The sequence below is a fragment of the Ranitomeya variabilis genome, chromosome 2 (assembly GCF_051348905.1).
Source record: "Ranitomeya variabilis isolate aRanVar5 chromosome 2, aRanVar5.hap1, whole genome shotgun sequence".
In the NCBI taxonomy this organism is placed as follows: Eukaryota; Metazoa; Chordata; class Amphibia; order Anura; family Dendrobatidae; genus Ranitomeya; species Ranitomeya variabilis.
Window position 1 is genome coordinate 103,172,518 of NC_135233.1, and position 141,591 is coordinate 103,314,108.

General features: G+C 46.1%; 1 protein-coding gene across 3 annotated transcripts; it reads left to right on the top strand.

The window, feature by feature from the left end:
• The first annotated feature begins 7,340 nt into the window (after positions 1-7,340).
• PNPT1 (polyribonucleotide nucleotidyltransferase 1) lies at positions 7,341-106,228 on the top strand. Of its 3 annotated transcripts, none has more exons than XM_077282767.1 (28): positions 7,341-7,603; positions 8,152-8,212; positions 9,116-9,190; positions 11,350-11,455; positions 22,376-22,425; positions 22,801-22,864; positions 27,162-27,209; positions 28,288-28,401; positions 36,854-37,040; positions 47,319-47,370; positions 47,686-47,743; positions 49,216-49,312; positions 49,581-49,683; positions 54,461-54,531; positions 66,575-66,611; positions 67,021-67,087; positions 68,014-68,103; positions 72,105-72,158; positions 72,715-72,824; positions 78,643-78,714; positions 78,820-78,883; positions 93,605-93,688; positions 96,057-96,140; positions 100,238-100,344; positions 100,429-100,484; positions 100,930-101,008; positions 102,591-102,638; positions 105,991-106,228. In XM_077282767.1, the coding sequence occupies exons 1-28, from the start codon at positions 7,395-7,397 to the stop codon at positions 106,135-106,137; spliced, it is 2,394 nt and encodes a 797-aa protein (XP_077138882.1). In that variant the 5' UTR covers positions 7,341-7,394; the 3' UTR covers positions 106,138-106,228. The 3 variants fall into 3 exon arrangements, with proteins under 3 accessions (XP_077138882.1, XP_077138883.1, XP_077138884.1); XM_077282768.1 differs by lacking the exon at positions 7,341-7,603 and adding an exon at positions 7,635-8,065; XM_077282769.1 differs by lacking the exon at positions 7,341-7,603 and adding an exon at positions 7,646-7,808.
• The last annotated feature ends 35,363 nt before the right edge of the window (positions 106,229-141,591 follow it).

The window sequence follows — 141,591 nt, forward strand, 5'->3', positions numbered from 1 at the left end:
GGTGCGAGGCAGTTCACATCAAAACAGCAGCTCTGGGAGACTATTCTGACTTCATGCAAATAAATACAAGCAGAAACTCAATGGATGCAGGAATTGTGAAGGTGATATCAAAGAAGGGTTCCTATGGTAACATGTAACTTGGCCTGTTAGGATGTTTTGGAGTTAAATAGCTTTTTTGTTCAGTGAATGTGACTTCCTAATGCTGCAAATTCAACAAATGAGTATTTTCAGTTCTTTAAAACATATCAAAAGTTTAGAAATTCTACTGTGCCTAATAATTTGGAACAGTGCATTTTGAGTTTTTATTCATTTTGGAGATTATACTGTTATCATTGGGAGGTTTATTCAATAAAATTTGATGTGTACTCTAACGGGTGATTACTTTTATTAGACTGACTGTCATTTGCACCAACCATTCAGGAAAAACAGAGAAAAATGTAATTTGCATAATAATTTGGAACATAGTGTATATACTACACCACACAGGAGAGCTGACAGATCTTCTATACACTACACCATACAGGAGAGCTGACAAATCCTCTATATACTACACCACACAGGAGAGCAGACAGATCCTCTATATACTACACCACACTGGAGAGCCGACAGATCCGCTATATACTACACCACATAGAAGAGCTGACAGATCCTCTATATACAGTACTACACCACACAGGAGAGCTGACAGATCCTCTATATACTACACCACACAGGAGAGCCGACAGATCCTCTTCATACTACACCACACAGGAGAGCTGACAGATCCTCTATATACTACACCACACAGGAGAGCTGACAGATCCTCTATATACTACACCACACGGAAGAGCTGACAGATCCTCTATATACTACACCACACAGGAAGGAGAGCTGACAGATCCTCTATATACTACACCACACAGGAAGGAGAGCTGACAGATCCTCTATATACAGTACTACACCACACAGGAGAGCTGACAGATCCTCTATATACTACACCACACAGGAGAGCCGACAGATCCTCTTCATACTACACCACACAGGAGAGCTGACAGATCCTCTATATACTACACCACACAGGAGAGCTGACAGATCCTCTATATACTACACCACACGGAAGAGCTGACAGATCCTCTATATACTACACCACACAGGAAGGAGAGCTGACAGATCCTCTATATACTACACCACACAGGAAGGAGAGCTGACAGATCCTCTATATACAGTACTACACCACACAGGAGAGCTGACAGATCCTCTATATACTACACCACACAGGAGAGCCGACAGATCCTCTTCATACTACACCACACAGGAGAGCTGACAGATCCTCTATATACTACACCACACAGGAGAGCTGACAGATCCTCTATATACTACACCACACGGAAGAGCTGACAGATCCTCTATATACTACACCACACAGGAAGGAGAGCTGACAGATCCTCTATATACTACACCACACAGGAAGGAGAGCTGACAGATCCTCTATATACTACACCACACAGGAGAGCTGACAGATCCTCTATATACTACACCACACAGGAGAGCTGACAGATCCTCTATATACATACATTATATATATAAATATACATATATATATATATATATATATATATATATATATATATATATATACACATATACATACATCTCTATATACTGCACTACACAGGAGAGCAGTAATGTAGGTCCAGTGTGTGTAGTAAAATACTTACCGGTGGCCATATTCCACTGCAATGAAGACACAAGCAACGACACAGCGGCAGAAGACGGCGACTGCTGCATATTTTATTACACACAGGGAAGCTTTCTGTTGGGGGCGAGACGTTGTTTTTATGAGTACGATATTGGGATAGATGTGATGTTTTCATCATTTGTTATAGCTTTTTTTGTGGAATTGTGGCGAACAGAAAAAAGGACATTTGGCATTACAGAATGCTGTAGATAAGGCCCTGATGCCGGAGGGCTTAGCTCACCTTCGATTTTGGGGGTGACAGGTTCCCTTTAAAATCTGTTTCATGGCTGATTGGGAATATATGTGGGCACTGACTTGACTCCAGGGCGCCAAGACTACCACTAAATGTCTGCCACTTGTCCCTATCACTATATATGTTGCATAGGTTTTCTGCTTGTAGGAGGCAAAACACACCACAGCTTGCTGCACCTTTCACCTCATGCACAGTGGCTTGCTGCTCCCTTCACCTCATGCACAGTGGCTTGCTGCACCCTTCACCTCATGCACAGTGGCTTGCTGCTCCTTTCACCTCATGCACAGTGGCTTGCTGCACTCTTCACCTCATGCACAGTGGCTTGCTAGGCTTGCTGCACTCTTCACCTCATGCACAGTGGCTTGCTGCACCCTTCACCTCATGCACAGTGGCTCGCTGCACCCTTCACCTCATGCACAGTGGCTTGCTGCACCCTTCACCTCATGCACAGTGGCTCGCTGCACCCTTCACCTCATGCACAGTGGCTCGCTGCACCCTTCACCTCATGCACAGTGGCTCGCTGCACCCTTCACCTCATGCACAGTGGCTTGCTGCACCATTCACTAGTGTTGAGCCACACCCCTAGTGTTCGAGTTCGGTTCGTCAAATTGGGGCGTGTTCGACGAATGTTCGTCGAACCCCATTGAAACCAATGGCAGGCAAACACAAACACATACAAACACATAGAAAACACCTTAAAAGGTGTCCAAAAGCTGACAAACTGCACCAGAAGACACAACAAACACATGGAAAAGTCACAACTACATATAGTCATGGGAAAAGAAAAGAGGTGGAGGAGTAAAAGGAGGAGGAGACACAGATATAGGCATGGCATGCCCTTCTAAAATCAAGAAAGGCTGGAGTAAAAATCTAAAATCAGCCTACCAACACCCAGGAAGGTGCAGGCGGAGATGTTATTTTGCCTTGATCAAAATGTGGTCTCGATGTCAAAGAGCACTCAACACCAGCAGGTGTTTCCACTTGCAAATGTGCTGACGACCTGCCAATCACACTGGCTGTTGCGGGTAAAGAGGTGGAAGGTCTGCGTCCAAAACCATGTGCGATTGCTGTCCCCACAGTGACAGAGGATGAAGAGGACGCGGATGCACTTGATGGGGCAGACGGTGGTTGACCTGGCCCACTAGGCCGCATTGTAGCACAGTGAGCTTCCCACTGCAACTTATGCCTCATATCCATGTGACGGATCATGCATGAAGTACTCAAACTAGTCATTTTTTGGCCTCTACTGAGCTTTTGGTGACAAATCTTACAGACAACATGAGTTGGGTCATCCTTTGCGATCTCAAAAAATGCCCAAGCTATGCAAGGCTTAGAGCCCGTGCGACCTAAAGAGCCACAACTTCTGCTCAGAGGCACAGTTGGGGTTGAGGATGCAGTTGTTGACGTGCTTCCAGTACTCCGTCTCTGTCCAGGAAGGCGCAACCTAATCTCGTCGTCAGACTCGTCACTAGCATCCTCCTCCACCTCCTCTGCTGACCTCATGGACTGGCGGACTGTGGGTTGACAGTAAGTGGGGTTTCCAACCTCGTCATCATCATCCTGTGTTCTCACACCCGTCATCCTCAGAGCCAACCTCTTCCTGGCTGGTTTCGTTTCAATCAGGTATCTCATTCTCACCATCATCTTCCTCATTGTCTCCACCAACAGGAGTTACAGTTTGGGAACGAGAGTCTACATTATGCTCAGAACCTTCTTCATCTGGGCCTGGATCCGACTCACAAAGATTCTGGGCATCAGTTCAGATCATTTCATTGTCTGGATTCACAGAAGCTCTGGAGCAGACCTCTGATTCCCAGGCTATAGTATGAGTAAACAGCTCTGCAGACTCAACCATCTGTGTTACCCCATACTCAGAAGGGCGGCTGGAGACTTGGGAGCTGTGAGGAAGCAAGTGCGATTGGGGTGACACCTCTGAGGACTGGAGTAGTTGTGATGTTGAAGTTGACATGGAGGAGAGCTTACTTGAACGAGCACTTGATATCCGTTCAAGCACCTGCTGTTTTTGTGCCTCATCTGGAATTTGTAGCGATGCTCGTAAGAAAGGAATCATATCAAATTGTCCACGAAAAGAAGTAGACATCTTACTTTGGCTGGAAGATGGTCTTTCTTCTGCAGATGTTACTGTTGCTTTACCACCTACCCCACGGACACAACCTTTTTTTCCCTTTCCAACACGCCTATTCCCCTTTCCACCAGCAGCAGGCCTTTTGCCACTCATTTTGGTGCTTAACTAATTGGCAACTCTGTATCTGTAGTTGTTGGCACAAAAAACGGTGGATGAAAACCGAGCAGAGCTGAGTGGCCAAACTGTGGTACTAGGCCCAAAAGGATATACTGGGTTAAATGCAGTAAAAATTTAGATACACAGGTGGTATAGTTAGCTTCACAGGCGGGCTACTCCGCTGACAGGCAGACACTGCTCCTAGGCCCAAAACGATTTACTGGGTTAGATGCAGTAAAAATTTAGATACACAGGCGGTGTAGTTAGCTTCACAGGCGGGCTACTCTGGTGACGTGCAGACACTGCTACTGCTACTTGAGAAAGCCATGCTGTAAAGCGGCAAAACGTTCGTCCGAGTGCATCCAGTTGTGCACTTCAGCACTGGTAAGGTTAGCCCATATTCCTTCTGGCTAACACTCATGTTAGAATTATGTATCTATATGGTAGCATATGAGACAGAGCTATTGTGAACTGTGGACATTATCATGCATTAACCATTGGGACAGAATCTGTGTTGTGCTCCCTCTAGAGCAGAGGTGTCAAACTGCATTCCTCGAGGGCCGCCAACAGGTCATGTTTTCAGGATTTCCTTGTATTGCACAGGTGATAATTTAATCACCTGCACAGAATGATTCCAGCACCTTGTGGAATGCTAAGGAAATCCTGAAAACATGACCTGTTGGCGGCCCTCGAGGAATGCAGTTTGACACCTCTGCTCTAGAGGCCTTGAGGGGATCCTTTTGGACACACTATTGGATAGGGTTATTTACCATACATTTTTGGTACCGTTTGTTGGACTTTATATTTATATGGTGCTGTATGTTGCTCATTGGTGTCCTTTACCATCACATCTTTTAACAATTGTTTGTCAATATATGTGTGATTTTGTTAATAAAGATTTGTTATAAGTTTTTTCTACCACAAAACTCCTTTGTTTCTCCTTTATTAGCATATTGTAATGGAGTGGTATACAGGTAGCTAGGCGATGGTGCTTAGTTTACTAATATGGAGTCTGGGCAATTTTGTACTGCTACTAAGCCCAAAAAGATTTACTGGGTTAGATGCAGTAAAAATTTAGTTACACTGGCGGTGTAGCTAGCTTCACAGGCGGGCTACTCCGCTGATGTGCAGACACTGCTGCTAAGCCCAAAACGATTTCCTGGGTTAGATGCAATAAAAAATTATTAGATACACAGGCGGTGTAGCTAGCTTCACAGGCGGGCTACTCAGATGACTACCAGACAATGCTACTAGCCCAAAAGGATTGGCTGAGCCAGATTACACCAAATGCTATGAAAAACACTTGCACAGCACTGGCACAGACCTGCCTGGCAAACAGTGCTATGAACTGCTGTAACCTACCCTGAAAAGGACTGATATTACAACTAGTCCCGACTCCCTAAACCTATCTCTCAGAAAATTCGCTTGCAAAAAATACTCTTTCGACTGTATAGCGCTCACAGCAGCAGCGGTGCCGTCTAACACTAAGTTGCAGCAGTGAGGAAATGGTGGCGACGGGGAAAATGGCTGGTTCTTATAGGGCAAGGACATGTGACATACACAGCCAATGACACATGCCCTTCCTTTTGTGCATCACATGCACATTGCTGTGTGTGTGCGCACTGCTGATAGGCTGAGAGACTGCACCACCCCTCTGTAAATGCAGGAAAGGAAAAAAAAAAATGGAGATCGGCATTATTTCAGCACAGATCTATCCCCCGACCCCCCCCCCCCCCCGACCACTATACACTGAAACAGTCCATTAACAATGATAAACAGTTTTAATGTGCAAATCAAGCTAGGATTTTGGTGAACGAACAGTAACAGACGAATTTTAAGCAAATTGTTCCGAGTTCGACGAACGACTCAAACACCGCCCAAAACAGCTCGAATTTGAAATTGGCGAACAGTTCGACTCGAACACCGCTCATCTCTACCCTTCACCTCATGCCCAGTGGCTCGCTGCACCCTTCACCTCATGCCCAGTGGCTCGCTGCACCCTTCACCTCATGCCCAGTGGCTCGCTGCACCCTTCACCTCATGCCCAGTGGCTCGCTGCACCCTTCACCTCATGCACAGTGGCTCGCTGCACCCTTCACCTCATGCCCAGTGGCTCGCTGCACCCTTCACCTCACGCCCAGCGGCTTGCTGCACCCTTCACATCATGCCCAGTGGTTTTCTGCACCCTTCACCTCATGCCCAGTGGTTTTCTGCACCCTACACCTCATGCCCAGTGGCTCGCTGCACCCTTCACCTCATGCACAGTGGCTCGCTGCACCCTTCACCTCATGCCCAGTGGCTCGCTGCACCCTTCACCTCATGCCCAGTGGCTCGCTGCACCCTTCACCTCATGCCCAGTGGCTCGCTGCACCCTTCACCTCATGCCCAGTGGCTCGCTGCACCCTTCACCTCATGCCCAGTGGCTCGCTGCACCCTTCACCTCACGCCCAGCGGCTTGCTGCACCCTTCACATCATGCCCAGTGGTTTTCTGCACCCTTCACCTCATGCCCAGTGGTTTTCTGCACCCTACACCTCATGCCCAGTGGCTTGCTGCACCCTTCACCTCATGCCCAGTGGTTTTCTGCACCCTACACCTCATGCCCAGCGGCTTGCTGCACCCTACACCTCATGCCCAGTGGCTTGCTGCACCCTACACCTCATGCCCAGTGGCTCGCTGCACCCTACACCTCATGCCCAGTGGCTCGCTGCACCCTTCACCTCATGCCCAGTGGCTCGCTGCACCCTTCACCTCATGCCCAGTGGCTTGCTGCACCCTTCACCTCATGCCCAGTGGCTTGCTGCACCCTACACCTCATGCCCAGTGGTTTTCTGCACCCTACACCTCATGCCCAGTGGCTTGCTGCACCCTACACCTCATGCCCAGAGGCTTGCTGCACCCTACACCTCATGCCCAGTGGCTCGCTGCACCCTACACCTCATGCCCAGTGGCTTGCTGGCTGCACATTACACCTTATTCTGTGGTACGATGAGTGCATCATTTACTGACCTCAATTGCTTTATACCTATTGCGCCCTCTGGCGTCCAGAGACTGCACACGCAGCAGAGAATGACGTCACCCATCTCACCAACGTGACATCTAGTTGCTCCTCCCAAGACCCTCAGAATCGAAACCAAACTGTTGTCGCAGAGGTCGAAGTGACGTAATCAGGAGCGCCAACCAATGAGCGCACACGTTTTTGGGAGGTGGCGGAGATCTGTCATGGCCGCCTCCTTGAGATGCCGGTTTGAAGTGATGAGCGGGGTGCTGTGCAGAACATGGAGCTCCGCTGGCTGCCGGAGCCGGCGCTGTGTTCTGCCCTGGTCCCGGTCACACCTGTCCGGAGGAGTGCGGGCAGCGAGCCGCTCTGTGTGTGTGGAGCTGGCGGGCAGGTACGTGCTGGAGCTGGGACACGTGACCCCCGCTCTGTGCGTGCAGTCAGCGGAGGGGGCAGAGCACTGACTGCTGGAATAGCAGCTCCCCAGTGTGGTGTCACTAGGGCAGTGTGACGGGGATCACAGACTGTGGCTCCTCTCCTTTATCTGCGCTGTGACGCCCCCTGCTGTGCCCCCTGTGTCAGTACAGTGACCGCTGGGGGTAAAGCCTTTATTGGGGTCTCAGTGTTGTGTAGGGACATGCCCCATTACAGGGGCTTTCCTTACTCGCACCTCATCACCTGTCCTGAGGGTGGGCAGTGAGGGTCCGGCTTCTGGGGTCTTACCCCATAAAATCCACTTTCTGCCGCCCTCTCCCCCTACTCCCCACCCGCTGCCTGCCTCCTGTCATTAAAATAGTGGAAAACATCAGCGATCTGTGCTACTGCTTTAGTGCCCCCAATAAAAGTCTATTATACGGTAATAGTTATATTAATATTTCTCTGAAAAGAAAAAAACCTTTTTAAGCTGATCTTTTGTTTGTTTTGTTTTTTTTCTGCCTGCAGAAAATTAGAAATCACGTGTGGGAAGTTAGCCCGTTTTGCAGACGGATGCTCTGTAGTACAGGTAAGTACAGACTATGGAATCTACATACACAGACTAAAGCAATGAGCCGGACTATACTCTGGCATATGTGCGAAGTGTAAGAGCATGTCAACACGGTGGCCATTTAACAGACAAAAGCCAAGAAAAAAACAAAATGAGCATATACCCTGCAGCAAGTAAATAGTAATGTGCATGTAAATAGCATGGGGTACTTAGTTAATGCTATTTGTAACATAAAAGCCATCCCACCAGGACAAGGTGTACCCATCCAGACAGTCCTAACCCCTCTCTAGTATTAAAACCTTACCAGGTGTCAACGTCAGTGTGAATAATGGCAGAGCAAGGCCCCAACCAAGCCACTCATTCAGATGAAACAGCTCACGAAGGAGGGCACACACCTTTTTGTACAAAGTACAAGAGATTACAGCTCGTGATGAGCGAACGTACTTCATAAGGTGTTATCTGAGCATGCTCGAGTGCTAATTGAGTGTCTTCTGCGTGCTCGAATAATATGTGAGTCCCCACACCTGCCATGTCTCCGGCTATTCGACAGCCACATGCCACGGATATCCTGTTTGTTAGACAATTCCTGCATGTGTTGCGGCTGTCGAATAGCTGCCGCGGGGACTCTGAGCAGATCCGAGAACGCAGAAGACCCTCAGTTAGCACCCGAGCATGCTCGTACTAGTATAAGGTGTTATCCGTTTGCTCATCACTAATTACAGCAAAACTAAGGTAATGAGCCGGACTACAAGCTGGTAAACATGCAAAGTGTAAGCGCGCATTCACACGCACAGACAAAAATATACAGACTAAAGGACTGCAGTAAGATCAGGATGGCTAAGCTCACTCAGAATTAAATCACATTTTTTTTTATATCTAATGATATTAGGTGCAATGTATTTTATTTTATTTTTTTTCCAGCTAGGTGATACTTCTGTAATGGTAACGGCCGTGAGTAAAACAAAGCCGTCCCCTTCCCAGTTCATGCCATTAGTGGTAAGTGTGCATCAGACATGTCACTGCTGGAATTTAAAAAAACTTCTAAAATTATTTGTTTGAATTGTGTTGTGTCCGCAGTGGACTACCCCTTTACTTTAAACTAATCCCCAGCATTTACCTAAGTGCAGTTAGTCTCTTCTCTGGTCATTCAAGACCATGTTATAACAACGATATATTCAGCGCTGAGTCTGCATTTTGCAATTGTAGGGATCCTGGTGGTTGTGAGTTGTAACCACTTACATTCATCTCCGCACATTATTGTCGTCACATTCTGTCCTATGTTTGCTCTAGTTCTGGTTATATAGACGTTCATATGCGATTAAAGGAATATTCCCTTATCCCCTATGGTTTGGGGGGATTTGAACCCTGGGGAGGACATATTGGTGCAGCTGCACAGGGGCACAAGAGGTAAGGAGGCCCAGTTCTGCCTCCAAAGTAGCGAGCAGCTACTGTCATAGACAGAACTATTGTACTACAAAGGGCCCATATATTGTTTTTGTACTGGGGGCATTTCTGTCTGTGTCCACCACTGCTGGGACCCCCAGCATCCCTGAGAACAGGGATCCTGAGATCGAATAAAGCTTAACCTCTGCTCCATTCGTTGTCAGTGGGACTGGTAGAAATAGCCAAGGACAATGCTCAGCTTTTTTCTGCAGTTCCGTAGACTATGAATACGGCAGAGGTCAAGCATGTCATCCATTCAAGGTCAAAGCCCCGTAGTAATCAGCACAATATTCCCTATGCTGTAGATAGCTATCCTATGGACAGGGTACAGCTTGTGATTTTGGGACTACCGTGTATATAGTCATTAAGTTTTCCCAGTTTTTTGTGGCAAAATTAGGGGTCTCGGTGTGTATATATATATATATATATATATATATATATATATATATATATATATATATATATATATATATATATATATATATATATATATATATATATATATATATATGTATATATATATATATACCGAGACCCCTAATTTTGCCACAAAAAACTGGGAAAACTTAATGACTCGAGTATAAGCCTAGGGTGGGAAATGCAGCAGCTACCGGTAAATGTCAAAAATACAAATAGATACCAATAAAAGTAAAATTAATTGAGACATCAGTAGGTTACCGGTAAGTGTTTTTGAATATCCATATTGAATCAGGAACCCCATATAATGCTCCATACACTTCATGATGGGCCCCATAAGATGCTCCATATTAAAATATGCCCCATATAATGCTGCACAAATGCGAATTATGACCCCATAAGATGCTCCATACAGACATTTGCCCCATATAATGCGGCACAAATGCGGATTATGGCCCCATAAGATGCTCCATACAGACATTTGCACCATATAATGCTGCACAAATGCGGATTATGGCCCCATAAGATGCTCCATAAAGACATGTGCCCCATATAAACCTGCACAAACATTGATTATGCCCCATAAGATGCTCCATGTAGACATTTTCCCCATATAAAGCTGCCGTGGTTAAAAAAAAAAAAAAAAAAAATCACACTCACCTCTCGTCGCTCAGGCCCCCGGCACTTGCTATATTCACCTGTCCCACGTTCCACCGTCGGCGCCGCTGTGTCTTCCCCCGTCCTCTGCACTGACGTTCAGTCAGAGGGCGGCGCGCACACTAATCGCGTCACCGCGCCCTCTGACCTGAGCGTCAGTGCAGAGGACGGGGAAGACGCAGCAGAGGAACGGGGAGCAGGTGAATATCGCGCACTGCATTATACTCACCTGCTCCTGGCGCCGTTCAGTCCCTAGTTCTCCAGGCGATGGCAGCTTCTTCCTCTATTGAGCGGTCACATGGTACCGATCATTACCGTAATGAATATGCGGCTCCACCCCTATGGAAGTGGAGTGGAGTCCATATTCATTACTGTAATGAACGGTACCATGTGACCGCTCACTACAGGAAGAAGCTGCCGGCGTCTAGGAACCAGGGACGTCCAGGGACCGCGCCAGGAGCAGGTGATTATGATTACACAGCTGCCGCTCCCCCTCCCCTGCCGACCCCTGGATATGACTCGAGTATAAGCCGAGAGGGGCAATTTCAGCCTAAAAAAAATGGGCTGAAATTCTCGGCTTATACTTGAGTATATACGGTAATCCTTTTAATAAGAATATCTTTATCTTTCCGTTATAGGTCGACTATAGACAAAAAGCTGCTGCTGCAGGAAGAATACCTACAAATCATCTAAGAAGAGAGCTGGGCTCGACGCCACATGAAATTCTTACTAGCAGAGTTATAGGTACTTTAAAATGAGAGTAACCACCTTTATATGATAAATCAATATTACACATGAAAATAAGCAACTTTGTAATATTTCTTATCAGAGAAATCTGCTTTCTTCTCCAGGACTGATTATTCATTCTCAAAATTCTCAATTCACGGGAAAAATCTGTATTCGGCAAAGACAGATTTCTACATTACTGAGAGGAGATGGCAGGTGCTACTGATAAGACTCAGTGTAGACGGAAGGATGAGGAGCAGCTCTGCATCTGGCTCTTTCTCTTCCTCCTATCTACATAGAATATTATCCGTCTTCTCCTATCTCACTAATGTAAAAATTTGTCCTCACTGAATACAGATTTTACAGTGAGTTGAACATCTTGATAATAACTGATCAGTCCTGGCAGAGAAAGAAGCAGACGGTCCTGATGAGATATATTACAAAGTTTCTTATTTTTGTGCGTACTATTAATTTATTAAATAAAAATTAACACGACAGATACTGTTTACTCTAATACTGGAAAGAGTTGATACCGCGCTTCGGGATAGACTTCAATCAACAAATAACAATATTATAGTCCGCCCGGCAGACAAAGGAGGAGGTATTGTGGTAATGGACCACACAATGTACCATGAAGAACCCACTCGACTCCTCAGTGATGGGACCACATATAAAAAAACTTAGAAGTGATCCCACTCAAGGCTATGTTAGAAAATTAAATGCTTTGTGCCTTAAAGGCAAAGCATTAGGGATTTTGAATTAAAAAAAAAAAAAAAAAAAGAGTAAGATTTTGTAATAAATAAAGACCCCAGTTTGGCCATTTTTTTACCACATTCCCAAAATGCACAAAAATATGACATGCCCCCCAGGGAGGCCCTTACAGCTAATCCATCATGTTATGTGGACGTACATTTACAAAAATGCATGCCACTCATACCGGCATACTTAACAGATACCGGCCATATCCTACAAGTTTTGGATAAAGTGAAATGGGAACCCAGTTATATTTTAGGTACTTTAGACGTACAGTCCCTATATTCGGTGATAGATCAGAGGATGGGTTGCCATATTGCAGGTCAGTTTCTCCATGCATCAGGAATTTATCCAGAAACTCATGTTACATTTGTTGAAGAATGCATTGATTTTATTTTACATCACAACTATTTCATGTATGAAGGGGAGTTTTATTAACGAATATGGGGCACTGCTATGGGGATACGTTTCGCCCCTAGCTACGCTAACCTGTTCGTAGTCAAGTGGGAGGAGTCTCAAATATACACATCTGGGAATCTACGCACAGGACTAGTCCTGAGGCGTCGGTTCATTGATGATATCTTTTTCATCTGGGATGGCCCAAGGCATGACCTAGATCTATTTGTCTCTTGTCTAAATAAGAGTAATTTTGGTCTGGAATTTACGCCAACGATCAGCACCACAAGTGTCAACTCTCTGGACCTTAATGTGTACATTGAAGGAAATAATCTTTTTACTAAATGTTATCGAAAGGAAGTGGATTCTAATAGCTTTATTCATATATCTAGTTGCCACTTGCCTGTATGGCTTACGAATATCCCTAGAGGTCAATATATGAGAGTAAGACGCAACTGCACTACCCTGGATGACTATAATAAGGAGGCTGGGGTTTTGACGCAACAATTCCTGGAAAAAGGATACCCTAGCACATTATTAGAACAAGCCAAGTACGAGGTGGGAGCTACCCCAAGAGAGCATTTAATACATAAAACAAAAAGCCTTAATCCAACCAATATTAGTATCCAGGACCAAATTCAGCAATTGCCATTTATTACACAATTTCATGCTGGCCATAATAAATTCAGGTCCATTATACTAAAACATTGGGCCACTCTGCAGAGGGACAAGATCATTGGAGAATACTTACCATCGGTCCCCAGGTTCATATACAGAAAGGCCCAACCCTTGGGCAGTTTGGTGGCCCCAACAATTAAAACTCATCAACAAAAAGCTGGCATATCTAATGACTCGGTATCTGGGTTCACACCATGCAGCACATGCTATTGTTGCAGAAATACATGTTTAAATAGATCTTGTCAATCCACATTTACTGACTCTGAGGCCGCATTCACATTCAGTGTCAAGGACAGCATCACTTGCTATACTACCAAAGTGATTTACTTGATTGAGTGTCCGTGTAAAAAGTTGTACGTAGGCCGAACCAAAAGGCGACTTATGGTACACATTAAGGAACACCTTTTAAACATCAAAAAAGGATACGTGGGCCACCCCCTCTCACGGCATTTTTTGGAGAGACACAACAAGTGCACAAAAGGTGTACATTTTTTGGGGATCCAAAAAATCCAACAAAATTTCAGAGGAGGTAATCTCATAGAAGCTATGTCTAGAGCTGAATCCAAATGGATATTTTCTTTAAATTGTCTGGCCCCGAAGAGTCTGAATTATGGACTGGAACTATATGCCTTCTAATGTTACAACGATGACCAGGATTTGGGCGTTTTTTTCCCTTTTATAGAATTTCCCCTCATCAGATATCAAACATAGGATTACCCATGTGAGTTATAGTATGGATATATTTATATCCTCTTTATCACAGCGAAGGGCCTTTTTTTGTTTTGCAGATTCTCCAATTCAGTAGGGATTTTTTTTTGGAGATAATAATTTTGCATTTAGGGAGTGTGTATGTATGTGTGTGTATATATATTATAATTTTTTTTATATATATTTTTGTATGTAGCGGATATTTTACACTGCGTTTTTACTATTAAAGTTTGTTTTAACAGTTTTACCTAACTTAGGCTACGTTCACATTAGCGTTGTGCGGCACAGCGTCGGGCGCAGCCGCGGCGACGCATGCGTCATGCGCCCCTATATTTAACATGGAGGGCGCATGGACATGCGTTGTCTTGCGTTTTGTGACGCATGCGTCATTTTGGCGCAACTGTCAGGGCGCAGAGGACGCTGCATGATGCAGTTTTTTCTGCGCCAAAAATCATGCAAAAAATGAACGCATGCGTCACAAAACGCTGCGTTGTGCATGCGTTTTGCATGCGTTGTGTGTTGCGTCACCGACGCTGCGCCGCCCAACGCAAATGTGAACGTAGCCTTATATATGAACTTTTAGCAGCACGTACCACTTTCTATTAGAGTATTTATTGACACTTTGTTTTGCATATCCTTGTTTCCCTGATATGCTCACTATGCTGGTTCTCCATTGTAATCTGCGGGTTATTTCAAGACTCCACCTTCTCTCTGAAATAGGACTAATTGGTGGAATGTGGTGATGGGACTGATTGGCTGTTTAGATCCATATAAGGCTGGGTGCTTCAAGCATGTGGTAACCCTGATGAAGGACTGGGCTCCTTCAAAACGCGTCGGATACCTTTTTTGCCCCAGCATCCCTCCGTAGCTCTTGTGACGTCACACTCTGAGCGCTTTCTTCGGCCATTTTTTTCCTGTCTGTATCCAGGGACGCCACCGGCCGGGGCATTCTCTGGCTCTACGCCGACCACCGCCAGCCGTTTCGCTGCGGTCAGCCCCACTCCATTGCCCATTCCCCGCCTGGTAGGATCTCCACCAGGCAACTTGGCATCCTTTCACGCATCTTGAGCCCTGTGCGACACCTCGGGATCCTGGTGAGTTAGATCGGAGCTACGGGTGTAGTACACCATACAGTGCCGTGCTGGCTTGTGTTGTATGTCCATATTGCACGTTGCACTGCATTCATAAGGGGGTATTTCAATTGGGCTTATCTATGAGTGTTAGCAGGTAGTTTCTTGGCATTTTGCCATCACATTTGTTTATTGGGAGTCTATCCTGAAACACAGTATTCACTCTTTGTAGTATTTTTATTAGCAGGTAGTTTCTTTGTATTTCGCCATCACATTTGTTGATTGGAAGTCTATCCTGAAGCGCGGTATCAACTCTTTCCAGTATTATTGTTCCCTTTTGTGTCAGCCTTGGCACCTGGCTGTCTGACTCCAGCTGCTAAGGACAGTATTCATACAAGGGAGCAATGATGTTTACTCTGTCGCCTCATTGGGGGACACAGGACCATGGGTGTTATGCTGCTGTCCACTAGGAGGCGACACTATGCATAATCTGAAAAAGATTAACTGTGGCTCCTCCTGTGCAGTATACACCCCTGGACGGCATCAGCCTTCTCCAGTTTTTGCTTAGTGTCGCAAAGGAGGCACACCTAAAGATTTTTACTCCGTTTCCCGTTTTCCGATGGGATTACAGATGAAGAAAAGAGGGTCTCCTGTGAGACCCCCGGCATGGCTCCTTCCTCGGCCCCCTATTATGGGGTGCCCAGTTGAAGTTGAGATGGCTATTCCCCATGCTGCTCCTTCCCCAACCTCTCGGGTGTTGGTTCGAAGTCGAGACCCCCCTCCTTCCCCAATTCCTTTTGGTTTCTGGGTTGAGGTCGAGGCGAGGATAAAGGCCCCTGAAGGTGTGACAAAAGCACCCTCCCTATCCCCCTCTGGGGGTATTAGGTTGAGACACCTCAGGTAGGGCCTGTACAGGCAGCATCCTACAGCTCCCAGCAATGGGCCAGCACACTGCGCCTGCATCCAGGGACCCCAGCCCAGCTGCGGGCTCCTGTTGGGGCCGGGGGGAGTGCAGGCAGGCATGGCACATACAGACACAGGGCTCCCTGCGTCCCTGTCTCTGCGGCAGCACCAGCTCTATACTGCCTCAGGGGGACCCCAGCCGGGCTCCCCCTTCCGCTTATAGCCCCACCGCCATCCTGCCTTCAAATCCGGAGGGGTCCGGTTCAGATCCGACCCCCTCCCGGACTTTCGCGCCGGCCTGGAGCCCTTCTGGGCCTCAGGCATCTAATTTAGGCCCCGGCTTCGGCCTAGCTGAAGCAGCAGCCTCCTCTCCGCCCCCCGGCCCGCCCCCCGGATGACAAATATGACACTCTACAGTGTCATACAAGGGGCAGATCGAGACAGAAAGGGCGGGTTTTTTATAGCCTTGCCGCCTTTTTCCAGCTCTCCGCCCCCTTCTCCTCCTCTCTCCTCTGTCTCTGCAGCCATTTTCGGCTGCAGATTAACCCTGCATCTCCCGGTCTGCAGGACCAGGACCAGGCAGCCAGTCTCCGGGGGGCACAGGACTGTGGATTTTCGGCGCTGGACCTAGGGGTACACTGGTGGGGTAAGATCACAGCTGGGTTATCTTTACTCAGCTGTGAATCCATATTACCTATAAGGCTCCCCTGTAGGTTCTCCACCCCTGTAAGGTCCATTTGCTGGCAGCACTTCTGCACTCTGTGCACTATGCCGGGCTCAAGGTCTAAGAGAACCAGGCAGAACTGCTATTATGCATTCTGCACAGCCTGCGGGACCGCTCTCCCCAGTAGCAGCACGTACCCGCATTGTCAGAACTGTATACAAGAAGCCCCTGCCAATGCCTCGGTGTCTAATGCCACACCGGAATGGGCTACTCAGATATCGCAATCTATGACGCAGTCTATAGATAACCTAACTTCCACATTGCTTCAGGCTCTGCAGGGTCATGCCCCGGCTATGAACGTTACCCAGCAAAGGGAGAGCTTGACTCAGGAACAAGATGCCCCTGGCACATCCACGTCTAGGTCTCGACGCAAGCGGATCCATACATCAAGTCCATCTGCGTCATCCCATAGCACACGGTCATCCCCCTCTAGGGAGAGACACCGTTGCTCCAGGTCATCTAGACCGTCCCATTCCAGGGACAGACAATGCAGATCTCCGCAATCCCCAACCAGAGAAGGTCTCCTCCCCTGCTCACCTAGCAGGGGACGCCTCAGTGATACAGGATTCAGAAGGCATCTGCATCTCTGACTCAGACAGAGAAATGGAGGGGTCCCTGATCCCAATCCCTCCTAGCAATACAGCGCTAGTTGAGGACATATCGTCCATCCATCGGGTGCTGGTCATTTCTGATCCGCCATCAGAGGCCCCGGAACATCAGACTTCCTTTGAAGGAACTCTGAAGCCGCCTAAGGTTTTCTCTAACCACCAGAGTTTAAGGCGATCCTTAAAAAAAAAAAAAAAAAAAAAACAGCTCTCACAGCCTGAGAAAAAATTCGCTAATCGCAAATATCTGGAGGCGAGGTGCCCCTTCCCACAGAAGGACACCAAGGAATGGACAGATCCACCTGAAGTGGATCCCCCAGTCTCTAGGCTGGCAGCACAGACCCTCCTTACACCGCCAGATAGCTCAACCCTCAGGGACGCAGCAGACTGGCAGGTAGAACGCATGGCTCGTTCAATTTTCAAGGCAGCAAGGGCATCCATGGCTCCTGCGTTCGCTTCAGCTTGGGCTGCCAAGGCCATCCTGGCCTGGGCAAAGAATCTACAAGCCTTCCAAGCATCCGCTCCTCAACTGTCGGACCAAGCGGTTCAATTGCAGTTGTAGCAGATTACATGCTCCATGCAGCTCTGGTTTCAGCAAGGGGAGTCGCGGGGATAGCATCAAACCCCATCAGGCGTATCCTCTGGCTGCGGGAATGGAAAGCGGACGCAGCCTCAAAGAAGTCCCTCACGCACCTCCCCTACCTCAGTGGGAGACTTTTCGGTGAACAGTTGGATACTATGATATCCAACGCCACAGGGGGTAAGAGTACTTCTCTTCCCCAACTGAAACCTAAACGCACTTACCAGAAGCGTAACCAAACTTGATTCCGATCCTTTCGGAATTCCTCCGGCTGGTCCGTCTCACGTCCAGTACAAAATTGTAACCGTTCCCCACGCAGGGACAACTCACGATCGACGCAAAGGTCGGACAAGACCTGGAAGTCAAAAGCAGGCCAGTCTAAGCCCAGAGGAGGAAAATCTCAGACTTTCTCTTCCTCATGACTTACGGACTCCGGAAGACACCACACCGGTAGGCGGCCGACTTTTGCTCTTTCATCAAGTATGGCTGCCTATTACAGAAGACAGGTGGGTCATGGAACTAGTGTCTTCCGGATACAAAATAGACTTCACCTCCAACCCACCGGACAGGTTCTTCCTCTCTGTCCCCCCAAAACTGCCAGCCAAGGCTCGAGCCTACCACCAAGCGGTCTCCTCGCTTTATTAATCAGGAGTCATAGTACCGGTACCCACGACCGACCGCTTCCGAGGGTTCTACTCCAATCTGTTCGTAGTTCCCAAGAAAGGAGGCAGCGTACGGCCCATACTAGACCTAAAACAGCTCAACAAATATGTACGGGTCCGTCACTTCCGCATGGAGTTCCTTCGGTCCATCACTGCGTCCATGGAGAAGGGAGAATATCTCGCCTCCATAGACATACAAGACGCATACCTGCATATACCCATTGCACCTGCCCATCAGAGGTTTCTCAGGTTCGCAATAGGCCAGGACCACTACCAATTCGTGGCTCTCCCCTTTGGACTCGCCACGGCTCCCAGAGTGTCACCAAGGTCATGGCAGCAACCATGGACGTCCTGCATTCCAGAGGCATAGTAGTCGTTCCATACCTGGATGATCTACTCATCAAGGCTCCCACCTTCAAGGTTTGCGAGCTCAGCGTCTCAATCACAACCGATACTCTCAGTCGTATGGGCTGGTTAATCAACCTACAAAGTCATCACCAACTCCGAGTCAGTCCCTGACCTTCCTGGGAATGTTATTCAACACTTCCAGGGGTCTAGTGCTCCTTCCCAAGGACAAGGCACTGGCCCTCCGACTAGCAGATGAAGAAAAGAGGGTCTCTTGTGAGACTCCCGGCATGGCTCCTTCCTCGGCCCCCTATTATGGGGTGCCCAGTTGAAGTTGAGATAGCTATTCCCCATGCTGCTCCTTCCCCAGTCCCTCGGGTGCTGGTTCGAAGTCGAGACTCCCTTCCCCAATTCCTTTTGGTTTCTGGGTTGAGGTCGAGGCGAGGATAAAGGCCCCTGAAGGTGACAATAGCACCTTTCCTTTCCCTCTCTGGGGGTATAGGTTGAGACACCTCAGGTAGGGCCTGTACAGGCAGCATCCTACACCTCCAAGCAATAGGCCAGCACACTGCGCCTGCATCCAGGGACCCCGGCTCAGCTGTGGGCTCCTGTTGGGCAAGTGGTCCTCAGCGGAAGCGTCCATGCCCATCAACATCCTGAAAATTCGTGCCATCCTTCTGGCATTGAGGGCTTTCCATCACTTACTGGCAGCCTCTTACATCAGGATACAGTCGGACAATACACGACTGTGGCATATGTGACTCATCAAGGGGGGACCCGCAGTACCCAAGCGACGCGGGAAGTGTCATATGTCCTCCGCTGGGCGGAGGACACAGGGTCGGTCCTTCGGCGGTCCACGTTCGGGTGTGGACAACTGGGAAGCAGACTTCCTCAGCCGACAAGGAATAGACTCGGGAGAGTGGTCTCTCCATCCCGAAATTTTTCATCAGATCTGTCTCCGCTGGGGGACCCCGGATGTGGACCTAATGGCATCCCATTTCAATGCCAAGGTCTCCAACTTCATTGCCTGAACTCACGATCCGCGGTCGCTCGGAGCAGTCGCTCTGGTTCAGGACTGGACTCAGTTCCAGCTTCTGTATATTTTTTCCACCTCTCCCCCTGATATCCAGAGGGTGAGGAAGATCAAACAAGAGGGAGTTTCAACTATCCTCATTGCACCGGACTGGCCCAGACGCACATGGTACGCCGACATCGTACAACTCACAGCAGACGCCCCCTGGCGTCTCCCCGACCGCCACGATCTTCTATCACAAGAGCCGTTCTACCACCAGAACTCAAGGGCTCTCAACTTGATGGCGTGGCCCTTGAGACCTGGGTTCTAACCCAGGCAGGGTTCTCGACAGAGGTCGTTGCAACCATGATCAGAGCACGGAAATCAGCCTCTGCCAAGATGTATTACCGTACCTGGAAAGTTTTCTTTACCTGGTGCGAATCTCGTGGCTAGGTTCCACTCCCTTATTCCCTACCCAAAGCTCTTGGTTTTCTCCAAGCGGGTCTGGAAGCCAGTCTGTCATTGGGCTCGCCTAAAGCCAGGTGTCAGCCCTCTCAGTGCTTTTTCCAAAAGCGCATTGCTACCAAGCCGCAAGTAAGGCCTTTTCCTTCAGGGGGTTCCCCGATTGGTTCCCCCCTACAGACGACCACTAGAAACGTGGGACCTCATCCTGGTCCTGACAGCATTGCAGGAACCACCCTTCGAACCCCTTAAGGAGGTCCCGCTCCGCCTTCTTTCCCAGAAGGTGGTTTTTTTCCTGGTGGCACTCACCTCGCTACGCAAGGTGTCTGAACCGACAGCACTCTCATGCAGACGGCCTTTCCTGGCTTGTCACCAGGCCAAGGTAGTTCTTCGTACGGTCCCATCCTTCCTTCCGAAGGTTGTGTCAGACTTCCACCTCCATGAGGAAATTTCACTACCATCCCTTTGTCCGGTTCCGGTTCATAGAGTGGAGAAGGCTCTGCATACGCTTGACCTTGTCAGGCCTTTGCGTATATACGTGTCTAGGACTGCGTCCTTCCGGAGGTCTGATTCTCCTTTCCTCCTTCTGGAAGGAGGCCACAAGGGTAGGCCAGCTTCCAAAAGCTACTCTTGCCAGGTGGATCAAATCCACCATACAAGAGGCGTACCGCCTTAAGAATCCTCCTCTTCCAGCCGGTATTACGGCACACTCTACACGGGCGGTAGAGGCCTCCTGGGCCATTCGGCACCAGGCTTCGGCACAACAAGTGTGTAAGGCGGCCACTTGGACTAGCTTACACACATTTACTAAACACTACAGGGTTCATACCCAGTCCTCAGCGAGCCTGGGTAGATGTGTCCTGCAGGCGGCGGTGCCCTAAGTGTACGGGCCTGTCTGCACAATATTCGTCCATTGTTTCCCACCCAGGGACTGCTTTAGGACGTCCCATGGTCCTGTGTCCCCCAATGAGGCGACAGAGTAAAGGAGATTTTTGTGTACTCACCGTAAAATCTCTTTCTCTTAGCCTCTAATTGGGGGACACAGCTCCCACCCTGTTGCCCTTTCCGGGCTGTTGTAACTGTTGAGTTCTCATATTGTTTCTTGAGCTCGTACATAGTTGCCTTCTTACAGGCATAATTATGTTATTCATGTTACGTTCCTCCTACTGCTTTGGCACAAAACTGGAGAAGGCTGATGCCGTCCAGGGGTGTATACTGCACAGGAGGAGCCACAGTTAATCTTTTTCAGATTATGCATAGTGTCGCCTCCTAGTGGACAGCAGCATAACACCCATGGTCCTGTGTCCCCCAATTAGAGGCTAAGAGAAAGAGATTTTACGGTGAGTACACAAAAATCTCCTTTTTCTTTTTACAAGATACTGTTTACTGTTTGTTTTTGTTTTTTTGTGAAACCGGACCTGTCATTTGTCCGAACATGTCTGTTATACTAAATAATTACAATCCCCTATGTTGTAATTCTGGAGCAGTTTTTCCCATTAGTTTTCATAGTGCCGTTCCTCCATTACTCCTCTTGGAAGTGTATAATAAATTGATCACTGGATATTATCTATTGGGGAGTGCGTGGTTAAGTCTGATTATGTCCAGTTAGTGCTCTGTGTGTATGGACAAACCGCTGCATCGTGCTAAATGGTGACACCCAGTTGTCCATTTATTCATACGTTCCTGGAAAGAATAACCGGAGCGACGCAGTGTAGAGCCGGAAGACCATGCTCCAAAATTGTGATTTATTGAGGAAGGCAATTGTTTACTAAGGCAGACATGTCAGGGGAGGTAACCGGTCCTTGTTAGCTTCATTTTCCCTGTAGGTGACCGTGTTGCCATTTCTTGAGTCAGGCAATAGTATTTGGAGACTGTTCACACTTGACGCAGCGGACGAAGTCTGTGACGGCGGCTCCTGAAATCTGCAGCAGGTTTCACCACTTGTTTGGGCGGCTTGTTTCATGCATGGCTTTGATGCGGTTTCACAGAAATCATTGTGCATAAAATAAACATTAATCTTAAGATATTTTCTTTTCTTAGATCGTTCAATCCGTCCTCTATTTCCCGCTGGTTATTTTTATGATACGCAGGTGAGTGTTATCTAAAGGGTCTATTCACTTCATCATCGCGTCTCGGCACCTATGTGGGGTCATAACCTCATCAGGACTACTCGCCACCAACATGGAAGTGAGCAGCTTCGGATATTGGGGATTAAGAAAAAAAAGTGATTGCTATATTTTTTTTTTTGCCAAGCTGTCTCTGGTATTGCAATTCTGCTCTATTCACCGTCATGAGTTTGATCTGCAATATCAGACATGACCCGTGGACAATAGCAGCACTCTCTCTGTGGGGGAGGAAACGCATTTACCTGCTATAAACAGCCACTTATAATAAAATCACACAGGTGTATGCATACTTGTGGATGTTAACTAATGATATTCTAATGTTTCTTTTTGCAACTGTAGATCCTGTGCAATTTGTTAGCAGTGGATGGCGTCAATGAACCTGATGTCTTGGCAATAAATGGAGGTACTTACTTTTCAGCAATGTTTGTCAATCTTCGTCCTATAATGCACTCAATAGGTTTTCTTACATTAACGAGTTACAGGAGTTCACAAGTCTCTATCATGACCTACTGATTGGTAGGGACTGTGATTCTTCTTCCCGTTATTTATCATTAATGGCACCTGTCCTCAGATTTATGCTGTCTGAACTAAGCAGCATGACGCAGAGCCTGGCTACTCTATTTCAGCCAGGTTAGTTTTGGAGAAATCATACGGTAAAGAGCCATCCGATATCCGCTCCAGTTGATTCCCAGGATTTTCCCAATGTACACACATGGGAGAGACCTGTGAATCAACCTCTGGCCAGGGGCTACCCCATACTAGCTGGGCCCGTCCCAATAGTCCCCGTCCAGCTTTTGAAACTGCTATGAAACGCTACGGTATATCACATCTAATATATAAAGCTGAATGTGTGTATGTGTGTGTGTATGTCCGGGATTGGCATCTGAACGGTCGCAGCTACAGCCACAAAATTTTGCACAGTCACACGTCTGGACCCCAAGAGCGTCATAGGCTATGTTGTGAGGTGAAATTTTAACCCCGTGCTTTCCAATTCACCAAACAATTTTTCCCCTATCTACATAATGGGGAAAAAATGAAAGGAAAAGTTTTGGAGGCAAATTAACAGCAGCCAGATGTGAACAAGGGGGACTTAAAGAATGAGAGCGATGGCGCCAAAGAGTATATACTGTACAGTTGCTAAGGTGGGGCCCCGACATGGTATAATCACCACACCACCACGGGGATATGAACACACACACAAAATGCGCCACACACTACCACGTGCTCGAACACATATACCACCCTCAGCGCACATTTCACCACACATACACCAACCTCGCCACATTAAAGTCGAAACACAAAAGTCGCCGCTCAAAACTCGCCACGCGCAAAACTCTCCACATGCAAAACTCGCCACACGTGCAAAACTCACCTCATGGAAAACTCGCCACACGCAAAACTTGCACACGCGGAAAAATTGCCACATGCACAAAAGTTGCAACACATGCAAAAGTTGCCTCACACAAAACTTGCACATACTCAAAAGGCACCACACATAAAACTCGCCACGCGCAAAACTCGCCATGCGCAAAACTTGCTGCACACAACTTGCTACACTAACCTGTCACATGCAACTCGACACACAAAAAGTTGCTACACGCATGTCGCCACACAAAACTCATCTCACAAAAGTCGCTACATGCATGTCGCCACACGCAACTCAACACACACAACTTGACACACGAAACTCGCCCTAAAACACACACAAGTCTGGTATTATCCTTCAAAAATAAAAATCCGATTAATAAGCAGACAAACTACAAGAGCAACAAATGTACCATATAGGAATCCGGCAGCTGTCAGTCACATGACCTGTCTATTATGTGTATGTGTGAGCTAATATATACTGCCAGGGGGTGGGCTTACTGTTGGCTGGGGATTTATCAGGCTGCCAATTTAGCTTACAAATACTGAGGTAAAAATACTGACCAAATAACGTGTGAACGAGGTCTAATACAGGAGGAGATGACATACAGATATATACTATATACAGGAGGAGATGACACAGGTATATACTATTTACAGGGGAGATGACACACAGGTATATACTATATACAGGAGCAGATTACCTACAGGTATAATATACAGGAGGAGATGAGATACAGGTATATGCTATGTATAGGAGGAGATGACATACAGGTATATGCTATATACAGGAGATGACACACAGATATATACTATATATAGGTGAGATGACACACAGGTATATACTATATACAGGAGGAGATTACATACAGGTATATACTATATATAGGAGGAGATGACATACAGGTATATACTATATACAGGGGAGATGACACAGCAGGTATATACTATATACAGGGGAGATGACACACAGGTATATACTATATACAGGAGCAGATTACCTACAGGTATAATATACAGGAGGAGATGACATACAGGCATATACTATATACAGGAGGAGATGACATACAGGTATATGCTATATACAGGAGATGACATACAGGTATATGCTATATACAGGAGATGACACACAGATATATACTATATATAGGTGAGATGACACACAGGTATATACTATATACAGGAGGAGATTACATACAGGTATATACTATATATAGGAGGAGATGACATACAGGTATATACTATATACAGGGGAGATGACACAGCAGGTATATACTATATACAGGGGAGATGACATACAGGTGTATACTATATATAAGGGAGATGACAAACATGTATATACTGAGGTGAAAATGAGAGGTGTGAGGTGAAAATGAAAAGGTGTGAGTGCAAAATGAGAGGAGTGAGGGAAAATAGTGGAGTGATCGGAAAATGACAGATGTGAGTTCGAAATGACAAGTGTTAGGGGGAAATGAGAGGAGTGAGGGGGAAAATGAGAGGTGTGAGGGAGAAAATGAGAGATGTGGGGGGGAAATTGAAAGATGTGATGGGGAAAATGAGAGGCATGATGGGAAAATAAGAGAAGTGAGGTGCTATAACTAACCACAGATATTTACTATGCCCAGGCAACGCCGGGCTCTTCAGCTAGTAAGTAATAAAGTGTATACTGCTGCAATTGCACAACCAGGCTCTGATTCTTGATGCCCAAGGTTCGGGTAGCATGCATGTAATGACAGGTTCCCTTTGAAGTGAAGAAGCTGCTAGAATGGCCCAGCCAATCACCTGACCAATAGAAAATGTATGGATAAAACTAAAGCTCCGAGTTCATAGAAGGAGCCCATTGATCCTTCAGGATTTGAAGAGCATTTGTGTGGAAGAATGAGCCAAAATCACACCTGAGCAATGCATGCGACTAGTTTCTCCATACAGGAGGCGTCCTGAAGCTGGCATCACCAACAGAGGCTTCTGTACAAAGTATTACTTACATTTCAGTAAACGTGTTTAATACTTTGTCCCTGTGTCATTTCTCATTATTACACGACTTAATTTATGGACATCTATGGTTTAGTTTCTTTGCCTGTGTGGATTTGATGGGTTGTTACTGACAACTTCATGTAAATAGAACATTTATACAGAAATATATTTGCTTAGAAAATTGGTGTCATATTCAATACTTATTTCACCCGCTGTATATAATTTGAGACATCATTTTGCGATAGCTATATTTTTTTTTCCCCTGGAAGTAAAGAGGTTCTCCATTCAGGACTATTATTAAAGGTAATCTAAGAGCAGCATAGTATAGCATAAGAGAGCCTGATTACAGGGATGTGTCACTTATTACAGTGGGTGCTGTAGTTTCAAAGCAATCAGTTGTTTTATCAGCAGCAGATTATCACTGCTGGACTAGGTCTCATGTACAGGCGGGTCGGGCTCTTCTGTATGATCCCTGCCCCCACCAATGATTGACAGCAGTGTACATAGGAAGCTGCCAATCGGAGGTGTGGGCAGAGTTATACACAACTCGGCATTCTGCTAAATCTACAGCAGATAAAACAGGATTCTATTAAAACTGCACCAATCAGTTCAGTAAGTGATGCATCACTGGAATCGGCAAACAACAAAACTGGGAAAGAATGCGCAATAGGGTCTTAACTGGTAGCAAAAAGGTGGCAGGAAAGGGATACATTTACCTTATATAGTTGCTACAAAGCAACATGTAACTGGCATAACATGTATATCAGCTGATGCAAGGACATCGGTCACTGGACGGACCAAACAATACGAAACGATCGATGGGAGATGTCACTCCTGCGCTGCTGCTGATGAGTCCACAATGGTTTCCAACGGACAAAATGTATTCATAAACTTGTTTACAGGGTCAACACGTTTTAAGGCCGCACAGGACCTCTTCATCAGGACAGAAACCTGGTGGAATCGCTGGAATCCGGCTCTCTGCCCCTACATCATTCTGCTCTAAGATTTCATAGCATAAAACCTGCTGACAGATTCACTTTTACTACAGCTAAGAGCAGCCTGACCTGATGTTGTCGCTTGTGTTAGATGACTTTGATAGGAACTGTATAAAGCTTCATTTGCCATGTGATGGCGCTGCAGGAAGACTGAGCTTTTGCTGCCGGTTCCCCTAACAGATTGTGATTGTTATTTGGGGGTTACTACAGCAGGACCCCCAGTGATAAATTGTCACTTATAACTGAAAAGGCCTGTGCAAAGTATAGCCCAAGTTGGAGAATCTTCCTTCAGTCATTAGATGTTGTGCCATATATATTAATTGAATTCCGTGATTTTCTTCCTTGACTTTTTATGTTTCTTTTCAGCCTCCGCTGCTCTGGCATTGTCAGACATACCTTGGAATGGACCAGTAGGTAAGATAACTGTAGCTCCACTTTCAGGTAACTTCAGAATATGCTGCCAGGTGTGCACATGCGGAATCTCACCATTTCTGGCCAGGATATAACCTGTATCCTGCATGTTTTAGCTGTTTTCCCCTCTGCAGGCTCTATGCACTAGAAGCTACAGTAGCTTCTCTTTATGTATTCTCTCACTCCCCCACCCCCTTATCGTCTCTCCTCTCCATAGACTTCTATAGGCAGCATGTGTAATTTGATTCCTCACTGAAGTGATCTGTAGTGAGATTTGAGCAGTTTTTGAGTGAATGATCAGTACAGGAGAGAATACGGTAAGTCACTGATAAGTGGGAAAAAGAAGCATTTATTTTCTTATAAGATATATTACAAAGTTTCTTATCTTAATGTTACAAAACTGGTGAAGCAGAGCTGGAATCCAGTGGCTGGAGGAGCATTAGTGGAAGTCCTTGGAGGTAGAAATAGGAGTTGTGGGAACAGTCTGGGTGATACAATTCTCAGGAGCTGGAGACTGGAACTAGACCCAGTACTCGAGCAATGAGTGAGGGATCAATGTGGCTCTGAGTAGGCCCAAACAGGAAGCAAGACGGCTTCAACGGGTTCAGAATCTGCCATCTTGGTAAATAGCGATTGCAGAACACAACAGCCGCTTCTAGTGGTAGGGAGTGGAAATGCAGCACAGTTACCAAGGTGAACAACAGTAACCGCTAGTGGTCAATTCTCTGAAGGACAACAGGAATCCTGACACTTAACTTGTAGTGTTGATTTATGAAAAAAGTACAATTACTCTTAAGATTTTCATGGAAGTCAAATCCCCCCCCCAAAAAAGCAGCAATGCCTGAATGGGTGCAAAACTCTCCTAAGGAAACTGTTAAAGCTTCCTATCAGCACATCCAAAATAGTGAGAACTTAAGGATCCTTTATTCACCAGCTATTTTTCAGCTCTCTATGGAGCCTTTCTCAAGCAGCAACTGCATAAATGTGTACACCCCAATATATATATTCTGTAAAGTCTAAGTAAATTGTGATAAGTGAAATGAATACGTGGCAAACATTTACTTTATTTTGTCCTTTTTAGGAGCTGTTCGAATTGGGCTGCTCAACGGAGAGTTTATCATTAATCCTAACAGAAAAGAAATGTCAACAAGTTTATTGAATTTAATAGTCACTGGGTCATGCCAAAACCAAGTAGGTGAGTGTATTGTTTATATCTTGGGGCAGATTTAATAAGCATCCACAATAAAGGGGGGAAAAATTGTATGTGTGTGTATATAATATACATACATACATACGTACATACAGGTCCTTCTCACAAAATTAGAATATCATCAAAAAGATAATTTATTTCAATTCTTCAATACAAAAGTGAAACTTGTATATTATATAGAGTCATTACAAACAGTGATCTATTTCAAGTGTTTATTTCTGTTAATGTTGATGATTAATGTTTACAGCCAGTGAAAACCCAAAAGTCATCTCAGTAAACTAGCATAATTAACAAAAACACCTGCAAAGGCTTCCTAAGCATTTAAAAAGGTTCCTTAGTCTGTTTCAGTAGGCTCCACAATCATGGGGAAGACTGCTGGCTTGACAGATGTCCAGAAGGTAGTCATTGATACATTCCACAAGGAGGGTAAGCCACAAAAGATCATTGCTAAAGAAGCTGGCTGTTCACAGAGTGCTGTACTCAAGCATATTAATGAAAAATTGAGTGGAAGATAAGTGTGGTAGAAAAAGGTGCACAAGCAACTGCGATAACCGCAGCCTTGAAAGGATTGTTAAGAAAAGGCCATTCAAAAATTTGGGGGAGATTCACCAGGAGTGGACTACTGCTGGAGTCATTGCTTCAAGAGCCACCACACACAGAGATGTATCCAGGACATGGGCTACAAGTGTCGCATTCCTTGTGTCAGGCCACTCATGACCAATAGACAACGCCAGAAGTGTCTTACCTTGGCCAAGGAGAAAAAGAACTGGACTGGTGCTCAGTGGTCCAAGGTGTTGTAATATGAAAGTATGTTTTGCATTTCATTTGGAAATCAAGGTCCCAGAGTCTGGAGGAAGAGCGAAGAGGCCACAATCCAAGCTGCTTGAGGTCTAGTGTGAAGTTTCCACAATCAGTGATGGTTTCGGGAGCCATGTCATTAAGCTTTTTGGAGATGGAAATTTCCTTCTCCAGCAGGACTTGGCACCTCAGCTGTGCCACAGGCTGATCGCCCCCATGCCACGCCACATTGATGCAGTAATTGATGCAATAAGAGCCCTGACCAAGAATTGAGTGTATTTACAGAACATATATTTAAGTAGGTCAACATTTCATTTTTTAAAATCATTTTTCAAGCTGGTGTTATAAAGTATTCTAACACTACAATGCCCCTCACTTCTACCGCTGGCATCGCCCCCACCGGCTGCAGAAATTTAGGCCCTGGCTTGGGCCTATTCATGGAAGTCTCATGGCTCGGCCCCCCGAATTAGTGCTTCTCGCTCTCTGCGAGATTTTACCACCTCTGCAACTCCCGGTGGCCATCTTGGTCCACCCGGCCGGCTCACACAGGGGCGAAGGTTTTTTGCTTTAAAAGGGTATAACGACTCTACATCAGTACTTGGGTAAGGAAGTACCTGACCTGTATGCCCTGGTCTTAAAGGCACATGATCAGTATGCCCTGGTCTTAAAGGCACATGATCAGTATGCCCTGGTCTTAAAGGCACTTCACCAGTATGCCCTGGTCTTAAAGGCACATGACCAGTATGCCCTGGTTTTAAAGGCACATGATCAGTATGCCCTGGTCTTAAAGGCACATGATCAGTATACCCTGCTCTTAAAGGCACAAGACCAGTATTCCCTGGTCTTAATGGAGCACGACCAGTATTCCCTGGTCTTAATGGCGCATGACCAGTATTCACTGGTCTTAAGGGCACATGATCAATCCGCAGCCGGTCACCCTAAATGAGCTCAGGAGCCCTCCGCCACTGATCCCAGTTTATCCCAGAGTACCTAGTCCCCCTCAGTGGACTTTGTCACTAACCGCAGTCCATGGTTTCTCTGACCAAGAGATTGGATCCCTCCGTGAACCCTCTGTGGCTCGGAGTGCTCGCAGGACCGATATACATGGTCCCTCTCCTACATGGGAGCTGTCGGCTAGCAGGGGCCGCAAGTATTCTAGAAACGTACAGGCGTCTAGAAAACGGAAGTTTCATTTCCTGATTTCTCTCCCTAATGATTTGCTGAGAACAAGGCTCTGAATATGGATCGGATAATGCCTTGGATTGCCAGAGCTTCAGAAAAGGATGGAATTGCCTGTTTATATCAACCAAATTGACAAGCGATTCACTGGACAGAAGCCTCTACGTGGGATGCCATACCTGGTCTGATTTTTAAGGGCGACGGGTCCTTTAAAGTGCACCGATCTCCCCACACCATCAGCAGACGAGCAAATGGAGTGTCGCCTCCATGTTTCCTCTTCTGCATCCAGGCTTAACGCCAGACAACATGCCCTGTCCACCCGGGGACCTGAACTCTGTGGATATACAGAGGCTCCCTTTTTTGGCGTCTGAGCACCCGCCTTTAAATCTCCACTATTTAGCAGATGATGCAAGACTTCGGACGATCCCTCTCTACTTCCCTGTTAAGAGGATGGTGGATCGAGGGTTCCTAATTTTCTACTCTGCACCGTCAAAAGAGAGCGGCGATGGCAAGAGACGGCTTTTTCCTGACCTGCTGGATGCAGCCGCGCATTCTGCCACTTGGCAGATTAACCGGGTAGAATCTCCTGAGGGGTATACCTACCAGTATTCCTGCCTGATGTATCATCAATTAAAAATACCACGGACTGTCAGATAGCAAATCTGGTTCGTTCCGTCTTGCGGTTTCGGGTTCAGCGCCCTACCCTTCCTTAGCCGCCGCATGGGTTGCTTGAGCAATAGTCTCCTGGTCAGAGACCCTAACTACTTAAATTCACACCAGTAACTTTTTCCCAAAGACATTACAGCTGTCCAATCAAATCTTCTGAGCGGGAGACTAACAAGGGATCGTATGTTTCCTACAGACCCAACCAGTAGTGGAAGGGTTGTCCAGGACAGTCTAGATCTAAGGGACCTTGGTTCCAAAAAGGGGGAATGAAAAGTAAAACCGACCCTGGACCTCAAACTTCTAACAAACTTTGACAGGGTCCTACTTCGGATGGAGTTCCTCCGCTCAGCCATTACTTCAACAGAAAAAGGCGGAGTTCCTGGCATCCATCGACATTCGGGATGCTTACCCTCACATTCCTAGTTTTCCCCTCTTCAAAAATTCCTTCGATTTTTCAATTCGCGAACAGCATTTTCAAGTCACGACCTTGCCGTTCGGCCTGGCTACCACACCCAGAGTATTCGCAAGGGTCATGACGGTTGTCACGTTCCTCTTGCACCCTAGAAGCATGGTCGTCCTGCCCTATTTGGTCGACTTTCTAGCTGCTCTTCCAGGACTACGCTGAGTCGTCTATATCACTTGCGATACCCTCTCACCTGGGCTGGCAGCTAAACTTAGACAAGTTTTCCCCATTTCCAGCCCAGCAGATCCTTTTTTGAGGATGATCCTCCACACCATCCAGAAGGATGGTAATTCTCCCTCGAGACAAGGTCGCGGCCCTTCAACACTGAGCTTGCGCACTTGATCACTTATCCCCTCATTTCATTCGATTGGCTAGGAGGGTTCTGGGAAAAAAAAATGGTGTCAATCAGGCTTTCAGAGGGTAGTCTCTGAGCTCCTTCCTGATCCAGGGCTTTTCTCCTGGTTCAATGGTTATTAGTGACTACCAATGCCAGTCTTCTTCTCCCAATCATTACTCTGGGGATCCGAACAGTACGGCTAATCCTCCACTGCCTTCTGGCGGGTCACCCCATCCAAATTCAGTTGGATAATGCCACGGCTGTGCCATATGTCAATCCTCTAGCAGGTACCCACGGTCAGGCGCCACGGCCGAGGTACCTCACATTCTCTGATGGGCTGAGATCTATCATTCGGTGATCTCGGCAGTACATATCCCTGGAGTAGAACTCTGGGCGGCAGACATATTCAGCCGTCAGGGTTTCTCCTGAAGTGAGTGGGAACTTCACCCAGAAGTCTTCCATCAGATCGGCCTTCACTGGAGCTCTCCAGTTGTAGATCGGATGGTGTCCAGACTGGACGCCAATGTACTCAAGTGCATGGTTTGGCCTCGAGATCCAAGAGCCATCGCAGTGCATGCTCTGGTTCTTCCGTGGTACCAGTTTCCATAACCCCTCTTCCACTACTACCAAAGGCCTTTCGGAAGCAGAAAGGGCCCCCAATGATCCTCGGAGATCCGCACTGACTACGTCAGTTTTTCTGTTTGCGGAGCTAGTATCTTTCCGCCTTATTGCAGCAAAAACTGCAAGTAGGGACTTTCTCGCAGGGAGTTTCCACATGTAGTCCTTCCCAATCGCATACCGTTAGATCTTTGGGACCTTAATGATCCTGTGAGTCTTACAGTAGACTCCATTTGTTCCGGACAGATTTTTTCTATCACGGAAGGCCGCCCCCTCTTTTCTCTTCGATCTTGTCATCCTGATGAGTCTTCAGAGCTTGCCGCTCTGCTCTTTCATACTTTTTTTCCTTATTACCATCAAGGCAAGGTTGTCCTCAGGCCATCCCCTTCCCTTGTTACCAAGGTAGAATTGTATTCCCACTGTTACAGGGGCATCGTCCTTCCCCCATCCCTTTCGGCTCCAGTCCACAAAACGGAATGGGTTCCCCGAGTGAGTACTCAGAGTAGGTACGTATCGAGGACGGCGTCTTTCCGAAGATTGGGCTCTTTATTTGGGCTTCCTGACGGTAAAAAGAAGGCTTCCTGACTATTACAGGAAGGGTTTAGCCGTTTCATTGGCCATGTTAGCCTGGTGGATTCGTTTCACCGTCTAGGAGTCCTTCCGTGCTAGATGTCAGTCTATCTCCCTGTCTGAGGACTCTAGGCACCAGACGTCTGCAAGCAAGCCTACATTTCATTTAATCTGTGTGTGTTTTTGTGTTTTCTCACTGACTTTTATTAGTGTTCATTATATTGGACAAAGTATCTTGGATTTTGAAACCATACCATCTCCCAACTATGACCGGCATCCTGCGGACAAGTGACGCTACTGTGGCTTTTATATCATCTGTATTTGATATTCTATCACATGTGATTAGGAACATCTATAGATATATAACTGTGCCTACTGTATATTGTTTTCCACGGTTGTAATAGAATTATTGCATTGCGATACCATTATCATTATTATCTTTTGTCTATATATGTATTTTACGCAAATTACTTGCATTTTTCTATGTCCTGGCTGCTGCTTTTAGTCAATTAGCAGTTTTTACTGCTTCACAACAAAATGGACTTGATTTTTTAGCCTTTAATGATGCTGTCTGTTGCTGCTATGTATAGTCCTTTTCCTCGTAGGCATGTATTCTAATTATTGCAGGTCTTTTTCATTTATGTCATCACTACCAAAGATCGTTTATGTTTTTGATTTCATGACAGTGGTGCTCCTGCTTGTTGGAGGATCATAGCGAGTGTGCAGTCTCTAAATCCTTACTATATACTTACTGACCGATCATACGCTGGAGTGCGCGTGCGCCGCCTTTCTCCCCGCCCCCTGCCGTGGTGGCGTCTTTCTTGCCTCGCGCGTGCGCTCTGGACTTTCTGTCCTGGGCGCGCCTGTGATGCTTGACGCCCTCTGTGACATGGGGCGCGGCGTACGGTGTGCGCACGCGCCGATTCACCCAGCATCATTGGTCGCACTTCCACATGTGATTCGTCACATGACTCTCTGCGGGCCTTATTTAAAGATGGCGAAAATGCTTAGGGGTATCTCCCCTTGATAAAGCAACTATATATCGTGGGCGAAACGCGCGTCGGGGACTGTGTCTAAGGATCTACCCCGGTGTGCGCCACCTTGGGATTCAGCAGCGGTAAGAGCAATTTTGACCATTATTTGTTTTCGTGCCAGTTTGGCTTATGTACCCATGTGCTACTATAGCAGAGGTCTCCCACTTGCATTGGTATGCATGCTGGTCCCATAGGTGATGCACACCTGGTGATCCCTATCCACTCTTATCACCATCCTGGTTTTTATCATGTCTTCTCTTTTTGATATGAAGTAACTATTATGTATATGTAACAATAAAGTATTTATTAGCCTTATACTCCTGAGTTTCTCCTATTTTCATATGGCTTTCATGGAGTTGGTTTTCTATGGTGAGGGGTTGCTTGGCACTATTTAGTGCTATCTTTCCTCCAAGTATCGAGTATGTTGCCTGGTTTTGGTATTTTATGCTTTTAGTCAATATGGCGGTCTGGTCACTTCCTGCTGTGGGTAGCGCATGCGCGCGGTTGCCTCCTCCTTCCATCATCCCGCGGGGCGTCTCTGTGCGGCGATATACTTACCATTGTCATGGGATGATAGGGTGGTGTGTGGCCCCGCCCCCATGCGCTCGTGCAACACGGCCGGGTGGGACCTTTCTGACTGCAGGCAACTTGTTGCTGGCCGCTTAGTGGGATATATAAACTGGTGGTTTGGTACTCTAACACTGCCCCCCGAAGAAGCAGCAGCGAAACGCGCGTTGGGGTATCTCTGCAGTGACTGGTGGTATCCTATGGGTAAGATATACCTCTATTGCACATGCTTGTGACTTGGGCTTCTCCCTTTATGGGTATATTTACGTATTCATTATTTGTCATCGGTGTGGCACTTTACACCCACTGAGGAGGTAGCTGCTTGGTATTGTGTATCTTGCCCATGTATAAATATCCTTGTTGAGGTTACTCACATATACGCTGTTCATACAATACTATTAATATATGTATAATTTTGATATCTGTTGAGTATCCCGTTGTTACGGATAGCATGTCACTGCCTGTTTGCATCATCGTTTGATTGACCTGTCCAGTGATTTTGGTTTTATTGTTCGCACTTATTGTTTGCCTGTTTTTGTACTTAAATATTAATAAAGTTATATATACATATTTCTAAACTACCTCTATGGCAAATAGCATTTGAGTATAAATGTTTACATTTGGGAAGTGTAGGCTCTTTTTTCCTTATATGATTATTATATTGCTCTTCAAAGAGTATCTCCTATGAATATGGTCTTTTCATATTATCGGTTCTGGTATGTTTATCATACTTAATATTATGTATCAGCCAAGCAATAAAATGTCCCTGTGTATTATGCTGCCCAAATAAAGGAGGAGGTTACAACTGCTTCTAAAGGGTTGTTCTGCAAGAGGAAGACATTAATCTGTTACTTCCTGTCAGAAGTTGTATTTTTCTTTTTTTTAACTGTTTCTTGCCTCTGTCACCTACTTCTCCATAATACACAAGAATCCATCTTACATTGTCTCCATATAATAACCTTTAGAAAGAAGTAAGGGACACGATAAGACATCAGAGCACTGTTGCTTCCATACTGCACACTTCCCGTCCCACCAATCTATACATTGGGATCTTCCTGCTCAGAAGCAGCATGTTTCACACAGCCGTCCAATAATTATCAAACCGCAGAGACCACGTTTAGTCTCTAGTTCTGTACGGTAGGAGCTGTAATCTCTAAATTGGACAGGATTTTTGTAGTGTGTGTATTTGACAGAGGTTTTATATTTTGCTCTTTTTGCATCAGTAAATCTTTCAGAAAACCATAGATCCTGCTTTAAAATAGTTTACCTCTAATGGACAAAAACCTATAAATGTCCCTAAGGTGCTTCATAAATAGAAAAATGTCTATACTACTTTCATGGACCGGCGCCACTCCTCTGCTCTCAACTGTGTGTTCCCCACCGGTCTGAGGACATAAACAATGTGACAAGACCACTGCATCAAGCTGGTGCAGAAACTGAATGTTTCTTCCGCTCTGTATGTAACCTTCACATTTCCATCTATCAGTAGCCACTGATTGGCTGCAGTGGTCTCACACTGTCTGTCAGGAAATTGGTGGGGTTACACAGGACTGAGGGCAAACTAAAGGCCCCAGTCCAGTTGGAATTATAAAAATGTTTCTATAATTTTTTTTTTTTTTTTTAATTTGTGCAGGACTCTGACCGATTGATTAGGGTCTGGACAATCCATCTTTAAATTGTAACTTTTTTCAGGTGATTTATTTCATTTAGCAACTGTGTACATTAAATGATGTGTTCAGATTTGGGCATTGACTATATGTTAGGTTTTCCAAACACACCACACGGAGACATGATGAGATTCTGCTCCCATATATTTGCCTCGCATCCTTGGCAGTGGCAGCAGTAATGAGAAGTGTTGCTGTGAATGCAGCTTTAGGGTTTCAATAATAGAACATTTACAAGAGGCAACACATTGTCTTTCTTTCTGGTTAGTAACCCCCATTCCATAGACTTCTATGGGCAGCGACAGTAACGGTTTCCCATCCATCTTCGCTCTTCCTCCGATGTATGAATTTTTACCAGTATCTTGAGGAGTGGGAGAAATGTCTAATAAGTGGAGAAAGAAGCATTGCTCTGTGTAGTTGATTTCTGGAAGAAATATATGACCATCTTTTATAATGGTGTTTCATCTTCCTTGTATGAGAACAGCTGTATTTTCTTATTGATCTTAATTTTGAAATGTCCTTTTCCTCATTTTCTTGGCAGTCATGCTTGAGGCCGCTGCAGAGAATGTATTGCAGCAGGATTTTTGTCATGCGGTTAAACTGGGGGTGAAGCACACGAGTCAGATCATCAGCTGCATACAGCAACTAGCAAAAGAGCATGGAAAGCCAAAACGTACTGTCCAGAAACTGTTCACAGCTCCTGATGAGATCGTGGAGGCCGCAAAGTCGTGAGTAAACCTTTATGTATTTATCGACTCTTGTGCAAATAATTCTTGCCTTTGATTAACCAGAGAGGGTCACTTTCTTCAGCATCGTGTCATCAGCAGCACATGGCCTGCCTGCATGGAAATGAGCATTGAGGGAATCTGTCACCCCAAAATCAGCCTATACGCTAAGCCCACCAGCATCAGGGGCTTATCTACAGCATTCTGTAATGCTGTAACCCGAAAGATAAGAAAAACAAGTTAGGTTATACTCACCCAGGGGCGGTCTGGTCCGATGGGCGTCGCGGTCCGGGTCCAGCGCCTCCCATCTTCATGTGATGTAGTCATCCTCGTTGCTTTCTGCCGCGTCTCCTGTTGAGGGCAGAGCAAAGTACTGCAGTGCGCAGGCGCTGGGCCTCTCTGACCTTTCCTGGCACCTGCGCACTGCAGTACTTTGCTCTGCCCTCAACAGGACATATAAAGTACGCCTGCGCAGGAGCCGCGGCAGGAAGCAAAGAAGAGGACGTCATTGTATGAAGATGGGAGGCCCTGGACGGGACCACCCCTGGGTGAGTATAATATAATTTGTTTTTCTTATCTTTCAGGTTACAGCATTACAGAATGCTGTAGATAAGCCCCTGATGCTGGTGACCTTAGCTTATAGGCAAATTTTGGGGGTGACAGATTCCTTTTAAACTTTCATACGTCACGGTGTCTTTACCAAATCACCTGTCTGTCACCCGGATGTCTAAGTAAAAAAAAAATAAAAAAATCCTATTTTTGTGCTTCTAGTTTTTGCTATAACTAATAGACCGAGATATAGTGAGATCATAACTTGCTAAAGATGATGTTCTGCTTTTAGGACATTTCCTTTATAGTGTTATCTATTTAAATAAATTGCTTTTTAGCAGTCAGTGATTAATGTGAATCTGTCACCAGTTATTTTTCATTTATAAACCCTGCCCATCACCTTTAATATCATAAGAATGGGATTACTGCAACCCTTTATATCCTCAGACGTGCCCCTACATAACTCAGAAAAAGTGTTTTATATTTCTCCGGCGCTATATGTAACTTGCGCTGTCCGGTCTGATGGGTGTCTCCAGATTGTGATCAGCTCCGCTCCGGTCCCTTCAAACTCTGCCTCTTCTAACTACATGTAAGTGGATAACCTCTCTCCATCATACACATAGTGGCCAAAGTCTTGCGCCTGCGCAGTGGGATCTGAGAGCTACGAAGGCGTGCCTCACCCTATAGAACAGCCAGGGATTCCACTGCGCAGGTGTGAGGCTTCGGGCACTACATGGATGACAGAGAGACTGGCTGTTCAAGAAGGCACAGTGAGGTGTGCCTGCATAGCTCTCCGTTTCCACTGCGCAGGCCTTCGAACATTATGTGTATGACGGAGAGATGTCATCCACTTACATGTAGTTAGAGGAGGCGGTGTTTGACGGGACCGGGGTGTCCCCAGATTGTGAACAGCACCGCCCATCAGACCGGACCGTGCAATTTACTTACAGCACAGGACAAGCATAAACACTATTTGAGGTCTGCAGGGGCACATCTGAGGATGTAAAGGGGTGGCAGAAATCCCATTCGTATGATCTAAAAAAGGTCATGGGCATAGGTTATCTGCCAAAAAAGCAGGTTCCCTTTAAATGGGTTGTCCGGTGCACATCACATCATCTGGTGAGCGGTGCTGCTATAGTTCGCTGGTAGTTAATTGTGCAGATGATTGACAGGTGTCGTGTACATGTGATACACAATACCCACCAATATGTCAAGTACTGGCAGGTATCTGATGACGTATTCCCCTCCCGATGCCGAAGTAATTGGCGTCACATAACGGATTGAGATGTCTGTTTTCACCTCTATCTTTGATACAGTCTGAAACTCCAATCTGCACCATAAACTGAGTACATATTACACAAGGATTGTAACATAAAGATATGGATTTTTTTCAGATTCCTCTTCAGTCACATTGTTATCCTTTTCATATATGTGCAATACACCTGTTTATGTACCATTTGGCTCACTCACTATCTTGTTCTGTGTCTGTGTAATTTTGGCAATTTTTATCTACGGTATTTGTTTTTTAGTGAGACTTAATTTAAAAAAAAAATGATTTTTTTTTTTTTTTTGTTTAATTTGCTATCTGAATGCAGTTGGATAATTTTAACCCCGGCCTTAGGCCATGTGCACACGTTCAGGATTTTTCGCGGTTTTTTCGCGTTTTTTTCGCTATAAAAACGTGATAAAAACGCGAAAAAAAACGCTAACATATGCCTCCCATTATTTACAGTGTATTCCGCATTTTTTGTGCAAATGTTGCGATTTTTTCCGCGAAAAAATCGCATCGCGAAAAAAAAGCAACATGTTCATTAAAAATGCGGAATTGCGGGGATTCCGCACACCTAGGAGTGCATTGATCTGCTTACTTCCCGCACGGGGCTGTGCACACCATGCGGGAAGTAAGCAGATTATGTGCGGTTGGTACCCATGGTGGAGGAGAGGAGACTCTCCTCCACGGACTGGGCACCATATAATTGGTCAAAAATAAAAGAATTAAAATAAAAAATAGTCCTATACTCACCCTCGATGTCTTCCCGCCTCACCGCTGCATGCTGCCGCTTCGGTTCCTATAGCTGCTGTGCGGTGAAGGACCTGTGATGACGTCACTGTCTTGTGATTGGTCGTGAGCGGTCATGTGACCGCTCACGTGACCGCTCACATGACCGCGACGTCATGGAAGGTCCTGCGCGCACAGCAGCTATAGGAAGAGGAACGGACGCCGCTGAGGAGATGTCTGGGTGAGTATAACCATTTTTTTTATTATTTTTAAACATTCTATCTTTTACTATAGATGCTGCATAAGCTGCATCTATAGTAAAAAGTTGGTCACGCTTGTCAAACAGTATGTTTGACAAGTGTGACCAACCTGTCAGTCAGTTTTCCAAGCGATGCTACAGATCGCTTGGAAAACTTTAGCATTCTGCAAGCTAATTACGCTTGCAGAATGCTAAAAAAAACGCGAAAAAAACGGAAAAAAAACCGCAAAAAAAAAAAAAAAATGCGGATTTCTTGCAGAAAATTTCCGGTTTTCTTCAGGAAATTTCTGCAAGAAATCCGGACGTGTGCACATACCCTTAGAGCCACTATCCCTTATTTTCCTTATTAGTTTTTACTGGAATTTTTTATTTATTAATTTACTCTGTCGCCTCATTGGGGGACACAGGACCATGGGTGTTATGCTGCTGTCCACTAGGAGGCGACACTATGCATAATCTGAAATAGATTAGCTGTGGCTCCTCCTCTGCAGTATACACCCCTGGACGGCGTCGGCCTTCTCCAGTTTTTACTTAGTGTCGCATAGGAGGCACACCTAAGATTTTTTTACTCCGTTTTTTTCCGACGGATTACAGATGAAGAAAAGTGGGTCTCCTGTGAGACTCCCGGCATGGCTCCTTCCTCGGCCCCCTATTATGGGGTGCCCAGTTGAAGTAGAGATGGCTATTCCCCATGTTGCTCCTTCCCCAATTCCTTTTGGTTTCTGGGTTGGGGTCGAGGCGAGGATAAAGGCCCCTGAAGGTGACAACAGCACCCTCCCTAATCCCCCTCTGGGGGCATTAGGTTGAGACACCTCAGGTAGGGCCTGTACAGGCAGCACTCTACAGCTCCCAGCAATGGGCCAGCACACTGCGCCTGCATCCAGGGACCCCAGCCCAGCTGCGGGCTCCTGTTGGGGCCGGGGGGAGTGCAGGCAGGCATGGCACAGACAGACACAGGGCTCCCTGCGCCCCTGTCTCTGCGGCAGCACCAGCTCTATACTGCCTCAGGGGGACCCCTCACAGGGCCCCCCCTTCCGCTTACAGCCCCACTTCTATCCTGCCTTTAAATCCGGGGGGGTCCGGTTCAGAACCGACCCCATAAAGGGGGTGGATCGAGACAGAAAGGGCGTGTTTTTACACAGCTTTGCCGCCTTTTTCTCAGCTCTCCGCCCCCTTCTCCCCCTGCCTCTTCTCCTCGGCGGCCATTTCTACTGCAGCAAGGATTAACCCTGCATCTCCCAGTCACCAGGACCAGGCCTGCCAGTCTCCGGGGGGCACAAGACTGTGGATCCTCGGCGCTGGACCTAGGGGCATACTGGTGGGGTAAGATCACAGCTGGGTTGTTTTACTCGGCTGTGAATCCATATTACCTATAAGGCTCCCCTATAGGTTTCTCTACCCCTGTAAGGTCCGCTGCAGCCAGCCCTTCTGCACTCTGTGTACTATGCCGGGCTCAAGGTCCAAGAGAACCAGGCAGGACTGCTATTATGCATTCTGCACAGCCTGCTGGACCTCTCTCCCCAGTGGCAGCACGTAACGCGCTGCCAGGACTGCATCCAGGCTACTGCGTCAGAGCCCCAAGAAGCCCCTGCCAATGCCTCGGTGTCTAATGCCACGCCGGAATGGGCTACTCAGATATCGCAATCTATGACGCAGTCTATAGATAACCTAACCTCCACATTGCTTCAGGCTCTGCAGAGTCATGCCTCGGCTATGACCGCTACCCAGCAAAGGGAGAGCTTGACTCAGGAACAGAATGACCTGGCACATCCACGTCTAGGTCAGGACGCAAGCGGACCCATAGGTCAAGTCCATCTGCGTCATTCCATAGCACACGGTCATCCCCTTCTAGGGAGAGACACTGTAGTTCCAAGTCATCTAGACCGTCCCCTTCCAGGGGCAGACAATGCTGATCTCCGCAGTCCCCGACCAGAGAAGGCCTCCTCCCCAGCTCACCCAGCAGGGGACGCCTCAGTGATACACAGGATTCGGAAGGCATCTGCGACTCCTACTCAGACGGAAATGGAGGGGTCCCTGATCCCAATCCCCCCTAGCAATACAACACTAGTCGAGGACATAATCTCTTCCATCCATCGGGTGCTGGACATTTCTAATCTGCCACCAGAGGATTTCCTTTGAAGGACCTCTGAAGCCGCCTAAGGTTTTTCTCCAGAGTTTAAAGCGATCCATATAGAGCATCTCTCACAGCCTGAGAAAAAATTTGCTAATCGCAAATATCTGGAGGCAAGGTACCCTTTCCCATAGAAGGACACCAAGGAATGGACAGATCCACCTGAAGTGGACCCCCCAGTCTCTAGACTAGCAGCACAGACTCTCCTTTCACTGCCAGATAGCTCAACTCTCAGGGACGCAGCAGACTGGCAGTTAGAACGCATGGCTCGTTCAATTTTCAAGTCGGCAGGTTCCTCCCTGGCTCCCGCGTTCGCTTCAGTTTGGGCTGCCAAGGCCATACTGGCTTGGGCCAAAAATTTACAAGCTGGCCTCCAAGCATCTGCTCCTGAGCTGTCGGACCAAGCGGTTCAAATAGCAGTTGTAGCAGATTACATGCTTCATGCAGCTCTGGATTCAGCAAGGGGCGTAGCGGGGATAGCCTCAAACGCCATCACGATTCGGCGTATCCTCTGGCTGCGGAATGGAAAGCGGACGCAGCCTCAAAGAAGTCCCTCACGCACCTCCCGTATCCCAGTGGGTGACTTTTCGGTGAAAAGTTGGACACAATGATATCCAACGCCACCGGGGGGGAAGAGTACCTCTCTCCCTCAACTGAAACCTATACGCACTTACAAGAAGTGTAACAAAACCGATTCCGATCCTTTCGGAATTCCTCGGGCTGGTCCGTCTCGCGTCCAGCACAAAAATTGTAACCGTTCCCCACACAGGGACAACTCGTGGTCGACGCAAAGGTCGGACAAGACCTGGCAGTTAAAAGCAGGCCAGTCAAAGCCCAAAGGAGGTAAACCTCAGATTTTTTCCTCCTCATGACTCACGGACCCTGGAAGACATCCCACCCGTAGGTGGCCGACTTTGCTCTTCCAGCAAGTCTGGATAAGAGAGCTATGGGTCAAAAAGACCCAGAAAAACGACCCAAAGAAATCCAAATTGTAATATAAATATAAAAGTATAAACTTTATTATTGCACAATTATTATTGTAGAAACATCACAACTGGGAAACAGGTAAGGCAAAGTACCGCAGGGTGTGCACAGACACCACTAAAGAAGCATACACAGGACGCACGGAGCCGGGATCAAAACATACACCCATAAATATAAATAGTGGGCTAAAAAGCCCATACTGTTGTGCTAAAAAGTACTAACCCAAACAGTCACATAATCAGACCAAAAGCCCGAGTGCCAATAATATAGTGAATGAGGAATATTCCCCCTGAGGAAGGTTTAATCACCGAAACGTGCGTCGGGGAGGGCGCACGGACCCTGGATCCATTCTACCCGGCTGTCCCATTTGAGGTAATGTGCATACATTCACTATATTATTGGCACTCGGGCTTTTGGTCTGATTATGTGAATGTCCTGTGTATGCTTCTTTAGTGGTGTCTGTGCACACCCTGCGGTACTTTGCCTTACCTGTTTCCCAGTTGTGATGTTTCTACAATAATTGTGCAATAATAAAGTTTATACTTTTATATTTATATTACAATTTGGATTTCTTTGGGTCGTTTTTCTGGGTCTTTTTGACCCATAGCTCTCTTGTTCTATATGTCATAGCGACTAATCCTGATCTATTAGTCCTCTTTTCTTGCATTGTATCCTTGGCATAGGGCTTTTTTTCAGTTCACTGTATTTACAAGAATTATTTTTTGCTATGCTTTTTTTGTTATGTGTTTGATTATTCAGCAAGTCTGGATGCCTACTACAGAAGACAGGTGGGTCAAGGAACTAGTGTCTTCCGGAGACAAGATAGTGTTCAACCTCCAACCCACCGAACCGAGTCTTCCTCTCTGTTCCCCCAAAACCGCCAGCCAAGGCTCGTGCCTTCCACCAAGCGGTTCCCTCGCTTCTTCAAGCAGGAGTCATAGTACCGGTTCCCACGGCCGGGCGCTTCCGAGGGTTCTACTCCAATCTATTCGTAGTCCCCAAGAAAGGAGGCAGCGTACGACCCATACTGGACCTAAAACAACCCAACAAATATGTACGGGTTCGTCACTTCCGCTGGAGTCCCCTTCGGTCCATCATTGCGTCCATGGAGAAGGGAGAATATTTCGCCTTCATAGAAATACAAGACGCATACCTGCATATACCGATTGCACCTGCTCGTCAGAGTTTTCTCAGGATCGCAATCGACCAGGACCACTACCAGTTCGTGGCTCTTCCGTTCGGATTCGCCACGGCTCCCAGAGCATTTACCAAGGTCATGGCAGCCACCATGGACGTCCTGCACTCCAGAGGCATAGTAGTCGTTCCATACCTGGACGATCTACTCATCAAGGCTCCTACTTTCAAGGACTGCGAGCTCAGCGTCTCAATCACAATCGACACTGAGTCGCATGGGCTGGTTAGTCAACCTACAAAGGTCATCACCAACCCTGAGTGTCTCTGACCTTCCTGGAAATGCTATACAACACCTCCAGGGGCCTAGTGCTCTTTCCCAGGCACAAGGCACTGGCTCTCCGCCTAGGAGTTTGCATCCTCCTCCGCAAACCCCCTCGATCTCTCCGGTTTGCCATGAGTCCTCGGCAGGATGGGGGCAGCAATAGAAGCGGTCCCAATTTGGCCCAGTTTCACTCAGGCCTCTCCAACTAGCCATTCTCATGTCCTGGGACAGGAATCCCTATCTCTCTCGTCAGGGAGTTCCGGCTAACGTCGTCAACCAAGAGGTGGCTCAAGCACTGGTGGCTCAAGCCAACCTCGCTAGCAAAGGGGAAATCCTTTCTCACAGGTCAGTGGAAGGTTCTGACCACCGATGCGAGCCTGACGGGTTGGGGTGCAGTGCACCCACACCACAGGGCAAGTGGTCCCCAGTGGAAGCGACCATGCCCATCAACATTCTGGAAATTCGTGCCATCCTCCTGGCATTGAGGGCCTTCCATCACTTACTGGCAGCCTCTCACATCAGAATACAATCGGACAATGCCACCACTGTGGCATATGTGAATCACCAAGGGGGGACCTGCAGCACACAGGCGATGCGAGGAGTGTCACACATCCTCCACTGGGTGGAGGACACAGGCTCGGTTCTCTCGGCGGTCCACATTCCGGGTGTGGACAACTGGGAAGCAGACTTCCTCAGACGACAAGGAATAGATTCGGGAGAGTGGTCTCTCCATCCCGAAATTTTTCGTCAGATCTGCTATCGCTGGGGGACCCCAGATGTGGACCTAATGGCATCCCACTTCAATGCCAAGGTCTCCAACTTCATGGCCAGAACACACGATCCGCGGTTGCTCGGAGCAGACGCTCTGGTTCAGGACTGGACCCAGTTCCAGCCTCTGTACATTTTTCCACCTCTCCCCCTGTTATCCAGAGTGGTGAGGAAGATCAAGCAAGATGGAGTTCCAACCATCTTAATCGCATCGGTCTGGCCCAGACGTACATGGTACGCCGACGTCGTACAACTTTCAGCAGACGCCCCCTGGCGCCTCCCCGACCGCCCGGATCTTCTATCACTAGGCCCGTTCTACCACCAGAACTCAGGGGCTCTCAATTTGACGGCATGGCCCTTGAAACCTGGGTTCTAACCGAGGCAGGGCTCTCGACGGACGTCATTAGGACCATGATCAGGGCACGGAAGCCAGCCTCTGCCAAGATCTATGACCGTACCTGGAAAGTTCTCTTTACCTGGTGCGAATCTCGCGGCCAGACCCCATTCCCTTTTTCCCTCCCCGAACTACCTTGTTTTTTCTCCAATCGGGTCTGGAGGCCAGGCTGTCCCTGGGCTCGCCTAAGAGCCAGGTGTCAGCCCTCTCAGTGCCTTTTTTCAAAGGCGCATTGCTACCAAGCTGCGAGTAAGGACTTTTCTTCAGGGGGTTTCCCGATTGGTTCCCCCCTACAGACGACCACTAGAAACGTGGGACCTCAACCTGGTCCTGACAGCATTGCAGGAACCACCCTTCGAACCCCTTAAGGAGGTCCCGCTCTGCCTTCTCTCCCAGAAGGTGCTTTTTTCCTGGTGGCAATCACCTCGCTACGCAGGGTGTCTGAACTGACAGCACTCTCCTGCAGACGGCCTTTCCTGGCTTTTCACCAGGACAAGGTAGTTCTCCATACGGTCCCATCCTTCCTTCCGAAGTTTGTGTCCAACTTCCACCTCAATGAGGAAGTTTCTCTGCATTCCCCTTGTCCGGTCCCGGTTCATAGAGTGGAGAAGGCTCTGCATGCGCTTGGCCTTGTCAGGGCATTGCGTATATATGTGTCTAGGACTGCGTCCTTCCGGAGGTCTGATCCCTTTTCCTTCTTCCGGAAGGCGGCCGCAAGGGTCTCCCAGCTTCCAAAGCTACCCTTGCCAGGAAGATCACATCCACCATACAAGAGGCCTACTGCCTTAAGAATTCTCCCCTTCCAGCCGGTATTACGGCACACTCTACACGGGCGGTAGGGGCCTCCTGGGCCATTCGGCTCCAGGCTTCGGCACAACAAGTGTGTAAGGCGGCCACTTGGACTAGCCCACACTCGTTTACTAAACACTACAGGGTTCATACCCAGTCCTCAGCGGAAGCGAGCCTGGGTAGATGTGTTCTGCAGGCGGCAGTGCCCCAAGTATAGGGGCCTGTCTGCACAATATTCGTCCATTGCTTCCCACCCAGGGACTGCTTTGGGACGTCCCATGGTCCTGTGTCCCCCAATGAGGCGACAGAGTAAAGGAGATTTTTGTGTACTCACCGTAAAATCTTTCTCTTAGCCTCTAATTGGGGGACACAGCTCCCACCCTGTTGCCCTTTTCGGGCCGTTGTTACTGTCGAGTTCTCATATTGTTTTCTTGAGCTCGTACATAGTTGCCTTCTTATAGGCATAATTATGTTATTCATGTTCCGTTCCGTTCCTCCTACTGCTTTTGAACAAAACTGGAGAGGGCTGACGCCGTCCAGGGGTGTATACTGCAGAGGAGGAGCCACAGTTAATCTTTTTCAGATTATGCATAGTGTCACCTCCTAGTGGACAGCAGCATAACACCCATGGTCCTGTGTCCCCCAATTAGAGGCTAAGAGAAAGAGATTTTACGGTGAGTACACAAAAATCTCCTTTTTTCTTGATCTCGTTTGTTTAAAAACGTTTTTTCAATCAGAAAAAAGTTAGCAATCAGGGGAAAGCTACTTGTCTGCACAGTAACTACACTGTATATAAGGTCATAGCATGCTTCAGTGATAAGGGGTTAAAAAGGAAATTACAGTTTTTAGACACTTTAGTTTTCAGAATTTAGGATGTTTTTCTGGCATTGTTTCCACAAAAACAGCCTTGTAACTAATTGAATTCTCCTTTACCCCCTTTTGTCACCTTCAGGATTGTCTCTGAACGGCTGTATGCAATTTTTTCCGATGTCACTCATGACAAAGTAAGTGATAAAACCTTTGCGTTTTTCTTATGACAGATTTTCCAAATACAATTCATCAAAAAGGATTTTCAGTTATAAAAAAATACAAAAATTAGGACAAAGATAAAAAATTACGTATAAAAAAATAAATAAAAGAAGCGATCAGCGCCATTTTTACCTCTTGCTACTTTGCTCCACACAGCTTTTCACCCTTTACCTGCTTCCTTTTCTTGCTTGTAGCATAAGTCGCTGGTTTATCCATGGGCACGTCTATTGTAAATGATGTAATTTAATTTGATTTTATTGTATGTGCTTTTTTTCTCCCTCAAAAAAAAGATTTCTAGAGATGAATCTGTGAACAAGGTTAGACTTGACACCGAGGAAGTGCTGAAAGGTATTATAAAATTATTCCCATAAAGTTATTAAAAAAGATTACTCACAATGGTGTCAGTACAGTTTTCCATGATACTCCAATGAATGCTCATGCTCGTAGCTATATATCATCATTGAACTTTATTGGCACAGATAATGAGACTGGTGTGGTGTGACTGGAAGGCATGATCAGGTCATGTAAGTTTTAAGGGGTTGTCCGGTAAAAACCATAATCGCCTATACAAAGGATAGGTGATAAGTTATTAATCAGTGGGGTCCGACCACTGAGACCTTCGCCGATCGGCAGATCAGGGAACTTTTATTCTCAATAGAAAGGAATGTGCATGCTCCACCACTGCTCCATTCATTCTCCATCAGCTTTTTCCATAGACGATTAATAGTGTATTGGTCGGTCATCTAACTTACTGCTCCATTTTGTAACTGGGATTTAAAATTCCCCTGTTTGCTGATTGGTGAAAACCAACCTTTTTAAAAATTGGAATTGTAATAAATTGTTTCTTTGTACTTACATGTCACATATTTCATCCAGAAGATTTCACTTTGACCTGACCGTTTGTTTGAAAGACGCACATTGGAACCAGTTTTCATATTTGATTTATGCTGCACTGACCTTTTTGTATTGGGGCAGCAATATTTAGTTTAGAAACATGAATGACATGATATGTACTTATTGTAATGATATATCGGGTTTAGGCAAAAAAATGGGGAGGCTGTGACTTCATCTTGGTCTCTCTGCTGAGACCCTGACTTCATCTTGGTCTCTCTGCTGAGGCCCAGGCGCCATCTTGGTCTCTCTGCTGAGGCCCAGGCGCCATCTTGGTCTCTCTGCTGAGGCCCAGGCGCCATCTTGGTCTCTCTGCTGAGGCACAGGCACCATCTTTGTCTCTCTGCTGAGGCCCAGGCGTCATCTTGGTCTCTGCTAAGGCCCAGGCGCCATCTTGGTCTCTGCTAAGGCCCAGGTGTCATCTTGGTCTCTCTGCTGAGGCCCAGGCGCCATCTTGGTCTCTCTGCTGAGGCACAGGCACCATCTTGGTCTCTCTGCTGAGGCACAGGCGCCATCTTGGTCTCTCTGCTGAGGCACAGGCGCCATGTTTTATCCAGTTCCCGATGTCCTCCACTTCCTGATCATGTCTCTGATAAACCATTGGATATCTCAAAAACTGAGGCCAACTCCTAATTGCTTTTGTGACTTTTTTGTAGAGTAATAATCTTTCTATAGTGACTTTAGTTTTTGTGCCTTATTCTTTATTTAACCTCTTGGCCTAAAATAATAAGCATGTACATCCATGTGGAGAAGGCTCAGGAGAATTTAACGACTGGCAAATGATGAATCTGGGTCCTTGTTTAATTTTGATGCTACAAATTCTATTTATGATATTTTTATTTATTTACATTTATAATAGAATATTATACAATATTATTTGTGCACTTTTTGCTTTACAATATGCAACCCTGTCAACTTTTCTCTCCTAGAAAAGTTCCCAAATGCAGATCCGTTTGATATAATGGAGTCTTTCAGTATCGTATCTAAAGGCATTTTTAGGAACATCATACTAAATGAATACAGAAGGTATTGTCTCTTCTATCATCTGTACTTTAAAGACAAAATTATCATGGATGTTCCAGATTAGTAAAACATTGCTGCTTTCCTTCAGAAATGGTGTCACACCGGACCATGGGTCGAGCACCGTATTTCAATGCAGCTCAATTCACTTTAATGAGCTCAGTTGCAATACCAGACACAACCCATGGTCAGGGGTGGCACAATTTCCTTGAACAATACGCCATGTTCCTAGTGCATATTTTCAAACATTGTAATCTTTTCTCCATTTGTTAAGATGTGATGGCAGAGACTTAACATCTCTCCGAAATATCAGCTGTGATGTTGATCTTTACAAACCTCTCCATGGCTCGGCTTTATTCCAGCGGGGGCAAACACAGGTCGGTACGCCAAACCTCAGTATTGCGCTATAGATTGTGCTATCCTGTTTGCTATCATATTAGTTTAAAATATTTTGCTTAGAATATAAAGATTTCCAGTTATTAAAGGGAATCTATCAGCAGGATCTCACACCCCAAACTATCTATATGCACATGTAGGTTTTACAAAAAACAGTCCAACAATGTCTTTACCTGAACAATTCCTTCCTTCGTTACTGAGAAATCGGTGTTTGAATCTATATGCAAATGAGGCTGAAAGTCTATGGTAGATCTGAAGCCTCTGTCACTACAGCTCTATAACAGGTCCAATGCTGCCTCCTCCTGCTTAACTGGCAACGCATTTGTCACACAGCATATAGGCTGTCAGTCAAGCTGGAAGAGGTGACGCTGGGAGGACAATAGAGCTGGAGTGACAGAGGCTTCAGATCTACCATAGCTCTTCAACCTCATTTGCATATAAATTCAAACGCTGATTTCTCAGTAATGGAGAAATGGACTGACCTTGTAATGGTATTGCTGGACTTGTCTTGAAAAAGATCACATGCTGTAAAGTTTTGGGAGTTAAAAACCTACTGACAGATTCACTTTAGAAAAAAAAAACTTCCTCTATTGCCGTTCTCTCTATTATTAGAGGTAAAATCTGAAGACTCCTAGAAAACAGTGACATAAGCATGAATCATCCAAAACTACCGATGGCCACTGTGATCATGTGACTTCAGTATGGGCAAGCCCTCCTTGATCAAAATGTTTGGCCCCTATAAAATAACGCCTATACTCGCCTCCCATGCCGGCGCCGTTCCCATGGTGTCGGCGCTCGCTCTACTGTGGATCCCGTGCGATTGTTGTGTCGTCGGCGCCCAATAAGCGCTGGAGTTACTGTCCCCACCTCCGGCAAATTGGACATGAAGAGGAAGTCCGGGCTGCAGCTGATCTTGGACTTCCTTTTTCTGCTCAATTCGACAGGAGGCTTAGATAGTGACACTAGCGCAGATTGGGCGCCGGCTTCACATGTCCTAAGAACCAAACGAGGGCCCCGGGTGACTGAGTGCCGACACCGCGGGAACGATGCCAGCACGGGAGGGGAGTATAAGCTTTATTATTTTATGGGGGCCAAGTGAGGGGTATGAGAAAAAATTGTCCCAAGTAGTGGACTACTTCTTTAAACCCCTTAAGGACCGAGTCACATTGTAAGTTAATTACTGAGCCTCATTTCTTAAAATCTGGCATGCGTCACTGAGGTACTAATTCTGGAACGCTTCAACTTACCCAATGATTCTGAGAAGGTTTTTTTGTGACACATTGTACTTCGTGTTAAGTGGTACATTTTGGCCAATATTATTTTTGATTCTGAAAACTTCGCAAAAAAATTTAAAATTTCAAAATGTGGAAACTTTTTTAATTTTCATTCCTTTAAATCAGATAGTTATACCATGCAAAATAATAAAAAAAAAACATTTGCCACATGTCTACTTTACATCAGCATTTTTGAAAAAAAAAAAATTATATATATATATATATATATATATATATATATATATATATATATATATATATATATATATATAATAATTTTTTTTTTTTTTTTCCTTGGGGGGGGGGGGGTTGGGAAGTTAGAAGGGTTAAAATTTTATCAGCAATTTTCTATTTTTCTAACAAAATATTACAAAACGTATTTTTTAGGGACCACATGCCATTTGAAGTGAAATTGAGTGGCTTATTTGACAGAAAGGTATATGATCCCTTGAGGTGCATCACATACTGTGGGAATCCCCAAGATTTCTGTTAAGGCTACTTTCACACTTCCGTCTTTTTGAAGACGTTGCAATGCGTCTTTCAAAAAATGCATCCTGCAAAGTTGCCCGCAGGATGCATTTTTTGCACATAGACTTGTATTACCGACGCATCGTGACGTATGGACACACGATCCATATGTCGTGCACTGGATGCGTCGGTAATTGACGGACCGTCGTCACAAAAAAAACATTCAATGTAACGTTTTTTTGTGCGACAAGTCCGCCATTTTCGACCGTGCATGCGCGGCCGAAACTCCGCCCCCTCCTCCCCGGACTGCAGAATGGGCAGCAGATGTGTCCATCCGCTGCCCATGTCATGCAGAGAATTCGCAACGTCCGTCGGTACATCAGCCCCATGCATTGCGACAGCCCGTACCGATGGAAATGTGAAAGAGGCCTAATATATAACGAACCTGAGTGGGTACTTGTTTTTGTGTGCCCTGATCTGATGTTTTTAATGGTACAATTTTGAGGTATATGCTATGTTTTAATTGCTTTTTATTGCATCCCTGTGCGCTGTTGCTGCAGCCCCCCCCCCCCCCCAAAATATATTAAAAAAAAAACATTTTTTTTTTTTTTTTTACTTTTTATTGTATTTGTTATTGTTAGTCCCCTTTGGGGACTTGAACTTGAACCTGATCGCTTGTGCTAAATACGACAATACCACAGTACTGTTGTATATAGGAAAAGTCACAGTCTCCTATGAATGCCCATGGGCTGACATTTAGGATAGTACTGTCATGACAGGCATGGGGGACTTCAGCAGACCCCTGGCTGTCATGGCAATCCATCTGCACACCACAATCACATCAAGGGAGTGCAGACGGGCAGTTAAACATTGTGCCTCCATGAGCAGCTGCTACAGGTAGATGATGGCTGGGAAACTCAGCCATCATCTGTCAGCAAGGTTGGGCAAAGCTCATTTGCTGAGCCCCCATCAAAGTCAGGTAGCTGGCATATGAAGTAACGGTATGTCACATGTCAGTAGGGGGTTAAAGCCACATTCAAACAGAAGTGATTTTTCTAGTATGGATTTTCATCAGTGTTTTTGATTTTACGATTTTCATTTGTTACTGCTCAGTGTGTCAATTTTAGCCATCAGTGGTTTATCACAGATTTTCTTATGGTAAGCCAAAAAAAAGGAAAGCTTTTCTTATCCATTATAATGTTAAAAAATTAGATGGCATCTGTTTGCTGTCCCCGATTAAAGGGAACCTGTCAGCAGGATTGTGCACAGTAACCTACAGACAGTGTCAGGTCGGCGCCGTTATACTGATAACAATAACACCTTGGTTGATGAAATCCATAAAGATTAATAAAGATTAAACAACAACCACAAGATGGATTTCATCACCCAGGTATCATTGTAATCAGTATAACGGCGCCGATCTGACACTGTGTGTAGGTTACTGTGCACAATCCTGCTGACAGGTTCCCTTTAACAGACCCATATACCTGTCAAAATTTTGCTCAATAACTCAAAAAATGGACATGTTAACAGCCCTATAGACAGTAATGTGAAGAACATGTCTGAATGAGGCCTAAGCATCATACCAAGAGTCCCTTTTCCAGAGGACCTGTAACTTGTTGTAACTACAATCCTCCGCACTGAAGTTGTAAAACCAAGAAGGTAAAGTCAGAGAGTGATGGAAATCACAGGATGGATGACATGGTAATGATACGCAAATGATGGAAAAAAAAAAAAAAGTGGAAACAGAATGCTGAAAAAATCGAGATGTTTTGAAAATTGAGAATGACCACCATGCACAAACTTGCACTCCTTGGCTGCTAAAAATTAGGTTATTAATGGTTGTCTGTGGAATGTTCTTCTGTTCTTCCACACTGAATGTACTTGGGCACAGAAGTCATCAGGATCCACTGCTGGCAGCTGCCTTTGTAATTACCGACCAATGATGTCCCAGATGTGCGACAAGTCCGGAGACGCTGAGGGCCGTTGTAGCCCGCTTACGCCACGTAGGCTGCTCACCGTAACACCAACAACATGTGGCCTAGCATTGTCATGTAGAAAAATTGGTTCCTTAGCCATTTCTGCAAAGTGTTCGTAATGCCTAGTTCCACAACCAAATCAATGTAATGCTGAGCTATTAATGTACCTGGAATGAAGACTAGAAGGGACAGGCACCTCTACATTATGCCACCCATGCCATAATCCTGGGGATAGGAGTGAAGTTCCCTCATGAAGGCCTCTTGGCGTTGCCCATGTTGTCTCTAGACCAATCTCCAGCTATCATTGAGTCCAAGATAAAAACGGAACTAATTGCAGAAGAGGACATTCCTCCATTCCAGGCCCCATTCTCTACCAGTATTGTGTGGTTTTGGAAAAATTGGCAAACCACTGGTTCCACAACCAAAGTGTCCCAGGAGATGTTCTTCAACATGACCAGTCCAGGGAGCATGGTGCTCGTGCTATTATGAGCAGCCTGGGTGGCCTGAACATGTTTCCATGATCTGCTGTGTCTCTGGACTTTTCTCACATCGTGCACATTCCTCAGACAACCATTAATAACCTCACTGATAAAAGCTCAAGGCATTTAAGTGCATGGATTTCTTCATGCAGGGATTATACTCTATACTGAAAAAAGCTAAAGGTTTGGAAAACGTTCCATTTTTTTATAATTTGCGTATAATTAACATGTGATTTCCATCATTCCTCAACTCTTCCTTCCTGTAATCCGTCTGTTTCGGCTGCCATAGACTGATCACACTGGATAAAAGTTAGCCAGAAAGGCGATACCTAGTGGCTGAAACTTTGGAATGATTTTTCAGGCTCAATATTAGTTTTGGAAAATAAATGACTCTGCTAGTTATTGCAGTTTTTGTTACTAGTTTATCGTTGCTATGTAACGTCATTTCTCACTTGCTGAAAATTCCTTGTAGATGGTGTTAAAATGATTCCACATCAACATGTTTCTTTTGTTGTAAATGTTTGTAACCATAAACTGCATTTCCTTTCTTTTAATTAGGTTTTATCTACTGTTACTTTTGACTCCATTGAGTCCAGTCTGAAAGCCGATCACATTTCTACAGCATTAAGGTATGTTCTAGCTTTGCTACTAAGAAGGTACATAGGATTAGAGAAAGATGGCGGCTTCCTTCTGAAATCGGCATCAACAGGTTGTGTCTGGTATTTCAGCTTGCCCCTACAATGGGGGAGAGCTGCAGTAGCAGACACAACCGTGGGCAGGTGGGGTGCTCTTTTTAGAATGAAGGAGCCATGTTTTTGTAATACTAAGCCATCCCTTTTAAAGGGAATTTGTCACCTCTGGAAACGCAATTTAATTGCAGTCATAGTGGTCACGTGGTGGTAAATTGTATTTTACCCTTCGCCACGACAGCACCCCACATGAGAGAGAGGGATCCGCCCATAGGAACAGGAAACCTACAGAATAAAAGGAGGCGGTCCCCTCTCCTCCTCAGTTTAGGTTTCCTGTTTCTATGGGAACCCCGAAGTACCTGCAGTCCAAAAAGGATTCCTGGGCCATGCACCCGCCTGCGTCAGTCTCTGGTGGAACGGCAGGGGCTGCGGTGCCAGAAGCAGCGGCGGGGGAGCCACTGTTTGCAGCCTCCCCCCTCGTCTGATCGTCTCCATGGTCCGGGTTCGGTACCGCTGGGCCGCCCGGATCCATGAGGACGCGCGCGCTCAGCGGCCGGCTTCTTATCCAGCAGCCGCCGCATGGTAAGGAGGAGCGGCGCGTCTAACCCGGAAGTCGCTGGAGCACTTCCGGGTTGGGTCCGGGGAGGCAGGAGATTCGGCGCCAGATTTAAAAGTGCAGCACTAGCGTCGGCCGGTGTGTGTAAGTATGGCTTCACCGGCCGATGTAGCGCACTTGTCTGCAACAGAGCAGTCTCCCAGTAAGGAGACAAGCGCCAGGAGCAGCACCAAAAGTGGAGATCGATCCCAGGAAAAGCGATCTGCCACCAGACAGAAAGGTCTTTCAGCCAAGAATCCGCCTCCAGAACCGGTACCTGTCAGCTTCACTGGGTGAGTTTTAAAAGAATCTCTTCCCATATGCTGATATATGTTCCTCCTATATCCCCTTCCTCTAGACTAAGAAAAGGACACATAAAACCAAACACAAAGAATGTGCCTTATGCTTGCAACCCCTCCCGGACTCATATACTAAGAGGTTATGTGCAGAGTGCATCGTACTGACCTTACGGCAAGAAAACGTAATGACCCCGTCTGACGTTAGAGCCATAATTCGTGAAGAGATGCAAGGTCTGGCCCATACAAGTAGCACCAGTACCCGCCAGCCCAGCAGGTCCCGATCTCCAGTAAGCTCGGAGTCAGAGGTAGTGCAAAAATCCTCTGATGAAGAGGAGTCCCAGCAAAGTTCATCAGAATATGAAGGAGGGCTTTGTCTACCAAATAGTAGCGTAGACAGTTTAATTAAAGCCGTCAGGAGCACGATGGGGTGCCCAGATGAGAAGGGAAAGAAGTCAGCGCAGGACATCATGTTCGCGGGATTAGGACAAAGAAAACGAAGGTCCTTCCCCACCATACCCACAATTAAGGAGCTGGTTAAGAAAGAGTGGGAAAAACAACATACAAGAGGATTCTTGCCATCCTCTGCTAAAAGACGCTACCCCTTCAGTGACGAAGAACTTAGTTCCTGGCAAAAAATTCCAAAAGTTGATGCGGCAGTGGCTTCAACTTCTAAACAGTCGGTCTTGCCTGTGGAGGACTCAGGGACTCTAACGGATCCGTTAGACCGAAAGGCAGAAGCCTTACTTAAGAGGTCATGGGAGGCAAATACGGGGGCATTCAGGCCAGCCATTGCTAGCACCTGCACTGCAAGGTCACTGCTAGTATGGACAGAGCAGCTGGAGGAACAAATTAGAGGGGGAGCTTCGAGGAATACAATTCTGTCGAAAATCCCTCTAATGAAAGACGCAGTAGCATTTCTAGCAGATGCGTCGGTAGATTCACTACGCCTAACAGCCAGGTCAGCCGGCCTAGTAAACACAGCACGGCGAGCACTCTGGTTGAAGAATTGGAAAGGGGACACACAGGCCAAAGCAAAACTTTGCGCGATCCCCTGCCAGGGTGAGTTCCTTTTTGGGAAAGCTCTGGACGAGCTCTTAAATAAAGCAGGAGAGCGGAAGAAAGGCTTCCCTAACCAGTACCTTCCCTCTTACAGGAGAGCTTTCAGGAGACGCCCCTTCACCAGGAATAAACCTACTGAGCAAAGGGAGCGCTGGGAGGCAAAGGATCCAAAACAAAAAGGTGCTCTGTTTTCCGGATCCTATAACCAAAAACGCAACAAGTACCGTTAATTATGAAGTGGGCGGTAGATTGAAGTATTTCTCTTCTAAATGGAAATTAATAACATCTAGTCCTTGGATTCTGGACATTATTGGGAATGGATTAAAGTTAGAATTTGATAGAATCCCTTGGGATTCTTTTATTGTAACATCTCCGAGAGGTCAACAACAACAAGAAGCTCTGGAATCAGAGATCCTATCGCTTCTATCTAAAAAAGTATTGATAGAAGTTCCCCGGGATCAAGAAGGGAGGGGGTTCTATTCCCCTTTATTCTTGATCAATAAACCGGATGGTTCATTCAGAACCATCATAAACCTCAAAAAACTAAATTCCTTTTTACGTAACCACACTTTCAAAATGGAATCCATTAGTTCTACCATCAAGCTTTTGTTCCCTAGGTGTGTCATGGCCGGGATAGACCTAAAAGATGCATACTATCATCTTCCAATACATGCCGAACACCAGCAGTATCTAAGAGTAGCGGTCATCCTGGAGGGACAGGTTCGTCACTTCCAATATGTGGCAATGCCATTTGGGCTTTCTATGGCCCCCCGCATTTTTACAAAAGTGATGTTAGAGGTAATGGCTCATCTACGCCAACGGGACACTTTAATAATACCCTACCTGGATGACTTTCTAGTAGTAGGGAATTCTGTAGCTCAATGTAAATTGCGGTTATCTAACACAATCTCATCCCTGCAGGAGTTGGGTTGGATTATCAACTTCGAAAAGTCCAGGCTGAATCCAGACACTACTCAAATGTTTCTAGGGATCCAGCTAGACTCAGTAAGTCAAAAAAGCTTCCTCCCGCATTCAAAGAAAAGGACTATACAGTCAAAGGTGTCAGAAGCGATAAAGAACCCCTACATGACACTAAGGAAGGCTATGTCCTTACTGGGATCATTGTCCTCATGTATCCCGGCTGTACCATGGGCTCAATTTCATACCCGCCAATTACAGTTCGAAGTACTGTCAGCCCAGGGACGGGTAGGACACCTAGAGAGTAAACTAACTCTCTCTAGAGATGTCATAGAATCTCTATCCTGGTGGCTAGATATGGGACACCTTTCAGGGGGTGTACCATGGATAATAGATCCATCCAGAATAATTACTACAGACGCCAGCCCTACGGGATGGGGTGCACATATGGAGGATGATATAGTCCAGGATACCTGGAATCAGTCAGAATCATCATGTTCATCAAATTGGAAAGAGTTAACAGCAGTAGGGAAAGCCTTAAATTATTTTCTTCCACAGATCCAAGGAGCAGATGTAAGAGTTTTCTCAGACAACTCCACCACAGTGGCCTATGTAAACCGCCAGGGCGGTACACGGTCAGGAAGTCTGATGACCATCGCAGGAGAGATCTTCCAGTTCGCAGAGGCTCATCTTGCGTCCCTAACAGCCCTACACATCAGAGGCATAGAGAATACCAAAGCGGACTACCTCAGCCGAAACAGGCTGCGCCAGGGAGAATGGTCCTTAAACAGAGCCGTGTTCAGACTAATAACAAAAGCATGGGGAGTGCCTCAGATAGATCTATTTGCCACAAGAGGCAACAGACAGGTAGAAAGATTCGCTTCCCTGAACTCCATGGATCACCCAGACATGCTGGACTCTCTACACCATCCTTGGAACTTCAAACTGGCGTACGCCTTTCCTCCAATGTCTCTGATTCCGCTAGTGATCAGGAAGATCAGGAGGGAGCAAGCAAGGGTAATCCTCATTGCACCCTTCTGGCCAAAAAGACCGTGGTTCTCCTGCCTCCAGAGCATGTGTCTATCCGATCCATGGATTCTTCCATTGGACAAGGAACTACTGTTCCAGGGGCCGTTTTTCCACCCGCAAGTGAAAGGGCTTCACTTGACGGCGTGGAACTTGAGCGGCAATTATTAACTTCAAGGGGTTTCTCAGAACAACTAGTAAACACCCTGCTACTAAGTAGGAAAAGATCTACCACCCTGATATATAGCAGGGTATGGAAAAAATTCTTAGACTTTCATACAGTACCATTCACTAAACAGGTTCCGATAACACCTATTCTAGAGTTCCTACAAAAAGGTAGAGAATTAGGACTATCAGTGAACACCTTAAGAGTCCAGATATCAGCGTTAGGAGCCTTATATGGATATAATATAGCCGCTGATAGATGGGTCTCCAGATTCATTAAGTCTTGTGAACGGAGTAACCCAGTACATATTCCCCGTCTACCTCCGTGGGATTTAAATCTAGTGCTAGAAGCCTTAACCAGCTCCCCATTTGAGCCTCTAGATTCTATACCTCTAAATGTCCTCACATATAAGGTAGCCCTGACCTCAGCCAGACGTGTTAGTGACATCCAGGCCCTATCAGTAGACCCACCATTCTTACTGATATTCCATGACCGAATAGTCCTAAAACCAGACCCCTCATACCTCCCTAAGGTAGCATCCACCTACCACAGGTCACAGGAAATATTTCTCCCTTCCTTTTTTGATTCTCCTGTAACCCCTGAACAACAGAAGTTCCACACCTTAGATGTCAGAAGAGCCATCCTGACTTATATAGAAAGGTGTCAAACATGGAGGGAGAGTAGGGCTCTGTTTATCTCCTTTCAGGGCCGCAAGAAAGGACATGGGGTCACGAGAGCTACCATATCTCGGTGGATCAGAGATGCTATCTGCTTGGCCTATACATCGAAAGGCGAGATTCCTCCAGTGGGTATTAAAGCGCACTCAACACGAGCCATGGCTTCCTCCTGGGCAGAACAAGCGGATGTCCCGATCCATCTAATATGTAAGGCCGCAACTTGGTCTACACCTTCTACCTTTTACAACCATTATAGACTTGATCTATCTTCATCGTCTGATTTGACCTTTGGTAGAGCTGTGCTTAGTACAGTTATCCCACCCGAGTAATGACTCTCTGAAAGTCTCTCATGTGGGGTGCTGTCGTGGCGAAGGGTAAAAAGCCGGATTACTCACCGGTAATGCTCTTTTAATGAGTCCACGACAGCACCCATTTACAACCCTCCCTGATTATGCACAGCCCTTTCTTTAATTCACAAATAATGGTTGTATAGAGTTTTTAAGATATTTTGCTGAATAAGAATTAATACTAAAGCTTTTGCGGTTCCCTTTTTATACTCTGTAAACTAAACTGAGGAGGAGAGGGGACCGCCTCCTTTTATTCTGTAGGTTTCCTGTTCCTATGGGCGGATCCCTCTCTCTCATGTGGGGTGCTGTCGTGGACTCATTAAAAGAGCATTACCGGTGAGTAATCCGGCTTTTCTTTCTCGCTTCATTGGGGGACACAGGTAACCATGCTGCTGTCACTAGGAGGCTAACACTATGCAAATAAAGAAGAAGTAGCTCCTCCCCGGCAGTATACACCCTCCGACAGGCACCAGGCGACTCAGTTTTTGCTTAGTGTCTGTAGGAGGCGGACCTGGATCTAACCCCAGATCCGCATTTCTTTTACAGGGATTTGTTGTGTGTTTTTAATCATTTCTCCTTTCTTTTTCAGACTCTTTCTTCAGGGTAACAGGGTGCAGTTTTCTCACCCTGTCTTCCCCACTTTGAGCGACCGAGAGAGCAGTGTGGTATCACCCACATCGCACCCTCTCGGACCCGCTGGGCAGGACTCTGTCCCCTGTCACCCATTCGGGTGTTCAGGGTGACTCTTTCCTCGGTGGCCAGTCCTGCCCGTTTCCCCTCCTCATCCCTCTCCTCGGAGCGGGCTGAGAGGAAGACGGCGGTCACATCCAGTGACCCTCTCCCCCTGTTCAGGGGTCGACGCCGTCTTCTGCGCCGGAGAGTCGTGGCGCGGGAAGGAGGACTACTTCCAGGACCCTCTATCTACCAGGGATCCTGATGATTCCTCATCTGCAGGTAGGGAATCTTCAATCAACAAACCCCCCATCCCCACCAATACCCTGCCCAGCAGCGATCTCCTCTTACCATAGGGGAGCATCTGACAGGGAAGTGGGCTGCATATTCGGGCGTTGAGACCACGTAGGAATGAGAACAGGAAGGCTGGCATCTTTTCCCCCTCCTTATTCAAACTTGCAGGCTCGTTCGCCCGCCATTTCTCTCTGCCTCACTGTTTATTCCTTTCTTAGCGCTTGAGCGCCCTCTGGTGGTGGCCGGAATTAGTGCGGCCGGGATGTGCAGCGTCTCCCTGCTTTTCCCTTTCTTGCCGCTTGAGCGCCCTCTTGTGGCGGTCGACGGTATAGCGGCCGGATTGCTTTCAGTTTTACAGGGGGCGTTCCTTTCTTTCCCCCCTTCGGTCCTGTGCACGCCCACAGCGTCGCACTTTCTCCGCGCTCTTTTCTCCTGCTTCCTGCTCCCTGTCAGCGTCTGCTCATCGCGTGGGACACAGGATTTCTCGGGGGAACACAGGCACCTGCGGTTACCGCTGTCTTTCACCAGGCTCAGCGCTACCTCCTACTCCACCTGGCAGTATTCTCTGGGGACAAGGTAATATCCACCTATGTCCGACCCCACCCCGGCCTTTGCCCCTACGGCCATCCATTACGCCTGCGCTCACTGTAAGAAAAAGTGGGTTTCAGGTCAGCCCTCTCCTTTCTGCCCGTCCTGCGTTCCTCCCACCATGTCAGCTCCCCTGGAAGCTTCAGGGTCCCGGGACGAGTGCACCCCCCTCCCCCGGAGTGGGCTGTTGCTATGTCTCAATCTGTGTCCGACCTGACTAAGGTTTCTCAGTCCCTGGTCCAGGCACTTGAACGCATCCCGCTTCTCTCTAATGCCACCAGTGCCACGAACGCCTCTCACGGCGATTCGCCCGCACCTGTCCTAGACTCTCACAGAGGCAGACCGGACAAAAGAGACAGAAAACGGACCTTATCTAGATCCTTCTCCAGTTCACCGGACCACATCGGGATTCCCCTATCTGCCCGTTCCCTTCCTCACAGGCGGACCTCGGGTCTGATGTCACTTCTCAGTCGGAATCTGACTCGGATGCAGATCAGACTTCCGGAACACAAGACATGGTTGATAGCCTTATCTCAGCTATCATTCAGACGCTTGATCTTAAGGAGGATGAGGCAAGCTCTCAGGACGTCTCCGTTGCTTTTAAACGGATTAAACGTCCCTCTAGGGTTTTCCCTAATCACAAGGAGTTTGACAACACTACCGCCACTCACTGGGAAAACCCTGGCAAGCGTTTCCCAGGCAGGAAACTGCTTGATGTGTTATACCCTTTTCACTCCGACCTGGTCTCCAAGTGGTCCGAGTCTCCTAAGGTCGACCCGCCCGTGTCCAGGCTATCCTCACAGACAGTTCTGTCTATTCCGGACGCGGCTTCCCTTAAGGACCCCTCGGACAGACAAATCGAGGCGCTAGCAAAATCAGCATTTGAGGCCTCCGGAGCCTCCCTTTGCCCTAGTTTCGCCTCGTCATGGGTAGCCAAGGCTGTTTCACCCTGGGCCAAGACCCTGCGCAGGGGCATTTCGGCCTCTGCTCCTGCTGAAGAACTGTCTGAATTAGCGGATCAGATTTCACTGGCAGGAAAATACCTGATGAATGCCTCCCTTGATGCAGCGGCCTGCTCTACCAGGGCTAATGGCAACATTGTCGCCATTCGCCGGATTCTTTGGTTAAAGGCGTGGAACGCTGACCCCGCATCTAAGAAATCGCTCACGGGTCTGCCCTTCCAGGGCTCCAGACTCTTAGGCTCGCAGCTAGATCAAATGATCTCGGACGCTACTGGCGGTAAGAGTACCTCCTTACCCCAGTCCAAGCCTAAACGTACCTTCAACAGGAGGGGTCCCCAGTCCTTTCGTCCCTTTCGGTCTTTTGCCTCTTCGGGAAACCCCGTCCAGGACCGTTCCTCCTCACAAGGGGACCGAAGAAAACCTTCTTTCAGGCCTCCGCCACGCTGGAGAGCCAAGAGCCACCCCGCAAAACCATCGGGATCTCGGGGCCGCAGGTTTTCTAATAAATGACGGGTCGCCCCCACCTGGAACTCCTTCCAGGGTGGGAGGCCGCCTTCTTCTATTCTCAGAGGTTTGGCTTTCAGTAGTCGACGACGCCTGGGTCAGGGAGATCGTCACGTCAGGCTACAAAATAGAGTTTTCTTCGCCCCCAGGAAGACGTTTCATGCTCTCTCGTCCTCCCAAAAAGCCCTCTCATCTCCCAGGGCTTCTCCAAGCCGTCGATTCGCTCCTCGCCTCGGGAGTCGTAGTGCCGGTGCCTTTTCGTCAGCGGTTTTCCGGGTCTTATTCAAACCTGTTCGTGGTTCCAAAAAAGGACGGCTCTCTCCGTCCGATTCTGGATCTCAAACGATTGAACCGCCACCTTCGGATACAACACTTCAAAATGGAATCTCTGCGCTCGGTGATCGCGTCCATGGAGCCGGGAGAGTTTCTGTGCTCAGTGGACATTCGGGATGCGTACCTTCACATTCCTATTTGCGTGCAGCATCAGAGGTTCCTCCGATTCGCGATCAGGGAGCATCATTACCAGTTCACTGCCCTCCCCTTCGGGCTGGCATCTGCTCCCAGGGTCTTTACGAAAGTCATGGCAGCTGTCATGGCCATCCTGCGTTCAAAAGGGATTCTGGTAATCCCATACCTCGACGACCTATTGATCAAGGGCCCATCCCAGGGGGATTGCAGCCAGAGCCTCCATCTTACTCTGGACACCTTAGTTCGCCTAGGCTGGTTGATCAACTACCAGAAGTCTTCCTTGATTCCAACCCAACGGCTGGAGTTCCTAGGCATGGAATTCGATACCTTTCGGGCTCAGGTCTTCCTTCCCAAGGAGAAGTTTCTTTCTCTTCGTCGGGGTGTCAGAGCGCTAAAGGGTCCGAGTCCTCTGTCCCTTCGTCTAGCCATGAGAGTTCTGGGGAGAATGGTCGCTTCTATGGAAGCGGTCCCCTATGCTCAGTTCCACTCTCGTCCCCTCCAGCTGGCTCTTCTGTCTGCCTGGGACAGGAACCCGCTTTCCCAGGACCGTCCGTTTCGCCTCTCCCCCAGGGCGAGACAGTCTCTCTCTTGGTGGACGCTGTCCGCCTCCATTCTGCGCGGGAGGTCATTTTTACCCCCCCACTGGCAGGTGATTACCACCGACGCCAGTCTCCAAGGTTGGGGAGTGGTCTTTCTCCACCTCACAGCCCAGGGCCGCTGGACTGCTCAAGAGGCGTGCCTCTCGATCAACCTCTTGGAAATCAGAGCCATCTTCCTAGCCCTCATCCGCTGGGAGTCTCTCCTTTCGGGAAAGCCGGTCCGCATTCAGTCGGACAACGCCACGGCCGTGGCATACATAAATCACCAAGGGGGGACTCGCAGCAGTCAAGTCATGGCGGAAGTAGCAAAAATTTTCCGCTGGGCGGAGGGTCATGTTCCCTCTCTGTCAGCCGTCCACATCCCAGGAGTGGACAATTGGGAGGCCGACTTTCTAAGTCGCCAGGGCATCGTGGCGGGCGAGTGGTCTCTTCTTCCAGCAATCTTCAGCCAGATTTGCCAGCGGTGGGGCGTTCCGGACGTCGACTTGATGGCCTCCCGGGCAAACCACAAAGTTCCCCAGTACGTCGCCAGGTCTCGGGACCCGATGGCCGTCGGATGCGACGCTCTCGTGATCTCTTGGGCCCAGTTCCGGATGCCCTATCTGTTCCCGCCTCTCCCTCTGATCCCAAGGGTCGTAAAGAAGATCAAGTCGGAAGGGGTCCCCGTACTCTTGGTAGCTCCAGATTGGCCTCGCAGAGCCTGGTACGCAGAGCTGATAAACATGTTATCGGATGTTCCGTGGAGACTTCCGGATCTTCCGGACCTTCTTTCACAGGGGCCTCTCTCCCACCCGAATTCTCGGTCGCTGAATTTAACAGTATGGCCGTTGAGGCCGCGGTCCTGAGGAATGCGGGTTTTTCTCATAGCGTCATCCAGACTATGATAAGAGCGAGAAAACCGGCCTCATCGCGTGTCTACCACAGATGTTGGAAGGCCTTTTTCCGGTGGTGTCAGGATAACAATCTGTTTCCTATGACCTTTTCCCTTCCTTCCCTTCTCCGCTTTCTTCAAACGGGCCTAGATTCGGGTCTTTCCCTTAGCACCTTGAAGGGTCAGATCTCCGCTCTATCAATTCTTTTTCAAAGAGACCTGGCTTCCCTGCCTCAGGTGAGGACCTTCATCCAGGGGGTCGCTCATATAGCTCCCCCTTACCGGTCTCCTGTTGAGCCTTGGGATCTCAACCTCGTCTTAGATGCCCTGCGGCGGCCACCCTTTGAACCGCTTCAGGATGTTTCCTTCTCGCTTCTATCCTGGAAGGTAGCCTTTTTGATCGCCATCACCTCCATTAGAAGGGTTTCAGAGCTGGCGGCTTTATCCTGTCGTTCTCCCTTTCTGGTCCTGCATCAAGACAAGGTGGTTCTTCGTCCGGTTCCTTCCTTCTTACCGAAAGTTGTCTCATCTTTTCATATCAACGAGGACATTGTCCTCCCGTCCTTTTGCCCTTCCCCGGTTCATCCATTGGAGAAATCCCTTCACAAGCTGGATGTGGTCAGGGCTATCCGGATTTACATCGCCAGAACTGCCTCTTTTCGTCAGGCCGATCCTCTGTTCGTCGTCTCGGATGGGCGTCGAAAGGGTCTTCCTGCCTCCAAGTCCACGATTGCTCGTTGGATCCGTTCAGCGGTTTTGGAGGCATACCGCGTCCAAGACAAACAGCCTCCTTCGGGGGTGAAGGCTCACTCTACCCGGGCAGTGGGAGCTTCCTGGGCAGTTCGTCACCAAGCTTCGGCCTCGCAGGTTTGCAAGGCCGCTACGTGGTCTTCCATGCACACCTTTGTCAAATTCTACGGGGTGCATACTCAGGCTTCCGCGGACGCGAGCCTGGGTAGGAGGATACTGCAGGCGGCGGTTTCTCACTGGCCAACCTGACTCCTCTTTTTCTGCAGAATACCCGCCCTAGGGACTGCTTTGGGACGTCCCATGGTTACCTGTGTCCCCCAATGAAGCGAGAAAGAAAGAGGGATTTTTGGTTCTTACCGTAAAATCTCTTTCTTGGAGCCTTCATTGGGGGACACAGCACCCTCCCTTGAAGTTGTACCGTGTTGGCTAACGTGCCGTTGTTGTGGGTTGGTACATAGGTTGAGTTTTATATTACCTGTTCCTACTACTGCTTTTGCACCAACTGAGTTGCCTGGTGCCTGTCGGAGGGTGTATACTGCCGGGGAGGAGTTACTTCTTTATTTGCATAGTGTCAGCCTCCTAGTGACAGCAGCATACACCCATGGTTACCTGTGTCCCCCAATGAAGGCTCCAAAAAAGAGATTTTACGGTAAGAACCAAAAATCCCTCTTTTAAGTCCTGCCTTGCCGGCTTACTGGAGCCATTGCTACAGGAAGAAAAAATTATTTTAAATAAGGGAATGTATGTAAAGCGCTGCGTAAAATAATAGCGCTATACTGTATAAGCAAACATAATAAATAATGATAAGGTATGGCCAGATACTTGTGTCTGTTTGGTGCTTGTGCCACAAAATGAATTTTATCTGAATAGAAGGTACGATTCGGCGAGATGAGCCTTTTTCCTTTCTGCAGTAGGGCTGATGGCGTGTGGAGAGATGGCGCTGGATAGCGGCACACCGTGACAAGTCTTGCAGTCACACGCTTGACATTTAAATTGCGATGTTACTGATGTAGCGAGGGTTTAGTAATTGCTGGAGATGGCGTGGGTGAGCGCGCACAGGCGACATTCTTGTCCATAGGAAAACACGCTGCTGGCTGATATTTTAATTGCATCGTCTACAAAAATGTATTGTAGTAACTGAGAAATGCAATGTATTTTTACCCTTTTAAACATACTTTATTTTTATAGTGGCGTGAAGGACAAGAACTTTATGCTGCATTATGAGGTAAGGCGCCTTAAATTGTGCACAGGCAAATCTGCCACAGTAAGGTCAATTCTTTGTTATATAGGGCAGACATATCCCATAGAGATGTACAGAGATTGTCGTCCCTCAGATAATGTTCACTTGTATCGGATTTGCCATAGACTGTGGCTGCTGCGGATCTCTCATGGCATCAGCTGTAGAAAGTTTTACCATCGCATTTGCCCCTTTGGCATTGATTGCTGGCTACTCCGTTCCATGCTGTCATTATTCCAGGTGTTTTTGTTTTTTTTCCCTGGATATAAAATGGTATTCACTTGAGTAAACAGCAAAATGTCTGCAGGTTTTTGTCGACATTAAGGTCTCTTCGCAGCACACTTTGGCTCCACCAGAGTACACTGTAACTTCTCGTTTTATTGCTTGTACTTTTCAGTTTCCCCCATATGCTACAAATGAGATTGGCAAGGTCATGGGGATGAACAGGAGAGAACTTGGTCACGGTGAGTAAAGCTTCATATCAGCAGAGTGGCATGAGAATGAATGTGGCGTGGGGGTGACCAGACGTTAGGGGGCACAGCTCACCTTCAGCTCTGCCACCACTTTTTCTCTGCAAAGTACTGCTCCGAACTCCTCTTTTACAGAAAACTGCTCCGGTCATGTTGGGGCGTGGACCCAATATTTAGACTGCTTCTAATAAGCAATAACATATTAGAGATATTTTAAGACCACATTCTTAGGGAAGTTGAACCAGCTACTATTTAAAAAACTATCGGCTATTATTGCCATGGGCCTCTGCAGCTAGCAATTAAAGAAGCACGCCTCCCATCAAAGTTTTTATCCTCTTAATATATTGCAATCATCATATATAGCACTGTGTACTTACAGTTGCTCATTTTGCCTTTCTACCAAGATAATTCTTCTCTTTTCTCTGCTCTATATAGAAACAGGAAGTCTCTTGTCCCTGCATTTATCATTCCCCTCTTCAACTCATGACCCAGCTGCTCCACTCTTTCCAGCCAGGGACTTTTGCAGTGACTTACAACTCATACAACGAAAATGGACCTCTTGTTTCTACATAGAGCTTAGAAGGATTCAGCTACTAAGTTTTTAATCACCTGTCATAGATATAATGGATAAAAGAAGAATTAGCTGGGTAGAAAGGCAAAATGAGCAATAGGAGGAGAGCTTCTTAAAAGGGAATCTGTTAAATTCTTCACCTTTCCTCCAAAATTGTTACATGGTCTTGTAGCTCTCTGACCTTTCCTGATGCAATCTGTTGCTTTCCGAGAGCAGCCTAAGCATATACACGGTGTTGGGGGTAGATCGTTCTGCCAGATCCCTTTTTTCCATTTGCCTTGCAGTGGCCGACCATGTGTTCATCTGATACTTTCCAGCTCTGTGTATTATTTCCGTGTTCTCTTTGTAGGCGCATTAGCAGAGAAAGCCTTAAGGCCAGTAATACCTAAAGATTTTCCCTTCACAATACGAGTGACTGCTGAAGTATTGGAGTCCAATGGTAAGCAAAATATGTAAGATGCCAAATAACTGTATTTTAAATCCTCCTTGTTAATACTTGTGACCTTCCCCAAAGTAATAAAGCAGCAGTTTCTGGGACACTTTATTTTACATGTGCAGTACACATTTGTTATTCCCCTACTTTCAGCATATTAATAACTTTCTAGCCTTTTTGGGCTCATGTATCACGGAGTGCAGAGTGTTTAAAAGTCACTAACTCTCTGCTCACCCAACGACTGCAGAGTCCAGACCTCCTCCTCAATTAATATCTCAATACGCCGGTAGCTTCATGGCATGGGTTTACATGCTGTGCATGCAAGCCTTACTTCACCAAGCACAATGCCAACTGTCAGATGGAGTGGTGTAAAGCGGTCACCACTGGAATCTGGAACAGAGGCTATGTGTTCTGTTTAGTGACAATCTCACTTTTCTGTCTGTCATCTGATGGATGAGGCTGGGTCTGGTGAATGCCAGGAGAACATTACATGCCTGACTGCAATGTGCCAGCTGTAAAGGTTGGTGCAGTAGGCATAATGCTATGGGCAAGTGTTTTCAGGGATTGACCTAGGCCCCATAGTTCCAGTGAAGAGAAATCTTAATACTTCACCCACAGTCGTAGCTGGGGGTTTAACTCAGGGGAATGGGGTGGGGAGTGAAACATCTGCTCGGGCCCCTAACCAGATAAGGCTGATTACTAACACCGTGGCGCAGCCTAATTGTGGGTATAGTGGAACTGCAGCAAATACTTTTACTGAAACTCAATCCCTATGCAAAGACCAACCCCAATAATACTGCCGTATGTTGACCATATAGTGGTAGAACATGTAATAGATTACAGTACAGCTGTAGATGGTGACTTATAGATGACGTTCTTTCCAATGGAGTCAGACTGGCATGACAACTTCTTCCAGCCACAACTCCTCTGCAGAGATTACAACAAAGACACTTTTGACTTCTCACATTTCCAGCACCGTCCCCATGTATTCCTACCCTGCACAAGCTCCTCAACCCAATCCTGAACTGCTGCTGCCATATGCGTCCATATTACTGGACATCTTTGTGCCCCACATAATAAAGCCCACCACTGTGTCCCCTCTAGAAAATATTAATGTCCTGTGTAAGTGCCCTAAAAAAGTGTACACGTTTTGCCCCTAAAATGTAATAATGCCCCATGCATCCCCTATACACAGTATGACGGGCCCAATGCATCCCCTATACACAGTATGACGGGCCCAGTGCATCCCCTATGCACAGTATGACGGGCCCACGGCTCCCCTATGCACAGTATGACTGGCCCACGGCTCCCCTATGCACAGTATGACGGGCCCACGGCTCCCCTATGCACAGTATGACGGGCCCACGGCTCCCCTATGCACAGTATGACGGGCCCACGGCTCCCCTATGCACAGTATGACGGGCCCACGGCTCCCCTGTACACAGTATGACGGGCCCACGGCTCCCCTATACACAGTATGACGGGCCCACGGCTCCCCTATGCACAGTATGACGGGCCCATGGCTCTGTATAATGGCCCCAACAGTAGCCACCAAACTATTTAATGGCCCCTACCTGGTCTCCCATTCTGTATAATGGCGCCCCACACTATATGGGGGCCCCCACAGTAGTCCCTAAAGTGTTTGAGGCCCCATACAGTAGTCCTTACAATGTATGAGTGCACCCCACAGTAGCCCCTTCATTGTATGAAAGTCTCCCATATTTTATGATGCCCCACAATCACACCACAAGTGTTAATAAAATTTTTTAAAAATCATATAATCGCCTAATCCAGGATACTGACGAGTCCACTGGCAAAGTGCAGCGAACCAGTACGCTGATGTCATCATGACATCACCGTGCTGGAACTCTGACACCTTGTGCGTGTCCCGGTGTCTCGGCCAGTGCAGTTGTAGACCATGTACCCGGGTGGTCTCTCCCAGAATACAGCAGGCCAAGGACAAAGAACACGACCAGACAATTTGTTAAAGAACTGGTTTTTACAAACAATGAAAACTGTGTTACCCCGGAAATGCAAGAAACACAGTTAACGATCACACACACCTAGCCCAGATCAGCTAGGACCCCTGTGCTGCACAACCGATGGGCCCTGTATGGTGTATTGGGTACAATATAATTTGCCCGACCAGTGGTTCTGCCTAATGCAGTAACCAGGAGTTACCCAGAGCAGAGGTGTAATTAGAGGAGTGCAAGAGGCGGCCCCTGCAGCGGTGCAGCGCAGACATTCACAAACTTTACAATTCTCTACAATTACAATTATGTTATGCTATACACAAGCTCACCCACTGTGGGGAGGAGCTAGCTAAGGTTCACACAGCCCTCTTAGCCAACCATGTCTCTGAGAATTTAGGTTTGGCGCCAAACTCTCTCTAAAATCTGTGTGCACCCTCCCACCGGGATCCCTGTGGTGGGGCCTGAGCTTAGGACTTACCGGCCGTTAACTGACACAGAAGTGGCCGTCTAATCGTCCAAACGGCCGTTTAGCTGGGAGACTGTGGAGTGGAGCCTGGGCTTGTTACCTGGAGCGCAGTTTTTGCCTGACAGGCTAGCAGAAGGCCATTCACGTCACAGCCGATGCTTTGGGTGGAATCCAACTCTGTATCCAGTCGTAGTCGTCCCCCCAGCGTGATTCTTCTTCTCTGACAGGAATCACCTGAACAGTTGCACCTTTCCTCAGTAAACTTACCAGCTCCTAGCATACTGCACACACCCGTACTTCTTAACTCTCCTGTGCTCCTGTCATATCTGTCTCTTACTTACTGCACTCCAAGATGGCCGCCAGCATCTCTCAGGCATCCTTCAGTTTTCCAACTATCGCGACAACACTCTTTGCCCCCTTGTCCAGCTATGCTGCTGACTTCACCATATCAAGATATTTTGCACAATTTAACTTTGTGGGAACCGTTTGGAGATGGTCTATAAAGGAATGGTTGAGTGAGCTTGGTGAATGTACTTGATTGATACACATGGAGCCCTGACCTCAACCCCATCAAACACCTGTGGGATGAATGAGAATGTAGATTGTGAGCTCAGGTCTCTCATCCAACATCAGTGTCTGACCTCACAAAGCCTCTTCTGGAAGAATGGGCAAAAATTCCCATAGATACACCCCGAAATATTGCAAATATACTTTCCTGAAAAGTGGAAGCTGTTATAGCTGCAAAGAGGGAATCTTGATATACCCATGTGCTTAGAATAGGTGGTGACAAAGCTCCTGTAGGTGTAATGTGGTGGTTTCCCAACACTTTTGTCCAGTAGTGTAGGTGTAATAATGCCTGTAGCTACTGAACTTCACCATAATGTGTGATTGGCCTTATATCCCCATATACATTTCACCACTAAATATCTGAGAAACCGATAAGCAGATTAGATGTATGATGAGCAGAGGCGGTGTATACTCTGCATTAAGATACATTTTGGTTTACGTCCTCTTCTGGTGGGCCTCCGTTATAGATCATGAGGTAGGTAAAGATGAAGGGCCAGACTCTTAACACGTTGTAGCTTGAGCAAAAATGTTCTAACTCTCCCAGATATGGCTGTGTTATAAGATCATTGAACAAATTATATAACGAAGCACAAATGTGGAACCAGGGATGGACAAATGGCTGAAGATTTCAGAACGGGATGTTTTATAGTAAAAAGTTTGATGGATGTTGCAGTGTTGACCTTTCTCCATTGGGAACATCTCTCCATGACTCGTACACCTGCTGACTCTCACCTCGCCGTCCTGCTCAGTTTTGAGCCCATCAGTGGTAGGTGCAGGAGAGAAGTAATTAAGGAGAAGTTCTCACACTGCAATTTTTTTGCACCTAAGAGATCTGTTCCATACTTCTGAGTGGGATTGTTTTGGCAGCTTGAATGTGGATTTCTACGAGCTGATGAATGTCCTAAGATCTTACAAATGAAAGCATGGTGCTACAGCTTTACAAACAGCGGCAACTATTTGCAGAGTCTATAAACGTAATTGTTTTGTTTTTTATTTCCCAGGCTCCTCATCCATGGCTTCTGCTTGTGGCGGTTCCTTGGCTTTAATGGATGCAGGTATTAAAACTTAAGATAATTTCTCGAGCAGAGCAGTGTGGACTACTCATTTCAATATCTTCAGGGGTTTTCCAAGAATTACTAGTGTTGTTTTGTTTGTTTGTTTTTTTTTATACTAATGAGGCTCATTGAGGTTTTATTGCCAATCTGCATCAGTGATATCATGACTACAGCACATGTCACTGCTGCAGTCAATCACTGTGTTAAACGGTGATGCCGTATAATTTGGCCGGAGACTGCTGTAGTGGTTATGTCAGCAGTGCAACTAACTGGGTTTTTGTTTGTTTTTTTTTTACCTTGGCAGGCCTTATCAAATAACAAAAATGAATAGAAAACCATTTTTAAACCTTAACCCTTCTGTCTTCTGGCTTAGCTGTTGTAATGAGCAGTCACTCAGTGGTTTGATGACTTCTCTTCTTTCGATAGGACCCCTTTATTGTCTTGATTATAATTACATATATTTTATGTGCACTGCAGTAAATGAACCAGGCCACTGCCTATAATGTGGTGGTTTGTAGTGTGAGTGCTTTTATGTGAATTATGCTCTATTTTTTAGGAGTTCCTATTTCTACTCCTGTTGCCGGGGTCGCAGTTGGCTTAGTTACAAAATACGGCGAAGAAAAACCCGGGGAAATAGAAGATTATCGCATACTGACCGATATACTAGTGAGTACAGTTTCTTTTGCTACAGTAGCCGAAAACAAACTGAAGAATATTCTCGGCCCCTAAACATCTGTGAAAAGTACATAAAAATGAATGGTAATAGGATCATGTTGGGCCGGTTCACTGGAACAGTCACCAGAGTTCTCACCTCTGCACTCTGACAGCTCTGCTGCATGTAGGCGTTTTCCAAACTAGATTTTTTTTTTCTAGGTTAATTTATCCAAGAATCACAGACCACTGATCTTTTTTTTAGGGCAAAAGATTCTAAGTGACATATGTCTAAAACCCAGAATATACATAGAAAGGCGCTGTAGTGGAAAGATCCACGCTGCCGACGAAGATGATAAATCCAATGCCCTCAGGTTGCGCAGTAAAAGCTGATTTTTATTAGTGTCTGCGCATTTCGAAGTGCCTTGCATCTTCCTCCGGACGAAAACCTTTATGCACGTTAGCAGGGTATCGCCATATTTATACAGATGGGTTCAAATCATGGCGCCAAGTGAAGAACACATGATCGGTCAAAGGCCATGATGACCGTTATAACCAACGGTTATGGTTTACAAGGAAAGCTGGAAATTGTAAGTGCAAATAACAACATGTTAAAAAGGGGATAAACGCATAAAGAAAAATACATGTTTACTGAAAATAAAACCATGCAAAAACTATATATGATATCAGAAACTGTTGCGTTCAGGTCAGGAGATCCGCAGGCAGATCAGAAATTGTGGTACATTTTCAGACCATGAAGCCAGCCTTAGTGTGACCTGTAAAATCATATAACCATGGAAATTACAATAATGTACACATGCTCATTCAGTGTTTAAAAAAAAAAAAATGTATGTTTTTTTTTTTTTTTTTTTTTTAATGAAACGACAAAAAATGTTCCTATTTTTACTGACTATCAAGAAATCTCTGGATTTTTGTGCACTCTCAACAACAATAAATTGTGTCTATGCACGTTGCTCATGCTCCGAGGACCAGCTGAACACTTCAGCAAGTTCTTTTCTGCAAGTGCTGTTCTTAGACTCCGAACACCCGTAATTCCAAAAATATAGATTAGTTGTGTGACAAGAACATGACAAAAATTGTAGTTTGGTCAGACATCTGAGGCCGCTGTCCGATGCACTGCTAGCATTGTGCAGTGGTCCCATTCATTACAGTGTGACCCATGAAACTAAACGGACCCCATTATGGTAAGTGGGCTTTGCAGGGGGCGGTCTGTCTGTCATGTAACTGATCTCTTTTCTGCATAAATTATGTTTCTCTATCCCTATAACGTAACACAAGAAAAACGCAATTCCTAATGTAGATGTGTGGTCACATAGCATAACTGCATACTTTTTGCTGCATTTTTACTAAAACTTTGACCAAAACAATGCAGTTTAAGGTTATGTGCACACAGCATCTTTTTACAGTTTATTCCACCTGGAAAAGCAATAAAAAAACATAATGTACAGCAATGTACAAACGACGTAGCTTAGCATGTGTTTTCGTGTCTTGTCACTAACGGCTTCAGTCGGCACGTATCAGCTGTCACGTTCCCTTTCATCTAAAGTTTCAGCTGCCATCTCTATTCCTTTATTAATTTTTAATCTCCGCTTGCAACCTGCTACTACTTACATACTTGTCTCATGCAAGAGTGTCTCTCTCAGTAATACATGCTGGATGTGCGGCCTTGTTTGCCCAGGATGCTGCTTTCTTCACTAGCTCTCACATTTTAGCTCCGCTCCATTCATATATTTCTCTGTCATTCTTCCCCTTTGTGCTGACAGACGTGGATACTGAGGAGTGTGATTTCACCTCTCGCCTGCATTCTCCTTTCTCTACACTCGTACATGGCCGGCGTGATTGTTCCCTCCTCCCCTTGCAGACTTGTCTTTTGTGCTTGTAAGGTCAGCTGTACGTGGAAGCCAGCCACTCCGCATAACTCCTATACAAGAATCTGGGCCTAAAAAAGACCCGAGTTACAGGGTCAGGATATAATAAAAATCAAAACCAGGACGACAGAGTTGGGGTCACAAACTTATGGTAAGCGGAGGGTTAAAGGGAACCTGTTATGCTCAAAAAAAGCTCTTTACCTGCAGATGTAGGATTAATCCAAAGGTAAATGGCTGTTAATTGCTGCCGTACGGAAACCGTATTTGTACAGAGCGGACTGTCAGTCCATGAGCTGGCGAGTGATGGACCATTTTCTCCCGACAGCCATGCTTTTAGTAAGATACTAAGGCAGCATTTTAACCCTATATCTGCAGGTAAATGGTGTTTTTGCATATGACTGGTTTCCTTTAAATTGGCCCAAAATCAGCAACTAGTATGAGAAGAAAGTGAAACTGCAAAGTATCTCTAAACTACAGACATGGTCAGAACACACTGACAGCTGGCAGCTTGTATCAGACTGCTGGGGGTTAAATAGGGCGTGGTCCCAGGGTCTCAGCGGAAAGGGAATTAGAACTCAGGAATAATCCACAATCTCCCTGACTGGGCAGAACTACAACTCCCAGCAATACTGATGCTTCGCTGGAGCATGCTGATGTAGCTCAGCAGCATCCGCAGTGTAAGTGTGGCTCCGACTAGGGGCAGAAATAGCAGGGGCGCGTTCAGATACGGATGTAATGGCGAACTGTCCTTCCTTTACTGCTGTGCGAGCCATCTGCCCATACTGTTAACTTGGAAGGTCTCTTCTCTACAGACTCTGATCTGTTGTCTCTGACCTCACCCACTTTCTGCTGCCATCTTTAACACTGGTAGAAGGGAAGAGGAGAACAGATTTCCGATCCAAGCAGGAGCCGCGTACTGTATGAGAAGCTGCAGCACCACCAGCTAATGAAGGAGTTACACAGGCTCTGTAGCAGCTAATGTAAGGAGTTACACGGGCTCTGTAGCAGCTAATGTAAGGAGTTACACAGGCTTTGTAGCAGCTAATGTAAGGAGTTACACGGGCTCTGTAGCAGCTAATGTAAGGAGTTACACAGGCTCTGTAGCAGCTAATGAAGGAGTTACACAGGCTCTGTAGCAGCTAATGTAAGGAGTTACACGGGCTCTGTAGCAGCTAATGCAAGGAGTTACACGGGCTCTGTAGCAGCTAATGTAAGGAGTTACACGGGCTCTGTAGCAGCTAATGTAAGGAGTTACACGGGCTCTGTAGCAGCTAATGTAAGGAGTTACACAGGCTCTGTAGCAGCTAATGTAATGAGTTACACAGGCTCTGTAGCAGCTAATGTAATGAGTTACACGGGCTCTGTAGCAGCTAATGCAAGGAGTTACACGGGCTCTGTAGCAGCTAATGTAAGGAGTTACACGGGCTCTGTAGCAGCTAATGTAAGGAGTTACACAGGCTCTGTAGCAGCTAATGTAATGAGTTACACAGGCTCTGTAGCAGCTAATGTAATGAGTTACACAGGCTCTGTAGCAGCAAATGGCAGGAATTGCTTAGGCATAGTAAGCAAACCATTACTGGTGACCATCAGTGACAGGCAGGAGAAGCCCCTGCAGCATGCAGAACTCCATCCTGTAGTATTGCAGGGAAGGGGAAGAATTGGCAGTATTTTGGGGGGGGGGGGTGCTATACTTTTTAGTTGTTTTTTTTACCCAGTGTGTTGGTAGTTTGATTGGAAAAGATGTTTCTGTGCCCCTACATCATGCCTCTCCCAGATGGTGCAGCAGAAACCAGATGACGACAGATTCCCTTTAGGTCCCAAAAACATGGGCTTCTATATTTTATTGGAGCCAAGCGTGGGGTATGAGAAGAAATTGTCCAAGTAGTGGACAACTTCTTTAACTGCCCTTTGTAGTCCCGCCCCCAACATTGATTAGCATGCGTTTTTTTGCGTGTTTTTCTCTCGGATTTTTTGCGGGGTTTTTCCAGTGCAATAATATAGTGGGAAATCCGCAAAATTAATGAACATGCTGTGTTTTTTACCACGATGCGTTTTTTTTGCACAGAAATTGCGAAATGCATTATAAATGATGGGATACATATGTATGAGTTTTTTAAGCGTTTTTATTGCGTTTTTATAGCAAAAAAAACCACAAAAAATCCTGAACGTGTGCACACAGCCTAAGTCCTTGACACAATGCACAAAACCTCTTACATCAGTCGTTCTTTAGAACTGGGATAAATTGCATCAAATAAGCCACTGATGAAAAGGGAAATAAACCTAAGTAATAAAGGTGTCATTAATGTAATTTAGAAATGTTTGGTTACGATCCCCATATGTTCTCATGAGACTGAGGAGTCACACTTCAGGCATTGCCTCCACTTACACTTACTTAGTCCATCGGGCACCAATATTTCATTGGGACTTCACAGGCTGGATCTGGGATCTGGTAGATCTATCCCGGCCAGCTCTCATGCTCATGTTTTGCAGACTGGTTGTATGTCCCGTGTCACTTGCACCTCTTCATCTCTGTGTAATTGACATTTCCTCTTTTTTCCTCCCACCACCTCTGACTCAGTGCTGACGTTTTCCCCGCACAGTGTGTTTAGCTGTAGATACAGTTTTCAGATAATTTGTACATGTCTCTGTATAATTACTCACCGTATAGAGATGCTTTTCCATATTCTGTCATGGACCAACGATTTTACCAGTGTACCTTATTCATAGTCTTCATCAGATATCAAGCAGATTTGTTACTTGTAGTCATGGTAAAGCCTATGTATACCTTCACACAAAATTATTTTTATTAATTTCTTTTCTAAATAGTAGTTAAAGGGAACCTGTTACGTCATTTATCCCTACTAAACTGCCCCCAAAGTCTTAGGCCACGTTCACACATTCAGCACTTGTATTTCACATCGGTATTTGTAAGCCAAAACCAGGAGTGGCACAATCAGAGGAAATGTTTAATACAAACACGTCACCGCTTCTGCATTTATCACCCACTCCTGGGTTTGGCTTACAAATACTGATGTAAAATACTGACCAAATACTGAACGTGTGAACGTGGCCTAACAGGTCATGCAATGTGTATCACTAACATGATGTGCTCAAGCTAAACGTCTCAGAATACAATTAAAAAACACTTACTTTATACTCGAATGCCTACCAGACCCTGGCTTTGTTCCGTTTTATCTGATAATGGTATTCCTTGCTACGGTTGGGTAATGTAAATACATGATAACCCGCTGGGAGTTGCATGGCTTTTTGTTCTCTTCATGGGGTCACTATTTCAGTTATCAGAGCTACCTGTATGATGCAATTACATGATTTCCACAGAGGATTGGTGAGGTAACTTATATCGCAGTTCGTGATGATGATTACACATCTAAAGTCACAAAGTTCAGCCTCCCTGACTGTATACTGATCTTTTAGCTCATGTAGCATAATAGAGCATAATCACACGGTCATCACTGACTTTCTCTGGTCATGTGATGTGCTGATGCATCAGGGATTGATAGAGTATAGAGAAGAAAGAATAGTTACATTTGAAAAGAAAATAGGTTTGACATGCATGGAAGTACACACACCTATGTATATGTGAAGCACATCTTTAAGCAATGGTCTGCCTTAAAAATACTACTCCATTTTGCTGCTGCAGATTATCTGTCAGTCATTTATCTAGCATAGTAGACCACTATGGATCCTCAGAGCTCCTGCTCCAGATGGTTCTCTGCTCTCCCTTCTCTGTGTTGGTGATAGCAGCACGTAGGGGCAGGTGATAAATACTTGTGACAACCCCTTTCATGAACTTTTGCTGGCATAAAAAGTCATAACTTCCTAAATTATGAAGGTCGTGTCTTGAAAGCATTTTAAACCCACCCTTGAGGTCTTCATGTTTCGTTTGACATGGATTTAAAGCCCTTGTATTTGCATCTTTTCAGGGGATTGAAGATTACTTTGGTGACATGGATTTTAAGATGGCAGGCACTAGCAAAGGTATAACTGCTTTGCAAGTAAGTTTTCTTAATATTTATGTTTTTCACTTCAATATTTTGTCTTTTTCCAGCTTTTACTTTGATACTGTTTATTGAGAGTACTTCTGCTTTTATTTTTTATAGGCAGACATCAAAATTCCGGGATTACCACTAAAAGTTGTCATGGAAGCGATTCAACAGGCGAGCGGTATGTACGTTTGCCTTTTCATATGCCGTACACAGAGGAAATCTAGAACCAAACGTTCAGTAATGCAGCTAGCATTTCTCATGGCCCCAAATACCTATATCTTGTGTGTGATATTTATTTTTACAGGTCTAGCACCATCTTTATAGATGGATATTGTCTGACAGTGCTTGGAAAAAAAACAATCACTTTGCCAATTTACTGCTAATTAAAATGTGTAGCTGTTTGAAGAGCATTTGAAGCCGGACTTGCTTCAGCCCCATCTAAAAGAATCCTTAGCGACATTGTTTCTACCCGCTCACAGCTAAAAGACATCACTAGTTACAAAACGGGAAAAAATAATATTTTACTTTTATTGTAAAGTCTCAAACAAACGGGATCCCTGCATGTGTTGCGGTAGTCGCAAGACATGCAGCCTCGGGGACTTGAACATATTTTTTTTAGCACGCCGTTGTCACTCGGGATATTTTTTAAAACTATAAAAAAATAAAAATAAAAAAACATAATTTCTAATCGTCCCCCTTTCACCCCAATCAAAATAAAACTATAAAAAATATATATATATATATATATATATATATATATATATATATATATATATATATATATATATATATATATATATATATATATATATATATATATATATATATATATATAGTGTGTGTGTATATGTATATATATATAATTTTTTTTTTTTTTTATTAGCAAACTTTGGAATTTTTCACCACTTGGATAACCATTTTTTTTTCTATTATATCACTAAACATGTCATTTCTGAAGTGTTTAACCCCTTAGTGACAGAGCCAATTTGGTACTTAATGACCGAGCCAATTTTTACAATTCTGACCAGTGTCACTTTATGAGGTTATAACTCTGGAACGCTTCATCGGATCCCGCTGATTCTGAGATTGTTTTTTCGTGACATGTTGTACTTCAAGTTAGTGGTAACATTTCTTCGATATTACTTGCGATTATTTATGAAAAAAATGGAAATATCGCGAAAATTTTTAAAATTTTGCAATTTTCAAACTTTGTATTTTTATGCCCTTAAATCAGAGAGATATGTCACAAAAAATAGTTAATAAATAACATTTCTCACATGTCTACTTTACATCAGCACAATTTTGGAAACAATTTTTTTTTTTGTTAGGGAGTTATAAGGGTTAAAAGTTGACCAGCAATTTCTCATTTTTACAACACCATGTTTTTTTTAGGGACCACATCACCTTTGAAGTGATTTTGAGGGGTCTATATGATAGAAAATAACCAAGTGTGACACCATTCTAAAAACTGCACCCCTCAAGCTGCTCAAAACCACATTCAAGAAGTTTATTAACCCTTTACGTACTTCACAGGAACTAAAACAATGTGGAAGAAAAAAATTAACATTTTACTTTTTTTTGCAAACATTTTACTTCAGAACCATTTTTTTTAATTTTCACAAGTGTAAAAACAGAAATTTAACCACAAATTTTGTTGTGCAATTTTTCCTGAGTACGCCGATACCCCATATGTGGAGGTAAACCACTGTTTGGGCGCACCGCAGAGCTTGGAAGTGAAGGAGCACCGTTTGACTGTTTCAATGCAGAATTGGCTGGAATTGAGATCGGACGCCATGTCGCGTTTGGAGAGCCCCTAATGTGCCTAAACAGTGGAAACCCCCCACAAGTGACACCATTTTGGAAACTAGACCCCCCAAGGAACTTATCTAGATGTGTGGTGAGCACTTTGAACCCCCAAGTGCTTCACAGAAGTTTATAACGTAGAGCCGTGAAAATAAAAAATCGCATTTGTTTTCACAAAAATGATTTTTTCGCCCACAAATTCTTATTTTCACAAGGGTAACAGGAGAAATTAGACCACAAAAGTTGTTGTGCAATTTCTCCTGAGTACGTCGATACCCCATATGTGGAGGTAAACCACTGTTTGGGCGCACCGCAGAGCTTGGAAGTGAAGGAGCACCGTTTGACTTTTTCAATGCAGAATTGGCTGGAATTGAGATCGGATGCCATGTCGCGTTTGGAGAGTCCCTGATGTGCCTAAACAGTGGAAACCCCCCACAAGTGATACCATTTTGGAAACTAGACCCCCCAAGGAACTTATCTAGATGTGTGGTGAGCACTTTGAACCCCCAAGTGCTTCACAGAAGTTTATAACGTAGAGCCGTGAAAATAAAAAATCTCATTTTTTCTACAAAAATGATCTTTTTGCCCCCAAATTTTTATTTTCACAAGGGTAACAGGAGAAATTAGACCACAAAAGTTGTTGTGCAATTTCTCCTGAGTACGTCGATACCCCATATATGGGGGTAAACCACTGTTTGGGCGCACCGCAGAGCTTGGAAGAGAAGGAGTGTCGTTTTACTTTTTCAATGTAGAATTGGCTGGAATTGAGATCGGACGCCATGTCACGTTTGGAGAGCCGCTGATGTGCCTAAACAGTAGAGACCCCCCACATATGACACCATTTTGGAAACTAGACCCCTTAAGGAACTTATCTAGATGTGTGGTGAGCACTTTAAACCCCCAGGTGCTTCACAGAAGTTTATAACGTAGAGCCGTGAAAATAAAAAAATCGCATTTTTTCTACAAAAATGATCTTTTTGCCTCCAAATTTTTATTTTACCAAGGGTAACAGGAGAAAATGGACCCCAGAAGCTGTTGTACAATTTGTCTTGAGTACGCCGACACCCCATATGTGGGGGTAAACCACTGTTTAGGCGCATGGCTGAGCTCGGAAGCAAAGGAGCGCCATTTGACTTTTCAATGCAAAATTGACTGGAATTGAGATCGGACGCCATGTCGCGTTTGGAGAGCCCCTGATGTGCCTAAACAGCAGAAACCCCCCAAAAGTGACCCCATTTTGGAAACTAGACCCCCCATGGAACTTATCTAGATGTGTAGTGAGAACTTTGAATGCCCAAGTGCATCACAGAAGTTTATAATGCAGAGTCGTGAAAATAAAAAATATATATTTTTTAACAATAAAGATTTTTTAGCCCCCAAGTTTTTATTTTCACAAGGGTAACAAGAGAAATTGGACCCCAAAAGTTGTTGTCCAATTTGTCCTGAGTATGCTGGTACCCCATATGTGGGGGTAAACCACTGTTTGGGCGCATGGCAGAGCTCGGAAGGGAAGGAGTGCCATTTTGGAATGCAGACTTTGATAGAATTGTCTGCGGGCGTTATGTTGCCTTTGCAGACCCCTAATGTACCTAAACAGTAGAAACCCCCAACAAGTGACCCCATTTTGGAAAATAGACCCCCCAAGGAACTTATCTAGATATGTGGTGAGAACTTTGAATGCCCAAGTGCTTCACAGAAGTTTATAATGCAGAGTAGTGAAAATAAAAAAATATATTTTTTTCCAACAAAAAAGATTTTTAGCCCCCAAGTTTTTATTTTCACAAGGGTAACAGGAGAAATTGGACCCCAAAAGTTGTTGTCCAATTTATCCCGAGTACGCTGATGCCCCATATGTGGGGGTAAACCACTGTTTGGGCGCACGGCAGAGCTCAGAAGGGAGGGAGTACCATTTGACTTTTTTAGCGCAAAATTGGCTGTCGTGTTTGGAGACCCCCTGATGTACCTAAACAGTGGAAACCCCCCAATTCTAACTCCAACCCTAACCCCAACACAGCCCTAACCCTAATCTCAACCCGATCCATAATCCTAATCACAACCCTAACGATAATCACAACCCTAACCCCAAAACAGCCCTAATCTCAACCCTAACCATAACCCTAATCAAAACCCTAAATCCAACACACCCCTAACCCTAATCCCAACCCTAACCCTAATCCCAACCCTAATCCCAAACGTAACACTAATCCCAACCCTAATCCAAACCCTAACCCTAATCCCAACTCTAACCCTAACTTTAGCCCCAACCCTAACTTTAGCCCCAACCCTAACCATAACTTTAGCCCCCGTCGTCACAAAAAAAGTTCAATGTAACCTTTTTTTTTCCGCGGATGCGTGGCCGTAACTCTGCCCCCTCCTCCCCAGGACATAGACTGGGCAGCGGATGCGTTGAAAAACTGCATCCGCTGCCCACGTTGTGCACAATTTTCACAACGTGCGTCGGTACATCGGGCCGACGCATTGCGACCGCCCCGTACCGACGCAAGTGTGAAAGAAGCCTTAGGCTACTTTCAGACATAGCGCATTTTTGAGCGCTATTTTGCGGGCGCTTTTCAAAAATGCGCAATGTCATTTTTGTCTGCCGGCAAAGTGAATGAGAAATTCACTTTGCCGTTCAGACACACCGCAAAAAAACGCGGCGCTTTTGTCTGCAAACACGCGGGCGTAAAAAGAATTGACATGTCAATTCTTTACGCAGCGGCGTGTCTGCGTATCCCCCTAGGGCCCCATATTACCTTCCACACACAGCGCCTTTGTCCTGGGTGTCGGCGTCTTTGTACGGAGGGGTTGACACCCAGGACCGGACGTGACGTCGGACAGGAAGAGGGAAGCCCCCGCCCCCCAGTGAAGCAGCATGGAGTCCTTCTGTGTGTGTGTGTGTGTGTGTGTGTGTGTGCGTGTGTGTGCGTGTGTGTGTCCCCATGCGACGCTAGTGCCACCATTGTGCTAAGTCGCCGTATGGGACTACTACTCCCATCCGGTATTAGGATGGGAGAGTTGTCCCTGTGTCCGGCGACTTAGCACAATTGTAAAGTTACACAAAACACCTACACACAATACACATACATGACACACAGTACATACAACATACAACACAGAGTATATACTCACCAACAGCACACTTGTAGGCGAAGCCCTCGATCCTCCAGGAAAAAATCCAAAAATAATAAACCAAATTCATACTCCCTGTCCGCAGAATCCATAAAACGAGTGTCCCACGCCGATCGGCTGCTCTCCGGCGATACACTGCCAGGAGCGAAGCTCCTAGCAGTGTATCGCGTACTGTTCCGGAGTTCAATGACTCCGGCGTCTCGGTTAACAGCAGTACAGCTGCGTTGAACTTTCCCACGCAGCACTGCCGTTAAGCGAGAGTGCCGGGGTCAATGACCGCCGGTAAACTCGCTCGCGCATGCGCAGTGACACACCGACAGGAACTATGGCTCCTGTCAGTGTGTTTCTGCAGCCGTGGAGAGCAGACATATCTCTGGATGTGTCTGTTCTCCATGGAAAATCTTGATACGTGGCACTTAAATATGTGGCAATTAAATACGTGACACGTGGCACTTATACGTGATACGTGTCACTTAAATACGTGGCACTGAAATACGTGATACGTGGCACTTTGATACGTGGCACGTGTCACTTAAATACGTGGCACTGAAATATGTGGCACGTGGCACTTTGATACGTGGCACGTGTCTCTTAAATACGTGGCACGTGGCACTGAAAGATGTGGCACGTGGCACTTTGATACGTGGCACGTGGCACTTTGATACGTGGCACGTGGCACTGAAATATGTGGCATGTGGCACTTTGATACGTGGCACGTGTCACTTAAATACGTGGCACTGAAATATGTGGCACGTGGCACTTTGATACGTGGCACGTGTCTCTTAAATACGTGGCACTGAAATATGTGGCACGTGGCACTTTGATACGTGGCACGTGGCACTTTGATACGTGGCACGTGGCACTGAAATATGTGGCACGTGGCACTGATACGTGGCACTTTGATACGTGGCACGTGGCACTTTGATACGTGGCACGTGGCACTTTGATACGTGGCACGTGTCACTTAAATACGTGGCACTGAAATATGTGGGACACGTCGCACAAAAAAGTTACATGTAGTTTTTTTTGTGTCGACGGTCCGCCGAAGCACGACGCATCCGTCGCACGACGGATGCGATATGTGGCAATCCGTCGCAATGCGTCGCTAATGCAAGCCAATGGAGAAAAAACGCATCCTGCAAGCACTTTTGCAGGATGCGTTTTTTCTCCAACGACGCATTGCGACGGAAGCCAAAAAAACGCTAGTGTGAAAGTAGCCTAACCCTAACCCTAGCCCTAACCCTAACCCTAAATTTAGCCCCAACCCTAACCCTAACTCTAACCCTAACCCTAACTCTAACCCTAACCCTAATTTTAGCCCCAACTTGTCTTCTCCTGCCGGCCGGCAGATGGCAGCAGATGGCGGGCGCACTGCGCATGCGCCCGCCATGATGAAAAAGCCGGCTGGCAGGAGAAGACAGAAGAGGACCCAGGGACCCCGGGTGAGTATGATAGGGTCCCCGAATCCCCCTATTTCTCTGTCCTCTGATGTGCGATCACATCAGAGGACAGAGAAATAACTGATCGCTTTTTTTTTTTTTTTTTTTTTTTTTGCGGTCGCCGGTAAACTGTTAATTACCGGCGATCGCAAAGCAGGGGTCGGTGCAAATCGACCCCGATCATGTTCTTTGGGGTCTCGGCTACCCCCGGCAGCCGAGACCCCAAAGAACATCCGGGTGCCGGGCGGCGGGCGCACTGCGCGTGCGCCCGCCATTTTTTCCCGGAAAAAAGATGGCGGCGCCCATGGGGCGACACGAGGAGCACCGGGGGAGGTAGGTAAGTATTGGGGGGCTATTGGGGGCCATCGGGGACCACATTTCTCTGTCCTCCGATGTGCGATCACATCGGAGGACAGAGAAATTAAACGGCAAATCGCTTTTTTTTTTTTTTTTCGTTGCGACCGCCGGTAAACGGTTAATTACCGGCGATCGCAACTCGGGGGTCGGTAAAAACCCCCCGAATCATGTTCTCTGGGGTCTCGGCTACCCTCGGCAACCGAGACCCCAGAGAAAATCCGACTCTGGGGGGCGCTATTCACTTTTTCCACAGCGCCGTTAATTAACGGCGCTGTGGATTAAGTACCCTTAGCGGCCGCCGTTAAAAGGCGTATCGGCGGTCGTTAAGGGGTTAAGAAGAATAGTACAGTAGTTAAATCCTCGTTCTATAAAATATGAACTAATCAAACAATTAATAGTAGGTTTTTAAACTGGTCTTTTATCATCAATGTGTCCCTTCTAGTGGGCGAAATGTCATCTTGTCCATAAGTGCTTGCTAGCAATGGCCATTTCCTTTTGTGTCAGAGTATGTCCAGCCTGTCATGGTGTTCGGCTCCACCTGAGTTAATATCGGATATTTGTTAACTTTTAAAATGTCTGGTTTTCTTGGCTACACAAAGGACGGCGCTGGACCAGAAGGATGCAAAAAAAGTCACTTCTGCTTCATTTTCACAATCTATGGAGAGTCCAGTAGCCGTCACCAGCGCCAATCATATTCACAGGTCACATCACCAGTTATAAAGGCACAGATGATTGGCCTCGGGGAGACCAAAACATCCAACACCGCGGAGACACCATCATGTGTTTCTCAACGCAGTGATCCAGAACACTGCCCCCATCCCTTATGGGAAATATGCAAATGCATGTAAAGTAGCTGCGGAGAGCATGGTATCCATCCACAGACAGCTGTTTCGGGGTTTCTGTGGATGGATACCATGCTTGGCATAGGTGGTTTTCCTGTATTGGATGTTTTCCTTTATTGGATGCTGCCCTTCCCGTGGTTGTTCCTTCCCGGGGAAAGGTCTGGCTATTCACTGCTTGCGTTGAGAAACACGTGATGGTGTCTCCGCAGCTACTCTACATCACCAGTTATGTCATCCATTGCCAATCTTGTTCCGCCTTCTACCACTTCATGAACTTCACTGTCTTTCCTGAATGAAAAAATCCTTGTTTTTATTTCTGTTTCACTACGTGGAATGAAAGTGTGGTATTGCAGAGTCCCTGTGATGGGTTCTGCTTCCTGTAACTGATGTTTTCACAAACTCTCTCCTTCTCTTCGGAGTCCTGGTTTGTACAATACATGAACTGGATGTTAAGAATATTTTTCTCCCTCCATTTGAGGAGTTGCCTGGGTGATAAGACTTGGTGTGAATGTGGCCTCTGGAGGCTCGAGCTGCCGGCCTGTCATCTGCTCTGCAGTCACCGTCTACCCCTGGTCATTCTCAGGCTGAGCCCTAACAAAGCTTTCTCCTCTGTCCTCTCCTGCTTCTAAGCTGTAACATAAAATAATACAGTAATATCTAAAAATCACAGATTATTTGTTAACTGTAGACCCCACACTTTAGACCACAGGCTGAACAGATCTGAATTCAAGATTTTTGAACTGACACTGTAATAGTTTTATTTTTTAAAATATGATCCCATCACGATCCCATCTTGTATTTTGGTGCAGATGTGGCTAGGAGCCTAGCAGGCACATGTGCAGTTTTTGAAATATTTAAATTAAATGTTTTTTTCGGAAATGCGGTTTAAAATTTTGTGTTTGCATTCGCATGGGGAAAATATTAACAAAGATACTCTTGTGACATATCTGATGAAAGCCTGTACAGTTCTGAGTAGAATGGTGTTTATTGTGTTTCTCTATCTCTATTCTAGCCTTAGTTATGAGGAGAAATGTGAAGGCAGGCAACACTGAAATTCGCACTTTTTCCGAACTTTGAAAATCAATAAAAAAATTAAAAAAATCTAGAATTTTTTTTCTTCACATTTTGCATTCTCTGACACACTACTACCAAATAACAAAACCTCAAAAGAATTAAAAATATAGAGGTAAAAATCATTGGTTCACTTGACATGGAATGACCCCTTCTAGGAAATTGTGAAGACTCTTATTTTTAACCCCTTCCCGACCCATGACGCCACGTAGGCGTCATGAAAACCCGTGCCAATCCGACCCATGACGCCTATGTGGCGTCATGGAATGATCGCGTCGCTGCAGAGCGGGTGAAAGGGTTAACTCCGATTTCACCCGTTCTGCAGGGACAGGGGGAGTGGTACTTCAGCCCAGGGCTACGATCGCTCTGATTGGCTGTTGAAAGTGAAACTGCCAATCAGAGCGATTTGTAATATTTCACCTAAAAAACTGGTGAAATATTACAATCCAGCCATGGCCGATGCTGCAATATCATCGGCCATGGCTGGAAAACCTGAAGTGACCCCCCCCCCCACCCCACCGATTGCCCCCCCAGTGCTCCGTTATGGGGTCTGGTCCCCTCCGTCCTGTGCTCCGCTCCCCCGTCCTCCTGCCCGCTCCCCCCTGCTCCTATGTCACCCCCCCGTGCTCCGACGCCCCCCCCCCCCCCCCCCGTGCCCCGATCTCCCCCCCCCCCCCCTTATACTTACCGAGGCTCCCGGTCCCCGTCCGCCTCCATCATGGGCGCCACCATCTTCCAAAATGGCGGGCGCATGCTCAGTGCGCCCGCCGAATCTGCCGGCCGGCAGATTCATTACAATGTACCTTTTGATCGCTGTGGTAGGTTCTATCACAGCGATCAAAATAAAAAAAAAATAATAAATAAACCCCCCCCTTTATCACCCCCATAGGTAGGGACAATAATAAAATAAAGAAAATATTTTTTTTTCTTTTTCCACTAGGGTTAGGGTTAGAACTAGGGGTAGGGTTAGGGTTACGGGTAGGGTTAGGGTTAGGGGTAGGGTTAGGGTTATGGCATGTGCACACAGTGCGGATTTGGCTGCGGATCCGCAGCGGATTGGCCGCGGATCCGCAGCGGATTGGCCGCTGCGAATTCGTAGCAGTTTTCCATCAGGTTTACAGTACCATGTACACCTATGGAAAACCAAATCCGCTGTGCCCATGGTGCGGAAAATTCCGTGCAGAAACGCTGCGTTGTATTTTCCGCAGCATGTCAATTCTTTGTGCGGATTCCGCAGCGTTTTACACCTGTTCCTCAATAGGAATCCGCAGGTGAAATCCGCAAAAAAAAAACACTGGAAATCTGCTGTAAATCCGCAGGTAAAACGCAGTGCCTTTTACCTGCAGATTTTTCAAAAATTGTGCGGAAAAATCTCTCACGAATCCGCAACGTGGGCACATAGCCTTAGGGTTAGGGTTGGAATTAGGGCTAGGGTTGGAAATAGGGTTAAGATTAGGCTTGTGGTTAGGGTTACGGATGGGGTTACAGTTGTGGTTAGGGTTGGGATTAGGGTTAGGATTAGGGTTGGAATTAGGGTTACGGGTGTGTTGCGGTTAGGGTTGTGGTTAGGGGTGTGTTGGGGTTAGGGTTGTGATTAGGGTTATGGCTACAGTTGGGATTAGGATTAGGGGTGTGTTGGGGTTAGTGTTGACGTTAGAATTGAGGGGTTTCCACTGTTTAGGCACATCAGGGGTCTCCAAACGCAACATGGCGCCACCATTGATTCCAGCCAATCTTGCGTTCAAAAAGTCAAATGGTGCTCCCTCCCTTCCAAGCCCCGACGTGCGCCCAAACAGTGGTTTACCCCCACATTTGGGGTACCAGCGTACTCAGGACAAACTGGGCAACAACTGTTGGGGTCCAATTTCTCCTGTTACCCTTGCAAAAATAAAAAAATTACTTGCTAAAACATAATTTTTGAGGAAAGAACAATTATTTTTTATTTTCACGGCTCTGCGTTATAAACTTCTGTGAAGCACTTGGGGGTTGAAAGTGGTCACCACACATCTAGATAAGTTCCTTCGGGGGTCTAGTTTCCAAAATGGGGTCACTTGTGGGGTGTTTCTACTGTTTAGGCACATCAGGGGCTCTGCAAATGCAACGTGATGCCCGCAGACCATTCCATCAAAGTCTGCATTTCAAATGTCACTACTTCCCTTCCGAGCCCTGACGTGTGCCCAAACAGTGGTTTACCCCCACATATGGGGTACCAGCACACTCACAACAAACTGGGCAACAAATATTGGGGCCCAATTTCTCCTGTTACCCTTGTGAAAATAAAAAATTGCTTGCTAAAACATCTTTTTTGAGGAAAGAAAAATGATTTTTTATTTTCACTGCTCTGCGTTGTAAACTTCTGTGAAGCACTTGGGGGTTGAACGTGCTCACCACACATCTAGATAAGTTCCTTGGGGGGTCTAGTTTCCAAAATGGGGTCACTTGTGGGGGGTTTCTACTGTTTAGGCATATCAGGGGCTCTGCAAACGTAACATGATGCCCGCAGACCATTCCATCAAAGTCTGCATTCCAAAACGTCACTACTTCCCTTCCGACCCCCGGCATGTGCCAAAACAGTGGTTTACCCCCATATATGGGGTATCAGCGTACTCAGGAGAAACTGGACAACAACTTTTGGGTCCAATTTCTCCTGTTACTCTTGCAAAAATAAAAAATTCTGGGCTAAAAAAATATTTTTGAGGAAAGGAAACACATTTATTATTTTCACGGCTCTGAGTTATAAACTTCTGTGAAGCACTTGGGGGTTCAAAGTGCTCACCACACATCTAGATAAGTTCCCTTGGGGGTCTAGTTTCCAAAATGGAGTCACTTGTGGGGAGTTCCTACTGTTTAGGCACATCAGGGGCTCTGCAAAAGCAACCTGACGCCCGCAGAGCATTCCATCAAAGTCTGCATTTCAAAACGTCACTACTTCCCTTCCGAACCCCGACGTGTGCCAAAACAGTGGTTTACCCCCACATATGGGGTATCAGCGTACTCAGGAGAAACTGGACAACAACTTTTGGGGTCCAATTTCTCCTGTTACCCTTGGGAAAAAAAAAATTGTGGGCTAAAAAATCATTTTTGAGAAAAGAAAAATTATTTTTTATTTTCATGGCTCTGCATTATAAACTTCTGTGAAGCACTTGGGGGTTCAAAGTGCTCACCACACATCTAGGTTAGTTCCTTGGGAGGTCTAGTTTCCAAAATGGGGTCACTTGTGCGGGAGCTCCAATGTTTAGGCACACAGGGGCTCTCCAAACGCGACATGGTGTCCGCTAATGATTGGAGCTAATTTTCCATTCAAAAAGCCAAATGGCGTGCCTTCCCTTCCGAGCCCTGCCGTGCGCCCAAAGAGTGGTTTACCCCCACATATGGGGTATCATCGTACTCAGGACAAACTGGACAACAACATTTGGGGTCCAATTTCTCCTATTACCCTTGGGAAAATAAAAAATTCTGGGCTAAAAATCATTTTTGAGGGAAGAAAAATTATTTTTTATTTTCACGGCTCTGCGTTATAAACTTCTGTGAAGCACCTGGGGGTTATAAGTGCTCACTATGCATCTAGATAAGTTCCTTGGGGGGTCTAGTTTCCAAAATGGGGTCACTTGTGGAGGAGCTCCAATGTTTAGGCACACAGGGGCATTCCAAAAGCGACATGGTGTCCGCTAACGATGGAGATAATTTTTCATTCAAAAAGTCAAATGGCGCTCCTTCCCTTCCGAGCCTTACCATGTGCCCAAACAGTGGTTTACCCCCACATGTGAGGTATCAGTGTACTCAGGAGAAATTGCCCAACAAAATTTAGGATCCATTTTATCCTGTTGCCCATGTGAAAATGAAAAAATTGAGGCTAAAATAATTTTTTGGGGAAAAAAAAGTACTTTTTCATTTTTACGGATCAATTTGTGAAGCACCTGGGGGTTTAAAGTGCTCACTATGCTTCTAGATAAGTTCCTTGGGGGGTCTAGTTTCCAAAATGGGGTCACTTGTGGGGGAGCTCCAATGTTTAGGCACACGGGGGCTCTCCAAACGCGACATGGTGTCCGCTAAAGATTGGAGCCAATTTTTCATTGAAAAAGTCAAATGGCGCTCCTTCCCTTCCGAGCCCTGCCGTGCGCCCAAACAGTGGTTTACCCCCATATATGAGGTATCAGCGTACTCAGGACAAATTGGACAACAACGTCCGTGGTCCAGTTTCTCCTTTTACCCTTGGGAAAATAAAAAAATTGTTGCTAAAAGATCATTTTTGGGACTAAAAAGTTAAATGTTCATTTTTTACTTCCATGTTGCTTCTGCTGCTGTGAAACACCTGAAGGGTTAATAAACTTCTTGAATGTGGTTTTGAGCACCTTGAGGGTTGCAGTTTTTAGAATGGTGTCACTTTTGAATATTTTCAGCCATATAGAACCCTCAAAATGACTTCAAATGTGAGGTGGTCCCTAAAAAAAATGGTTTTGTAAATTTTGTTGTAAAAATGAGAAATCACTGGTCAAATTTTAACCCTTATAACTTCCTAGCAAAAAAAAAAAATTGTTTCCAAAATTGTGCTGATGTAAAGTAGACATGTGGGAAACGTTATTTATTAACTATTTTGTGTCACATAACTCTCTGGTTTAACAGAATAAAAATTCAAAATGTGAAAATTGCGAAATTTTCGCCACATTTCCGTTTTTTTCACAAATAAACTCAGAAATTATCGACCTAAATTTACCACTAACATGAAGCCCAATATGTCACGAAAAAACCATCTCAGAATCGCTAGGATCCGTTGAAGCGTTCCTGAGTTATTACCTCATAAAGGGACACTGGTCAGAATTGCAAAAAACGGCAAGGTCATTAAGGCCAAAATAGGCTGGGTCATGAAGGGGTTAAGGTCATGGGTCTTCCGATACCCTTAGATCGCACATTTAAACCTCAACAGTTTTTATTACATATGACCACTGTCGTGAGAGGTCTAATAGCATGTAAACGAAGGTTGGTACAACCCCCATCAAATAGTGGATTACACAGGCATATACAAGATGTACGACGCTTCTAACACCTTACAGCCCTATTAGATAATACAGCACCGAGACACATCTGGGATACATATTGGGTACAAAGAGATTAGTGGTTTGTGAAAAAGTTATTGTAATCTGTGCTGAGTTGGAAGCATTCTCTGTTCCCCACCCTTCTGTCTCAATGTCCCGTCATTGTCCTTGTCCAAATAGGATTTTAAGATGTGGATTCTTCAGTGTCGAGTCCATTCATTTTTGATGGTACATTGCCAAGTTATGCTATTACGTATTGTATGCTACTGTCCTACGTTTTATGTTCTCTTATTCCCTAACTTTATTTTGAAAAGTCAATAAAAATTCACTTGTAAAGAAAAAAAATTGTAGCCATTCTTAAGACATTAATGCTTTTGTTTACAACTCATTGCCTAGGAGACCGACCACTGCTGCTGTCTATTTTGTAAATGCTGAACTAAACCTGGCTCTGGATTAGGGAAAGGGCTAACCAGCTCAATAAAGCCTAGTAAACATTACTCACGGTTTGACTTCTAGCAGCAGAGGTCGGCTTCCAAGGCAACATGCTGTAAAGAAATTGTTAATATCTGAAGATTGGTCAAAAAAATGTAATAAGCAATAAAATGCAAAATTGTTTCCGCTTACAAGTACGATACTATCCCGACAATATCCATTTATGAAGGTGGCAATAACCCTTTAATGTAGATGTAAATGTCCGTATGATGTATTTGTATATAATTTATGTGTCTGTGTGTGGTATATTTTTATATAATTACCTCTTGCCATCTCCAGCTCAAAAATATTTCCCACATCTTCTCTTTCCTAAACCCTGAGTCTACAATAATGTTGGTGCGTGCCTTCACAAGCTCTCATCATCTCCTGCCTTGACTACTGCAACATCCTCCTGTGTGACCTCCCATCCAAACCTCTCACTCCTCTTCAATCTATCTTTAATTTTCATGCACATTTAATTCACCTTTTTTTTTTTTTTGTTACTCCTCCGCTTCGCCCCTATACCAAGCCGTTCATTGGCTACCAATTACCCAGAGGATTTAGGTTAAAATACGACGATGACCAACAAGGCTGTCTCCCCCATAAGTCTCTGAACTACTCTCCCGATACCTTCTCATGTGTAATCTCTGGTCCTCAAAAGATCTCCTTTCCTCCATCTTTTGTTCCTCTCACAATGACCTCCAAGATTTCTTCAGCCTTCTTTCTTGAATATCTTTTGTTTGTTCATCTCCAGTTGCAAAAAAAGAAATCCTGCAGATCATGAATAAAAGAATCTGTAAGCCGAGAGAAAACCGGAAGGAAAACAGTCCTGTAATCGGTAATAAATGTGTTATTAGTGTAAAGTGAAATGTTTTAAACTGGTGGATTTTTTGGAAACTTTGAGTTCAGTTACTGGCTAAAACGATGGCTGTTTGCGGACTTACGGGGAATCTGTCACCTACTTTTTTGTATATAAGCTTCGGCATCCGCCATCAGGGGCTTATCTACTGTATTCTGTAATTCTGTAGATAAGCCCCCGATGTAACCTGAAAGATGAGATGAGTTAGATTATACTCACCCGGGAGGGGGGGGGTCCGGTCTGGTCCGATGGGCGTCGCGGTCCGGCGCCTCCCATCTTGATGCGATGACGTCCTCTTCCTTGCTTCCTGTCGCGGCGCAGGCGTACTTTATCTGCCCTGTTGAAGGCAGTGCAAAGTACTGCAGTGCGCAGGCCCTGGGCTTCTCGGACCTTTTCCGGCGCCTGCGCACTGCAGTACTTTGCTCTGCCCTCAACAGGACAAATCAGTGCGCCTGCGCAGGAAGCAAGGAAGAGGACGTCATTGCATGAAGATGTGAGGCGCCGGACCGAGACGCCCATCGGACCGGACCGTCCCTGGGTGAGTATAATCTAACTTGTTTTTGTTATCTTTCAGGTTACAATGGGGGCTACAGAATGCTGCAGATAAGCCCCTAAAGGTGGTGGCCGCAGCTTATATACGAAAAAGTAGGTGACAGATTCCCTTTAAAAGGTATCTTCCAATATGTCATGTGTTCATAATAACAAGTCTTTGTTCTTGAGATGCACAATACATGAAGTCTTTTTATTGCGCATGAAAAGTAAAACATTTACAAAACATAATATAAATTTGGAAAAACCACACAAGTCAGCTCACCTGTATTCCGATTTCTGCTCATTCCTTCCTACAAGGAAAAAAAAGGTTCGAGCAGCTGGTTGAAAATGCAGAAAAATGAAGATATTCCAGTGGAGAAAATAGGGATCTTGATTAAAATTCCAACATTTACAACATCATGCACATACCGGCGTTAGGCACAGCGTTAGCCTACGCGTATCGACACAGGTCTTATTCATGGCATGAGGCAGAGAAAACTAAGTTAATTCTTATAGCAACTCTGGCCTACACCCCAGCTGATTTCACGAAGATTAATTGCACCAGCTGGGACTGGCAGAAACGCTACATGGATAGATCCACTCTTCAATCAATACAAAAAAAAAGAAAAAAACAAACAGGATATAACAACATAATTCAATATAACATCATGTCATACATCAGTTTTATAAAATTCAGAATAGAACAATATTGAATGCAAGTTTAGTACTGGAGAATTAAATCCGGCCTGTAATCCATACCATGCAGTACTTTGGTTTGAGTTTTGCACAAAGTCAAAAATGTTTAGTTTTTGGTTATTTTGGCTCAAAAAAGTAGCATTTTCTGCAAAAATGATGGAAAATTTGGGCAAAAAGCAAGCATGCATAAACTCACTCCAGAGTTAATTGAATTTGCCCCCAGAATTTTTGAAACCCTTTTAAAAAGTCGCAATTGATGAATCGGCTGAAAACATCTGGGAAATCCAAACCCTGCCCACTACGATGAAGATAGAGGAAAGAAAAACATGCAAAACCCTGAAAATATATTTTAAAGAGGTTGTAAACTACTAGGATAACCCCTTCTCGATCTGAATGGTTGCTGCGGCTGGCCACTTTCCTCCTTTCGATTACTAATATGTCCAAAGGTGAGATTGGGAGCAGGGCTGGCATAACATCCTAACCTGAGCCCCGGGAACGCTAGTGCCAACACTGCTGGGAGGCACCTGCACAAGAGGGGAGCGTAGGTGTTTTTATTTTCACGGGGGCAAGCATTCAGATTGAGGAGGGGTTGTCCTAGTGGTGGACAACCCCTTTAAAAAGGTGCAAATTAAAAGAATAAGGCACAAATTAATAACTGGAATTTTGCTCACAATCCAAATGCTAAAGTGTTGTTTTTTTAAGCGGAATCTGTCCCTGGTTACTATGCGTCTTTTCTCTGCATTACATGTTTGTAGTTCATTCCATTAAAAACAGATTTTGTCCTAATAATAATTTCCAAATTGGCCCAAAGCATTGATATCCAGACGTCCTTGGATGGAGATGTTGAAGCCAAAAATTGATTGGGTAAGAGCAATAGCATCAGAATGGTGTTATATTTCTAAATCGGTTTTGGGACCGGCCTTGCACCCTTAAACACTCATTGCCAAGTGGAAGCGCTTTGCCCATCTGAACCTTTGACTTTGTAGGCATCACAAAACTGTAAATTTTGTTTCTGTGATGACAAAAATGATTTTGTTGTCATCGCTTTATCTGCCAGTTTATTAGAATATCACACTATAGACATTGTAGATATTTTAACCATTTCTGCTTCATTCTCCAGAAACTGTCCAAGTACCGCTGTCCAAGAGAACCAGATTTGTTGGACCTGGAGGATATAATTTAAAAAAACTTCAGGCTGAAACAGGTCAGTGCCTCTAGTTTCATCCCTTTGTACATAGGAATTATGATTTGGAAAATGTGAAGATGTGCAGCTGTTTGAACTTGTCCATGCTGCTCCTTTTCAGACCCAACCTGTGACGAGTTTTAGGAATGCTACAATTAAGGCCGTCGTACACCTTCTCTGTCGGAACACTCATGGTTCGACCGATTGTTCGGCCAGCCGCTATCTTGTCAGTCTCTCCCATATACAAGAGCGCACTCTGCCAAACTCTCCTGTGGTCTGTATGAGAAAGTTGCTGCCAGACATCTCTGGCTGTGTCTTATCTCTTAGAGAACAAAAAGATCAGCAGTTGGAAATCGGATACTAATCTCTCCCAACATCATCTGTTGGGGGCCTTCAGCCACATTAGACTGTGGGCCGAACACGTCAATATTGCCAAGCTCAGCAAATGTTAGTCCAATGTGGATGATGGGGTCTTCGTGCAGAGACTAGGAATATTTGGGCTTCCTGGCTTGTGGATGAGTAACCAGTAATACCAGAATTGATGTGAAGAAGGTAAGTATTTTACTGTCTTGTCTCTTCCACCAGTTCAGATGCAGCCTACAGTGAATACCATGAAGATACTCTCCTGTGAGTCACCTCAGGACTTGGCTCAAGCTACAAGCTATACAAACTTTCTTCCAAATGAGCATGGTCATTCCTAAATGTTGCAAAAGTTGATCCTGTTAATGGATAATGATGGAATTCCTGTTCCCAGTGGATTGGTCAGGGCTTCCCTATCTGACGACCGCATAAGACAGAGCAGCAGACGCTGAGCTCCGGGATCTACAAATTGTGTGTTTTGGTTCAGTGTTTTCATCCACTCACATAAGATGATTGACGTTTTTTCTTGAGAAGCTCTGGAGATGGACAGAAGCGCACACAAAATAGGGCGATACCATCTGGTAAGGTATATGTATAATTGATGGTAGAACTCGCCTAAAGGCATTGTGTGCAGGCAGAACACTTACAGAGGCGTGGAAAGCAGCTCCTGCACTGTGGCTGGAGGAAAAGTATCTTCCAGAGGTATAATGGGAAAAATGGAAGGTGGCACGTTTAGGGGGGCTGCACTGCCGAAATAAAGAGCCTTAGGATTCCTAAATGGTTTTTATTAATATCTTCTCTGAGTCACCACTCCACTCTAGGGATGTTTCTCAGGCTTCTTGGAGCCATTTTCTCCTATTTAAAACCTTCAGTTGTCGTACCCGGCTCACTTGGTTTTTATACCTTGAGCAATGTGCCAGTCCAGTGCAGAGACGCGTTGGTATTAATAAAAACGGTTTTGGGATCCCAAGGTTCTTCATTCCTGCAGCACAGCCCGCCTAAAAGTGCCAGCTTCCATTTTTGCTATGACTGCTTTTCTTGTATTAGCCTTCAAGAAGGCAGAGCTGTCAATCACTCTGGATGAGGGAACGTGACACGCAGGCTTTCTGACACTTAGCAGCATTTACACGGCATTTTACATAAGAACACTGAATCGAATGATGGGCTATAAATCCCCGAGCCCAACAGATCCCCCGTCTATCCTATTCTACCCTCAGATAGGGAAGCATAGGGCTTGACATATTTGTCATAATGGGGAAAAATCTGCATTTAATAAAAACACAAGAAAGGTTCAGGTTGACTTTCCTTTAATTTCCATAAGGAGCTCTTTTTTTTTTTTTTTTTTTTTTTTTTGAGAGGGGGTCCAGCAAAATATGAAGTGACTATGGATGTGTTTCATATTAAGATTAAATGACTTTACTAATACTGTACAATTAAAAACGTTCCACTGATAACCTATTTTCACTGCTCTCTTCGGTCATGGCAGCACCACTTCCGCTTTGACCTCCGTACAGGAAGAGCTTCCTCCCTGTATCGGCACATGCTAGTATGTGGGGAGGGGAATGTCCATTTGGCTCATTTTTTCAGGCCCCTTCTCCATCATGACTAAGTCATAGACATTGAAGGGGACTGGCTTTGTTAAAATAAGATTTTCCATTTCGGATAGTTATGACATAGCCATAGGATGTGTAAGAAATTATTGTAAGGTTCTGGTCTTTCAGAACTCCCATAGCTGTGAAAGCAGAGAAATGCTCATGTTCAAGACATTACTCTGCTCTAAAAGTAAATGCGGGTTAACACTTTGGGATTCCCCCCTTTACTTATCATTTATGGCAAATCATGTGGTTGTGTCATAATTGCCTGAGACTGGAAAACCCCTTTAATAAACGGAAGCAGACATCCAGCCCCTCGCAACACTGGAAAGGGGAGGAAGCTCTCTCCAGTGAGTCCGAAGCAGAGGAATCTGGGATCAGGTGTGAAATCGGGCTCCTTAGCTTTTATAAATGAAGTACATCTGTAATTCAAGTTTGAAATACACTGCTCAAAAAAATAAAGGGAACACAGAATGATATCGCTGAATGAAATATTCCAGTTGTAAATCTTTATTCATTACATAGTGGAATGTGTTGAGAACAATAAAGCCTAAAAATAATCGATGTTAATCACAAATAATATCCCACGGAGGTCTGGAGTTGGAATGATGCTCAAAATCAGTGGAAAATGAAGTTACAGGCTGATCCAACTTCAGTGCAAATGCCTCAAGAAGACACGTAAATGATGATCAGTAGTGTGTGTTGCCTCCGTGTGCCTGTATGATCTCCCTACAACGCCCGGGCATGCTCCTGATGAGGCGGCGGATGGTGTCCTGAGGGATCTCCTCCCAGACCTGGACTAAAGCATCCGCAAACTCCTGGACAGTCTGTGGTGCAACCCGACATTTGTGGATGGTGCGAAACATGATGTCCCAGATGTGTTCAATCGGATTCAGGTCTGGGGAACAGGTGGGCCAGTCCATAGCTTCAATGCCTTCATCTTGCAGAAACTGCTGACACACTCCAGCCACATGAGGTCTGGCATTGTCCTGCATTAGGAGGAACCCAGGGCCAACCGCACCAGCATATGGTCTCACAAGGGGTCTGAGGATTTCATCTCGGTACCTAATGGCAGTCAGGCTACCTCTGGCGAGCACATGAAGGGCTGTGCGGCCCTCCAAAGAAATTCCACCCCACACCATTACTGACCCACTGCCAAACCAGTCATGCTGAAGGATGTTGCAGGCAGCAGATCACTCTCCACGGAGTCTCCAGACACTGTCACATGTGTCACATGAGCTCAGTGTGAACCTGCTTTCATCTGTGAAGAGCACAGGGTGCCAGTGGAGAATTTGCCAATCCTGGTGTTCTGTGGCAAATGCAAGCATCCTGCACGGTGTTTGGCTGTGAGCACAACCCCCATCTGTGGAGTCGGTTTCTAACCGTTTGTGCAGATACATGCACATTTGTGGCCTGCTCAAGATCATTTTCCGGGCTCTGGCAGTGCTCCTCCTTGATCAAAGGCTGAGGTAGCGGTCCTGCTGTTGGGTTGTTGCCCTCCTACGGCCCCTTCCACGTCTCCTGGTGTACTGGCCTGTCTCCTGGTAGCACCTCCAGCCTCTAGACACTATGCTGACAAACACCGCAAACCTTCTTGCCTCAGCTCGCATTGATGTGCCACCCTGGATGAGCTGCACTACCCGAGCCACTTGTGTGGGTTGTAGAGTCTGTCTCATGCTACCACGAGTGTGGAAGCACAACCAACATTCAAAAGTGACCAAAACATCAGCCAGAAAGCATTGGTACTGAGATGTGGTCTGTGGTCCCCACCTGCGGAAATAATCCTTTATTGAGGGTGTCTTGATAATTGCCAATAATTTCCATCTGTTGTCTTTTCCATTTTCACAACAGCATGTGAAATTGATTGTCAATCAGTGTTGCTTCCTAAGTGGACAGTATGATTTCACAGAAGTTTGGTTTACTTGGAGTTATATTCTGTTGTTTAAGTGTTCCCTTTATTTTTTTGAGCAGTGTACATCTGTATTCCTTATTTTGTCTTGGTTCCTCTTTATATCCAGTAAATACAAGAGAGAGAGATATATATATGAATGTATGAGTATAGTCATACACAAACAGTATAGGAAGATAAATGATCGATTGGGTGGTGATTGTGGAGTTCTCATTTTCTCTGGGATTTACCATCCTACTTGGTGTCTTGTTCTACAGGAGTAACCGTCAGTCAGTTAGATGAGGAGATGTTTTCTGTTTTCGCGCCTACTCCCAGTGCCATGCAGGAAGCCAGGGAGTTCATCATTGACATCTGCAAAGATGATGTAAGCTTTCCTTTCTGTTTTCCAACCAAGGATCATGATCTGATTTATTCCTTCTCAATGCTAAAGAGTTTTCTGTTTTTACAGCAAGATTTTCAGCTGGAGTTTGGTGCCATATATACAGCCACTATTACAGAAATCAGGTAAGGTGGTGCTGTGTTCTTTTGGTTGTATGTGCAGCACAAGGGCAACGTCAAGCTATTCACTTGGATAGGATGAACCACGAGGCAGAGCTGAGCTTTTCACCTCTGGATACAGCAGTACAGGGGCTCCAGCCCCTCCTAATAATATATTAATGGTCTAGACTAAACTTAGGCCATCAATTGACAGTCAGGGAAAACATGAATGAAGGCAAATTGCATTTCCATGCACAGAAAAAACTTAGGTCTTGGTGCTAAGCCAGTGCTGTTGTGTCCCTTCATTCTCAGGATTATTTGGGGTCCCTGAGTTTGGATTCCCCCAGATCAGAATGTTATGGAATATTGGAGCTTAAGATCCAATGATTGGAAGACTTGTGGTCATCGACCGATCAGAAGACGCATCTTCACGCGCCAAGTTTAATATTATTCTATCATCTTTGATTTTCAGGGATATTGGTGTGATGGTAAAGCTGTACCCAAATATGACTCCAGTGTTGCTTCATAATTCACAACTTGATCATCGAAAAGTAAGTGTTTGAAATGTTTAAAAAAACAATGAAATTACTTTTACATAATAACTCGCAGGTAATGTGTAGGTAAATTAAACGTTATTCTCAAGCATTTGATACATTGTAAATTGCAGCAGCCTAAGATTAATGCATGAACACTTTAAGTAACGACACTGAAATCATCTTCTTGCAGCCGAAGTAATGCTGAAAATATATTGCAATGTGTGAACTAGTATAGTATGTGGTGAGGAGCTCTGGTGTTATCCGAGTATCTTGGGCGTACTCGAATAATATGTTTGAGCCCCTGCGGCTGCATGTTGAGCGGCTGTCTAACGAGTTGCAGTCTAACAGCTTTAAAACATGCAGCCGCAGGGACTCGAACATATTATTCCAGCATGCCCAAGATACTCGGATAACACCCGAGCACGACACAGTAGCCACCAATCCCAATAGGTGAAATCACAGCTGCCTCTATTCACAATGACCTTTCTACACGCTCATTAGACACTTATAGAAAAGATAGGGTCGAGGTCTGACCATTATGGTACATGTATTGTTTCCTGAACCAAAATAAATCAAGTGTGAAAAAAAAGTCAGTGTGAAAACTGTAAGATATCTAATTTTTATTTTTAATACAAATTGTAATGTGTAAAAATATAATTACCAAAATTTTAGAAAAATATATTTAACACAAAAATCTTATTTGATCAGGTAATTTTCTGACAAAAGTTTCTTTTTAAACTACTTATACAGTCATGTAGCGGACTTGGCCCCTATAAAACTCCTATCTGGAATATAGGTTTCACTTCTTTAGTTTTTCTGAAAAACTACAAATGAGGGCTTGTGGATGCACAGTGTATGACCAAGGTCCCAGTGCATTATTCCGCCCCCCTCAATCCGCATGCTGTGCACTTCGCCCCTTACTTTAAGTGACAGGGCGTAATTTTCCAGAGTGTTAATGCTGCCTGAATTGAATCACCAGCACTGGACGTCCCCACTGACACTGCAGGAGCCAAACAGGCGCACGCACACAGTCAGTGCCGGCATGCTCTTTTTTTTCTTCTTCTATCTATGGTGCCCACTCGCCGCACACGGTATCTTACCAATAGCAGGTGGCCATTGCAAACAGGAGAGAAGGATGAGAGTGCCCCCTCTCTAACAGTTTCTGCACATGCTCACTGGGATCCTGTAGTGTCAGTGGGTACGTACAGGGCTGGAGATCATATTCTGGTAGTACTTGCTCTTGACAAACAAGCTTGATTGGAGGGGACAGAACGGTGCAGCGAGGGGAACCCCATGCCAAGGGCGCACCAAAGAGCTGTTATTTGCATAGGAAATCCAACTTTAAAAAAAAAAAAAACTAAAGTGGTGAGGTCTATTCTACAGATAATATTTTTATAGGGCTTATGATCCCTACAGTGCTGTATAAATAGTAAAAATTCCGTTTTGGGGGAGACAGATTCCCTTCAATAATTAAAAAAAAAAAAAAATGAATATCACATTTAATGAATAAAATTATGTTTTATTATACATGTGTGCTTCCTGTCCTTATGATTTTTGTGACGACCTCTTTTTTTTTTTTTTTTGTGCATTTTTTCAGATACAGCATCCAAGTGCATTGGGTTTTGAAATTGGTCAAGAGATCCAGGTATTTATATTAAAGCTTTCTTATGCATTTAAGACATGTTATAACAACACTATCACTAAATAGCCTGGTATTTTACAATTTATTATCAGTCTTAACCCCTTCCATATCAGTTTATGTGAAGTAAACAGTGCATGGCTTAATATACGTAAAGGGGTTGTGCCACCATAAAGAATACATGTAACCAAGCAGAAAAGGTGGAAATAAATGGTTTTGTAATTTACAGTCATTAGAAATTATCTTCTGTTCAAAAAATATCAAACTTTCATCTTCTGAAGTCTGCTCCCTGGCGCCCCCTGGTGTTATGCCGTCTGCACGTTTTATCCGTCCTCCAGTGGCCGATCAGCTGGCCGAGCTTGTGCAGTACCTGTCATCATAAGAGGACCCCCAACTCCCCACTCCCAGAGCAACAGGTCATCCATGTACTGCAATACTACAATCTTTGGATGAGGCGGCTGCCGCTGCTCCAGGATTCCTGCCATTGCTGTTGATTAAATGGTAGGGGAGTTAATTCCTCCTTGTGGGAGGACCATCCAACAATACTGTCTCCCTTCATGTGTGAAGGCAAAAAGATCCAGTCAGGATGGAGAGGCACAGAGAAAAATGCATATGCCGTACCAATGACTGAAACATTTGGAGGTGGCTTGGATCTGTGACAGTAAGGTGTGTGGGTTAGGAACAATTGGGATCACACTCTCTGTAACCTCAATAACAGCTCTCAAATCATGAACCTGTAAGTGTCAGGGGGGGTACTTTGGGTCCCTTTTTCTTAATGAGATACAAAGCTGTGTTAAAAGGTGAAGATTTTTGCACCAGAGCCTTCCTTGACATATTCTTTAATATCCCTGGTCAGGGCCATTGATTTTGCTGGGCTTAAGGAGTATTGTTTTAAACAAGAAGTGGTTCCCTCCTATAATTTAATGACCGGAGAGATTGGGAGCCGACGCTCATCAGTTTTTCCCTTTGCCCAAACGATGTTTGGCACTTGACTCATTTCCCTATCCTCAGACATCCTGGGGTCAGGCATTACTTTCACAGCTTTTGTCATATACACCATTGCTGCAAGCTCACACAAGTGCTTACCTGAGAGGGGACTTGTGACTGTAATACCCTCAGGAGAGGATTTTATGGTGGCCTGGATAGCACTCAACACATCTGCTCCCAGCAAATTCCTAGGAGTATTCTCACTAACATTAAGCTGTACAAGCACATTTTGCCTATCTAGTAATTTTTGCTTTATCTGTTTAGTCAGAGGAGCTTCAGTCACCAGTCCCTCTACCCCTACACATCCCACGATCTCCTTAGTAATCATTAGTGATGAGCAAGCTCGGAGATTTCGTTTTTGTTGACACAGCTGCATGATTTACGGCTGCTAGCCAGCCTGAGTGTGTGGGGGTTGCCTGGTTTCTAGGGAATCACCACATGTAATCAAGCTGTCTAGTAGCCGCAAATCATCCAGCTGCGGCAAGGAAAACTACAGTCACAAATACTCGAAGACCACCCGAGCGTTCTCGGAAAACCCGGGCAAAGAGTATACTCGCTCATCACTGGTAATCATGTCTGGGGTTAAGTCTCTATTCACCACAGTCCCAGCTGCCACAGTGTCAATAAAATATTCTGCCTCTTTTGCCCTCGGCATTGTTATGGTCATCATCAAAGTAGGACCAGGTCCTGCGGGGACAAGAACAGGGAACATTTGTCACTGGGTTGCCAGTTTTAGTCCGAAGGCAAAGGATATGGAAAGTCAGTCTGCTTAGTGTTCTTTTTAGGGTTTTTGGAATGTTTGTAGTAATGTCCGTTTTCCCCCAATTCCAGCACCTCACAGTTTCTAGGTCATTAGGCGTGACAGCATGTAGTCTCCAGGTCACAGCCTTTTATTAGCCTCAGCATCCTGTTTATCTTTAATATTAGCTAAGAAAGACATGGTGGACAGCAGTGTGCACAGCCTCTTCTTTCCTCAGCACCTCTGGTATCTCCAGTATTAGATCAGTTAGGATGGACAGCAGTGTGAGCAGCCTCTTCTTACCTCTGCACCTCTGGTATCTCCAGTATTAGATCAGTTAGACAGGATGGACAGCAGTCTGAGCAGCCTCTTCTTTCCTCAGCACCTCTGGTATGTCTAGTATTAGATCAGTTAGGATGGACAGCAGTGTGAGCAGCCTTTTCCTACCTCTGCACCTCCTGTATTAGATTAGAACATTCACTGGGAGCACATCTTCCTACACATGAGAAAACCATACTACCACCATACCCAAAAGGGTTATTTCCATCTTCACATATGGATGTTGTGGGATACAACCTGTGCATACAAGTAGTTTTTCAATTTTCTGCTTATTAAAATTTACAGCTGTTCTTAAGATATTAATAATTTTGTTTACAGCTCGTGGCCTTGAAAACCGATGACTCCTGATAACTGGTTTCTTTTGAGCTTGTAAGCCCTGCTTTGAAGCAGGCAGAAACACTGTAGCAAGCAGTAACTGCCCAATACCAGTCCTCCTGTAGTACCGTGCTTTCAAGCTGGACAGTAGAGTTGGTCGGTCTCCTAGGCAACACGCTATAAAGAAAGTGTTAATTTCTCAAAAACGACCAAAAACTTGAATAAGCTGTAAATAGCAAAAGTGCTTACATTTAACAAGCACTATCCAACAGCCTTGAAGCTGTGCTTCCATCTTTAATATATCAAACTAAATGGCAAAAAGTAAATATATACAGCTCTGGCAAAAATTAAGAGACCACCACATCAAAATCAAAACCCTGTCATGGGCAGCCCAATCTCCAGACCTGAACCCCATTGAAAACATCTGGAATGTAATAAAGAGGATGATGGATAGTCACAAGCCATCAAACAAAGAAGAACTGCTTACATTTTTGCACCAGAAGCAGTGAGAAAGACTGGTGGAAAGCATGCCAAGACGCATGAAAGCTGGGATTAAAAATCATGGTTATTCCACAAAATATTGATTTCTGAACTCTTCCTGAGTTAAAACATTAGTATTGTTGTTTCTAAATGATTATGAACTTGTTTTATTTGCATTATTCGAGGTCTGCAAGCAATGCATTTTTTTTGTTATTTTGACCATTTCTCATTTTCAGAAAATAAATACAAAATGTATTGTTTGGAACTTCGGAGACATGTTGTCAGTAGTTTATAGAATAAAAGAACAATTTACGTTTTACTCTAAAATATACCTATAAAGAGAAAAATCAGACAAACTGAACATTTTGCAGTGGTCTCTTAATTTTTGCCAGAGCTGTATATTTGTACATTTCCGGAAAGAAATCCTAAATGAAGAACCATGAAATAAGAATGTTTTGTTCTACAGAAAATCTTCAGCCAAGTTTTGTTTTCTTGTAGGTAAAATACTTTGGCCGTGATCCAACTGATGGTAGAATGAGGCTGTCTAGAAAAGTTCTACAGGCGCCTGCGAGCACAGTGACCAGAACCCTGACCGACAAGAACAGCATTACAATGAGCGGTGCCAACTCTACAACGTCGCCATAGATGTGCCCCAAACAGCTTCTCGCCCTCCTTGTCTGTATATTCTGTACATAACTTATTTTAAATACCTGATTAAAATGTATTTGATACAGTCTCATTAAATGGCCTGTAATTAATTTTTTACACCAGTCCGGCTTTGGTGCGGTATTGCTTTCTTTTATATGGAATAGTTTGAAAAAAAAAACACTGCTCCTTCCAATTATCTTAACTTGTTAGTCCAAAGGAAAGGAAAAACCACATGAATTGGATGCTATTTGCCCCATATTAGGGGAATACACAGGTATTACTTACCTGGTGATGTGTTTTTTATGACCCATGACTGCACCACGAGGGAGGGGATCTGCCCTTCAAGGACAGGAGACCTTTAAAATAAAAAGGGCTGCTCCTCTCTCTGCATCAGTTGTTTTCCAGAGCATGAGAGGAACTCCGCAGATTAGTGTACATTCAAAATAATGTTTATAATATTTCTAGGCTACTAACACCCAAGTGCGTGCCTAACTATAACTATGCACCGAATCCAAACGTGAGTAATAGGGAGGGAATATAAGGGTGCCGTCATGGGTCATGAAAAAACACATTACCAGGTAAGTAATACCCGTGTTTCTTTATCGCTTCATTGGGGGACACAGGTAACCAAGGGGAAAGGGATTGTTGCCATGGAAGCCGTTTCTTTTGCCCAGTTCCATGCCCGTCCTCTTCAGCTGGCCCTCTGGTCGTCTACACGGATGATCCCATGCTTCTATCTCAGGGTGGGGCAGTCCCTCATCTGGTGACGCTGTCTGCAGAAACGGCTTCCATGGCGACAGTCCCTTTCCCCTTGGTTACCTGTGTCCCCCAATGAAGGCTCCAAGAAAGAAATTTTACGGTGAGTACCAAAAATCCCTCTTTTTCCATCACCCATGATGGCACCACGAAAAAATTAGATTTGTAGTCTCTTAGGGAGGGATAACCGCCTGTAACACCCTTCTCCCGAAAGTGAGGTCAGAGGAAGCAGACAGATCTAATCTGTAGTGTCTGTAGAAGGGAGACGGAGAGGACTAAGTGGCCTCCTTACAGATCTGGTCGATGGAAGCATCTGCTCTCTCCACCCAGGATGTTGCCATGGCTCTTGTGGAATGGGCCTTCAGACCTTCTGGAACATTCCTGCCTGCACTACTATACTCTAGCTTAATGGCCTCTCTCACCTATCTAGCTATAGTTTGCTTAGAGACTTTTAAGGCTATGTGCACACTTTGCGGGGTCCTCTGCGGGTTTTCCCGCAGCGGATTTGATAAATCTGCAGGGCAAAACCGCTGCGGTTATCCCTGCAGATTTATCGCGGTTTGTTTTGCGGTTTCCGCTGCAGGTTTACTCCTATTGATGCTGCATATGCAGCAATATGCAGCATCAATAGTAATGTTAAAAATAATAAAAAATGGTTATATACTCGCCCTCTGACGTTCCGATCTCCTCGGCGCTGCACCCGGCGCTCCGGTTCCAAAGATGCTGTGCGAGAAGGACCTTCGTGATGTCACGGTCATGTGACCGCGACGTCACAGTCATGTGACCGCGACGTCACCGCAGGTCCTGCTCGCACACCAACCCTGATACCGGACGGCCGCGTGCAGCGCTGAGAGGTGAGTATATCATTATTTTTTATTTTAATTCTTTTTTTTTACACTAATATGGTTCCCAGGGCCTGGAGGAGAGTCTCCTCTCCTCCACCCCGGGTACCATCTGCACATTATCCGCTTACTTCCCGCATCGTGGGCACAGCCCCATGCGGGAAGTTAGCGGATCAATGCATTCCTATGGGTGCAGAATCGCAGCGATTCTGCACAAAGAAGTGACCTGCTGCGGGTTGTAAACCGCTGCTTTTCTGCGCGTTTTTTCCCGCAGCATATGCACAGCGGATTGCGGTTTCCATAGGGTTTACATGTAAATGTAAACACTATGGAAACTGCTGCGGACCCGCAGCATCAAAATCGCCGCGGATCTGCGGTAAAACCCACAAAGTGTGAACATGGCCTAAGGCTCCTTCTTGACCCCTGAAACGAGACAAACGAGGCCCTTTGCTTTCTCCAGGGTGCTGTCACCTCTAGGTATTGTAGGAGACATCTCCTAACATCCAGGCAATGAATCCTCTCCTCCACAAGTGCCACTAATAAGGCTGTCTTTAATGTAATTATCCTTTCTGACACTGTGTTCAGTGGTTCAAAGGGACCTTATGTTAAGGCTGATAACACTAGATTTAGATCCCAACGAGGAGGTGTAGGAGACGGGACAGAGTTTGCTCTACTACAGGCTCTGATAAACCTTGTCACCCACCTATCAGTCGCCAGGTCACAGTTAAATAATGCCGCGAACGCTGAAACCTGCACCTTGAGGGTACTGACTGCTAATCCCAACTCTAAACGCTTCTGCAGGAATTCTAGTATGGCCACTATTGGGATTTCCCCTTCCCGTATTGGCCCTGAGACAGATAAAAATTTATTCCATATCCTCCCATAAATTCTGGTGGTTATTGGCTTCCTGCTACTAAGCAGTGTAGACACGAACCCTGCTGAAAAGCCCTTCCTCTCTAGCAGTGACCTCTCAAATTCCTGGCTGTTAAATGCAGCCCAGACTGCTGAGGATGACGGAAGGGTCCCTGCGTTAAAAGGTCCTGGTCCTCTGGGAGTACCCACGGATCTGACACATACATTGTCCTTAGCCAGTAGAACCATGGCCTCTTTGGCCAAAATGGGGCTATCAGGATTACTCTGGCTTTGTCCTCCCTGATCTTTCTCAATACTGCCGGTATGAGGCATATTGGGGAGGAAGGCATATAGGAGTCCTGATGTCCACTTTATTCTGAAGGCGTCTACTGCCATCGGCCTGTCTGCTGGACTTGGGGAACAAAATTTCTGAACCCTCCTATTGGCTCTAAGCAAAGAGATCTATCTTGGGCCGACCCCACATGTCTACAGTCTGATTGAAAATTGACTCTTAGGGACCATTCCCCTTGTCTCAACTGATTGCGGCTTAGAAAGTCTGCCTTCAGGTTGTCTACTCGAATATGCAGGGCTGATAATGAGAGGAAATGATGTTCTGCCAGACATAAGATCCTTTCTGTTATTTGCATCCGCGTTCGAGACTGGGTGCCCCCTTGGTGATTTATGTAGGCCACTGCCGACTGGTTGTCTGATAAGACTCTTACATGTTGCCCTCGTTGATGTGGTAACAACCCATTTAGATGCGGAGAGAGGAGCCGCCCTTTAAAACCGTGAAGGTTTCCTGTCCTTGAAGGGCGGATCCCCTTTCTCGTCGTGCCATCATGGGTGATGGAAAAAATTATTTCTAGACTGCACATACAGCAGTTGGATTACATCAACATCACATCGCAAGAATGTTAACCATCATTTCAAGAAATGCATCCAGACTTCTAGTTCAATAAATATACAGTAATCCCATTATCCTATTTAACTTAGGCTTGCACTTTAAATGCTAGAAAATAACACAAAAACTGCATGAGGTACTCATGACAGTAAAAAGTGACCAAGAGGTAGAATGATAAAATTTTTAAAAGAATTCTTTATTAAATATTATAGAGAAAAAATTGAAACCGCATCCAATACTACCTTATAGATTATGCAAAGCTCTCCCAACCAGCAATCCAATGGTCTCCAATAGTAGAATCAAAAAAACACTTCCCTCTCAGCTGCCACTAAACTTCTATCTCTCACTTCCTCCTTTGACCTTGCCCAATGGTCTTCTACAGCCACTCACAAAGATGGTCACACACTGGACCTCATCTTCACCCGCCTCTGCTCCCTATCTAACCTCTCTAACTCACCTCTTCCTCTTTCTGACCACATCTGATCACATTCCCTTCCCTCTCCACTTGTCTAAAATCCCCACCACACAAACTTTCACACCCTCTCAGAAATCTTAAACACCTTGATCTACACTCACTCTCTGAATCCCTCTCACAGTCATAAGCTCCCTACACAATGCGGATGACGCTGCCGCTCTATATAACACCACAAGAGCTGCAGCTTTGGAATCTATTGCCCCTCTCACACATACCAAAGCTCGCAAAATCAGCAGACAGCCCTGGCACACCCGCCTGACCAAAGAACTGAGGCGAGCTTCTAGGGCTGCTGAGCGCAGATGGAAAAGATCCCACTCCAACGAGCACTTCATCGCATTCAAACAGTCCCTCACTACTTTCAAGGCCACACTCGCCACAGCAAAACAAACCTACTTCTCATCTCTCATATCCTCCCTGTCTCACAACCCCAAACAGTTATTCAACACCTTCAATTCTCTCCTCCGCCCCCCAGCACCTCCTACCTCCCCACTCATCTCAGCTGAAGACTTTGCCTCATACTTCAAGCAGAAGATTGAGAACATCAGAGACAGTTTTAGTAAACAACCCCCAGAACCCTTCCAACTACCCAGCCCTCCACCTCCAAAACCAACTTCTCCACCATTACAGAAGACAGACTCTCCACTCTACTCTCAAGATCGCATCTCACCACCTGTGCACTTGACCCGATCCCATCCTACTTCATCCCAAACCTCGCCACAGTCTTCATCCCAACCCTAACCCATCTCTTCAACCTATCACTAACAACTGGTGTTTTCCCCTCAAGCTTTAAACATGCCTCAATCACACCTGTCATCAAAAAGCCCTCTCTTGACCCATCCTCTGTATCTAGCTATCGACCTATATCACTTCTCCCCTATGCCTCAAAACTACTGGAACAACATGTCCATCTTGAACTGTCCTCCCATCTCTCTTCCTGCTCCCTCTTCGACCGCTTTCAATCAGGCTTCCGGTCACACCACTCCACTGAAACTGCCCTAACTAAGGTCACCAATGACCTATTAACTGCCAAGAGCAAGCGGCACTACTCTATCCTCCTCCTCCTGGACCTGTCCTCTGCCTTTGACACAGTGGGCCATTCCCTGTTGCTGCGGACCCTCTCATCCCTTGGCATCACAGACTTGGCCCTATCCTGGATCTCGTCATACCTAACTGACCGAACATTCAGCGTCTCCCACTCACACACCACCTCCTCACCTCGCCCCCTATCTGTCGGAGTCCCGCAAGGTTCAGTTCTAGGGCCCCTGCTCTTCTCCATTTACACCTTTGGTCTGGGACAGCTCATAGAATCTCACGGCTTTCAGTATCATCTCTATGCTGATGACACACAGATCTACATCTCTGGACCAGATATCACCACCCTACTAACCAGAATCCCTCAATGTCTATCTGCTATTTCATCCTTCTTCTCCGCTAGATTTCTAAAACTTAACATGGACAAAACAGAATTCATTGTCTTTCCCCCATCTCACACGACCTCCCCAACGAACCTATCTATTACAGTAAACGGCTGCCCACTCTCCCCAGTCCCACAAGCCCGCTGTCTTGGGGTAATCCTTGACACTGATCTCTCCTTCAAACCACATATCCAAACCCTTTCCACTTCCTGCCGCCTCCAACTCAAAAATATTTCACGGATCCGTACATTCCTAAACCAAGAATCTGCAAAAACCCTAGTCCATGCCCTCATCATCCCCCGCCTCGACTACTGTAACCTCCTGCTCTGTGGCCTCCCCTCTAACAAAAGCCTAACCATGACATACAAAGCTATCCACAACCTGTCTCCTTCATACATCTGTGACCTCGTCTCCCGGTACTTTCCTGCACGCAACCTCCGATCCTCACAAGATCTCCTTCTCTACTCACCGGTTATCTCCTCTTCCCACAATCGCATACAAGATTTCTCTCGTGCATCCCCCCTACTCTGGAACTCTCTACCACAACACATCAGACTCTCGCCTACCATCGAAACCTTCAAAAAGAACCTGAAGACCCACCTCTTCCAACAAGCCTACAACCTGCAGTAACCACCGATTGACCAAACCGTTGCACGACCAGCTCTACCCTCACCTACTGTATCCTCACCCATCCCTTGTAGATTGTGAGCCCTCACTGGCAGGGTCCTCTCTCCTCCCGTACCAGTTGTGACTTGTATTGTTCAAGATTATTGTACTTGTTTTTATTATGTATACCACTCCTCACATGTAAAGCGCCATGGAATAGTGGCGCTATAATAATAATAATCTTTATAGTTCTCCATGTCACGGTTCCATTTCCTCTGTTTTACATCTTCTAGCTCAAGACGCAGCTTATCAAATTTAGTTTTCAACAATTCTTTAAAACTATTCCATTCATCTTCTTTTATGAGACATTTAATCTCAAATTCCAATAGAGGTATATCCAAATCGACCTTTTTTTATCTCTTGTTGTAAGTATTCAATATTCAAGAGGATTATGTCCAAACCATATTTATTTGATATCATACTGAACCTTGCACAAAAAAAAAGTAATTAGTCATTAAGTTAGGGCGGATATTAGAGGGGAGACCTCTTGGAATTTTTTTCACTTTATAATATTCACTAAGAGTAGCCAAATGCAGTTGTAATGTTGTGGACTTCTTTAAAACATTCTCATATTTTAATTTTAAATCGTATAATGATGGTGTACTTAGAAAGGTAGCGTTAGTTTCCACCTCTCCAATTATTCTTTTTCCATCTTCACTAGTATATGCAAAAACGCCAGGTTCAAACAAATTTTGTTCCATAGTTCACGTGAAATAAGAAAAAATAATAAGCAAAAACAGGTAAAAAAAAAATTCAAAACATCAAAAAATCGCAAAAAAACAAAGATGCAAATTTCCACAGAAAATACGATAGAGAAAAAATTGGAACAGCGTCCAATACTACCTAAGGCCGGTTTCACAAGTCCAGATAATACCGGTACTGGAGTTATCCGTGTCCATGTGCTCACGTGGCACATCAGTGTGGCACACGTGCGGCAGCTATGTGCTGCCTGAGGATCACACAGACCGTACAGGAGAGACAGCGCTACAGTGAGCGCTGTCCCCTGCTTGTGGTGCTGAAGCCGGCATTCATCCCTTCTGTCCTGCTCGGCTGAAAGCAGCGCTTGCAGGAGAGAAGGAATGAAGGATCAAGTTTTTGTTTTTTTTGTTTAAAATAGTTTGTGGGTCACCTCCCGCCTCCCATCCCCCGTGCGCCCGCTCGCTTGCAGAGAAATACTCACCCAGCTCCCGCGATGTCTCCTCTCAGTGCTGGCAGCCTGTCTTGTGTGAGCGGTCATGTGGTACCGCTCATTACAGTGATGAATATGCACATATTCATCACTGTAATGAGCGGTACCACGTGACCGCTCACAGGACAAGCTGCCGGCGCTGAGAGGAGAGTGGAGACATCGCGGGAGCTGGGTGAGTATTTCTCTGCAAGCAGGCGGGCGCATGGGGGATGGGAGGCGGGAGGTGACCCACAAACTTTAATTTTAACAAAAATGAACAAAAACTTGATTTTTCATCTCTTCTCTCCTGCAGGGGAGAAGATATGAATGCCGCCTTCAGCACCACAGCCAGGGGGGACAGCGCTTACTGTAGCGCTGTCTCTCCTGCGGGCGGTACGTGCACACGGAGGAGAGTGCACACTGTTCTCCGTGTGCACGTGTGCGGGACGTATTGCAGTACGTGCTGCCGGAGATAAGCGGACATGTCTCCGTATTTTCAACACGGACACGCGGTCCGTGAAAACACAGAGACATGTGCATAGACCCATTCATTTGAATGGGTCTACGTGTGTCAGTGTCTCCGGTACGTGAGAAAACTGTCAGTACACGTACCGGAGACACTGACGTGTGAAAGAGGTCTTACAGATTATGCAAAGCTCTCCCAACCAGCAATCCAATGGTCTCCAATAGTAGAATTAAAAAAAGGAAAGAAGAACAAAAAAACTGAAGAAAATAAGTGGACTTTAATGCCTGAACGGCGTGGCAACATTTCGGATGTAATATCCTTTTTCAAGCAGTGAATATACAAGTGACGCAGCCTTTTATATTAAAGACATACATATTCATTAAAAAACTAATTATGTGCAATATTATAAAAATTTATATAAAATATATAGATTAACAGTCAATACAAAAGTGCATCTGTGCAAATTGAACAATCTCTTAAAATTCAATATTAAGTATAATACACAACGTGTTGCGTGATTGTGATTAAAAATGACTAAATAGTCAATTAACAATAAAAGAAAATCAGGTGTCCCTGTTCCATAAATCATAATTAAACCACACTTACATATAAGTTTTTATCTTGCACGCCACGGTCTCCGGCGTCCTCATGCATCAACTGCGCATGTCAGTGACGTCTAAGTCAAAAGACCCACAATACTGGCCCTTTAAATTCAGCGGCACGTCCAATCTTTCCCGTATACAGAATATTGAATGTGTCAAAATGACCTTAATTAGGTGCTTCCCTTTCAACTTATTCTTATTTATATAAAAAAGTTCTTTCTCCTTGATAAGGCTCAGAGATGCAGAGTTCGGTGTAATTTAGTTTTAATTTTGACATGATTTTATACGGAGTATCGTAATGGAGGGGTCCGTCACCTTTGTGGGCAAATTCTCCCTTAACTAATATGGCGCGGCGATCTCCAAAGCGACTCTGTGCAACTGCGGCTCTAAGTATTGTGGGTCTTTTGACTTAGACGTCACTGACATGCGCAGTTGATGCATGAGGACGCCGGAGACCGTGGCGTGCAGGATAAAAACTTATATGTAAGTGTGGTTTAATTATGATTTATGGGACAGGGACACCTGATTTTCTTTTATTGTTAATTGACTATTTAGTCATTTTTAATCACAATCACGCAACACGTTGTGTATTATACTTAATAATATTGAATTTTAAGAGATTGTTCAATTTGCACAGATGCACTTTTGTATTGACTGTTAATCTATCTATTTTATATCAATTTTTATAATATTGCACATAATTAGTTTTTTAATGAGATATGTATGTGTTTCATATAAAAGGCTGCTTCACTTCTATATTAACTGCTTGAAAAAGGATATTACATCCGAAACGTTGCCACGCCGTTCAGGCATTAAAGTCCACTTATTTTCTTCAGGTTTTTTTTGTGCTGCTTTCCTTTTTTTGATTCTTTTATTAAAGGGAACCTATCACCCCGTTTTTTAAAGATTAGATAAAAATAGTGTGAAATAGGGGCAGAGCTGGGCTTTATATTACTGCCTTTTTGGTGCCTTTACACCCCCATTAGGCTGCCGAAATACCTTTGTGAAGTGGCCATTTTGTCCTGTCACTCAAGTTGGTCAGGTCAGATGGGCGTGGTCACAGCGCTGTTTCTCCCCCAGATCAGGCTCATCATTACGTTGGTGGCGTAGTGGTGTGCGCATGTCCAAGGTCCCGAATCCTGCACAGGGGTGTGAAAATAGCAGCGATGTCCGTTATTCCATTGGTGGTCGGTGGCCGCGGCTTCAGGAAAATGGCCGCGGGCATCCGCGCGTGCGCAGATGGCTATCGCGGCGGCCATTTTCGTGAAGCCGAGATGCGAACTCTGCTTCACGAAAATGGCCGCCGCGATAGCCATCTGCGCACGCACGGATGCCCGCGGCCATTTTCCTGAAGCCGCGGCCAGCAGAGCGCCGCTTCTGCGCACGCGCGGCCAAAGCAAGATGGCCGCGCCCACCGACCACCAATGGAATAACGGACATCGCTGCTATTTTCACACCCCTGTGCAGGATTCGGGACCTTGGACATGCGCACACCACTACGCCACCAACGTAATGATGAGCCTGATCTGGGGGAGAAACAGCGCTGTGACCACGCCCATCCGACCTGACCAACTTGAGTGACAGGACAAAACGGCCACTTCACAAAGGTATTTCGGCAGCCTAACGGGGGTGTAAAGGCGCCAAAAAGGCACTAATGTAAAGCCCAGCTCTGCCCCTATTTCACACTATTTTTATCTAATCTTTAAAAAACGGGGTGATAGGTTCCCTTTAAATATTAACAATAAAATTCAAAAATATTGAATATAAAAGGCAGAAAAATGGTATCCGTATTAGTGCAGAGAGGAGAAGGTACTGCGTGCCAGTCCCTGCGGCACGCAGTACCTTCTCTCTGCACTAATACGGATGCACACAACAATGCTCTTTACAGGTAAAACCCATATATACTGGTATTCCTCTCCTTGTTGTGCATTCTCACAAACTGTCAAAATTGTTTGGGGTCTGGACACAATTTATCGGTCTCGGTTCTTATACCAGGTGAAATATCACCTGAACATTTATTCTTACAACTCACAATACTTATTGTTAAATTGCAGGCTATATTGATCCTAAACTTACTTTTGACTAGTAGTGCCTAAGTTTACTTACATTTCATCATTCTGATGTGAAGGTCTGCTGCCCCTTTTCCCTGTACTTACTTTGGAGGTCCTTTTTTTCATTTTTCTGCCTTTTATATTCAATATTTTTGAATTTTATTGTTAATATTTAATAAAGAATTATTTTACATTTTATCATTCTACCTCTTGGTCACTTTTTACTGTCATGAGTACCTCATGCAGTTTTTGTGTTATTACAATAAATATACAGGACATGATCTACTTAACTCAAGATCCACAGTAAGGCCCGGCTCTCATAAACGTTGATTAAGAGCTTGTGACCCTTACCTCTGACTTCCAGTCACAAGATGGCGCAACGGGACCAAATTTCACAGTGGGTGCAAGACACTGTGGCTTGTACACCTCTCCAGGTCTCTGTCTAACCATTAGACCACCAGGTGTTGGGCATATCCTGGTGGTCTAATATCCTTTATCCTGGTGTGGGCAGTGATACTTTAAAATTCTGTTTTCTATTGTATGTATGATGATGCTGCAAAAAGAAGCAGATTTCAGTCTTTGTCTCTGTCCTAACCAATAGATATGACGTTTCCTGGACTTTCTGAAGGTAGATGAACTCACAAAGCAAATAAGTAACATGGGCCCAAAAAGGCATATTCTGGGCTCAGTCTGTGTCCTCACTAAATGACATCCACTGCCTGAGAGAGGGAAGTCCTTCAGTCAGGAATCCCTAGAGGTTTCCTCCATTGGGAGTTGTTCTCTCCTGAGTACTGAAAAAAGACTATTTGTGAATCATCATCCGGGCCACATTTAAAACTATTGTCCTGACTTCTAATTTGGGACTTCTACACTTGACACCTTAAATGAAGGTAATAAAAATTAGTGTATATTAAATATCAATGTATGCCACCTCATGTCCACACATTATTCAATGTCCTGTGCCCACATTTGAAGACTTAATTATGATAAGTGGTAAACAATGAAACACAAATCTGGATGTGGTCAAACTTACTGGATCTGTCACATTATTTCACAATAAAAACTCTATTATTAAATGGATTTCTTAGACCTGACAAGGGTGGTGTGCTGACCTTGTCAGACAGGGCCGCCATCAGAGCATTAGTACTCTTACTGTTGTATGGGGCCCGGTGAACAGCAGTACACAGGGAGCCCCGCTTATGTGCTACTGTTCATCGGGCCCCATCGTGCAGCAAAGTGGTGCGCGCTGTGGCGCACACGTCGGCACTGGGGCCCGGGAGCTTTCCCGGAGCTGTGCACCAGAGGTGTATCTAGCGTTTCTGGCACCCGGGGCAAGAATTCATTTTGGCCGCCCCCCCTCCAAGGACATATGCCCCCCGTCAGCCCCATCATTGCCCTCTCCTCCCCCCACACACACACACCATTCACTTCTCTGCACATTCCCCTGCAGCGCGATACACACACACCCAATACTGAGCCACACACACGCATACACACACACACTCACATACACACACACATATTCACACATATTCACACACACATTCACATACACACACATTCACATACACTCACACACACACACCTCTCACCTCTCCTCGCGCTCTGCCGCAGCAGCTCCATCGCCTTCCTCTGACACAGCCAGCCGCTGAATGATGACGTCATCCAGCGGCGCGTCTGTGCGAGAGGAAGCAAGAGGAAGCAGGAAGGCAGATCACTGGGCAGCGGAGCTGCAGGGATTTCTCCCTGCCCACCGCAGCCACTCTGCAGGGGCTCCCCTCCCCCTCTGCACACATTGGGAGCCGGCACTCTGCAGCTTCTCTGTGCCGGCTGTCAGCTTGATAGTTGGCACAGAGAACAGCTGACTCCCAGTGCGGGGGGTGGCAGAATGCAGCCGCCGGGGGAGACACTGCGGACCGCCGAATTAGGCGGCCCGACTGCTCCCCCCTGCCGGCTGCGCCCGGGGCACATGTCCCGGCTGCCCCCCCTAGATACGCCACTGCTGTGCACGGCCGTCTTACCTTGATGGCTGCGCAGTTCCTGCTCCCTCCGTCTTCTGTAGATGCTAGACTGTATGGGCTCCTTCCAGGTCCTGACTGCAGCCCATACAATCTAGCCGGCTCACTACTGAAGATGGCAGCTTCTCTTCCTGCCTTTGCTAAGTCAGAACACGCCTCCCGGTATGACACGCTTCCGAAAATTACATCATACCTGGAGGGAGTCCATACAGTCTAGCATTTACCATAATGTCACTGGTGATCACTGTATTACCTGTACACTGACAGTAAATACAGAGTTCCTGTGTATAATGTCACTTAGTATTGTGTTTTTTGTTTGTTTTTAGTAATGATCAGTATTGTAGCATTTAGTCACTATGTGATGGTAATTGTCATGATCTCAATGGCAAGAGAACATAGCATCAGCATATATAGGAACTAGCTCTTGGAAGATGGAAACTGAGCTGACCATGAACTAAACCTAACGCACAACTAGCAGTGGCCGGGTAGCATGCCTACGTTGATTCTAGATGCCCAGCACCAGCCGGAGGACTAAATAAAGCTAGCAGAGGAAAATATAAGTCCTAGCTCACCTCTAGAGAAATACCCCGAAAGGAGACAGAGGCCCCCCACATGTATTGGCGGTGAGTTAAGATGAAATAACAAACGTAGTATGAAAATAGGTTTAGCAAATTTGAGGTCCACTTACTACATAGCAGAAGACAGAAAGGACACTTTCATGGTCAGCTGAAAAACCCTATTAAAACACCATCCAGAAATTACTTTAAAACTCTGGCATTAACTCATAACACCAGAGTGGCAATTCCTGTTCACAAGAGCTTTCCAGACACAGTAACGAAACTACAGCTGTGAACTGGAACAAAAATGCAAAAACAAACATGGACAAGAGTCCAACTTATCTAGTAGTTGTCTAGGAGCAGGAACAAGCACAGAGAGGCTTCTGATAACATTGATGACCGGCAAGCAACTAACAGAACAGCAAGGTTATATAGCGACTCCCACATCTTGATGGGAACAGGTGAACAGAGAAGATGAAGACACCAGTTCAATTCCACCAGTAGCCACCGGGGGAGCCCAGAATCCAAATTCACAACAGTACCCCCCCCTCAAGGAGGGGGCACCGAACCCTCAACAGAACCACCAGGGCGATCAGGATGGGCCCTATGAAAGGCACGAACCAGATCAGAGGCATGAACATCAGATGCATTAACCCAAGAATTATCCTCCTGGCCGTATCCCTTCCACTTGACCAGATACTGGAGTCTCCGTCTGGAAACACGAGAGTCTAAGATTTTCTCCACAACGTACTCCAACTCACCCTCAACCAACACCGGAGCAGGAGGCTCAACGGAAGGCACAACCGGTACCTCATACCTGCGCAATAATGACCGATGAAAAACGTTATGAATAGAAAAGGATGCAGGGAGGTCCAAACGGAAGGAAACAGGGTTAAGAATCTCCAATATCTTATACGGGCCGATAAACCGAGGCTTAAACTTAGGAGAAGAGACCCTCATAGGGACAAAACGAGAAGACAACCACACCAAATCCCCAACACAAAGCCGAGGACCAACACGACGGTGGCGGTTGGCAAAAAGCTGAGTCTTCTCCTGGGACAACCTCAAATTGTCCACCACCTGCCCCCAGATCTGATGCAATCTCTCCACCACAGCATCCACTCCAGGACAATCCGAAGATTCCACCTGACCAGAGGAAAATCGAGGATGAAACCCCGAATTACAGAAAAACGGGGACACCAAAGTGGCAGAGCTGGCCCGATTATTGAGAGCGAACTCCGCCAATGGCAAAAAAGCAACCCAATCATCCTGGTCAGCAGACACAAAACACCTCAGATATGTCTCCAGGGTCTGATTAATCCGCTCGGTCTGGCCATTCGTCTGAGGATGGAAAGCGGACGAAAAAGATAAATCTATGCCCATCCTAGCACAGAATGCCCGCCAAAATCTAGACACGAATTGGGTCCCTCTGTCCGAAACGATATTCTCAGGAATACCATGCAAACGAACAACATTTTGAAAAAACAGAGGAACCAACTCGGAAGAAGAAGGCAACTTGGGCAGAGGAACCAAATGGACCATCTTAGAAAAACGGTCACACACCACCCAGATGACAGACATCTTCTGAGAAACCGGCAGATCTGAAATAAAATCCATCGAGATGTGCGTCCAAGGCCTCTTAGGAATAGGCAAGGGCAACAATAATCCACTAGCCCGAGAACAACAAGGCTTGGCCCGAGCACAAACGTCACAAGACTGCACAAAGCCTCGCACATCTCGTGACAGGGAAGGCCACCAGAAGGACCTTGCCACCAAATCCCTGGTACCAAAAATGCCAGGATGACCTGCCAACGCAGAAGAATGAACCTCAGAGATGACTCTACTGGTCCAATCATCAGGAACAAACAGTTTATCAGGTGGGCAACGATCAGGTCTATCCGCCTGAAACTCCTGCAAGGCCCGCCGCAGGTCTGGAGAAACGGCTGACAATACCACTCCATCCTTAAGGATACCTGTGGGCTCAGAGTTACCAGGCGAGTCAGGCTCAAAACTCCTAGAAAGGGCATCCGCCTTAACATTCTTAGAACCCGGTAGGTATGACACCACAAAATTAAACCAAGAGAAAAATAATGACCAGCGCGCCTGTCTAGGATTCAGGCGCCTGGCGGTCTCAAGATAAATCAAATTTTTGTGGTCAGTCAATACCACCACCTGATGTCTGGCCCCCTCAAGCCAATGGCGCCACTCCTCAAAAGCCCACTTCATGGCCAAAAGCTCCCGATTCCCAACATCATAATTCCGCTCAGCGGGCGAAAATTTACGGGAAAAGAAGGCACAAGGCCTCATCACGGAGCAGTCAGAACTTTTCTGCGACAACACTGCCCCAGCTCCGATCTCAGAAGCGTCGACCTCAACCTGAAAAGGTAGAGCAACATCAGGCTGACGCAACACAGGGGCAGAGGAAAAACGGCGCTTAAGCTCCCGAAAGGCCTCCACAGCATCAGGGGACCAATCAGCAACATCAGCACCCTTCTTAGTCAAATCGGTCAATGGCTTAGCAATATCCGAAAAACCAGCAATAAATCGACGATAAAAGTTAGCAAAGCCCAAAAATTTCTGAAGACTCTTAAGAGAAGAGGGCTGCGTCCAATCACAAATGGCTTGAACCTTGACAGGATCCATTTCAATGGAAGAGGGGGAAAAAATATATCCCAAAAAGGAAATCCTCTGTACCCCAAAAACACACTTAGAACCCTTCACACACAAAGAATTAGACCGCAAAACCTGAAAAACCCTCCTGACTTGCTGGACATGAGAGTCCCAGTCATCCGAAAAAATCAGAATATCATCCAGATACACAATCATAAATTTATCCAAATAATCGCGAAAAATATCATGCATAAAGGACTGGAAAACTGACGGAGCATTTGAAAGACCAAAAGGCATCACTAAATACTCAAAGTGGCCCTCGGGCGTATTAAATGCGGTTTTCCACTCATCCCCCTGCCTGATTCGCACCAAATTATACGCCCCCCGAAGGTCAATCTTAGAGAACCACTTGGCCCCCTTTATGCGAGCAAACAAATCAGTCAGCAACGGCAATGGGTATTGATATTTAACAGTGATTTTATTCAAAAGCCGATAATCAATACATGGTCTCAAAGAGCCGTCTTTTTTTGACACAAAGAAAAAACCGGCTCCTAAGGGAGATGACGATGGACGAATATGTCCCTTTTCCAAGGACTCCTTTATATATTCTCGCATAGCAGCGTGTTCAGGCACAGACAGATTAAATAAACGACCCTTTGGGTATTTACTGCCCGGGATTAAATCTATGGCACAATCGCACTCTCGGTGCGGAGGTAACGAACCAAGCTTGGATTCTTCAAAGACGTCACGATAGTCAGACAGGAACTCAGGAATTTCAGAGGGAATGGATGATGAAATGGAAATCACAGGTACATCCCCATGAGCCCCCTTACATCCCCAGCTCAACACAGACATAGCTCTCCAGTCGAGGACTGGGTTGTGAGATTGCAGCCAAGGCAATCCTAACACCAAATCATCATGTAGATTATACAGCACCAGAAAGCGAATAATCTCCTGGTGATCCGGATTAATACGCATAGTTACTTGTGTCCAGTATTGTGGTTTATTATTAGCCAATGGGGTGGAGTCAATCCCCTTCAGAGGAATAGGAGTCTCCAAAGGCTCTAAATCATACCCACAGTGTTTGGCAAAGGACCAATCCATAAGACTCAAAGCGGCGCCAGAGTCGACATAGGCGTCCGTGGTAATAGATGACAAAGAGCAAATCAGGGTCACAGATAGAATAAACTTAGACGGTAAGGTGCAAATGGAAACAGATTTACCAAGCTTTTTAGTGCGCTTAGAGCATGCTGATATAACATGAGTAGAATCACCACAATAGAAACACAACCCATTTTTCCGTCTAAAATTCTGCCGCTCGCTTCGGGACAGAATTCTATCACACTGCATACTCTCTGGCGACCTCTCAGTGGAAACCGCCAGATGGTGCACTGGTTTGTGCTCCCGCAGACGCCTATCGATCTGAATAGCCATTGTCATGGACTCATTCAGACCCGCAGGCACAGGGAACCCCACCATAACATCCTTAATGGCATCAGAGAGACCCTCTCTGAAAGTCGCCGCCAGGGCGCACTCATTCCACTGAGTAAGCACAGACCATTTACGGAATCTTTGGCAGTAAATTTCCGCTTCATCTTGCCCCTGAGATAGGGACATCAAAGTTTTTTCTGCCTGAAGCTCCAAATGAGGTTCGTCATAAAGCAACCCCAAGGCCAGAAAAAACGCATCCACATTGAGCAACGCAGGATCCCCTGGTGTCAATGAAAAAGCCCAGTCTTGAGGGTCGCCCCGGAGCAAGGAAATCACAATCCTGACCTGCTGTGCAGGGTCTCCGGCAGAGCGAGATTTCAGGGACAAAAATAATTTGCAATTATTTCGAAAATTCTGAAACCCGGATCTATTCCCCGAGAAAAATTCCGGCAAAGGAATTCTCGGCTCAGATACAGGTGCATGACAAACAAAATCTTGCAATTTTTGTACCTTCGTGGCGAGATTATTCAAACCTGCAGTTACACTCTGAAGATCCATTACAAACAGGTGGACACAGAGCCATTCAAGGGTTAAGAGGAGGAAAGAAGCAGCTAGACAGCAATTAAGGGCTAGGCAGCAAAACTCTGAAGGGAAAAAAAAAAAAAAAAAAAAATTTCCCTTAAACACTTCTCTATCTCCTGCTTCAGCCCAAACAATTAACACTTTGTGGGCCGGTCAAACTGTCATGATCTCAATGGCAAGAGAACATAGCATCAGCATATATAGGAACTAGCTCTTGGAAGATGGAAACTGAGCTGACCATGAACTAAACCTAACGCACAACTAGCAGTGGCCGGGTAGCATGCCTACGTTGATTCTAGATGCCCAGCACCAGCCGGAGGACTAAATAAAGCTAGCAGAGGAAAATATAAGTCCTAGCTCACCTCTAGAGAAATACCCCGAAAGGAGACAGAGGCCCCCCACATGTATTGGCGGTGAGTTAAGATGAAATAACAAACGTAGTATGAAAATAGGTTTAGCAAATTTGAGGTCCACTTACTACATAGCAGAAGACAGAAAGGACACTTTCATGGTCAGCTGAAAAACCCTATTAAAACACCATCCAGAAATTACTTTAAAACTCTGGCATTAACTCATAACACCAGAGTGGCAATTCCTGTTCACAAGAGCTTTCCAGACACAGTAACGAAACTACAGCTGTGAACTGGAACAAAAATGCAAAAACAAACATGGACAAGAGTCCAACTTATCTAGTAGTTGTCTAGGAGCAGGAACAAGCACAGAGAGGCTTCTGATAACATTGATGACCGGCAAGCAACTAACAGAACAGCAAGGTTATATAGCGACTCCCACATCTTGATGGGAACAGGTGAACAGAGAAGATGAAGACACCAGTTCAATTCCACCAGTAGCCACCGGGGGAGCCCAGAATCCAAATTCACAACAGGTAATATGTTGTCTGGTCATGGTGTGGTGGTATGTGTTCCTTCTGTGTGGTATTATTTGGTCAATATGTGGTGGTAATATGCGGTCTAGTAATGGTGTGACGGTAGTTGTTCCTTGTATGTTGTATTAATGGTCATTTTAAAAAAATGTATGTGACTCATTCCCTTAAAGAAAAATACATAAAAATATATTTACTGTATATTTAATAGGTTAGAGTAGAGTAAGGTCCGGCCAAAAGAGTCTACCGTGTCGTGGTGGCAGCTTAAAAATTCTTTTGGCCAGAACAAAAGCTGCTGGCTATGTATGTGATCTGGTGTTTGATGGGAACTGTTAATATCTGATTGATGAGGACGTGGTGGAGAAGTTGAGTTTTTCCAAAAGTGGGCGGTGGGACTGTGGAAGGGTGGAGGCGGAGCTGGGGTGGAGCCTGGGCGGAGTCTCAAGGGGGCCCGAAAATTTTGCCAGTATGGGGCCCCGAAATTCCAAGTGGCAGCCCTGTTGTCAGAATGGCAATATAACTCATTGCTGCTGAAATTTCACACTGCTCAATACAAGATACAGCTGTCAGTCAGGCTGGGCAGAAATTACACACGCTTTGAATCATGGCACTCACTCTTTCGTTGGACTTATTAAAATGCTCATTTTAATATGTACAGTTTTATGAAAAAGTTTGGGCACCCCTATTAATCTTAAGCTTAATGTTTTATAAAAATTGTTTTTTTTGCAACAGCTATTTCAGTTTCATATATCTAATAACTGTTGGACACAGTAATGTTTCTGCCTTGAAATGAGGTTTATTGTACTATCAGAAAATGTGCAATCTGCATGCAAACAAAATTTGACAGGTGCATAAGTATGGGCACCCTTATCATTTTCCTGTTTTAAATACTCCTACCTACTTTTTACTGACTTACTAAAGCACTTTTTTTTTGTTTTGTAACCTCATTGAGCTTTGAACTTCATAGCCAGGTGTATGCAATCATGAGAAAAGCTACCGTATGTACTCGAGTATAAGCCGAGATTTTCAGGCCAAATTTTTGGGCTGAAAGTGCCCCTCTCGGCTTATACTCGAGTCACGGTCGGCGGCAGGGTCAGCGGGTGAGGGGGAGAGAGGACTGTCGCATTTTCACCTAGTCCCGACGCTCCCCCTGCCTGTCACACTGTCTTTGGGTGCCGCAGCTTGTCCCCTGTTCAGCGGTCACGTGGGACCGCTCATTAAAGTTATGAATATGGACTCCACTCCCATAGGGGTGGAGCCGCATATTCATTCCTCTAATCAGCGGTGCCAGTGACCGCTGACAGAGGAAGAGGCTGCGGCACCCGAAGACAGTGTGACAGGCAGGGACAGCGTCAGGAGCGCCGGGACTAGGTGAGTATTTTATATTCACCTGTCCACGTTCCACACGCCGGGCGCCGCTCCGTCTTCCCGTCCTCTTGCTCTGACTGTTCAGGTCAGAGGGCGCGATGACGTACTAGTGTGCGCGCCGCCTTCTGCCTGAACAGTCAGTGCGGAGAGACGCCGAGACGGGACGCTGAGGAGCTGCGGGCAGCAAGAGAGGTGAGTATGTGTTTTTTTTTTATAGCAGCAGCAGCGTTATATATGGCACAGCTTTATAAGGAGCATCTATGGGGCCATAATGAACGCTATAGAGCATATATGGCCCATCTTTATAAGGAGCATCTATGGGGCAATAATGAACGGTGCAGAGCATTCTATATGGCACAGCTTTATGTGGAGCATCTATGGGGCCATAATGAACGGTGCAGAGCATTGTATATGGGGCATCTATGGGGCCATAATGAACGGTGCAGAGCATTCTATATGGCACAGCTTTATAAGGAGCATCTATGGGGCCATAATGAACGGTGCAGAGCATTATATATGGCACAGCTTTATATGGAGCGTCTATGGGGCCATAATGAACGGTGCAGAGCATTCTATATGGCACAGCTTTATAAGGAGCATCTATGGGGCTATAATGAATGGTGCAGAGCATTGTATATGGGGCCATAATGAACGGTGCAGAGCATTATATATGGCACAGCTTTATATGGAGCATCTATGGGGCCATAATGAACGGCGCAGAGCATTCTATATGGCACAGCTTTATAAGGAGCATCTATGGGGCCATAATGAACGGTGCAGAGCATTCTATATGGCACAGCTTTATAAGGAGCATCTATGGGGCCATAATGAACGGTGCAGAGCATTCTATATGGCACAGCTATATATGGATCATCTATGGGGCAATAATCAACGGTATGGAGCATTATATATGGCACAGCTTTATATGGAACCTCCTTTGCGGCAATAATGAACAGTATGGAGCATCTATTTTTACTTTTGAAATTCACCGGTAACTGCTGTATTTTCCACCCTAGGCTTATACTCGAATCAATAAGTTTTCCCAGTTTTTTGTGGCAAAATTAGGGGGGTCGGCTTATACTCGGGTCGGCTTATACTCAAGTATATACGGTACTTAAAGTGGCCACTTGCAAGTTGTTCTCCTGTTTGAATCTCCTCTGAAGAGTGGCATCATGGGCTCCTCAAAACAACTGTCAAATGATCTGAAAACAAAGATTATTCAACATAGTTGTTCAGGGGAAAGATACAAAAAGATGTCTAAGAGATTTAACCTGTCAATTTCCACTCTGAGGAACATAGTAAGGAAATGGAAGAACACAGGTACAGTTCTTGTTAAGGCCAGAAGTGGCAGGCCAAGAAAAACATCAGAAAGGCAGAGAAGAAGAATGGTGAGATCAGTCAAGGACAATCCTCAGACCACCTCCAGAGAGCTGCAGCATCAACTTGCTGCAGATGGTCTCAATGTGCATCAGTCAACTATACAACGCACTTTGCACAAGGAGAAGCTGTATGGGAGAGTGATGCGAAAGAAGCCGTTTCTGCAAGCACGCCACAAACAGAGTCGGATGAGGTATGCAAAAGCACATTTGGAGAAGCCAATTTCTTTTTGGAAGAAGGTCCTGTGGACTGATGAAACCAAGATTGAGTTGTTTGGTCATACAAAAAGGCGTTATACATGGGGCAAAAAAACACAGCATTCCAAGAAAAACACTTGCTACCCACAGTAAAATTTGGTGGAGGTTCCATCATGCTTTGGGGCTGTGTGGCCAATGCCGGCACCGGGAATCTTGTTAAAGTTGAGGGACGCATGGATTCCTCTCATTATCAGCAGATTCTTGACAATAATGTTCATGAATCAGTGACAAAGTTGAAGTTACGCAGGAGGTGGATCTTTCAGCAAGACAATGATCCAAAACACCGCTCCAAATCTACTCAGGCATTCATGCAGAGGAACAATTACACTGTTCTGGAATGGCCATCCCAGTCCCCAGACCTGAATATCATTGAACATCTGTGGGATCATTTGAAGAGGGCTGTCCATGCTTGGCGACCATCAAACTTAAAGAGAACCTGTCACCCCGTTTTTTCAGTATGAGATAAAAATACCGTTAAATAGGGCCTGAGCTGTGCCTTACAATAGAGTATTTTTTGTTCCCTGATTCCCCACCTATGCTGCCGAAATACCTTGCTTATCTTCCCGGCGTTGGCGTAGTGGTTCGCATGTGAACTCCGCTTCAGGAAAATGGCCGCCGTGATCTCCATCTGCGCACGCGCGGCATCCCGCGGCCATTTTCCTGAAGCCCCGGGAAACAGAGCACTCCATCTGCGCACGCGCGGCCTCAGGAAGATGGCCGCCGCCACCGATAACCAGGGGAATAGCACAGATCGCGCTCTTTTTTGGCTGTTGCGCATGTGAGAACCACTGCGTCTTCTTGCAGTCACAGCTGTACTTACGAGAGCTTCAATCAGCAAGATATCTTGAGTAAACAGTATTTACTTCATACTGGATAAACATGAGATACAATTCAGTGTCACACAGTCCGTGCACTGAGGCATATAACACATTCAAGAAAAAGAAAAACAGGAAGTAAGAAAAACAACCAACAATTGAGAGCTTCCCTCCCCACATTACAGCAAGTATATAACTTTACACACTATCGCCATCTGCTGTCTGGTTAGTATAAAGTCCTCCTTTCACTTATAATAAGTCCTAATCTGTTGCATATGCCAACACAATAAACCTCATTTCAAGGCAGAAACATTACTGTGTCCAACAGTTATTAGATATATGAAACTGAAATAGCTGTTGCAAAAAAAAACAATTTTTATAAAACATTAAGCTTAAGATTAATAGGGGTGCCCAAACTTTTTCATATAACTGTAAGTACTCTAGCGTCATCAATTCTATAAGATGTATTTTATAACATTTGCACCTGGAGTCGGTAAGCCAAACCTTCGACTATGACTCCTCAATTTCCCTGACTTCCAATTCCACGACTCTGACTCCAAACACTGCCTCAGTAACTAGCATGTACATAAGGTGCAGCACAGATTCATCTCAACTAACAGCCTTAGATCAGGAACAGAACAGACATTTGACTTTTTATAACTTTCCCAAATTATTGTGAAAACTTTTACAGCACATCCTGCACTGAACTACTGAACAGAAAAAAGAAAATGATTCAGCTCACCCTTGTGATGGTATTTTCACAGCCCATGAGAAATTTGATCCGAGCACGGAAACGTCTCTGCTTGACGCCAGGTACTTGTGCATGAAAATGAAGGTATCCAGCTCAGGAAAGAGGGATTTTTGGTACTCACCGTAAAATCTCTTTCTTGGAGCCTTCATTGGGGGACACAGGTAACCATGGGTGAATGCTGCTGTCGCTAGGAGGCTGACACTATGCAAAAAAAGGAAAATAACTCTTCCTCTACAGTATACACCCACCGACAGGCGGGAAGTACCTCAGTTAGTGTTAAAGCAGTAGGAGAAGCAACGAAAACTCAACATATGTACCAATCCAACAACGGAGGCACATAGACCAAATAATAGTACAACATATGTACCAATCCAACATGAAGACACATAGATCAAATAATGGTACAACATACCAAATAATGGTACCACATACGTGCCAATGCAACAACGGAGGTACATTAATGGTACAAACAGTTAGGGAGGGTACTGTGTCCCCCAATGAAGGCTCCAAGAAAGAGATTTTACGATGAGTACCAAAAATCCCTCTTTCTTTATCGCTTCATTGGGGGACAGAGGTAAACATGGGACGTCCCAAAGCAGTCCCTAGGGTGGGAAACAGGAAGATTCAAGGAATAAATAGGCTCAGGTCGGTCGGTGCAAAACCGCCACCTGCAGCACCTTCCTTCCGAGACCTGAATCAGACTAGGCATGGTATGAACCCTGTAAAGACTAACAAAAGAGGACAAAGATGACCAGGTTGCGGCCTTACAGTCTGGAAAGCCAAATCCTGGTAACGAACAGCCTAGGAGGCCCCCACCGCAGGGCGGAGTGAGCCTTCACCCCCGGGGGAGCCTGCACCGTCGGAAGAGGCTGTTTGTCCTGAACGCGGAATGCCTAACGGCAATAGAGAAACTAGAAGCTAGGAGCCCTTTAAGGCAACCTTCAGAGATGATGAGCAGGGAATCAGATTGGCGAAAAGGAGCAGTCCTTGAAAGGTAGACTCGGAGAGCTGTGTCGGAATCCAGCTTGTTGAGGGGCTTCTCCAGGGGATGGACTGGAGAGACACAGAAGGAAGGTCAATGACTTCGTTAATGAGAAAGGAAAAGACCACCTCGGGAAGAAAGGAAGGGCCAGGCCCGAGAACCACCTTGTCCTGATAGGACAATGCCGCTAATTTGGAAACTCTCCTGATGGACATAATTGAACAAAGAGAAATGTCATGTGTTGAATGGGCTAAAACAGGGGCGCACTGCGGCGCGCCTAAGACAAGATTAAAATCCCATGGATTTATTGGAGGATAATAAGGAGAAGCCAGGAGGGCGACTCCTTGAAGAAAACCAAGAATGAAAGAAAAACGGATGTAGGGACCAGACCCTTGTCCATACTCCACCAAAAGAAGGCCTTTCAGTATTTGTAGTAGATACGCAAGGATGCTGGTTTCCCGGTCCCAATCATGGTCTGAATGACCAGACGGGAAAAAACCAGCCTCCCCCAGGACTATGGCCTCAACGGCCATGCTGTTAAAGACAGAGACTATGAACTCTGGTGGAAGACGGAACTTTGAGAGAGAGGATCTGGACGGCCTGGAAGCTTCCCATGGGCGTCTATGAACATATTCACCGGGCCTTTCTTGGCCAATCCGAAGATAACAGGAATATAGGGATCCCTACTTCCTTTATCCTTTTCACAACTCTCGGGCCGAGGGGAGAGACGGGAAAGGAGAGAGCAGATGGAATTGTGACCATATATTGCTAGAGCATTGCAACAGGTGGCTAGCAGGTCCTGGGATCTGGCTACGAACCAAGGAACCTTGTGGTTTATCCAAGACGCCACGAGGACAACACCCGGAGAGCCCCATTTCAGCGTATATGGATAAAGACAGCGGGGCTGAGCCATTAGCTGCCCAAAGCGAGACCCAGATGGCTCAGAAAATTGATTGCCCGGTTTCCTACCCTCGGAATGTGCACGGCTGATATGGCGGAAACGTTACGCTCTGTCTCTCGCAGAAACCTTGTTAACTCTGACTTCACTTGTTTGATGCGAGTACCGCCTTAACGGTTTATGTAAACCTCAGCCGTGGCATTGTCTCTTGGGCGTTCCAGTGGCCCTGCGCTGTGTGATGAAGAAAAAAACGGCTCCGCAAAAGATGAGACTGGCGTTGTTGGTGAAAACCTGCCACTAGAGAGGAAAGAGGAACTTCTTTTATAGGACTGATGCCAACGGCGTCACCAGATGAGGGACTGCCTCACTCTGAGAGAAAGAAGCACAGGATTGTCCATGGAGATGACAAGAGCGCCTGCTGAAGGGGGCGGGCATGGAACTGGGCAAAAGGAACAGTTTCCGAGGCGACAATCCATTTCCCCTAGAACTCCTATGCAGGACCATAGGAGAAGAGAAGCTGATCGCTTTAGAGTACAGAAAACCCCTGGCAGAGGGATGAACAACCTTCTCCTATGGAAGGAAGAGACGGGCTTGGGTCATGTCGACCCCATACCTAGAAACACCAAGTACTGAGCAAAGGTGAGGGAGGACCTTTCTCTGTTTATAATCTAGCTGAGATGGACCCGGATATGTAGAGTAAACTGAAGACTCTGGTTGCAGTCTCAGCGGGAAGGCTCATTGATCAGAAGATAGTTTAAGTAGGGAAATATGAAAAATCCCTTGCATAGAAGAATGACCCTGATGGCTGCCATGACGTAAATAGTCTGGGAGCAGAGTGTCATGCGGGTACTGGGTAGACTACGGCTGATTACTCGGGCCCCTGCAATATCCCTCAGACTAGGGAAAACCCTGTCTGACCCTCTCCCAAAATTTACACTGATGGTGTGCTTGTCTGGGCCACCAGGCCTGACCCTGACTCCTGTTTCAGTCCTATGCTGAAACCTCCACCCAGTGATTAGACCACACACCAACCCCTACAGAAAGCACAGACAGAGAAAACTAAAAACGCACCATGCCGCAGACACACAGGAAACACTATAATGTGCACAGGGCAAAACAAATACAAATATAGGAAGGAGAAATATGACAAAGGATAATACATCACCAGATACAATATTTCTTCTCCTAGACCACCACTCCAGACCGAGATCACCAGGCACAAGACACAAGCTATAATCGGCGACGCCCAAAGTCCAGAATGACTATTTAAAGGCCACGGGCGTGACCCACCCTCCAACCCAATTACCAGCTAGATTAACCCCGGACAACCTGGATAAAGTCTAGCCAGCGCCACTGAGCGTATAGTGGACGAATGTGGAATTACCGCTGTCTGTCGGACGCCCTAGTGTGAATAGCGTCCGACATGACAGTACCCCGCATTCTACGAGGGACCCCAGGGCCCTCACGACTTATAGGACCCGGCTTGTCCGGATGGCGGCGGTGAAACATACTAACCAGCCGGTCCGCATGTATGTCCGAAGCTGGTACCCAAGACCTCTCCTCCAGCCCATAACCACGCCAGTGTACCAGGTACTGTAATGTGCGGCGCACTATACGAGAGTCAACCACCTTGGAGACTTCAAACTCCAAATTGCCATCCACCAAGACTGGAGGTGGCATCGGTGCCGCGTCCACAGAACCCACCACCTTCTTTAAAAGAGATCTGTGAAACACATTGTGTATCTTATATACCGTAGGAAGCTCCAATCGGTAGGCTACCGGGTTAATGATGGCGGTGACCCTAAATGGACCAATAAACCTAGGACCCAATTTCAGGGATGGTACTTTGAGTTTTATGTTTTTTGTGGACAACCACACCCAATCACCCACACTCAGGTCTGGACCTGGCACACGTCTACTGTCAGCCATTCGTTTGTACCTTGCACCCACGCTCAGCAAGCGCTGTTTCACTCTCCTCCAAACGGATGACAGTTGTGCTCCTAGCTGGTCCTCCTCCGGAACGCCAGCAGAGCCACCCTGACGCACAAAATTGAGGATGGTGCCCGTAAACACAAAAAAAGGGGACTTCCCAGATGATTCCTGGCGGTGATTATTAATGGCAAACTCAGCCAAAGGAAGGAACGTCGACCACTCCTCCTGGTTGTCAGAAACAAAGCAGCGTAAGTACTGCTCCAAATTCTGGTTCATACACTCGGTCTGACCATTTGACTGAGGATGAAGCGCCAAAGAATGCGACAACTTGATCCCCAGCCATGAGCAAAATGCTTTCCAAAACTTTGCCACAAACTGAGTACCCCTATCAGCCACTATGTCAGACGGGACCCCATGAAGTCTGACCACCTCCTGCACAAAAACCTGAGCCAGAGTCTTCGTGTTAGGCAATGAAGGCAAGGACACCAAGTGCGACATCTTTGAGAACCGATCAACAACCACCAAGATGACCGTGTTCCCAGCTGAGGAGGGCAAGTCTGTAATAAAATCCATGGAGATCTCCGTCCATGGCCTACTGGGTACCCCTAGAGGATGTAATGAGCCAGCAGGACGGGAGCGAGGCGTCTTAGCCGTAGCACACGTGGTACATGCTGATACGTACGAGACCACATCCTGTCGGATTTTGGGCCACCAAAACCGACGCAACACCAACTCCAAGGTACCCCTAACCCCTGGATGACCAGCCAGAACAGCATCATGATGCTCACCCAACACCTTTAGGCGAAGATGGAGCGGTACAAATGATTTGTTAATGGGAAGCTATGGTGGTACTTCCTCCTGAGCCTCGGCAATCTCAGCCTCAACCTCTGTCGTGAGAGCCGAGACCACTACACCCTTTTGGAGGATGGGTACCGGATCTTCCCGAGGTTCTCCCCCCGGAAAAAACCTGGACAAAGCATCTGCCTTAGTTTTCTTAGACCCCGGTCGGTACGTAACAAAAAAGTTGAACTGCGTGAAAAACAATGCCCAGCGAGCCTGCCTGGGGGACAGACGCTTGGCTGACTCTAAATAAAGCAGATTTTTATGGTCGTTGATAACTGTAACCTGGTGGACCGACCCCTCCAAGAAGTGTCGCCATTCCTCAAAAGCCAACTTGATAGCCAACAACTCCCTGTTGCCGATATCGTAATTACGTTCGGCGGGCGACAGCTTCTTGGAAAAGTAGGCGCATGGACGCAACTCGCCCAAGGATGAGCCTTGTGACAGCACCGCCCCCACTCCAACCTCAGACGCATCGACTTCCACGGTAAACGATTTTGATACGTCCGGTTGCACCAGAATGGGGGCCGAAGCAAAACTGTTCTTCAGAAATTCGAATGCGCGCCCAGCAGCCTCAGGCCAGGTGGAAAAATTGGTACCCTTTTTCGTCATGTCAGTAAGCGGTTTAGCAAGGGTAGAAAAATCTTTGATAAATTTTCTATAATAATTACAAAATCCAAGGAACAGCGGGAGTGCTTTTAGGTTATCAGGCCGTTCCCAATGCAGCACCGCTTGCACCTTAGCGGCGTCCATTTTAAACCCTGAAGTAGACACAATATAACCCAAGAAAGGCAACTCCTGAACCGAAAAAACACATTTCTCCAGTTTTGCATAGAGCTTATTTTCTCTGAGTAGCTGTAACTCCTGCCTCACATACTCTATATGAGTATCACGGTCGCATGAATAAATGAGAATGTCATCTAGGTACACAATAACGAATTTCCCCAGTACATGCGAGAATACATCATTTATGAAATGTTGAAATACAGCAGGCACGTTTGTCAACCCAAATGGCATCACCAAATTTTCAAAATGACCCTCAGGAGTATTAAAAGCCGTCTTCCACTCATCACCTTGACGGACTCTTATGAGGTTGTACGCCCCCCTGAGGCCAAGCTTGGAAAACCACTTAGCACCAGCCACCTGGTTGAACAAATCAGGTATCAGTGGCATAGGGTATGGATCACGAACCGTAATCTGGTTTAACTCCCTGAAATCCAGACACAGGCATAGTCCGCCATCTTTCTTCTTAACGAAGAAGAACCCCGCTGCCACCGGCGAGGACGAAGGCCTGACGTGCCCTTTGCTCAAACTCTCAGTAATGTAGTCCTTTAAAGCTTGTCTCTCGGCAATTTGGCCCCTGGTTTAAACCTAATAGTACAGTCATAGGGTCGATGTGGTGGCAATTCTGAGCAACCCTTCTCAGAGAACACATCTGCGAAATCCAGCAGTGACTCAGGAATGCTGGGAGTCACAGCGGACACACATGTGGCCAGGCAATTCTCCTGGCAGAATCCGCTCCACTGAATTATGTCCTGAGTTTTCCAGTCAGTCACCGGGTTGTGTGTAGACAACCATGGAAAACCCAAAACCATTTGTGCAGGAAGATTACTGAGCACCCTACATGTAACTTGCTCAGAATGTAGGACCCCAATGTGGAGTTTAACCTCAGCCACAAACTCAGTAATCTTCCCCTGTGGGAGTGGAGTAGCATTGATGGTGACCACCCGGATAGGATGAGGCAGTTTTTCGACCGTGAACCCGGCCGTGCGCGCAAACTCCTCATCAATGAGATTAGTGGCTGACCCACTATCCACAAAAACAGTGATTGGCAGCTCTCTGCCAGCGACCATAACTCTGGCAGGAAGCATACATTGAGAGACCACCATGGAGGATATGTATAAGCTCAGATTGGCCTCCTCCACACCCTCTGAGCTTAGTAGTTTTCCGCCGTTGCACTTTTCTTAGAAAACAGAGGACAAGCATTAACATAATGCCCTTTTTTTTACCACAGCAAAAACAGGCTCCCTGCTTCCTGAGTGAGGGGGCTCAATGATGTGACATCCCTGCGATTTGCATAGGCTCCATGGGCTCACCTGCAGCAACCTCACGTGCACCTACGCCCTCCCCCATAAGTGGTGTCTCTTGCACCCCCTGACGCAAACGGCGATCAATGCGGATAACAAGACTCATGGCAGACTCTAGAGAAGCAGGAGTCTCATACATCAGGAGGGCTTGTTTAACCCTTCTCAAAACCCCATGTACAAACTGACTCCGCAACGCCGGGTCATTCCATTGTGTGTCCACCGCCCAGCAGCGAAATTCAGAACAGTAATCCTCCGCCATTCGCTCCCCCGGGCGGAGAGCGCGTATTTTAGATTCGGCTAGAGCCAATCTGTCAGGATCATCATATATGAGCCCAAGAGCAGAAAAAAAAAACTCCACTGAGTTAAATGCAGCTGAATCAGATGGTAATGAAAATGCCCATGCTTGGGGGTCTCCGTTCAGTAATGACAATACCAGGCCCACATGCTGAGCCTCATTACCTGAGGAAACCAGGCGCATACGAAAATATAGTTTGCAAGCTTCACGAAAAACAACAAATTTACTGCGTTCCCCAGCAAACCTCTCAGGTAAAGGAATCTTTGGCTCTGTAAGGCTACTTTCACACTTGCGTTTGGAGCAGCTGCGGACTTCCTCCGTGAAGCCCCGCCCTCCGCCGCTAGCTCCGCCTATTTCTGCATGCGGCCAGCATGCGGCCCGTGCACCTATATTTAACATTAGGTACGCAGGTCGTGCCGCAGTATGCGGAAGCATCCGCATGCGTCGTTTTGACAATGCGGAAAAAAAAAAAGCTGCTACAAGCTGCGTCCTACGCTGGTCTCCGCATCGTCAAAACGATGCATGCGGCTGCCTCCGCATACTGCGGCACGAGCTGCGTACCTAATGTTAAATATAAGTGCACAGGCCACATGCCGGCCGCATGCAGAAATATGCAGAGCTAGCGGCGGAGGGCGGGGCTTCACGGAGGAAGTCCGCAGCCCTCCGCAGCTGCTCCAAACGCAAGTGTGAAAGCGGCCTAACTACCTGCATTTTCAGCTTGCACATTAGATACTACAAGACCCTGTTGCTGAACTGCCCCCTTCAACTCAGTGACCTGTAAGGACAGCGCCTCCAACTGGCGGGTTATGGAAGTCATGGGATCCATAGCAGCCAAAATTTATTTGGGCCGATTATAATGTCATGCGGGTACTGGGTAGACTACGGCTGATTACTCGGGCCCCTGTAATATCCCTCAGACTAGGGAAAACCCTGTCTGACCCTCTCCCAGAATTTACACTGATGGTGTGCTTGTCTGGGCCACCAGGCCTGACCCTGACTCCTGTTTCAGTCCTATGCTGAAACCTCCACCCGCCACCCAGTGATTAGACCACACACCAACCCCTACAGAAAGCACAGACAGGGAAAACTAAAAACGCACCACGCTGCAGACACACAGGAAAACACTATAACGTGCACAGGGCAAAACAAATACAAATATAGGAAGGAGAAATATGACAAAGGATAATACACCACCAGATACGATATTTCTTCTCCTAGACCACCACTCCAGACCGAGATCACCAGGCACAAGACACAAGCTATAATCGGCGACGCCCAAAGTCCAGAATGACTATTTAAAGGCCACGGGCGTGACCCACCCTCCAACCCAATTACCAGCTAGATTAACCCCGGACAACCTGGATAAAGTCTAGCCGGCGCCATTGAGTGTATAGTGGACGAATGTGAAATTACCGCTGTCTGTCGGACGCCCTAGTGTGAATAGCGTCCGACATGACACAGAGGCTAGGATGAAGGGGAGGGCCGTGAACTGATAAGGAGCCTCCTGGATCGGACATCATAGGAGCCTCTGAAGCTAAACACAAACAAAAATGTGAGGAAAATTCTCCCGAGTCCATGAAAGTGATTACCAAACTTAGTTACATCGTCCTGAAAAGACAGGACCGAACATGACCGGTAAACCGCTCGAGGACTAAAAACGGAGGAGCGTTCCGCCTTTCTTTGAGACTAAGAAAGAATAGAATAGAACCCTGAGAACAGTACATTCCTGGGGACGGGTACAATTACTTCTATAAAATGGCAAGTAAAGACAGCCTGAAGAACGATTGGGGGCCGCGACGTATGTCTTGACGGGCGAAAAACCAAAAGGAAGCTTCTTTCTGGGGAGAAGAACGGTCGATATTGTACCTGGAAGTCGCTATCTCTCTCGAGGTTGAAGCAACCTTTTCCTATTAAAAGGACATTAGGTTTGGACCGGAAAAGTGAGGTGTTTTTCCCGCCAGTGGCATCCGAAACTAGAGACTTGGGAGGCAAAACCAGTGAGTCCAGAGAATGCGACGAATGGCAACAATGCTGCCGGTAGTCGTGACTGAACAACCAGCCGCACCAAAAGGGGAGCGGACACAAGATATTTGCTGGCATGGGCCATCTGATCAGCCAGATCTGGCCTCCCATCTGGAGGAGCGGCCGCTAGAATACCTTGACGAAGTATTCTTGCCCCGACAGACATGGAATTTGACACCTAGGTGTAGGCAAATGTGGGACAGAGAGAGGCGCCTGCCGCCTCCAAGGGTGACTTAACAAAGGATTCAATCTGTCTATCTGTAGAATTCTTAAGGGTACTGTCACACAGTGGCACTTTGGTCGCTACGACGGTACGATCCGTGACGTTCCAGCGATATCCATACGATATCGCAGTGTCTGACACGCTACTGCGATCAGGGACCCCGCTGAGAATCGTACGTAGTAGCAGATCGTTTGAAACTTTATTTCGTCGCTGGATCTCCCGCTGTCATCGCTGGATCGTTGTGTGTGACACCGATCCAGCGATGCGTTCGCTTGTAACCAGGGTAAACATTGGGTTACTAAGCGCAGGGCCGCGCTTAGTAACCCGATGTTTACCGTGGTTACCAGCGTAAAAGTAAAAAAAAAAAAAACGTACATACTCACATTCCGGTGTCCTTCAGGTCCCTCGCAGTCTGCTTCCCACTCTGACTGACTGCCGGCCGGAAAGTGAAAGCAGATCACAGCGGTGACGTCACCGCTGTGATTTGCTTTCACTTTATGGCGGCACTCAGTCAGAGCGGGAAGCAGACGGCAAGGGACCTGAAGGACACCGGAATGTGAGTATGTACGGTTTGTTTTTTTTTACTTTTACGCTGGTAACCAGGGTAAACATCGGGTTACTAAGCGCGGCCCTGCGCTTAGTAACCCGATGTTTGCCCTGGTTATCCGGGACCTCGGCATCGTTGGTCGCTGGAGAGCTGTCTGTGTGACAGCTCTCCAGCGACCACACAACGACTTTCCAACGATCACGGCCAGGTCGTATCGCTGGTCGTGATCGTTGGAAAGTTGCAGAGTGTGACAGTACCCTAAGGGATGCACTGATCAGTAGAGACAAGGCTGTCTAGGAAGACAGGCGAGAAGGTGGCGGATCCACCTTAGGGATTCTGCCCATTTATCAAGAAGGCCTGCTCTAAAGGGGTAGAGGATGTGTAGCTTCCTCCTACCTGGGAGGCGCTTTTCAGAGTGCTACCAGTGTTTAGACATAGTCATGACATGTTCCCTGATCAGAAGAAATTCCGGGAAAAACATTTTTACCCATTTGAAAGTAACGGAGTGCTCGTGAGCAGGAGCCTCGTCCTTCCGTAGGTTCAGAAATTTGGTATTTTGCCAAGATAAGGTTATTGAGCGTATCTTGCATCTTTCAGGTCTGGTCCGTATCGGACTCAGACTCAGACTGGGAATCCATATCTGACCCAAAAACCACCTCCGCGGAGGGGCATGGGATTAGGAATGCGTCCAGGAGAAAGTAGAGGGACCAGCCCGTTCTTTTGGTTTGTACGCCATCTGTCCCTGTGAAGGATGCAGTCGGGTACGTGCGAATCACCGTGAGAGGTGTTTGGAGCACTGGTGGCAGAAGACAAATGTGTAGAACGCTCCAGGACCTGGACCAGGGACTGTGAGAGTTTGGTCAGATCTGAGACCAACTGTGACCTGGCAACAGCCCACTCCGGAAGGAGGGGAGTGCTCTCATCCCGGGTGTTAGAGGGTTTCTTTGAATGCCACTGCTCTTATACGGATGGCACAAGCATCGCGGATTATAGGGACAGGAATGGGCCTCCCAGAGATTGGGCATAAGTAATAGGCTAGGGCTACAGCTGGGAGAGCTAAGCCCTTGTGAAGAGAGAAAATAACCAGTCTGAGCTGGTCCTACCTGATAACAGGCTGTCAATGTTCAGGCTGCAGTATCACCAGAACCAGGTTAATGATGGATGCCTGTTGTGCCCTTCGGAAGACGATAAGACGATGGTGGCTGCACGATTCTTCATACGGTTTCGAATCTTCACTCAACCTGCAGGCAGAGATACACTATGTCCCCCCCCCCCCCCGTGGGGGGGGGGGCGCGTGTATCTGGAGAGAGGGATAGAGAAAAAACACTCTTTCATTGGGCCAGGTACATATAATTATGCGAAGCCTCCGCACCGACATTGACAGGACCGGAAATTGGCATTAAAGAAGGTCCTAGTCCAGTATGAAAATTGGCCACGTCTGACAGTGTCAGGAAGTGGGGGCCCCAAAGTTGGGGACTAAGTTAGCAAAGGACATGGGATTATGTGTAGTCTCGGCACCCACGGTGACAGGGCTGGTAAACGAAGGTCCTAGTCTGCGTCTGGTGGAAGTAGGGGCCCTTCCGTTGACTGTGCCGCCAGAGGAGTGCACCGGGTAGGGAGAGGAGGCCCCTTGATAGGGAGAAAAGCGCGCGATAAATGCGCGCACTTAATGCGAAGGGCGTTAACGAACCACTAGCTGAGGACGAAGATGGAGGAGGAATGGAGGCCTCGTGGGGAAGGGGGGAGTGGTTAAGCGCACAGCCAATGACCGGGAAGAGAGAGAAACCCGATAGGTCCAGCGGCAGAAGGGGGCGTGTGAGCTGTATTAAAATATCGCTGGGCGCCAAGAAAGCGCGGGCGATTAGGAGGCGTGGCCGACCGGCCCAAACTCATGGAAAGTGAAAGTAAAAAGGGGAGCCGCAGCGCTGAATGGAGGCAAGTGGATAGCGATTCGCTAGAGCCTGCGCGCGAGGACAACGCCTGGAATAGACGGCAGGGCAGCTCAGACAGGTCCACGGGAGGGAAGGGAGCCAGCGTCTTCATACAGTTTCGTAATACAAACACAATCCCCTTCCCCCCGGTATATCTTCATTACCTTAATATTCAGCGCTGTATGGTGAGGGTCGTCCAGGGGCCCAAGGGAAGGCAGGGACGCTGGAGAGTAGAACACTCTTCCAGGAGACGGCATCAACCCCCTTAGGGAAAAGGGGGGGAGGTCACCGCTGGTGACTACCGTCTCCCTCTCAGCCCTCTCCGAGGAGAGGGGTGAGGAGGAAATTCGGCAAGGACCGGCCACCAAGCTCACCCTGAGGCACCAATGAAGGCGCAGGGGAGAAATGTCCTGCCAGCAGGCCTGAGTGTTGCGATGTGGGTGACACCACACTGCTCGCTCAGCCGCTAATAATGGGAAGGCAGAGTGAATTAATTCCCTGATTCCCTAAGGCTATGTGCACACGATGCAGATTTGGTGCAGAATTTTCTGCACAAAATCTGTACAAAATCTGCATCTTCTGGCAGAAAACGCAGCTGACAATTCCTGCGTTTTTTATGCGTTTCTAATGCGTTTTTTGTGTTTTTCGTGCGTTTATTGCAGTGCAGTTTTGGTGTGCGTTTTTTATGCGTTTTTTTATGCTGATTTGTCAGCTTTTTTTAAAGCTAAATAAAGAGATAAAGAGATAAAGTTTTAAAAAATATATATATATTTACATGATGTCATTTCCTAGTCCAACCTCTTCTCAATCAAATTTCACAACGTGCGTCGGTACGTCGGCCCGACGCATAG

Bases quoted from the DNA above. Each gene is read 5' to 3' on its own strand.
- PNPT1 (XM_077282767.1), top strand. From the start codon at position 7,395: ATGAGCGCACACGTTTTTGGGAGGTGGCGGAGATCTGTCATGGCCGCC. The intron at 7,604-8,151 runs GTACGTGCTGGA...TTCTGCCTGCAG, and splicing joins TGTGTGGAGCTGGCGGGCAG to AAAATTAGAAATCACGTGTG. The intron at 22,865-27,161 runs GTACTTACTTTT...GTTTCTTTTCAG, and splicing joins TGTCTTGGCAATAAATGGAG to CCTCCGCTGCTCTGGCATTG.